This window comes from Sciurus carolinensis, unplaced genomic scaffold (genome assembly GCF_902686445.1).
Source record: "Sciurus carolinensis unplaced genomic scaffold, mSciCar1.2, whole genome shotgun sequence".
In the NCBI taxonomy this organism is placed as follows: Eukaryota; Metazoa; Chordata; class Mammalia; order Rodentia; family Sciuridae; genus Sciurus; species Sciurus carolinensis.
In genome coordinates, this window is record NW_025920238.1 from 1 (window position 1) to 117,094 (window position 117,094).

Sequence of the window (117,094 nt, forward strand, 5' to 3'; positions counted from 1 at the left end):
ATTTGTTGAGTTTTACTTCTTTTATTAAATGCACTCCATGAAATAAATTTTCATCTAAGTACTGCTTTCATAGTGTCCCAGAGATTTTGATATGATATTTCTTTGTTCTCATTTACCTCTAAGAATTTTTAAATTTCCTTCCTCATATCTTCTGCTATCCATTCATCATATAATAGCATATTGTTAAGTCTCCAGGTGTTGGAGTAGTTTCTGTTTTTAACTCTTTCATTTATTTCTAACTTCAATCCATTATGATCTGATAGAATACAAGGTATTGTCTCTAGCTTCTTGTATTTACTAACATTAGCTTTGTGGCATAATATATGGTCTATTTTAGAGAAGGATCCATGTGCTGCAGAGAAGAAAGTGTATTCACTCTTGGTTGGATGGTATATTCTATAAATGTCTGTTAAGTCTAAATTAGTGATTGTGTTATTGAGATCTATGGTTTCTTTGTTCAATTTTGGTTTGGAATATCTATCCAGTGGTGAGAGAGGCATGTTAAAATCACCTAGTATTATTGTGTTATGGTCTATTTGGTTTCTAAAAGTGTGAAGGATTTGTTTGACATACATGGATGAGCCACTGTTTGGGGCATAGATGTTTATGATTGTCATATCTTGCTGATTTATGCTTCCCTTAAGCAGTATGAAATGTCCTTCTTTATCCCTTCTGACTAACCTTGGCTTGAAGTCCACATTATCTGAGATGAGGATGGATACTCCAGCTTTTTTGCTGAGTCCATGTGCATGGTATGTTTTCCCCATCCTTTCATCATTAGTCTATGGGTATCTCTCTCTGTGAGGTGAGTCTCTTGTAGGCAACATATTATTGGATCTCTCCTTTTAATCCAATATGCGATCTATGTCTTTTGATTGATGAATTCAGGCCATTAACATTCAGGGTTATTATTGAGATATGATTTGTATTCCCGGTCATTTGGTTCATTTTTTAAAATTTTATTTATTATTTTTTTTGACACAACTTGGTTAATCCTTTATTTGACAGTTCCTTTAGGATAATTCCTCCCTTTGCTGATTTGCTTCTTTATTTTTTATCTCTTCCTCATGGAATATTTTTCTGAGTAAATTCTGTAATGCTGGCTTTCTTTTTGTAAATTCTTTTAGCTTTTGTATATCATGGAATGATTTTATTTCATCTTCAAATTTGAAGGTAAGTTTTGCTGGGTGTAGGAGTCTTGGGTTGGCATCCATTTTCTTTCAGAGCTTGAAAAATGTTGTTCCAGGGCCTTCTAGCTTTTAAGGTCTGGATTGAAAAATATGCTGATATCCGTGTTGGTTTTATCCTGAAGGTAATTTGGTTCTTTTCTCTCATATTCCTTAAAATTCTTCCTTTATTTTGTATGTTAGGTATTTTGATTATAATGTGCCCGGTGTGGGTCTGTTGTAATTTTGTGTATTTGGAGTCCTATAAGCCTCTTGAACTTGATTTTCCATTTCATTCTTCAGACTTGGGAAATTTTCTGATATTATTTCATTGAATAGATTGTTCATTCCTTTGGTTTGTTTCTCTAAGCATTTCTCAATCCCAATAATTCTTAAATTTGGCCTTTTCATGATATACCATAGTTCTTGGAGATTCTGTTATGATTTCTTACCATCTTCTCTGTTTGTTCAACTTTGTTTTCAAAGTTAAATATTTTGTCTTCAATATCTGAGGTTCTGTCTTCCAGGTGTTCCATCCTATTGTTTATGCTTTCAATGGAGTTCTTAATTTGGTTTATTGTTTCCTCATTTCAAGGATTTCTGTTTTGTTTTCTTTTTAATATCTCTAACTGTTTATTGAAATGATCTTTTGCTTCCTGTATTTGCTCTTTTAACTGTCAATTGGTGCTATCATTCAATGCCTGCATTTGCTCTTTCATCTCATCATTCAATTCCTACATTTGCTCTTTCATCTCATCGTTTGCTTCCCTGTTCATTTTAATCATGTACATTCTGAACTCCCTTTCTGTATTTCTTTTGCCATTCTGTCATTGGATTCTATTGATGTAACATCTAGATTTGTTTGGGGCATTTTCTTCCCTTGTTTTCTCATATTGTTCAGGAATCAGTGGGTCATTAAGATATTGCAGATTTCCTCTATTGACTTATAATGTCCCTGAAGATTGCTAGTATATCCCGTCTTATCCTTCAGTAGCCTGCAGTCTTGGAAGAAGTTGATAATGTGGTGCTCCATAAGGAAGCTGCCTCTGTACCGTTGGTGACCCTCAGGTGGGGTATATTCCCTGATAGTGGGCAGATGTGCCTCCATTTGTTGTCCAATGGTCATCCAAAGGGGAACTAGACTGTGGGCTGAGGCAAGGCCTGTTTGTGCCTGTGTCTCTGGTTTTAACAACCTTGTGGGAAAACCTCACCCAGTGGTGAAGACTCACAAGGTGGGGAGGTCTCGCTGGTCAGTTCCCCTCCTAGAGGTTGCCCTCAATCTACAACTACTGCCTGGTCTGGGCTGTCTTCCTCTGCAATGTTTCCAGCAGCCTGGACCTACCTCCTGGGTCTGGGAGCCTCACCCTTTGCAGAAGAGCCTCTTTAGGCTGCCTCTCCTCAGAGAATCTGCCTGCAGGCCTGGAACCTTCGCTCCACCCCTAGACATGTCTCTGTGTGGCTCTTCCAGCAAGAAGTCGCCTAAGTCCTGGGACCCTGCTTGTACCTAATCACCTCGCTATGCAGCTCCTCCTCTGAGCCACCACCTGGAGCCCCATACATTAGCTCCAAGACCCAGAGACTCACCACACACCTCCTCCTTTGGACAGCAGCCCAGTGTTCCAAAGCAATTCACTTTGCATCTCCTCCTCCTGCCAACTGCTTGTAGACCTAGGCAGTCACTTCGAGTCCCAGTGACCCACCCTGTTCCTCCTCCTCCTTGGGGTAGCCCTCCGGGTGTTCAGGAGTGGTCACTCGGAGACCAAGGGACCCACCATGCTCCTCCTCCAGGCAGGCCACCAGTGTTCAGGAGTGGTCGCTTTGAGTCCCAACAACTCACCACTTGCTTCCTCCTCTGGCAACTGCCTGTGGTGCTGATGCAGTCACTCCTAGACCAAGTGACCCGCTGTGCTTCTCCTCTTTCTCCAGGCAGCCCCCTGGTGTTCAGAAGTGGTTGTTCTGAGTCTAAACATCTTGCCACGCTGCTCTTCCTCTTGCAACTGCCTGTAGCTCTGGTGCAGTCACTCCTAGACTAAGCGACCCGCCGCACTTCTCCTCTTCCTTCGGGCAACACCCCCGGTGTTCAGAAATGATCACTCTGAGTCCAAACAGTTCACCATGCAGCTTCTTCTCAGGCAGCTGCCTGGAGCCCCAGTGGTTGCTTCGAGTCCATGCGCTGTGCTGAGCAGCCACCTCTATGATGTTCCCAGTGGTCCGTGTTTACCGCTCTAGTGGGGGTAGGGGCTTCTTGCCGGGAAACTCTACTTCACAATGTTCCCTGTGTTCTGGGGCTACCACCCCATCTGGGACGTCTCCCCAACAGGAGAGACTCACCTGGCGGCTTTGAGTTGGTCCCAAGTCTCTCACTATCTCCTCTTTTGAATCCTGTGTCCTGGAGCAACATGAAATGCAGCCGCCCTCTAGTCCACCATCTTGAAAACCTCCCTTCATTTGGTTTTGAGACTTTCCTTATTTTTAGTGTGGTGAGCATACATATTTGGTCAATATTGGTTGCAGATATTGGTGAAGCCTCAACAATAATTTAAAAAGATAAAAATTTTGTCATTTTTTAACTTTTTTTCAATTAAAGAGAAAGAGTGTTCAAACACTTATTTGAAAAGTAAAGAACAATTTATTTTTCTATTATAAAAGTCATATAAAGCATTAGAAATTTTTTCAACAAAAATATGTGGAATTCTTAATCTTGTCATTTTAACATTTTTAACTATACTAATCTTGAAATATTTAATTTTAAATTGAGATTTTAAATCTCATGCTTTACTTTTTACTAGTGATATTATACTATCATTAGAAATGTATTTGAATTAGTTTACAATGCTTGTGCCACCCAGTCATTTGGCATTTGATATTCACAAAATCTCAGTATATCTGTTTGTAATTTAAAAGTTGAAGCTTGTTATATGCATTACAGGATCAATATTGAGTCAGGAATTGTTCACAAATCCACATTCAGAGGCAGGTAACTATTAAAAACTCAGTGACATGGGATTGAAGAATTAGAATAATAACAGAGAAAATTTTAAGTTGTTTCTAAGTCTGGATTAGCAAACAATACTCTCTGCAGCACTATGAAATGGCTTTTTTTTCATTTGATTCTTGATGAATATATGGAATACCACTAGATTCTTTTATTAACAGGTAATTTTTTCTATGCCATTATTCCCATTTTGCCTTTTCTTGTTTCAGTTTGTTCTCCATGTGAATTTTCTATGATTCTAACCTAGTGTTTTATTCTTTTGAAATTGTTTAGTGTTCAGAGTCACTGAGGAAATTTATTGTCAGATTAAACTGTTGTCAGATTAAACTGAAAACAGTGACATTATAGATGGTCATTTCCTAACCAAATACAGTAAGATACACCTGAAAAACTGGTAGTCAATGATGGTGGAGCAATGGTAAACAGAGAACAGGCAGTCCACCTCTCTTCCTTTGGTGATACTCTGTTCCAGAAATATAATTTGATCTTTTGTTTTTACATGTTTTAGAAAATTACACATACCTAAATTTCTTTTCAGTTGATTGTAAACTTCAAGTCTTGCATACTCTATAGTTTCATTTTTAATTAACAAGGAATTTATTTAGTTTATTTGATTGCAGTATTTAAAATAAATGTTTTCTGAGCATGGCAAATACACTAAGATTATACATATGTTCAACAGCATTGAACTATGACATCAAGATTGAGAAGACTGGGTGAAGATATATTTAAAGGAGTGGTAATTAAAGGAATTCAGGATAATTCTTCAGAACATTCTGTGGAAAAATAAACCAAAGACAAATGCTTTCTTCATGAACTCCAATTTGCCATTGAGATTTTTGTCAATCTTAATTGTTCTCAAAACAGTCACTCAAGGTAAGCTTTCAAGTATGCTTATGGAATAATTTTTAGTAACTAGGAGAGATAACCATATAATAAAGCAATTATTCTATTTTCAAATATGTTTTAAATTTTCAGCATGGGATTTTGGCTTACTTCATAATGGTGGCACATTATTTAAAATCAAATTTTATTTGCTGAATTTGAGAGAATGAAGTCTTTTGTATTGTTGCTTCTTCACAGAAGCCTGTGTTGATTCTCTTAGATCATGTTCTAATAGTATCCTTCACTTACAATTGTTGACTTTTTTGTCATATAAATTGGAATTGCTAGTTAGTATTTTATTTTCTGATAGACAACCAAGTTGGCAAACTATAGCTTATAGAGCATATCAGGTCCACCATCTGTTTTGTTAATAAAATTTTCTCACACAGCCATGCTTGTTTGTTTTGTCTTAGCTATGACTCTTTTTGCCTTTGAACAGCAGAGCTGAGTAGATGGCAAAAGAGACTGTGTAGCCTCTAAAATTTATAAAATTATTACCTCGCCCTATCCTAAAAAAGCTTATCAATCCTGCACTAATTAGCTTACTGAGGATAAAAATTTTTGTTTATCCATCCACACCTAGCATGGTGCTTGGTATATAAAAATGAATTTATTGATATATATATAAAGAGAGATGAATCAATCAAAAACAATGCTACATGCACAAGATCTGGGCTCAATCCCCAGCATTGCAAAGGAAAGAAGAAATGAAGGGAGGGAGGGGGCAAAAGACAGAGAAAGAAGAAAACACTTCAACCAAAGATGACCATAGTTTTTTTCCCTCCAGTACTAGGGATAGAACCCAGGTTTGTTCTATCCCAACACTTTTTATTTTCTATTTTAAGACAGTGTCTCACTAAGTTGCTGACTTGGCCTCAAATTTATGATCCTCCTGTCGCAACCTCCTCAGTTGCTGGGCTTTGTAGGTGTGCAGCTTAATTATATATAATGTCAACTTAATTGATATACTTTAAATTATTACCTGTAACCAGTTGTCATTCTGAATCATTAAATATAAGAATGTTTGTTAAAGTGAGTCATGCCAGTGTAGTCAAGCAATAAATATATCAGTTTTATATCTATTGTGTTTTCTAAATTATATGACTCAGAATGGTGGTTTCTTTAAATGGGCAATGACAATAATTTAATTTGGCTACTTTATCTGAAATATGTTCTGTGTCATTAATCCCAGTGGTAAGTGAACTAATGAAAAAACAAAAAGTCATAACTCTGCATTCTTAGTGTTTTTCCTTGGTTTCAGTTCTCAAAATTATAATAGACTGGTAACTGTTTGAAAGATCATTTATGAGCCAGGCATGGTGGCTCATGCCTGTAATCCCAGCAACTCAGGAGGCTGAGGCAAGAGGATCACAAATTCGAGGCAGCGTCAGCAACTTAAAAAGGCCCTCAGTAACTTAGCAAAACCCTGTCTCAAAATTCAAAAGGCATGGGCATACTCAGTGGTAAAGTGTCCTGAGTACAATCCCTAGTATTAAAAAAAAAGTAAAAGAAAAGAAAGGCACAATTAACCCAAAGTAAAGTTTACTGCAGTTCTATTTTAATAACTTACATGTTTACATGAACACATAGATGAATAACGTTTTATCAGAAAATAGCCACACGTTTAAAAATGTACATATTCTTCAGAGATCCAATAAGGTTGATATCAGAAATTTAGAGCCACATTAGCACAAGAAAAAAATTTAACCATTAATAATTTAATTCAGAAAAGTTCAAAATCATATATCAATGTATAGCATAGTTTGAAAACTATCATGTTCATTCTTGATAACTCTGTAAAAAGGCAAAAATACAGTAAGGAATATTTATTTAAAATGGGAAAATAACAGAAGGTAATTATGTGCTCCTTGTCACCATTTTTGTTCTGTACAATATTGGACATTCTGATCATCTTTAAAGTGCCATGAAGTATGACAATTGGTAAAGAGAAGATAAAACTATGAATTCAAGGATGCTTATGTATAAAGCCTAAAACAACCAATAAATGGGCCAATGAGGGGCTAGGACTGTAACGGGCTGGGGTTGTGGCTCAGTGGTAGAGCACTTGCCTATTTTATGTGAGGCACTGGGTTCAATTCTCAGCACCACATATAAATAAATGAATAAAATAAAGGTTCATCAACATCTATTTTTTAAATATACATTTAAAACAAGAGCCAATAAAAGGAAAGAGGCATAATTAAAATGCAAAAAAAAGGAGACAATAAACACCTTAATTAAAGATTAATAAGGTTTTCTGATGGGATGACCAAGTAACTTTCAGAGTGAAGACTATAATTAGAGATGAGGGTCATCTCATAGCGATTAACTGGTCTTATCATCAAGAAAACATCATAATCCTTTATGGCCAATAACATGAAGCAAAAACTTATAGAACTGAAGCAACAAACAATTTTTCTTTTAATTTTGAGACAAGTTTTACTAAGTTTCCCTGACTGACTTTGAATTTACAATTCTCCTACTTCAACCTCCTGAGTCACTGGAAACATAGGCATGTCCCTCCACATGCAGCTATATTAAATTCTAACTTAATAGTAGCTATCTATTATCAGTATCAATAGATTTCTTTACTGTTTATATTATTTAACTTTTAAGAGTTGAATTAAGGTATATTAGCTCACATTAGCTATCTATGGTTATATAAACAACCAAGCACTTATGGGACTTACAAAAACCTTTTATTTACTAGCTCAAAATTTTTTGAATTGGTAATTTGGGATGGACTCAACTGACAGGTTTTTCTGGTTGGGCTCCCTGTTCTTGGTTGGCCTTTCTCCCATGTGGCCTATTCACATGTGGCAGAACAGTTGGCAATGCAAGAGCTCTTGAGGCTAGGATCCTGAGAACACAACATCATTTCCTCTGCACCATGTTAAGAGCATAGTTAGCCTAGACTCAGAGCCAGGCAGTGGAGCTCATATGTAGATTGCAATTGTAGCAGAGTTTCTAATTGCTTTTTATAGCTGTCATATAGACTAAATAAAGGAAAACTTTATCTTACACTGATTAAGATCAACAGATTGATTTTTGGTAAAGAATAAAAAGGTAACATTTCAATGACAGGACTTTGTTAAAAGATTTGATAATATAACAAATTTAGAAAAATAAATGTTTTGACAGTTAAAATTAATATTTTTAAAATATTCTTTTGGAAGATAAATTGGTCTTGTTTTTAGAAACACCTTCACTACTGAATAAATTCAAATAAAACCATAATTTATCTCTAAGTTCATTCTTGAAAAAAGTAGTCAAGCACTATTTTTTACTCATTAAAACTCTTAAAGAACAATTTATTCAACTTATAAATTTTAAGAAAAATCCACATAGCATTCAGCCTATTTAAATGTCAGATGATATATTAATAAGTGAAGCAGTTTGTATTAAATGCAGCAGGTGGTGCTGTAATAAAACTTTTGTTCTTTAAAGAGTTTATAATTAATGTATACTTTGCTTGTGTAATTGCTAAATATATATTTATGTATATTTATTCTAAACAAGGCAAATATAAAAAATCTAGAAACTTTGTTCTATTATTCTTTTATTTCCAGTGTTTATTTTTTAGCTACAAAATTAAGCACAGTAACGTTAATATTCCTTGAACTGAATACTATCAAAAAGAGAAAGGAGTATACTATAAAGGGATCCAGAGGCACATATTCTTATTTCTCAAAATATTTTAATATATATTTTAATTTCATATGAGTTACTCTAACTTCTCATTTTTAATAACTAGGGTTTAGTTGTTTCTTTAATATTTATGTAAGAATATTCAACCCAAAACTAAGAAGACAAAAAATGTCATTTGGTGATTCTGTTATACTTTTAGTGTATCTCAAGTCATTAAAGTAGAAATCTCAATGGAAAAAAATAACTCAGTATTATATGAACAGCATGAACATTTTAAAATTCCTTTAAGTAGAGTTTTGAAAGGAGAATTACAGAAAACTGTTGTTAAGAGTAGTGACTTGGGTTTGTTTGTCATATTGAAGTATAATAATACAAGTATCTAATACTTTATTTGCATTGATTCTAATTAAATTAGTGCTTTTCAATCCTGACTTTAGAAGTTTCCCAGGTACCTGTGGAACATCTTTAAGACAATTTCAGGCAATCTAATCTGACAGGTGTCTTTATAGTGCTGGCCTTGGTAAAATCTTGCTGCCATTCTTATTTACATATATATCAAGAAAAGTAGCACACCAGAGCATATCTGAACTTCTGAAGTTGTCTTTCAGTGGTCTAATATCCAATTTTTAGCTAGAGACATAAATCCTTGTTTAAAATCCATTTGGCAAGTTTATATAAAGTTACATTTTGAAATAACCATTCAGAAAGAAGTAAAATAATGCTGCTCAATTTTTGGGAAGCATATTACAGTCGTAATCTATCACGTCCCCTCTGGCCGCAGAGAGAGACACGACAAATGTCTGAAGGTTTGGAAGTTTATTGTGCACAGTTCCTCTCCTACGCTTCTTTTACCCCTAGCTTCTGCGCACTCCCAGCTTCCCTTCTCCCAGCTTCTTCCACTCCCGCGTACTCCCTGCTTCCAGCTCAGCTCCAGCCTCTGCCGCCGCCGCTTCTTCCGTCCCCCCTCAGCTTCTGCCCCCTACTCTCCCACCCTCCAGGCTTATATACACTTCAACCAATCAGGGGAGAGTACACGAGATAAACGCGGACAGCTGCAGGCACAGGATGGGTACACGAGGGGGGCATGCTCTAGTCACATCGTTAACTAGCCAATCATTGGAATTCGCTGGTTGTTTACTGTATAGCTGGCCGCTTTTGGCTCAGCGTCAGGCGCCATCTTGACCATGCCTAAGGCTGGGGGCTCTAGAAACCCCGACAGTAATCAAATATAGAAAACAAACTCTTCTTGTGACAGTTAATATAAACCATGTTTTATTCCTTCATACCAGAAAGCAATCGGTCTTATTTGTTGTTTCAGTAATAAAATATGAAAATTTTCAAGGAAATTTACCTTATCAAGATGTAATACCTTTCTTTCCCTTTCCCATTGAGTTCTAACAAATTAAGGGGAAAGTAGTCTAAATTTAGCCTGTGATCTCTTGTCATTTAGATTTTGTTTCTCTTTTGATTTTGTTAAGGTGGTGATGCTCTCTTTTTATCTTTCTGATTACCAACTTGACTACTGATATGCAGATGATTTCACATTGTTTTTCAGTTCATTACCTGACTCAGGCATTTGATTCTTTCTCTCTGTTTGGATTTGAAGACAGATGAAGGGAAAACATTGTTTTTGCAGTATCAAGCAGTTCAAGTAATATTAGGTCATTTGAGAATATCCAGTAAAGGACTCCTCTTCAATGTCATTGATAGTTTGCTTCAGATGACAGTAGAATCTAGTAAGTCTTTAAATTTCATAAATATGAAAAGAATCAAAGTGAAATGTTTTTCTATCCTCCTCTAGTCTTTAACTTCACATATCAAAGGGAAGTTACTTTACATATTAGATGCTATTTTATTTTATAATTTAATGTGTACTATAATTTATATAAATTTAATTATAATTTATAATTTAAATTCTTAAAAGTATTTTTGACAGTTGTATAATTGAATCAGCAATATCATTAAGAGTTAAAAACCCTGGCTGGCATTGTCTCATTGGTAGAGCACTTGCCTAGCATGTATGAGGAGAAACTGGATTTGGTTCTCAGCACCATATAAAATTAAATAAAATAAAGATATTTTATCCCTACAACTAAAAAATTTAAAAATAAATAAATGTTCATCAACAACTAAAAAAATCTTTAAAAAAACAAAAAAGTCCTAACCCTTTGTCCAGATGTTCATTAATAATACAGTTTCTAGAAGTCATTATTTTATGGGTACACTGCAAATGTTACATATTTGAGCCTCTTTCTCTATTCTCTTTTGTCCTATTGTCCTAACAGATCCAATCATATAATCCTTGTTTGCTCAAGGGGAGTGAGATTATCACATATATCTTTAGCTAATGTGAGAATTATGACAGAAATATGTACCTGTGTTTGCCTGTTCTTCTTTACTGTTTTCTTGGAAGAATTGAGAGCAGGGCAGCAATACTAAGGTGATGTATGTGGCTAATTTGTTTCGCTTGCCTTTTTGATATTTTTATGGTCTGTGGGTTTTTCTTTGTAGCTTTTATATTTAACACATATTACATAGAAATTCTGAACATAAATGATTTAATTGGGTATTGCTCTGAATCTCACGTAACCTCTTGACTTGTGACAAATAGCCATTTTGCTGAAATAATTCTTTTTCATTTGTATTGTTCTATTTCCTTTACAACAGTACTAAAAATAAAATGTTTATCCCTTCTAGAGGTGGAATCTCAAATTAGAAAGTCATTGCCCTTCCTGGTAGTAAGTGATCTATGAATTTGATGCTGCTGTTGTTAGTTCCCTAGTGGTTGGGTATAAAGCATGGATATGCTTCTTACTAGGTGCATTTGGTGTATGATTTCACATTTTAAATTTATTTCTGCATATAGTCCTGCTTTTCTTTGAAGTAGGCCTGGTAGGGAAACTAAGCCTAGAACAATTGGATAACTTTTTCAGCGTGTCCATGATATGCAATGTAAAACTCAGTCTTTGACTCTGTACATGAGGCTTATTCTACCACAGCAGTGTAATTGATTTTCCAAGGTTTGCTTTTTTTATCCTGCTCCAAAATATCATTTGTTTTGTGATATATTTTATCAATATATATAGCCATTGTAACTGTTCAGATATTAGATTTACAGTTCAGGATCCAACCATCTGGATGAGTAATCTTGGAGCTTATTGTCTCAGATTACTAATGTAATAAGTAGAGCAAAAAGTTTAAAGATTACTAAGATTACTTGTTTAAGTGACTAGAGTTAAAACTGCTTTGCAGAAATATTTTTGTTTTAATGAGGTAAAAAAATTCTATCAGACTCAAATGTTTAGTTTTTGGAAACAAATCATTTGAATATATCGAATAGATTAACTCATTCTTTTTAAAGTGAAGGAAAAATTAAATATAATTTAATGATCTAGTTAACATACTTAGGTGAGATGACTTTGTGGCATCACAATTTCACATTTGGAGAAATTGTATTAGTCAACAGGTGTTCAGTTTTTTTGTTTGTTTACCTTTGTTCAGGTTACTCTCAAATCCAGTTCTTACTCAAGTTGAGTAAACAAACTGATTTCTACTGCTGATTTCTATGAAAATGCTATAGTTAGTTTAGTAACAAAGTTTTTAGAAGTTCAGAAATGGCAAATCTTTGATATCTGACTGAAGCATATTTATTTGCTTTGTATAGTCCCCTTTTTAAATGGAAATCTAGAATCTGGTATTTGTCATTTAAAGGAATAGATAAAAATGGAGTAAGTATTTCTTGGGCTTTTTTATTATTATCATTTTGATTCATTGTACACTAATGGGGTAAAACTTTCATTTCTCTGGTTGTACACAAAGTAGAATCACACTGTTTGTGTAATCATACACGTACATAGGGTAATGATGTCTCATTTTATTTTGTTTTCTTCCCCCTGTCCCCTTCTCACTCCTCATTTTCCTCTACACTATCCATCCTTCATCCATTCTTCCCTCAAATCCCTCCACACCCCATTATGTATTATCATCCACTTATCAGAGAAGTCCTTTGGTCTTTGGGTGTTTGGGATTGACTTATTTTACCTAGCACAATATTCTCCAACTCCATTCATTTACCTGCAAATGCCATACTTTTATTCTTCTTTATGGCTGAATAATATTCCATTGTATACATATGACACAGATTCTTTATCCATGCAACTATTGAAGGGCATCTAGGTTGGTTCCACAATCTAGGTATTGTGAATTGAGCTACTATAAACATTGATGTGTCTGCATCACAGTTGCATGCTGATTTTATGTTCTTTTGGTATAGGCCAAGGAGTGGGACAGCTGGGTCAAATGGTGTTTCTATTCCAAGTTTTCTAAGGAATCTTTATACTGCTTTCCCGAGTGGCTGCACCAATTTGCAACCCCATCAACAATGTATAAGTGCAACCTTTTCCCCACATCCTCGCCAACACCTATTGTTGCTTTTATTCTTGATAATAGACATTCTAATTAGGGTGAGATGAAATCTTAGGGTGGTTTTGATTTGCATTTCTCTTACTGCTAGAGATGTTGAACATTTTTTCATGTCATTGTTGATTATAGATCTTCTGTGAAGTATCTGCTCATTTATTTAGTCCACTTATTGATTGGGTTATTTGTATTCTTGGTGTAAAGATTTTGAGTTATTTAAAAATTCTGGAGATTAGGGCTCTATCTGAAGTGTGTGTTGCACAGATTTTCTCCCACTCTGTAAGCTCTCTGTTCACATTGTTGATTGTTTTCTTTTCTAAGAAAAAGGTTTTTAGTTTGAATCTATTCCATTTACTGACTCCTGCTTTTATATCTTGTGCTTTGGGAGTTTGTTAAGGAAGTCTGATCCTAAGCCAACATGATGAAGATTTGGACCTACTTTTTCTTCTATTTGTTGCAAAGTCTCTGCTCTAGTTCCTGGGACCTTGATCCATTTAGAGTTGAGTTTTGTGCAGGGTGAGAGGTAGGAGTTTAGTTTCATTTTCCTGCTTTTTGATTTCCAGTTTGACTATTATTTTTACTTTTGTTTGGTTTGTCTAGGTTTGAGATTGGAAACTCATTTTAATTTGCATAATTTTCACAAACCATTTTATTTAATATTATACAGAAAGAAAAGTTGTGGAAAAAGGAACCTCAGTGGAGTTTATTTGCAGAAGGATGATGTTGTCTAACTGGTGAGTACTGGGTATCAGTTGTGAGTGTCATGTTGGCAGTGCTCCACCCTGCCCCCACCAGGAAGAAGTATCAGTGTACTGGAGCTGCAGTAGGTCAGTACAGAAACTGAAGGTTTTGGAAAATTTGTGCAGTAATTTGATAGTAATTTCTCTCTCTATTATGTCATAATAATTAAACATGAACTTGTATTTTCTATTCCACTTTTAAATTTTCTAGTAGTTTTTGAATGACTTGTGTAAATGTGATATCTGTGTTGAATTGGAAATGTAAAAAGATTGACCATTCACCACACTAGAAGCAGTAGGTTTTTTTAAAAATCGTTGATGGATATTTGTTTTATTTATTTATATGTGGTGCTGAGAATAGAACTCAGTGCCTCACAAATGCTAGACAAGTTCTCTGCACAGCTCAGCAGAATGTTTTGAGTTACTCTTATTAGTGGTCCTTCAGAGTGTTTTTTTTTTTTCTCTTCTCTTGTTTCCCTCTCCCAGATGCATCAATTCAGTTATGAGAAATGTCATCAACTGTATAACTGTTGATTTTTGAAAGGTTCTAAAAAACATTTCTTGGAAAATAAATTAAAATTTACACCTTGATTTATCTAGAGGTATATATTATGAGCACATTTTTTTAAGCTTAAGGGCTTCTGACTTTTTCTACTTTTAGTATGGATGTATAACATGTAATAAGTTTGTGATGTTGCTTTTGGAAAATTACTTTGTGACTTCTTTTTCTTGTCAGTGTTTGAAAACTTACTTTTCTAGATTTAACTATATATGAATTTGAGTAATTTTGTTACAAAGAATACTTTCCTTTTCTTGTCAGTCTTAGTTCAAACAAAGGTGTTTAAGTCGTATTTAGTTTATTCTCTCTTGTGGCCTAGAAATTGCCTTGTCTAGATAACCATGCTTCCCTTAAATGACAACCATATATTTCAGTATATGTTGTAGACTTTTTTTAAAAAGTGAAGTTTATTTTTACTATAAAAGTAATAGAAACTTGGAGAACTGCAAATATACAAAAAATAGTCTTGGTAGGGATTAAGGAGATGTTGGTCAAAAGATATAAAATTTTTGCTAGGAATAAATTTAGTTCTGTTGTATAATGTGATGAATATACTAATAACAAAATACTGTGTAATTGAAAATTGCTAAGAGAGTAAATTTTAACTGCTCTCAGCACACTGCCCAAAAATGTATGTGACATATATGTTAGTGAGCTTGATTTATTCAGTCTGGGGATATAATTCTATGGTAAGAGTATATGTCTAGCTTGTGTGAGGACCACACCACCTCCAGAGAGGGGCCTTGATTTAGCCATTCAATATTGTATACATATTCTAAAACATCATGTTCTACAACATAAATAATACATTTTTATTTGCTAAATTTTTTAAAATCCCAGAAAAAAAAACTCAAAAATGTGTACATTTACTTCCTGTGAGCTTTGACTTCATATTTTTTTACTATAAATGGTTTTTGTGATGTTGGTTACCTTTTTATTTCTCTTTTCTTTTTCTTTCTTTTCTTTTCTTTCTTTCCTTTCACATGTTGGAGCCTAGGGTTTGTTACCAGAGATTTAGACCATAGGGGTCCTAACTTCAAGGAGTTCCAAAAAACTAGATCTGGCTACTCACTCCAGAAGTCAAATGGGAAAAAGTAATGGAGAAAGACAACTTAATCAGTAGAGCTAAATCAGAAAGATGAGGGGGATCAAACACCAACCTGTCTTTGAGGATATTGATATGAGCTTCAGGTTCAAATAGAAGAAAATTGGGGCAGAAAATAGGAGGTATGCATAATTGGATAGTCTTGGTCAAATTGGTCTGGTTGGTCATTACCTCAGAATTGGTTCTGTGAAGCACAAGAAGTAATCAGTCTCATTGTGATTTGTCTGATTCTGGAACATTAAGAACAATTACTGGAGACTCTTCAGTACCATTCTGAGGGACTGGAACAGATGGCACAGAAATTGGCAATTAACAGGCTGTTCACATTACCTTAGTTCTCTTATTGATCTTCCCAGTCTTGGAGGAGATGGGATAGGTTAGGTAAGCTGAGGGCTAATCAAACTTGTATTACCAGTTTTTAAACACTCCTTAAGTGAATAGCATGCCTGTTTGCAGAGCTGATTCAAAGTTTAAGGTAATAAAAGAGACAATGGAAGCAGAGATGCCAAGCTTTTTTACTTTCCTTGCTTTTAGTTACCCATCAGGAAAATTCAGCCTGGTAAGTTCCTGTTTCCTGTGTACAGTTGTGTATTTGGACATTCAGGCAATGTTTATTTATTTAAAATACCAAAATGCAAGAAAATCTTTGGAGATGTTGCAAAGAAATGTTTTTGATTTCTTCTGTTTAAATTTCTTTTGGGAATATAGATATGAAAAAGTAATAAATTTAAAGATGCCAAAGACTTGTTGAATATTTTGGGCTCCGATACATGCATTAAGTGTGTTCTGTAGATTTAGAACTTATTTTCAAGACATATCTTATTTCTTAGTTGGTGTAACTAACATTTTTCATTGGCAGTTAATTTTCCTTGATTTGGGTAACATCATTTCTTTCCTTCTTGCTATTTTTAATATATTCTCTTTCTGTGATTTTTTATTAAGGAAATTGAAACAAGAATAATCTCATAAAATTATACATATGATATTTCCAACAAATCACCAATCTAATACACACTCACCTGTTTCTAGTCATTACAATTTCTAGTCTATGTACATACATGTTTTCTCAGTATAAAGTTTTTATGTGGGAAAATTCCCTTACAAGGAATCAGAGTAAGAAGTTTTATTATTAATAACTAAAGAACATACTCTATGTTTTCAAAGTTTTAAAAAAGCTAAGATGGCAGCATATATGGGAACTACACTTTTTATCTTCCCTGTGACTCAGAATTGAAGCAGCTGAAGACCAGCTACACAACCAGATAAGTGACTAAGGGAGCTCACTGTTAGAGAGACTTGAAGAGACCCACAAAGTCTGGTCTTTGTCATAGAGGGCAAGAAAGTATACAACAGCACTCTGCCTTATGGCAGTGAAAATACCAAGGCCTTCCAGGCAGGCATTGTGGGGTAATATACAAAGGAAAAGAGAGAAACATAGTGGTCATACTTGGTGAAAAAAAACAGCTATAGAGCAGAAAGGCAGTCTGAACTTAACTCACAAGTGATCCACATTTCTCAACTTGTGAGCAGAGGCCTGAGGCAGAGAGTCATCTTGTGGAGTTTGCAACTGAGTTCACTGCTATGAAAACTCTAGAGTCCCTACCTTGTGGCCCAGGGTAACCCAGGTGGAATGCTATTGAAATAGGCACAGAGAAGATTATACACAATGAAATACAGAAGGGAGTGTAGCCTCCTTTCCTTTTCTGTCTGGTAGTGAGGGCAATCATGTGAAGAGGTTGGGAGATTGAATGGGAACAAGTGATTGCTTGTGAGAACCTGGACCTTGGAAGGCCACAATTGTGTGAGTGTACTGCACAGGATCTAATGTAACCCCCATCCCCACCACCTGAGATGTTTGATCCTATAGGTAGAAATCTTGGTAAGTTCCCAAGATCCAGACACACAGCAGTGACAGACATCTGCCAGGTCCTAGTGGTATGCCTATCTGATCTGTCCAGGGTAGACTTCAGTCAAGAAAATATCCCATGCAGAGATTGGTGTCTGATTCTGAAAATTTCCACTTAGATCTCCAAAAATTAGCAGCAATCTGGGAGTACCTCAATCTAATCTGTCAAGAGTAATGAAGAGGATGGTACTTTTCTCATTTCATGGTACCAAGTACTGATGAGCAGAAAAGCTGAGAACCATTTAAGTCAGTTTTAGTCCCTGACTACTCCAGTCGAGGGCATGGCAAGTGTCCCAAAAGGAGAAGGGGGTTAATAGCCCCCAGAGTTCCTCTTTCCATTGGATGAATACCTCAAGAAGACATGGTAAGAAGTATAGATTGATATAGATATTGAGTCTGCTCTTATCCACAGGTTTGAAGGCATTCATACTAACAACCTGAGCATATTCTAATTACCACATATGACTGCCTCTGCTCCTACCCCAAGGCCTCCATGCTCACTGACATCATTTTCTTCTCAGTGATCAGCTACAACGCTTTTACTCCTTAAACAGACAGGGATAAAGTTTTCCCCTCATGACACACCACTAGATTGTGGGTCATGATGTGTACAAAATGTTTCTTGCAGGATTACAGTGAAAAGGAAAATGAAGAGTGCATTCAAAATTCATTGGCTTTGTCTGTGGCTGTTTTTCCTGCATAGAATTTCAGAGAGACAGACCCATAGAGGATCTAGAGTGTAACTAAAAGGGGTTCCTCCAGTGCTGAAGAAATAGGTCATTTTGTAGAGCACTTGCCTAGCATGCTTGAGGACTGTGGTTCAAATCCTGTGTGGCTCAGGGAAAAAGAAATAAAAATAAAAAAGCTCTTTTGAATATGTCAACCTTCACTGGTTTCAACTTTTTCCCCTCTTTGCATCAACTGAATCGGCACAGTTGAAAAAGTACCAGTTGGACTTGCAAGCCTTTTACAATCAGACTTTCAGCATGGAGCTGCGGTGAAAGTTAGCAGTGCTTCCCCTGTCACCTGCATTTCTTAAGAGGAGGTGTTCCTGGAGAAGAGTCAACTCTCAGGAAATTATAGGTTAGATCCTTCTCATGAGTATGCTTTTGGGTGTATATCATCAGCAAGTTCTTGAAGAAGACCATGTTCACCAGGTTTTAATGGCAGGAATCAACTACTCGGTTGCTAAGATTCAGTACATCTGGGCTATAGTGTTTTTGTTTTGGTCATACACAAAACCTTTATACAAGTGCTTGCTTTGGCAGCACATATACTAAAATTGGAATGCTACAGAGATTAGCATGGCCCTGTGCAAGAATGACACACAAATTCATGAAGCATTCCATATTTTTAATCAGTTAATAAAAAGATAAAAATGCATGCTTTTTATCTTCACTTTCCCAAAGCATTAAAATAAAGATATTTCTCTAAAGCAAATCCACCACCAAAAATTTATACAATTCTGGGATTTCATAAATAAAACCAGAGATATTCCTTTAACAACTGAATCAAATTACTACTTATCCCAAATTATTAAGATCCATTATTTGTCTGTGTGTATGCTTGTGTGTGTGTATGTTTGTTGTGTGGCATGTGCTGGGGGCCACATTTCAGTTCTTGCACCTGCTAAGCAAACACTCTACCACTGAGCTCTACCCTCAGCCCTGAGACAATTTTTAAGTAAGCAATTCAAAACCTGCTAACATAAACTGTTTCTGCCAGCTATTTGGAGAACTGAAGGAAAAACATACCAGTTATCAATTCTGTCTTTATAAGCATTCATATGAGAAAGATATTGAATTATCTAGTTTTCTCTAATGGTAGCAATGTGAGAAAATTCCATTTAAAAAGTTAACATTGACTTTGACATAGAAGAAAATGAAAAGGAAACACCTCTCTGAAGTTGTAAATCCTTTCTAATTACAAAGATACTAACAATAAACACTCACTTGATTCTTAAAAGAGACCTAGGATAGAATGAACAAACATTGTTTCCTGTATTTTTTTTAAACCTTAAAATTTTTGTACTCTGTAACTGAGTTGCTAAGGAGTAAACATAGAGGGACTATAATTTCTTCTGTTTTCCAAAGCTATAGTGAACTTTAAGATGAAGGGGAAAGTAAGGGTGGTATCCATGATTGACCTTAAACCAACTGAATTTACTATTAACCCATCTTCTGAATCTCCTCATGACATGCACAGAAATAGGCAGCAAGTTTTGTCATAAGAGAACAAGGATAGCACCATATATTTGACAGGTCTTTTTGATCTCAGTTCTTCTGTAAATCATTTGATAAATACTTAGCCCTCAGAACAAAGTAATAGAACTACTTTGGAGTTGAGCTACTATTTATCCATTCATTAGACTGTTATAGGGGAGCCCCGAGGTCCCCAAGAATCAAACTAGCACTGGGTGAGAGTTTGTCAATCTAACATGGCCTGTTGGGCAAGAAAGGTCGAGCACTGAGAATTACTAAGGATCTGGGTGAGTGATAGCAGCCAGTGGCAGAAAAGGCTGACCTTGTGCATTCCCCAAGCTTTTAGAGAAGTACATTAGTTTTGGTTAAAACATGATGCTTAGAGGGAAAGAGAGGAAATATAAGAGGATCTGTGTTTTGTAAATATTTGGGAAATTGGAACAAGTAGGTAAAGTGCTGGTTTTAACCCAATGAGAATGTCTGGTGACCACCATGTGCAATTCTGGCAATGTAACCATTTCCAAGTAGATGTTTTGATGCAGAGAACTGACTTTCTTTATGTTTTTGCAGGTACAAAGGGGTCAGTTTGGAGTTCAAAAAACAGAACTCTTACCTGGTGACCAGGACAACCTGGCCTTTGAGACCAAGGGTGGCCCAGAAAAGCATGAAGTAACTGGCTGGGTGCGGGTGAGTATCAAGAGCTGGCAAAAATTTTGTTCTTAGGATTAGACACACACAGACCTGTCAAAGGTAACCAGTGTCCTGCCAGTCTAAAAGTACTTCCTCTTCCACATCTCTTTGGAACAGTCTGATCAAACAGTCACTGGTCCCATTCAAAGGGAACTAAAGGAAGTGTTGAAGTTGAATGCTTTGTAAACAACAAATGAATTAATGAGAACTCAATTTTTTCTCAAAAATTCAAAGCAAAATTCTCATGGGAAACTAAATGACCCGAGCATTATTTTGAGTAGTGATTAATAAATATTTTATTTGACCTTTGATAATTAGATATTACTCAGAAAATATCACCTATCACAGTTACCCTCAAACTGGCATGTGCACCTATCCAGGTTTTAACTTCAACAATATATCAAAAGTTGATCATGAGGGCTTGGGTTGTAGCTCAGTGGTAAAGCACTTGCTTGCATGTTGTCAGACACTGGGTTTTGATCCTCAGCTCCACATAAAATAAGTAAATAAAAGATGAAGATATTGTGTCCATATAAAAAAATTAAATAAAAAAAAGTTGCCCGTGACATTTCCTCAGAATATGAATCCTCTCAAAAGACAGTAAGTCCCCCAGCACAGGATTTGCACTAATTCTAGCAGTGTCTTTGCTACAAATCCATTGGTCATCTTAGGAAATTATGATATCATGGAATCTACTAGGGAAAAAAAAAAAGACTACCAGAGGAAATAAAGATGCTTCTTTTCTCCACAGGTATCTCCCCTAAGTAAGGAACAGGATGGAGAATATGTGTGCCATGCATCCAATCTCCAAGGACAAGCTTCCGCTTCAGAAAAAAAATCATTGTGCTTGATATTTTACATGAAATATCAGTGAAGAAAGGTATGTAATCAATCTCAGAGCTACTCAAAATAATGAATAGTGCTTTTTCTTAATAAACAGAACCAAGAATCAAAGCATCAAACACAACTATTAATAAAAATTCAGTAAAGTAAGGAATCACCAAGGGCATTAAGTATGCCATTAAAATGTAAATTATATGGTTCCAAAACAGTATTTGGATGGCTGACAAAGGCCAATATTATGACTTAGAGGCTTTCAATTTATCTTTCATGTAGAGTCAAAACTCAAACCTAACTGGAATGTTCTATTTCCCATAGGTTTTTCTACCTACATGGCATTTTTGAATGAGAGCTGGACCACAAAAGAAAATTTCTTAGTCTTGCTGAACTTCATCTTGGTGTTTGTGAGATGCCTTCCTCCAGGCCTATAATAAAGTCCTCTTTTGTACACAGACCAATACAGCAGAACTACCTTTCATATCTATCATTGTATAGCTAAAATTCCTCAGAGGACTTCAGGTGTCATTTATACTGTTACCCATTTATCCTTTATCCCAATGTTTTTGTTTTGCTTTTCTAAAGAGATGTGGTCTTGTTACATTACCCAGACTGGCCTTGAAAACCAGGGTTCAAAAGACCCTCCTGTTGCAGCCTCCAAAGTACCTGGGACTGTGTGTGAGTGCACATCACCATGCCCTACTCTTTATTCCTGCATTTAAGCATCTTTGTTTATCTGTAACACTGAACTAATTGCAAATCAGAAAGTCAACCATATCCATATATGTAACTAATTGTTATCTTTTTAACAGGTGAAGGTGCTGAACTATAAACTTAAAAATATATTACTCAACAATAACTAAAAGTAGTCACAGATAACTACAACCCTGTTCTTGCCTAGTAACAAGTTTCTGTAAAACAATCTACTAAAGCTTTGGTTATATTCACTTGTTTAAACACAGAGAAATATCAATTAAAGAAAACACATCAAGACTATCTAGAAGACTTTGTTGTCTATTTACAGAATAAAAACATGCATATCATTAAACAAAACAAATAAAATGCTTTCTATCACAACTCAATACATTGTCATTCTTTTAAAGTTATATCATAGAAAAAAAACAGGTTTTCTGTTATCTTTCCTGGCACTATGGATAAACCCCAGGGGTGCTCCACCATTGAGCTATATCCTCAGTTCTTTTTATTAATTATTTATTTACAGATAGAGTCTTGCTAAATTAATGAGGCTGACCTTGAGTTTGCCATTCTCTTCCCTCAGCAGCCCACATTGCTAGGAATATGCTCCTGTACCACTGTGCCCAGCAAGACATGGACATTTACAAGAATCTGGTTGAGAATCTTTAAAGATCTAAACACTCATCATTCAAGGTGCAATGCTCATAGACATAAGTTCCTGGAACTACAGCTTGCATGAATAAGGCATTCGCACCAAAGAAATCTGAACAGAAAAAAATAAGTAGTAATTAGCAGGACTGTATGTAGTGACCCCACTTCTCTAGCCTCAGAATAAGGTAAGGATTTGATACTGTACATGACAAGTGAATGAGCAGCACTGAAGTGTTCACCTATCCTGCCACCATGCTTCAGGGTACCTCTTTCCCCTAGCCAGGATCTGTGATATTTTAGAGCCTTTTCTTTTGTGCCAGACACAATTTGTATTCACTCTCCTCAAAAGATTTAAGGAAAACTTGTTTAAAATTCCTGTGTAAGAAAGGCCTTATTATTTCAAAGCCATGAATGGTCTGGATAAATTATCAAACTTCCACTGATGTGGAAAAATCAGTCTTTTTCCTTGTATAAAACTAGGCATCTCACAAAGTTTATGTTACCAAAATTGGGAAAAGGCCAACCTGTTCCACCATACTCACTCTGCCTGGATTAATAGCCCAACATGATTATATCTTAAAAAATGATCAAGCCTACACACACCTGGGTATTATTTTGATGACCCCTGCATTCATATGTATGAGTCCTGGTGTTATCAATTGCCATTAGTCCACAAAGATTGAAAACATAAACCTGATATGGATCTGATGCCTCAATTGAACTTTCTCTAAAAAATTGGGCTACTCCATGGGCAATCTGACAATCTCGTTCCATTTCTCCAAAACACAGGCAACCATCACTATTGAGGGGAAAATATCAGATTATTTTGTACTTTTTTAAAATTATAAACACCACCTTGACTAACAGCAAAGGTTAAGGATGATATTAATAATGAAAGAAACTCTAGCCTTAATTTATGTACCCTATTGTTACGGTTATATGTGGTGTCCCCGAAAAGCTCACATGTGAGACAATACAAGAAGGTTCAGAGAAGAAAAAATTAGGTTGTAAGAATCTTAACCCAATCAGTGAATTAATCCCATAGCAGCTGTGGTTGGAAGAGGTGGGCATTGGGGGCATGGCTTTTGGGTATATATTTTTCTGGCAAGAGGAGTCTCTCTGCTACCTGATCACCAAGTAAGCTACTTCCCCTATGCTACACTCTTCTTCCATGATGTACTGCCTGACCTTGACCCCCAAGGAATGGAGATGGCCTTCTAAGTACTAAGATTTTGAAACTGTGAGTACTCAAACTTTTCCTCCTTTACAATTGTTCTGGTCAGATTTTTAGTTATAGCAGCAAAAACAGCTGACTAAAACACCTAGCATTCTCCCTGCTGGTAGGAAAGAGAGAAGACTAACCACCATTTGATGTTCATTAGGAGGTACTCAAATGGAATAAATACATTATATATCTCAAGTACAGCATGTAATTTTCCTCATAAAATATATGGTGTATAGGCTCATTGTGTTATCATTTAACTTTCTAGAATTCAACTCTACATTCAAAAGTGAATTCCAAAGTAAATGTAAACTAAGCAGCTTCTCAATGAATGAGTCTCCCAAGAAGAAACACCTGAAATGATAAATGTAATGTTGGCAAGTGCAATAGAAAAACAGGTGAGTAATTATATGTTTCCCCAACACAGAAATTAAATATATTGTGCCAGAGAATGATAACAATTTTCTTAACATGAAATACATAACACAAAACAAATGAGTTTACAGTATTACAAAGAAAAAAAGTTTCCACTGATGGGCCTCTGAAACAGAAGACCCCTATGTGTTTCTCAAATAGAAAAGTCATTATTCGGTTTTGAAGAATACTGAACAACAAATTCATTATTTTGAAAACTGGCATATAAAGGAAAAGAATCAAGCATTTATCCTGTCTTTACCACAGAAACTACATACCACATAACTAGTTAAAGAAACAAGAAGCAAAGTTTGAGAAGTAGTTCAACTAATGAAGGAATGGTAAAATTAGAATCTCATGAGTTTGCAATCCCTTTCTCATCAAGGACTTAAGGCAATGATCAATAGCTACTAAAATCATAAAAAGAAAGGTGACAAGACACTGTATGTACATAATACCACCTAAGAGGTATTAGTGTCAAAACATCAAGCCTGAGGCCAGACATGGTGACACATGCCTGTAATTCCAGAAATTTGATACCCTGCGACAGGAGATTACAAGTTCAAGGCCAGTATCAGCAATTTAGTGAGACCCTGTATCAAAATGAAAAGAGCTAGGGGTGTAGATCAGTGCTACTTCACACTGAGTTCAAAGTCTGATACATTAAAAAGAAAACCTCAAACCCTAAGTATCATCAAACCTGTTGATCATATTAGCTCTTTATAGAACAACATAGCCATGAGATGTAATCATCAAAACCCAGACTATTTGAAACCTTCCAAAATAAATAGTCCTATTTCTTCCACTATCTACAAGAAGAAAAGGATGGAGGTGAACCTCTAGATTATTTTTAGAAAGGACTTAAGAAACATATCAATTGCAAAACATGACCTCATTTGCATCCTGATTAAAAACCAAAAAAATTTCTAAGTGACATTTCTCATAGAAATAGAAAAAGCAATCATGAAATTCTTTTGGAAAAATTAGAGACCCAGAGTAGCCAAAGCAATATTTAGCAAGAAGAGTGAAGCAGGAGGCATCACAGTACCAGACCTTAAACTATACTACAGAGCTATCATAACAAAAACGTCATGATACTGGCACCAAAATAGGCAGGTAGACCAATGGTACAACATAGAAGACACAGAGACAAACCCACATAAATACAGTTATCTCATACTAGACAAAGGCACCAAAAGCATACATTGAAGAAAAGATAACCTCTTTAACAAATGGTGCTTGTAAAACTGCAAATCTATACACAGCAAAATGAAATTAAACCTCTATCTCTCAACCAGCACAAAACACAACTCAAAGTGGATCAAGGACCTAGGAATTAGACCAGAGACTCTGTATCTAATAGAAGAATAGTAGGTCCAAATCTCCCTCATGTTGGCTTAGGATCTGACTTCCTTAACAAGACTCCTAAAGCACAAGAAGTAAAATCAAGGATCTATAAATGGGATGGATTCAAACTAAAAAGTTTATTCTCAGTAACATGAAGAAAAAGCCTACCAAATGGGAAAAAATCTTTACCACACACCCATCATATAGAGCACTAATCTCCAGGATATATAAAGAACTCACAAAACTTAACACCTAAAAATGTCAAATAATCCAATCAATAAATGGACTAAGGAATTGAACAGACACTTCACGGAGAAATGCAATTGATCAACAAACGTGGAAAAATGTTCTTCATATCTTGCAATTAGAGAAATGCAAATCAAACTTGCTCTAAGACTTCATCTCACTCCAGTCAGAATGGCAATTATCAAGAATACTAGCAACAATATGTGTTGTCAAAGATGTGGGAGAAAAGGAACGCTCATACATTGCTGGTAGGACTGACAATTTCATGACAGGACTCTGGAAAGAACTATGGAGATTCCTTAAAAAACCTGGAATGGATCCACCATTTGATCCAGTCATACCACTCCATGTTCTATACCCATAGGACCTAAAATCAGCATATTGCAGGGACACATTAACATTGATATTTATAGCACCTCAATTCACAATAGCTCTTAAATAGATGATGAATGATAAAGAAACTGTGGCATATATTTACCACAATGGAATATTACTCAGTCTTAAAGAAGGAAGAAATTATGGCATTTGCAGGTAAAAGGATGGAGCCAGAGAATATCATGCTAAGCAAAATAAGCCAATCCAAAAACACCAAAAACCAAATATTTTCTTGTGATATGTGGATAGTGATCCATAATGGGAGTGAGAGGACTTTATTGGGCAGAGGGGAGTGATGGGAGGAAGGAGGTATGGGGATGGGAAAGATGGTGGAATGATAGAGACATTATTACCCTATGTACATGTATGATTGCATGAATAGTGTGACTGTACATTGTGTATAACAAGAGAAATGAAAAGTTGTGCTCAAAAAAAACTGCTTAGAGAATTACATAATAATTGCAAATCTGAACTCATATTTAGTAATACTAAAAAGGTTAAGGTCTTCTTAAAATGTAATAATCTTTTAGAATAGAGTCTCTCTTAGTGTGCTCTGTAGACTCCTGAGAGTCAAAAATAATTTTATACTAATAAAATGAATTATTTGCCTATTTCACTGTGTTGACATTTGTACTGATAATGCAAGGTGAATAAAACTAGTGACACCATAGCATAAATCAAGGCAGTGGAATCAAACTTTACCAGCAGTTTCATTTGTATTCAAGTAAAGGCAGTTTTACTTAAGAATGTCTTTGTGTGTGTACATGTGTGGGGGGACTGAGGATTCAAACTAGGGCATCATGCATGATAGGCAAGCACTCAACCAACTAAACTACATTTTCAGCCCAAGAGTGTCCTTAATAAAAGAGTAAAAATGATTATCCAAACCTGATCCTGGAATACCCATCTTTTAAATTTTCTGAACAAAAAGAAAGACCTCAAAAAACATATCCACTATGTGATGAAGATGACTGTCCTTCAGAAAAGCACTTGGACAATTCTGAACAAGTCACTTTTCTCAAAAGAACACAACATATTTTCTACCTGAAAGTCAGGTGACACCAACCATGTTATCAATAATATTCACAATAATGTTAATTCAAACTTAGATACATAGCAAAGAAATCAAAGAAAATTTAAAAAGTGAACTTTTTACTCCATGAATAACAATATTAACTCTCTCCTCCTCACTATCGCTTTCTCTCCTCACTCCCTTTCACTCACTCACTCTCACTCACTCTTACTCTTAATCTCAGTCTCACTCTCTTATTTCTCTCTCTCTCTTTCACTCTGTGGGCAGACACTCTGTCTGTCCATTAATAAAATCTCTTGCATGAATAAAAAAGAATAACAATTTTAAGTATCTGCTGAAAATCATTAAAATCATTAAAATAATTAAAAATTTACCTAACAGGGCTGGTGGAGTGGCTCAGTGGTAAAGTGCTTGCCTGGCATGTGTGAGTTACTATGTTCAATCCTCAGCACCACATAAAAATATATAAACAAAATAAAGGTATTGTATACACCTACAAACAAAAAAAAATCAAAAAAATTTTGACCTAAGGAAAAAAATCAGAAGTTTAGAAAACCACACACAACCAAGGACTTGATACTTCTCCATAAAAGCTTTTATAAATGACATCAGTGGTGATATTAAAAAATTCATTTTTTTATTTTATTGTAAACAAATGAGATACATGTTGTTTCTCTGTTTTTACATGGTGCAAACACATACAATTTGTGTACTCATAAATTTACATGGGGTAATGCTGATTGATTCACTCTGTTATTTTTTCCCTTCCCCTCACCCCTCCCACGCCTCTTTTCCCTCTATACAGTCCTTCGTTCCTCCATTCTTGCCCCCTCCCTAACCCTAACTCTAACCCTAACACTAACCCCTCACACCCCCCATTATGTGTCATCATCCACATATTAGTGATATCATTTGTCATTTGTCTTTTTGAGATTGGCTTATCTCACTTAGCATGATATTCTCCAATTTCATCCATTTGCCTGCAAATGCCATAATTTTCTTATTCTTTATGGCTGAGTAATATTCCATTCTTTATATATACCACAGTTTCTTTATCCATTCATCAATTGAAGGACATCTAGGTTGGTTCCACATTCTGGCTATTGTGAACTGAGCAGCTATGAACATTGATGTGGCTGTATCTCTGTAATATGCTGATTTTAAGTCCTTTGGGTATAGGCCAAAGAGTGGGATAGCTGGGTCAAATGGTGGTTCCATTCCAAGTTTTCTAAGGAGTCTCCACACTGCTTTCCAGAGTGGCTGCACTAATTTGCAGCCCCACCAGCAATGTATGAGTGTACCTTTCTCCCCACATCCTCGCCAACACCTGCTGTTGCTTGTATTTTTGATAATCACCATTCTAATTGGGGTGAGATGGAAGCTTGGGTGGTTTTGATTTGCAATTCTCTTATTACTAGAGATGTTGAACATATTTCCGTATGTTTGTTGATTGCTTGTAGATCTTCTTCTGTGAAGTGTCTATTCATTTACTGAGCCCATTTGTCGATTGGATTATTTGCATTCTTGGTGTAGAGTTTTTTGAGTTCTTTATAGATTCTGGAGATTAGTGCTCAACCTGAAGTATGATTGGGAAAGATTTTCTCCTACTCTGAAGGCCCTTTCTTCGCATTGCTGATAGTTTCCTTTGATAGAGAAAGCTTTTTAGTTTGAATCTATCCCAGTTATTGATTCTTGCTTTTATTTCTTGTGCTATGGGAGTCCTGTTGAGGAAGTCTGTTCCTAAGCTGACATGTTGAAGCTCTGGACCTACTTTTTCTTCAATAAGATGCACAATCTCTGGTCTGATTCCAAGGTCCTTAATCCATTTTGAGTTTAGTTTCGTGCATGGTGAGAGATATGGGTTTAGTTTCATTCTGTTGCATATGGATTTCCAATTCTCACAGCACAATTTGTTGAAGAGGCTATCTTTTCTCCATTGCATATTTTTGGCCCCTTTGTCTAGTATGAGAAAATTGTATTTTTTTGGGTTTGTGTCCGTGTCCTTTATTCTGTACCATTGATCCACCTTTCTATTTTGGTACCAATACCATGCTGTTTTTGTTACTATTGCTTTGTAGTAGAGTTTAAGATCTGGTATTGTGATACCCCGTACTTCACTGTTTCTACTGAGGATTGCTTTAGCTATTCTGGGTTTTTATTCTTCCAGATGAATTTCATAATTTCTTGCTCTAATTCTGTAAGGTACATCATTGGGATTTTAATTGGATTTGCATTGAATCTGTATAGCACTTTTGGTAGTATGGCCATTTTGACAATATTAATTTCTAATTTCCTTTTCCCATATCCCAATCCTCTACACCACTGCCCAACTAATTCCAGTAGTTGACAGTGTCAACCAACATGTTTTCTGTTCATTTTTTTTCTTTTTGTTTTTGCAGTAATGGGGATTGAACACAGAATTTGCATATGCTAGGCAGGCTGACACTCAGCTCTTCCTATCCAAGAACATGGGAGATATTTCCATCTTCTGAGGTTTTCTTTAATTTCTTTCTTTAGTGTTCTGTAGTTTTCATTGTAGAGGTCTTTCACCTCTTTTGTTGGATTGATTCCCCAGTATTTTATTTTTTTGATGCTATTGTGAATGGGTTAGTTTTCATAATTTCTCTTTCTGAAGATTCATCATTTATGTATAAAAATGCCTTAGATTTATGTGCATTGATCTTATATCCCGCTACTTTAATGAATTCAATTATGAGATCTAAAAGTTTTCAGGTGGAATTTCCTGGTTCCTCTAAGTATATAATCATATCATCAGCAAATAGGGATAATTTGAGTTCTTCTTTTCCTATTCATATCCCTTTAATTTCTTTGGTCTGTCTAATTGCTCTGGCAGGAGTTTCAAGATTGATATTGAAAAGAAGTAGTGAAAGTGGGCATCCCTGCCTTGTTCCAGTTTTAAGGGGTAATGCTTTCAGTTTTTCACATTTAGAATGATATTAGCCATGGGCTTAGCATAGTTGGCCTTTACAATGTTAAGAAAAGTTCCCACTATCCCAATTTTTTCTAGTGTTTTGAGCATGAAGGGGTGCTGTATTTTATCAAATGCTTTTTCTGCATCTATCGAAATAAACATGTGATTCTTGACCTTAAGTCTATTGATATGGTGAATTACATTTATTGATTTCCTGATGTTGAACCAACCTTGCATCCCTGGGATGAAACCCACTTGATCATGGTGCACTATCTTTTTAATATGTTTTTGTATGTGATTTGCTAAAATTTTGTTGAGAATTTTAGCGTAGATGTTCATTAAGGTTATTGGTCTGAAATTTTCTTTCCTCGATGTTTCTCTGTCTGGTTTAGGTATCATGGTGATATTGGCTTCAAAGAATGTGTTTGGGAGGGTTCCCTCCTCTTCTATTTTATGAAATACTTTGAGAAGTATTGGAATGAGCTCTTCTTTAAAGCTTTTTTAGAACTCTGCTGAAACTCATCTGGTCCTGAACTTTTCTTTGTTGGTAGGCTTTTGATGACTTCTTCTATTTCATTACTTGAAATTGGTCTATTTAAATTGTGTATTTCCTCATTGTTAAGTTTAGGCAATTCATATGTCTCTAGAAACCTGTTGATGTCTTCGAAATTTTCTATTGTTTTGGAGTATAGATTTTCAAAACAGGTTCTAATTATGTTTTGTATTTCAATCGTGTCTGTTGTGATATTTCCTTGTTCATTCTTAATTTTGGTGATTTGGGTTTTCTCTTGTCTTCTCTTTGTTAGTATGGCTAAAAGTTTATCAATTTTCTTTATTTTTTCAAAGAACCAACTATTTATTTTGTTAATCTTTTGTATTGTTTCTTTTGTTTCAATTTCGTTGATTTTAGCTCTGAGTTTAACTATTTCCTGTCTTCTACTACTTTTGGTGTTGGTCTGTTCTTCTTTTTCTAGGGCTTTAAGCTGTAGTGTTAGTTCGTTTATTTGTTGAGTTTTACTTCTTTTATTGAATGCGCTCCTTGAAATAAATTTTCCTCTAAGTACTGCTTTCATAGAGTCCCATAGATTTTGATATGATATTTCTTTGTTCTCATTTACCTCTAAGAATTTTTTAATTTCCTTCCTCATATCTTCTGTTATGCATTCATCCTATAATAGCATATTGTTTAATCTCCAGGTGTTGTAGTGGTTTCTGTTTTTTACTCTTTCATTTATTTCTAACTTCAATCCATTATGATATGATAGAATACAAGGTAGTGTCTCTATCTTCTTGTATTTGCTAACATTAGCTTTGTGGCATAATATATGGTCTATTTTAGAGAGAGATCCATGTGCAGCTGAGAAGAAAGTGTATTTGCTCTTGGTTGGATGGTATATTCCATAAATGTCTGTTAAGTCTAAATTATTGATTGTGTTACTGAGATCTATGTATTCCTTGTTCAATTTTTGTTTAAAAGACATGTCCAGTGGTGAGAGAGGTGTGTTAAAATCACCTAGTATTATTGTGTTATGATCTATTTGGTTTCTAAAATTGAGAAGGAATTGTTTGACATACATGGATGAGCCACTGTTTGGGGCATAGTTGTTTATGATTGTTATATCTTGCTGATTTATGCTTCCCTTAAGCAGTATGAAATGTCCTTCTTTATCCCTTCTGACTAACTTTGGCTTGAAGTCCACATTATCTGAAATGAGGATGGATACTCCAGCTTTTTTGCTGAGTCCATGTGCATGGTACGTTTTTCCCCATCCTTTCATCTTTAGTCTATGGGTATCTCTTTCTGTGAGGTGAGGCTCTTGCAGGCCACATATTGTTGGATCTTTCTTTTTAATCCAATCTGCCAGTATATGTCTTTTGATTGATGAATTCAGGCCATTAACATTCAGGGTATTATTGAGATATGATTTGTATTCCCGGTCATTTGGTTCATGTTTTAAATTTTATTTATTTATTTATTTATTTGACACAACTTGGTTCCTCCTTTATTTGACAGTTCCTTTAGGATAATTTCTCCCTTTGCTGATGTGCTTCTTTGCTTTTTTATCTCTTCCTCATGGAATATTTTGCTGAGAATGTTCTGTAATGCTGGCTCTCTTTCTGTAAATTATTTTAGCTTTTGTTTATCATGGAATGATTTAATTTCATCATCAAATTTGAAGGTAAGTTTTGCTGGGTGTAATATTCTTGGTTGGCATCCATTTTCTTTCAGAGCTTGAAAATGTTGTTCCAGGCTCTTCTAGCTTTTAGGGTCTGGATTGAAAAATCTACTGATATCTGTATTGGTTTCCCCCTGAATGTAATTTGGTTCTTTTCTCTCACAGCCTTTAAGATTCTGTCTTTATTTTGTATGTTAGATATTTTGATTATAATGTGCCCGGTGTGGGTCTGTTGTAATTTTGTGTATTTGGAGTCCTATAACCTCTTGAACTTGATTTTCCATTTCATTCTTCAGATTTGGGAAATTTTCTGATATTATTTCATTGAATAGATTGTTCATTCCTTTGGTTCCTTTCTCAATCCCAATAATTCTCAAATTTGGCCTTTTCATGATATCCCATGGTTCTTGGAGATTCTATTCATGATTTCTTACCATCTTCTCTGTTTGTTCAACTTTGTTTTCAAGGTTAAATATTTTGTCTTCAATAACTGAGGTTCCGTCTTCCAGGTGTTCTATCCTAGTGGTTGTGCTTTCTATGGAGTTCTTAATTTGGTTTACTGTTTCCTTCATTTCATGGATTTCTGTTTTTTTTTTCTTTTTAATGTCTCTGTTTATTGAAATGATCTTTTGCTTCCTGTATTTGCTCTTTTAACTGTCGATTGGTGCTATCATTCAATGCCTGCATTTGCTCATTCACCTCATCATTCAGTGCCTGCATTTCCTCTTTCATCTCATCATTCAGTGCCTGCATTTGCTCTTTCATCTCATAATTTGCTTCCCTGATCATTTTAATTACATACATTCTGAACTCCCTTTCTGTTATTTCTTCTGCCATGCTGTCCTTGGATTTTATTGATGTAACATCTAGATTCGTTTGGGGCATTTTCTTCCCTTGTTTTCTCATATTGTTCAGGAATCAGTGGGTCATTAATATATTGCAGATTTCCTCTATTGACTTATAATGTCCCTGAAGATTGCTAGTAAATCCCCTCTTATCCTTGAGTAGCCTGTAGTCTTGGAGGTATTTGATAATGTGGTGCTCCACAAGGAAGCTGACTCTCTAGGGTTGGTGACACTCAGGTGGGGTATATTCCCTGATAGTGGGCAGAGGTGCCTCCACTTGTTGACCAATGGTCATCCAAAGGGGAACTAGGCTGTGGGCTGAGGCAAGGCCTGTTTGTGCCTGTGTCTCTGGTTTTACCGACCTTGTGGGAAAACCTCACATGGCGGGGAAGACTCACCCGGTGGGGAGGTCTCGCTTGTCAGTTCCCCTCCTAGAGGTTCCCCTGAATCTACAACTACCTCCTGTACTGGGCTGTCTTCCTCTGCAATGTTCCCAGGGGCCCGGACCTATTTCCTGGTCCTGGGAGCTTCAACCTTCACAGACGAATCTCCTTAGACTGCCTCTCCTCAGAGAATCTGCCCGAAGTCCTGGAACCTTCGCTCCACCCCTAGGCGTGTCTCAGTGCGGCACTTCCAGCAAGAAGCTGCTTAGGTTCTGGGACCCTGCTCTGCACCTAATCGCCTGGCTATGTGGCCCCTCCTCTGAACCGCCACCAGGAGCCCCATACAATAGCTTCGAGACCCAGAGACCCACCACACACCTCCTCCTGCGAACAGCTGCCTGGTTTCTGACGCAGTCACTAGGAGTCCAAGCAACTCACTTCATGTCTCCTTCTTCTGCCAACCACCTGTAGACCTAGGCAGTCACGCGGAGACCAAGTGACCCACTCTGTTCCTCTTCCTCCTCAGGGTAGCTCCCCGGGTGTTCAGGAGTGGTCGCTCGGAGACCAAGGGACCCACCACTCTCCTCCTTCAGGTGGGCCTCCTGTGGTCAGTAGTGGTCGCTTTGAGTCCAAACAACTCACCACTCGCCTCCTCCTCTGGCAACTGCCTGTGGCTCTGATGCAGTCACTCCTAGACCAAGCAACCCACCACATTCCTCCTCTTCCTCCGACCAGCACTCCTGGTGTTCAGAAGCGGTCATTCTGAGTCCAAGCACCTTACCACAGAGCTCCTTTCTGGCAACCACCTGTAGCTCTGATGCAGTCACTCCTAGACCAAGTGACCCGCCGCACTTCTCCTCTTCTTCCGGGCAACCCCCTGGTGATCAGAAGCGATCGTTCTGAGACTAAACAGCTCACCACGCTGCTCCTCCTCAGGCAGCCACCCAGAGCTCCAGTGGTTGCTCCAAGTCCAAGCGCTGTGCTGAGTCACCTCCTCTACGATGTTACCAGTGGTCCGTGTTTACCGCTCCAGTGGGGAGAGGGGCATCTCGGTGAGCAACTCTACTTCATAAAGTTCCCTGCATTCCGGGGCTACCACCCCATCCGGGATGCCTTCCCAATGGGAGAGACTCACCTGGCGGCTTTGAGTTGGTCCCAAGTCTCTCACTATCTCCTCTTTTGAATACTGCATCCTGGAGCAACATGAAATGCAGCTGCCCTCTAGTCCGCCATCTTGAAACTCCTCCTAAATACATTTTTTAACACACACACACATGTGTAATGAAATGTATCAACATGTGAAATTCTATATACCTCAATGAATCATTATTTTCCAAATGACCAATTATGATGCTTTGAAACTATGAATTTGAGAAAAAAAAACTATATTTGTAAAAGATGCATTTGAAGCACACAACAAATCAATAGGTTTAGATCCTGTGTCATGACTAACCTTTAAGTTACTACAATTTGTAGTGTTGGTGTCACTTCAAAAAATAAATCCAATTACCTGAAAAAAATCAAAATATTCCTCCCCTTTCTATCCAGGTATCTTCATGAGATCGGATATTTTTTATGTACTGATTTTTTTTTTAAATTGCAATACTGTAATGGAATTAATACAGAAGGGGCCAGAAAAATACAGGTTTTATTTGTGATGCTGGTGACTGCATATCTCTTCATACAGTTGGACTTTTGTTTTGTTTTTTAAACCAGGTATCTTTTAAAAAGCCAGCTCATTAAAAAAATGTGTTCAAGATGTTAAGAAGTTTTCTGCAGTTTTTCTGTGAGTTGCCAGTTCTACCTTCCTCTCCACCTTGTGCTGTTTCCCAGCTATGCTTAAAGATTCAGTTCAGATGTTACCACCTAAAGACTTCTTTTCACCCTCTAATACTGTGATAAAACCTTTCTCCAGCATTCCAACAGAGCAGGTATGGGGGTCTCTTAGTATGATACTGTACCATGTTGTAATTACCTGCTCACATCCATCCACAAGTGTAGGTAGTAAACTACCAAAGATCAGGGATCTTGTTTTATTAATCTTTCCAGCTCTACAATGTAGAAGAGCACCTGACATATCACAAGGTCCAATAACAATTCGCTGAAGTGACTTTGCAGTGTGGCATCACTTATTATATCAAACCTCAGGGTACAGGAGCTTTATATAAATGAATGTTACTTTGCTAGATGCTGATGAACTCCTTGAGGGTTGGTACAGAGACTTATTCAAATTGTGAACCCAGCATCAAAAACATCAACTGTACCACTGAATTTTTAATGAATTAAAAGGAACTAGATATTTAACTTTGCTAGGTGCAGTATCCTAAAATTTCATACAGCATCTAGAATTTAGGAATTTGAATTTGCTGTCTGAATGCCAAATCAATCAGGTAATGCCAATGTACCCCAAAAGGGAATATATACCTCATGAGCCCATAAAGAAGATAAGAATATTATAGCTTTAAAAATCTCACAGGAAAAGAAAATATATATGACATGGTGGTTCAGGCCTGTAATTGTGGCAACCTGGGAAGCTGAGACAAGAGGTTCTCAAGTTTGATGTCTGTCTTGGCAATTTAGCAAGACCCTGTATCAAATTAAAATAAAAAAGGACACTGGGTGTAGTGGTACATGCCTGTAATCCCAGGGACTTGGGAGGCTGAGGTGGCGGACCCCAAGTTCAAGACAAGCATCTGCAACTTAGCAAGTTCCTATATCAAAATAAAAAACAAAAGAACTTGAAATACAGTTCAAAACCCTGGATTCAATCTCCAATTAACAAAAATGAAAAAGAGTAAAGCAAATATAAAAATGTATTTTAAAAATGCCTAATGAGCCTTTTAAAAGCTTTTTCTTAATATTCCAGTTGAGATTAGTGACTGCATTCACTACATTAAAAACTCTGAAGTAGCATGCATTTTCCAACAAATGAAGGGGATTCCTATTTATTCTTTTGATCAGCTTCTAATATGGAATTTTGAATATTTTTCTTTTTTGGAATTTTTTAAATACACAAAGCTTTGCTAACACATACTGTATCACCTCCCATGTAGCAACTCTTATTAACTATCTTGAGTTTCTAAACTGTAAGTCAAAAACTTGGTTCCTCTTTGTTATGCTAATAGCTAAAGAAAAATATCAGTTTCATAATTTAAAAAATGTAGTGATTTCATATTGAGAACAAAATAAAAATCAAAATGACTTAGAGTAAATAAATTAAAGAAATTACTAGTTCTATATCCTTTTTCCTATGAATCCTATAGTTTTAGTTGACACTCTTACCTGAGATACTCCAGCTCTGGCTTGATGAGCTTTCTTTTGGTCACCCCAGTTTCCAGTAGCTGAAGACTATTTTAAGCCATCAGATATTATTCTTGTTTTAATTGCCAACTCCAAGTTAAAGTCCTTTCCTCAATCAATAAACTTCTGTGCATAGATTCCCACTTCTTTCAGCAAATTCTTAAACATACTGAAAAAATGGTATTGTTTTAAATGTGTTAATATCTACAAAATTGATTCTTAACAAGGACAATATTGTTGACAAGGGGGTGAAAATTGTTGTGGCAGGGCACAAAACCAAAACAAAACCAAACAGAACACCCACACACATATATATTATATACACATATGTGGCAATTAGGAACTGTGTCAAAAGAGTCTCAGTAGGACAATAACAAAAAAGGCTGAAAAGTACTCATATATAACAAACTAACAAAACCTGTACAAAATACTAAAGTTAATAATCTTTTTGTAATGCCTATGTGTTTTGCTGTTAAAAATAATGTTTCTGAAAGTTCACTATAGAAAATATGGGAAATATAAAAACATCAAGAATAAAATTTAAGGCCAATTACATTGTTATATTGTGTTCATAAAGGAATATGTAACAACAAGTATTATGTACAACTATAATGCACCAACAAAAAATTATAGGGAGAGCTGGTGTTGTGGCTCAGTGGTGGAGTGCTTGCCTAGCCCATGTGAGGCTTTGAGTTGTATACTCAGCATCATGTAAGAAAATAAATAAGTTGTGTCCATCCACAACTAAAAATATTTTTTTAAATGTGGGGGAAAGGGTGTCAGTTCTGCTGTTTAGGTCCAGCTGTGCGGTACCAGCCCTTCCCCATGACTGACCATGAGGAGTTTCATGTTTCTTTGCCTCCCCACCACTGTCTCCCTCCTCTCCTTCTTCAGATGTTTTATTGGCATCCTCCCCCAGTGTCCCAGTGAGTATGGGCTAGCTAGTTTCAAGCAGGAGCAGCAACCAAACTGTGGACCCACTGGGGGGACGTGGAGCTGCAGATCAGAGATGCAGCATTTTCTCTAACCAAACTTCTTGAAGCCACATCTGCAGTATCAGCTCAAGTGGAACAGCTTGCCCTCAAATGTACAGAAAATGCACATTTTCATAAAAACCTAGCAGGACCTCTTGAAAGAAGGCTATGATTCTTTAAAACCTAACAGCTGATTTTGCCTGTTTTGGACAATGTAACATCCTTCTTAACATAAAATTTTTGCACATGTACTGCAAAATAGGATGATCTCTCCAGCAGTTCTGTATAATCACAATGATTTTTTTCTGGATTTTATGAAAGAAGAATACTGATATTTTTGATGCAGACCAGCATTTGTTTATTCTTAAATACTTTCTGCCCTCTAAACTTCTGTAGAATCATTTATGGAAGTTAATTCCATCAGTAGATAATTACTATTAATAGTGCTACCAGTAACATACTACATACATCAAGATACAAGAATGGTAGAGTTTGAAGTTGAGTTTATTTTATGGTCCAAAAGAGTTAACTAAGGTTTCCTATGCTAGATCCAACTCCACTATGGTAAATTCTCCAAAACCTATGATTGAGTCTTGCTTTTATATCCTTAGCACCTGAAACAGTGTCACACAACACTTGCTAAATTCTTGTTGAATAAAAGATTTGACAAACATAATTAAATGCTTTTTTCTTCATATTTTTAGCATGAAGACTAATTGTTTCTCTAAAAATGTATGAATCTGAAAGCCATTGACTTGAAGGTTACCATTCTCTTTTTTAATGGGGATTTGAATTTTGTTAATAGTTTTTAAAAAATATAATTTTTTGACCTATGAAGATACTTTTTAAAAAAAGCATGTCAGAAAATGAAAGCATGTCAAGAGAGAATGCATGTTTTTGCCCTATTTTTTTCTATGGTTAATTGCTCTCATTGTTAATATTTCTTGTATTTTATATTTTTGTATGTTTAAGTGCTTGTTTTAAAATACATTATCAAATTTGTGACTCAGAATTAAGTTGCACGTTATTTATCTAATAATTCAAAAGAAATTGCTTTGTTTCCAGTGTATCAAATTTAAAAGGCATATTATTTGATCTCAGTAACGGTGTTCTATTTTATGTATCCTGTATCTTATATTGCTTTTTGATGGTTTGTGTCAAAATTAAGCCAACTTTGATGCTCTACTATATTATAATTTTTAAAACATATTTGATGTGGCATCTTAATTCCCTGTAGATATGGAAATGTGTCCAGAAGTATATTCCTAAGTCCCAAAGTGGGGGCAATGCAAGGGGACATATGAATGGACAAATAATAGTTTTGTTCAGCATATTAGGTCATAGATCTTCATTAATTTTTTTAGTTCAAGATCACACATATTGTGTGATTTTTATAAAAAAGAGATACACATTTCAGTATCATAAAAATTTTTCTTTTAAATATCTGAAAGTTGCAGTTTTAAATGTATAAAAAATAAACTTATTAAAAGCAAATAATTATAATAATAATAATAAATAAATGTAGGGGAAAAATAAAAAGCCAGGTGTGGTGGTGCATGCCTGTAATCCCACCAACTTGTGAGGCTAAGACAGGAGGATCACAAGTTTGAGGCCAGCCTTAGCCAATTTATCAAGGCTCTGGGCAACTTAGTGAGACTCTGTCTCAAAGAATTAAAAGGGCTGGGGATATAGGTCAGTTGTAAAGTTCCCCTGGCTTCAATTACCAGCACCAAAAGAAAAAAGAAAAAATTATAAAATCACAATACTCAAAGAAATGATCACTGCTAATATTTTCATACATTTCACTCTAGCTCATGTATGTATACTTTAAGAGAAGATACAAAACAAGACTAATAAAATTTCCAGTATCAGCACTTAGAAAATAATGCATGGCTGGGAATATAGCTCAGTGTTACAGCACATGCCTTGCATGCACAAGGCCCCAGGTTCAATCCTCAGCACTGCAGAGGAAAAAAAAAGAAGAAGAAAGAAAATCAAAGCAATGTATTATTTTCTCACACTTTCTCCAAGGTTACCAGAGGAATAAAGAAAATATGCACTGCTGGGCACAGTGGCACATGCCTATAATCCAAACTCCTCAGAGGCGAAGAAAGAAGGTCACAAGTTCAAGGCCAGCCTCAGCAACTATCAAGATAAACATTAAAAGAACTGGGAATGCAGCTCAGTGGTAAAATGTCCCAGGGTCCAATCTCAGCATAAAAAATAAATAAATAAACAAACAAAACAAGAAATACACTGTGTTCACAAGCATCATTCCCAGATATGAACCCAAACTAAATCTGAGCAAGTAGCAAACAGAACATGGCAAGTTTCAGAGGTACATAATATGGTACCAAGATGGTTTAGCAACTCCAAGTGTAATGAAACAATCTATAATCAATCTCCTTATTTCAACAATTTCCTACTGTAACATCTTACCCTCTAAATAAGAACTCAAATAGTGGCCCAGCAAGATCCAGTCTTTTGTTTCCATAGTGATCTCTGTCATCTAGTTCTCTTGTATTCAAAGTGGCCAGAAGTAACCTATGAACCATATATCTTTTAAAAAAGGGAAAAGAAGTGAAAAAACACTTTGTTTTGTTTTCTCCCCCATAGTATTTATCAAAAAACATCATTCTTTACATTTAGCTTTAAGAAAAACACTCTATCTTAACTATATCTTAGTAGAGATTTTAAAACAATGATACTTAAAATACCCTAAGAAATATACTTATTTTGGTCTCAAAAAAATCACTAACACCAACATGAGGAAGTATTTCTTTTTGTAAGACTTCTTTTGAATATTTAATTCTTTTCTCTTTAGTGATGCCAGTCTTTGCCCCTCTTGAACCAATGAAATTTAATGTAACATTCTGTTCTTGAATGACAAAAGCTTCATCAAGAGGAGGTTTAACCTGTCAAATAATTTATATAGAAATTTTCAAATTCATATTTTCACCTCAAAATGAGTCAGCTCTTATTTAAATTAATAACATTTTAAATATTTCTATAAGCCTAATCAAATATGTAAGTGTTTTAGAAAATCAAAGAATTATAAAAACCTTAGAACTAGAAGAACCACCTAAAGGGCTGGTAATGTAAATCAGTGGTAAAACACTCCCAGGTCAAATCCCTTGTGCCAAAACAAATAAACAACAACAAAAAAATGCAATGAATGATCCTGAATTGGATTCTGAAAAAAGAAAAAAAAATACTATTAAAGATATTATTGGAGCTGGGTGTTGTGGGGCACTTAGGAGGCTGAGGCAGGAAGATTCCAAGTTCCAGGTCAGCCTATACAACTTTGCAAGGCTGTCTCAAAATATACAAAAAGATATGGGAGTTGGGGATGTGGCTCAGTGGTAGAACACTTGCCTACCATGCTCAAGGCCCTGAGTTTGATCCCCAGCACTGCACACACTCACTCACTCACTCACACACACAAATGAGGCTGTGGCTCAAAAGTATAATGCCTCTAAATTTAATCCCCTACACAAGGGAGGGGAAGAAAAGGTTTTATGAGGACAACTAGCAAATAAATAAATTCTGCATATTTATAGTATTACAACTACATTATATTTCTTGATTTTAGTAATTATACTATGATTATATAAGTGAATATCATGGATCTTAGGAAACAGACACTATAGTATTAGGACTAAAGAGGCATAATACCTGTTAACTTCCTCTCAAATGGTCCAGAAAAAATGTCATGTTTATGTATAGGTAGAATAATAAAGCAAATGTAGCCAAGTTAACAACTAAATCTGAGTGAAGAATATAGAGTTCTTGGTACTACTCTAGCAACTGTTCTCTAAGTTTGAAATTCCTACAAAACAAAAAGGTTTTTCTTTTCCTCAAAATCAAAAGAAAAAAATGGTATCCAATACTCATTTTCCCTTTTTACTAAATTACACTAGACCAGTGTACTTTTATAATTTTCCTTACTGCTTTCTTCATGGTGCTGCCATTGACCTTTTGGCTATCTCTACCTTTCATGTCTATTTTATGTGGAATTGTCAGCAGAGAGGTCTAGACAGGGAAGACTTTCACTTCACATGAAATTTGAGACAGTCAAATTGCTCTTCAGCACAGATTTCTGCTGTTTTGGGGTTTGTTTTGTTACCAGGGATTGAACCCAGGAGCACGTAAACACAGCCACACCCCCAGTCTTTTTTTATACTTTATGTAAAGACAGGATATTGCTGAGTTTCTTAGGGCCTCACTGAGTTGCCAAGGCTGGTTTTGAACTTGTGATCCTCTTGCCTCAGTCTCTGGAGCTGCTGGGATTACAGGCATGTACCACCACACCCAGCTCTTCTATGTTTTAAGGTTAGCAATAATTAGTACATTTAAATTTCATATCAGACACTATGAATACATTTTGTTTTCACCTTACCATTTCCATCATCTGTGGATCTTCAAAATCATAAGTAATATGTTCTAGGATACCTCTATCAGACACAAAACCTAATACTCTGAACACAATAATGATGGAAACTTCATGCTTGGTATATTGTAGAATTTCCATGATGTGCTGAAGAATAGCACTTTTTTGCACCCTAGAAAAATAAAGTACCATTAGAACACAAATATACAAGATCTCAGAGAAATATAAAAGCCCCACAAAAACCTTTTGAATTCCAGCTACTCAGATGACTGAGGCAGGGGGTTAATAAGTTTGAGGTCAGCCTTGGCAAAGTACAAACCAGTCTCCACAACTTAGCAAAACCCTGTCTCAAAATAAAGAAATAAAAAGGGATAGGGGAATAGCTTAGTGGTAAAGTACCTCTAAGTTCAAGACCCAATATGACCAAAGGAAAAAAATTTAAAAATCCCCAAAAACTGGGAGACAGCAAGCAAACCATTTATGTTCATATATTTCAAAAATTCATGTCCCCCATACTCTGAGAAACCTCCTACAACTACTTTTCAAAACCGCTTAAGTAAGTTAACTAATTTTACAGACAACCTGGTCATTTAAACCATATAGAACTTCCATTCTCATCCATATGCCTGTCAAGATCCTTTAAGAATTAACCAAATACATCTCTTGGAAATGACTTTTGGCTGCCAAAGAATAAAAACACAATTGATACCTTTCTATTCCCTCCCCCCCTGGGGGTTGGGGAGTCTTGGGAAGAAAAAAATAGATGAGTGGTAAAAGATCAAGGACATGAATAGACAAATATAGAAAAAACCAAGTACAGGATAAAAACTAAATATTACATCAGAGTCAATCTGTGTGTGTTATGGTTCAGATGTGATGTTCCCCAAAAGTTCATGTGTGAGACAATGCAAGGTTTGGAGAAGAAATGACTGGGTTATATCCTTAACCTAATCAGTGAATTAATCCAGATAGGGATTAACTGAGTGGTAACTGAAATGGCAGGGTATGGCTAGAGGAGGCAGGAATTGAGGGTGTGGCTTTGGGTATCTGGTGAGTGGAGTCTCTCTCTCTGCTTTCTGATCACCATGTAGGCTATTTCCCTGGGCCCCACTCTTCTGCCATAATGTTCTGCCTCACTTCAAGCCCTGAGGAATGGAGTCAGAATTCTATGGACTAAGACCTCTAAAATCATAGCCCTCAATCTTTTCCTCCCCTAAAATTGTGCTGGCCAGTCCTTTAGTCACAGAGTACAAAAGCTGAATAAAATAGTGAGGTATTTTCTTGTTTGAATACCACTTCAAAACTAACAAACAGCCTCTTACATACAATATTTTCTTTTACAATTCCTTCCAAAGTACTGTGAATGTAGTTAGTAGTAGAGGACTCCTGGTTCCATTCCCAAGTTCCACAAAGAAAAATAAAAATTTATGATAGAATCCCTGAGTAAACTATACGTGTGGTTCCATCTTGCTTATACTCTAGCTCTTCTGCCAGACCCTACTCCCCATACCAGGGATTTACATGGGCCTCTATGGGCATTCTACCACATTCTTAGCACCAACCTCCCCCATTTATTATTTTTGAGACAAGGTCTTGCTAAGTTTTTCAGGCTGGCCTCACACTTATTATCATCCTGCCTCAGTCTCCCAGGTTGCTGGAATTATACACATGTGTCACTGTGCCTAGCTCTATGGCTCTTTGTGCTTGCTCTCTGGGTCAGTTACTGAATGGAGAGGGCCACATGGCAAGAAACAGAGAGACTTCCAACCAACAGCCAGTAAAGACCTGAAACTGTCCAATGCCCAGTAAGGAACTGAATCCTGCCAACAACCATGTGACTATGCTTGATATGACTGCAGTCTAGGCAATCACCTTGACTACCACCTTATGAGAGACAGTCAGTCAGAGGACCCAGTTAAGCCACACCCAGATTCCTGACACACAGAAACTACAAGATGATAAACATTGTTGTTGGAGTAATCTGTTACATGGTAATAATAATAAGACCTAAAACATAATACCAATTACATGATCCAGAGAAGCTTTTTTTGACAAAGGCAAAACAAGACACAAAGGAATGAGAAAAATCCACATGTCATATCCCAGACCATACCTGCCCTCCTCTTGCCAGCATGCAAACCTTTATAGTACTGGTAGGTCAGGAAGAATTCTAAAGACATGATTTATACTCTCCTGTGTAGGCATATTTAGAATCCTTTTTGGCAAACACATAGACTGTGTTTGTTGCCATTTTCTCTTAGGCAATCAGAATCTATATGGGCAATAATAAAGTTATAGCCATGAAACCAAAAGGTCATTGAAATACAAAGAGTGAAATGTGCACCTTAATTTAACTTGATCATAAAGGTTGGCAGAGAAACAGCAATTCTTGAACTTTGCAAAATCCATTTTGCATTAAATGCTCTATAAAAATATATAACTCTAACAAATAATGAAATGCAAGTTTATATTATATTCATCTAATAAATCTTAAGTTTAGCTGTCACACCATAATTTTAAACCCACTTTCTGGTTACCCTCTATGAAAGTCTACTTTTTCAATTCAAATTTAATAATTTAAATTTTAACTATCATTTTATAATATTTTAAAATAATGTTACTATACTTTTTCAGATCCATTAATAATCTAATACCCACCAGGATCCAAGGGACATTCATTTAACTCACAAAGATCATGATCTGTTAAGTCATTCAACAGGCAGTAAGTTGAATGCAACATAATTGGAATTTTTCCTATAAAAGTTTTCTGATGTGAGTCTGAAGTTGTTCTTCAGCTTCTTTAATAGCTGTTTCTGTTATATAAACACAAAGTGGAGCAGAATACCTTTGAAAATAGAAGTAGGTCACAGTTGAGCAATAGTAGGGTATTTGCTAAAACATAAATCCTCACCTGGTTAACATGTATTTTCTGAATTTTATTTCAGTATCAGTTGATGACAAAAAATATATATTTCTTAATGTGAGATTTCTTAATCTGGTCTCATTTGGCATCATTGGTGAAGGAGCACCATCTCTTTCCCAATGGTTTGGTTTTGAGAGGTAAATTTGTTCAAATTTCACAAATACATTGGCTAAAATAAAACAAGAAACAGGAAAAGGGTAAATAAATTTTCCCAAAAACACTTTATTGATTCTGATTTAATAACTGACATTAATATTTTAAGTAAGATTAGCTCTTCAAACTTGAAAATTAATCTATTTTATTGATATGAGGACTCTTCAAAGTCACATACATAATACATATATGTATAGTTTTACACCTAATTGCTTTCTCAAGGCAGAAATAAAATGACTTAATATGCCATAGGTACATAAAAACTGCATACAAGTTTTTGTCAGTCAAAACAAATTTTATTAATGATCTATACAATTACATACGCCTCTCTCTGGGTAAGGTCAAAAGTACAAAATGACCAAAGAACAAAAATAAATTGACATCTAGAACTTCTCAAATGTAATCAATAGAATATTAGAAAAAGTAAGGCTAACTCTTCCATTAAACAACTAAAAAAATAAGTAAATAAGTAAAAGGGCAGGCAGAGTGGCACATGCCTATAGCCCCTGTGACTCAGGAGGCTGAGACAAGAGGATGGCAAGTTCAAGGACAGCTTCAGCAACTTAGCAAACTCCTATGCAACTTAGTGAGACCCTGTCTCAAAACTGTACCAAAAATTTTAAAAGTCTTGAGATACAGCTCAGTGGTAAAGCACCCTTGGGTTAATCTCCCAGTACCAAACACACACACACACACACACACACACACACACACACACACACACACCAAAAGAGAAATTCTAATCATTCTCATTTGGTATAAAGGAGTAAGCACTTCCAATTCTGGCTGACTATAGCTCAGTCCACAGCAAAATACAAACAAACAAACAAAAAGTTCTAAAACATCTGCTGCCTAACTAAACAAGATCCATGAATATAACTCTTCAGAGAGAAACAGATACAGGATTTCTCTCTACATCAAATCTCATAGAAGATGGGATGAAGCAGACCCTTTCCTAAGGGAAAGTTATTGATATCAAAGGCTCCCAAGCTGGAATAGATAAAGGAAAAAATGAATTGGTAGGAGTATTGAACCAAGGGGAAGGAAACCTCAATTCCTTATTTCCATCTTCACTCTAGTTTAGGAAACTATCTTAGACTATTCTAAGATTTTCAACTACTTCCAGCCTCTTTCCCTTTCAAGTAAATACCATTTCCAAAGTGATCTTTCTTAATGCTTTATGCATATTCTCTGATAATTTTTCAACAATTCCTCACATCATCCAAAATTTCTGACTATCTGGCTCCATCTTATCATCCAGTAAGACCAAAAACAGAAACTGAGCTGGGTGCAGTGGCACACACTTCTGATCCCAGCTACTTGAGTGGCTGAGGCAAAGGTCATGTCTCAAAATGAAATAAAAAGGGCTGGGAATATAGCTCAGTGGTAGAGCACTTGCCTCACCACAGGTCAGGCCCTGGGTTAAATACCTAGTATTATGGGGTGAGAGGTGAGGGGAAGACAAACTAAAATTCAGAGGTTGATTGCTATGGTTTCCATCCCATTCTCAAACCAAATACATCAAATACTTTCTTGTGGAAATGCCTAAGCTTCTTTCTCCTGTGCTCTTCTTTTCTATATAAGTCTGATAACTAAGCTTTACAGATCAATTCTACTGGTACTTTGAATATGCTGTTATACTATTATCTCTTTACTTATGTATAAACAATGAAGAAAAAAGTGAGAAAAAAAAATCTTATGTCCCTTTTTCCATCACAGTCCATGAAAGTCAATTACTTTTGCTGTTAAAAACAAAATTCTGTGTAGCATTCCAATTAGAATGAGAACAAACTAGCCCTCTAAATATAAGCTATGGAGAAATAAGACTCAAATGGCTAGAAATAGTCACTTTTCCCACTATCTAACTCTACCTCATTTGGCTTTACACTTTTCTCTGTCAATCAAAGTCCAACATTATCCCACAGCTGCCTCTCTACATTTCTAAAACTGGGGTCAGTCAATGCATTACTTTTTACTTTACAATCATTATATAAAACAGAAATCATACATTTAGCAATGTTATAATTTTAAGTTATAATTTTAACAATGCTTAAAATCGCACTTATGTAAATAAAACTTTAAAGAACTGAAAAAATAAACATGACTAATAAGTTTTTGATGATTTTCCTTTTTGTCTTTTGTTTGTACTTTGAGAATGGTCTCCCCTTCTTACCCAGGCTGGGCTCAAACTGGAGATCCTCCAGCCTTAGCCTCTGAAGTAGCTAGGATTACAGAGAGGCACTCCCCATATTCACCTTGTGATTTTCCTTTTATAGTCTCATATTGTTATGATAATGCATCCCATGTAATAAGCAAAAATCAGGAGAAAATATCCTCCTAACAGTTTTTCTTATCCAGACATGATGACATTGCCTGTAATCCTAGCTACTTGGAAGTCTAAGGCAGGATGATTTTTCAGGTTTGAGGACAGCCTTTTCAATGATAAAGAGTGTCTCAATGTAAAATAAAAAGGGGTTGGCACATAGCTCAGATGTCGAGTGCCTTCCTAGCATATACAAGGTCCTGGGTTCAATCTCCAGAACTGGAAGGGGGGAAAGAGGCAAAAAGTAGAATTATCTAAAGTAATTATTTCTGGCTTGCTTCTCTTAGTTGTTCATCTTTGAGTTCCTTCTTCCCAAATATTAAATACCCCCATTTGCATAACGATTAGGGTTTTGCCTTATTTACAAAAACACATCTCTAGTAAGAATAAATCAGAAGTTGACTAAAGATGCTGTAAGTACACTGCAAAAAACTCCTACTGACTTTTAACATTTAAGCCAAGTGCAAGCAGGGTTGAAATTTCAAACTATCATCTGTCCATTTAACTTATTAGAATATCCGTCTTACCAGTTCTTCGACTTCTCCACTAGCATGTTGAGCTTCAGCTTGTAGGTTGATAGGTGGAGCATCTTCCACAATTCTTTGAACAATCATGTAAATAAACTCATCAAAAGAATTCACCTGTTGTCTGACCAAGACTTTTTCATCAAAATAAGAACTAGGAAAATAATGAAGTCCAAAATCAGTTTCAACTTAGTTTGTATTCTAGCATATTTCTTCATTCTCATTATAATTAAATTCAAATACTCTTAAGAACCCATCACTATATGCCAACCACTAAACAAGTTATTATGAGGTACCAAAAAAAATAATAATTTCAGCACTATGTATTTTATAGACAAATTTTATTCAACCTCTTTAAACCTTTCTTGAAAAAAGTGTCAAAGAGAATGGAGAGTAAAAAATAATATTAAAAATTTTAATTTGAATAAAAGGGAGGATGGTGACATTAATAACTAAAATAGGAGCCAGAAACAGTGGTACATGCCTGCAATCCCAGTGGCTTGGGAGGTAAGACAGGAGGATTGGAAATTCAAAACCAGTCTCAGCAACTTAGTGATGCCATAAGAACTCAGCAAGTCCCTGTTTCTACATAAAATACAGTGGTTAAGTGCCCCTGAGTTCAATGCCCAGTTCAAAATCAACAAGAACAAAAACAAACAAAACTAAAATAGGGAATGTTTATGAATTTTAGGTAAAAAATCATTAGTTCTGTGGTTGGGAATATTGCTCATTAGCACACACAAGGTTCTGGGTTAGAACCCCAGCACCAAAACATTAAGAAAAAAAGATCATTAGTTCTCTTTAGAATATGTTAAAGGAGAGATGAGAGTAAGTCATTTCAGTGACTATACTCAGAAAACAACTGGTGATAAAAATGAAGCATGTGTGTGAGAGATGAGTTAGCAGTATAGATACAGAAATTAGAAGGTCCTAGAGGAGATTGGACATTATTAGTCACAAGAAACAGGCCCTTGTTCAGGAAAGGGACAGGGAAAGAAACACATAAGACAGAAAGAGATAAAAATGCAAGTGAAATCTTAGTGAATGACTCCCAAGTATCACTCGATAAAGCTGCAGTTAGGCATCAGAGACTGGAGATTTCTAAGATCTTGGACAACCATAAAAACTGGATTGCATCATCAGCCCTGATGAGTAGGAAGTACCCCATCACTTCTGTCTCAATTCTTCCAACTTGTGAAAATGCCATTTAATACCTGAGTCCTTCTTAGCTTCTACTCCCCTCTTCCTAGTAATTACTGACTGATACTCTTGGATCCTTATATGAAGTTTCTGAGATATGATCACCAGCCTCCCATTTTGGCATCATCAAATCACCTAGGTCATTTGCAGGTCTACAAAATGGCTGACTCTGCAACAAGGCCTTAACCTAACCCAATCAATTATGACCACCATTAAAAAGTTAGGTCCTATGGGAGACAATAAAGCACACAACCATCCTTGTGTAAAGCACAACCTATGAATGGGAAATTTTCTTTTCTTTTTTATTTTTAATGTTTATTAATTTATTTTTATGTGGTAATGAGGATTGAACCTAGTGCCTCAAACATGTGAGACAAAAGCTCTACCACTGAGCTACAGTACCAGCCCCTTTCTTTTCCTTTTTTTAAGTGGCTGGGGCATTTTCTTTCAGTAGACTGTAGAATAGCAGGAAAAATTTCTCAACTACTTGGGACATCTTCTGATATGTAAAAACCACATGGAAGGAGTGTCCTAATATAAGTAACAATGGTTGTTATGGAGAATTTAAGATGAAACATCTTAGCAAAACTACACAAATGTTTCATTACTTCAGGACATTGTATCATAACTAACTGAAGTGGACTTGCACAGCACAGCACTTTCCATGTGCACCTCCATGTCATCTTAAAAGGCAAGAGAGGAAGACCAAAGACAGACTCCCTTGGCCCTGGCTTTTCTAACTCAGTTTCCTTGGCATTGGGTTGCAAATGACTAAAAGACAAATTGTATGATTTAGAGGTGCATATGGGTTTGTTCCTGCTGATAGCATTCAGGAGGAACAGGGGGAGTTTGCAATCTAGTCTTCCAGTATCAAAGGAGGTCAAGCATCAAGAGGAATGACTACCTTTTATAGACTGTTGTTAATATGGATGGAGTCTCTGAAGAGATACAGTGTAAAATTGGGTGAAGAATATCATGTTCTCATGTGCACCATGGTTCTGGGAATGAGTGGATTGTGCTTACAGGATCAAGAATGACACAAGAAGTGCTAATTGAAAGAAGTCTCACTGAAAGAAGGAAAGCAGAGACACTAGGCTCGTGGTGTTTTGGTGGTGGATATTGACAGTCCAAGAAAAAGAAAGGATGCTAAAATTTCAAAAGGCTTGAGGATACACTAGTTTTGCTCACTAGGATCTATCACACTTTTGGATGTTCTTTTAAGTGTCCTCTTTTGATTTTCAACATTTGCCCATTTTGGGTATTCACATTTTCTATTGAGCCCAATGGTCTTGACTAAATTTCTGATACTGAGGAACTCTCTTGATTTAGAGACCCATGATTCAACGCTGCATATCTCAATGTGAAGTAGTTTACATTGAAGGTCAAAGGAGTAGGGAGTATGGTGTAAGGAAGCCTGTCCTCAGAGGTCTTGTACTAAAAAAATTAAAAATCAGCATACAGATCATCAGCAGTCCCTTGCAAGCAACAGGAAGGAGCCAGGAATTGACAAGGGCATTGATATCCTTGCAAGGGGAATTTAGGTCAGTCAAGATGATTGCTCACACAACGATTTGGCACTGACTATCTCCTCTACCTGTACAGTATAATGAAGCAGAAGAAATGTCCTAGAATTGGACATAGACCTTCAACAAAGCCCATTTTGTAGTGCATGTTCATTAAAGTTGGTTTTCAGCACCAACACACTTCTGCTTTTCAGTCCCCCAAAAGTTCCTTACTCTTCCTTTTGGAGTATATAGTCTTGAAGCTTAGTGCTATTCCTCTTTCACCATGACGCATGTTAACCTTTGGTATTCTGCCTTGTGAAAATGTGTTCATCATGACAAGAGAAGACATTTGTTTCAACCACTGGCTTGTGCTCTGCATCTTACAGGGGCTACTAACAGGTTTCTTGACAATTTCTCAGAGAAATTTGTACCAGAGAGGCACAAACCCAGTCAAGGGAATGAACACTTGGGTGAACAAAGATTGGATAGGTATTTTAGCTTCGGGAGGTGTGTTGAAAGACATCTGGAAAAATCATGGGAGAACAAATTCTGAGTGCAACCAAGTTGTAAGGCAACATCCAAGGTGGTTGTCCCTGGCAGGTGGAGTGCGCATTGAACATCTCTTCTAGCCTGGCATTTTCCTCCTATAATCCTACCAACTTGCTTAGTAAATGACTCCCTGGCCTCCTCATGATCCATTACTACAGCCACTCAACTACACTTGGAAGACCACACCATGGTTGCAGCTGTCTACTGTTAGGGCAATCTCAGAAAGGAGGGGAAAACGACAAGACTGGCTGTTTTATTTCCTAATTCAAGGAGCACCTAAAATAGGGAGCTGTGAGGCACACACCCATGCTTTGATCTGTGAACACTCATCATGCCATGTGCCTGCAAGGGACCTAGGTGAGTTGCTTCACTTGGCCAAATCCCATGTGTTCCCAGACATGGAGGAGTGGAGGAGAGGAAAATGTCAATGGGGCTGTGCTGAGCTGAGTGAACCCTGTGTCCTCATGCAGCCCCCAGTCCTTGACTGGTCCCCCAGTACTCATGGGGGCTCACTACCCACAGCAGGATCTAGGTGATCAGGCTGTCAAGATGCCTGGTACAGCTAAACCAGAACAGCGCCACCTAGCAGGTCTGGAGGATAGTGTGATTTCTCTCATTCAAGCTGGGTGCCATGTCCTATCTGGACCCAGAAAGATCCACAGCTGATCTGCTGCACCCCGAACACCCCATAGCTACACTTCAAGTGAGCCAAGAAGTTTGAATCACATTTCTTGAAAGATCAGAACCCTGGCCCTTGCTAACTTCCTCTTTCCTGTAACCATCACCGCGGAGCTGGCGCTTCTTTTCAATCATGGTCTGAAGCAGCCAGTACCAGAAGCATCTCTGGTTTCAACTGTAACTGTGACACCACCGCGCTATCATACTGCCACTCAGTGACATCAGGTGCTGTTGGTGGTGCAGTCACGAGGTCACAGAAGCCACTACACAACATCCAGGTGGCCCAAGGACTGGAGGAAGCCTCTGGGAAGAGAGAAAGTTCATGCTCCTACTGGAGCCTGGAACCTCCGTGCCCATCACACCCGCCATGCCCAAAGCCTACCCCTTCCAATGAGAATACAATCTCCCATCTATTGCTCTATAGCACAGGAGCAGTGGAAACCAAAATTGAGTTCATTTTCAGAGAGGACAGCATTGCAGATGAAAGACTGAGAGATCCCAGATATGACACTCAGCCACTTATCTCACTCCATTGAATCTTGAGAGAAAGAGCTGAAATACCTAACTAGTGGCAGGTGGACATTGGGTGAGGAAGATTTTTTTTTTTTTCCTGCCAGCATATATCAGTTTTTGGAAACCAGAAACCATAAGCAATCACCACTTCCCTTTGCCTATGTAAATTTACAGACAATGTATGACTCTTTTAATGAGGCATTACCTCATCTAGAGAAAAAGGCACTTTACCCAAGAGAAACACCTTCCTCTACCTCATCCATAAATGAAATGGTATGCAAGATCCTGCTGCTCTACTCTCTTGTGCATTTTGCCCAGGTATCACCTGGTTAGAAATTGTCCAAGGAAAATGCCAGGAAGAAAAACAGCACTGAGGCAGGAATCAGCAGAATGTGATTTGAATGGCTAGGGATCCAGGTGGGAATGAACCCAGAAGTCTCCCTTGATAAAAAGAAAAAAACCTGACCATATACTGATTCCCACATAGGCCTCCATCTCCTCCTGCTAACCCATGGCCTCCATGCTCACTGATATATTTTTCTGCTCAGTGATCAGCTACAACACTTTTCCTCCTTCAACAGACAAGGATAAAAGTGTTCCCCTATGTCAGACATCAAGATTTCAGTCTTGATTTGCACTATATGTTCCTTGTAGGATGGTTGGGAAAAGGAAGATTGAAGTACTCTTTAGGAACTTGTTGGGTTCATATGGAGCGAGGATTTCTGCAGAGAATTTGACAGATTCAGACCAGTAGGGGATCTATCGGTGTAACAACAGTCCCCTGCAAAGATGAAGAGATAGCTCCTGTGGGAGAGTGCAAAACTAGCATGCAGAAATACCACGGTTTGAATCCCTGGAACCTAAGATGGGGTGGGGCCTAAAAACTCTTTTGAATATGCCAACCATCCACTCTCATTATTTTTTCCCTCTTTCCAACAACTGAATTGGCACACTTGAAAAAGAACCAGTAGGACACAAAAGTCTTTTCCAATTAGACTTTCAGAAGGGAGCTGTGCTTAGAGGTAACAGTGCTTTCTCGGTATCAGAATTTCTTATGAGGACACGTTCCTTGATATGAGTGAACCCACAGGAACTCATTGCTTAGCTCAAACTCATGAGTTTGAACTTTAGGCTATATCATCAGCAACTTCTTGAAGAAGATGATGCTCACCAGGTTGCAAATGGCAGGATCTTCCAAATGGCAACTGCACAAGTCTTTGGCAATTACCTGGCTTCTTGGGCAAACTCCAGTCACTGTGCAATTGAAGTAGACTTGCACAGCTCAGCACTTTCTATGTGCACCTCCACAGCATCTGAAAAAGCAAGAGGTGAGGAGCAAAGAGAGCAGCCCTTGGTCCTGTCTTTTCTCACTCAGTTTTCCTTGGCATTGGGCTGCAAATATCTTGAAGTCACATTGTATGACTCGGGGATGCATAGGGGTTAGCTCCTGCTGAGAGACTTCAGGAGGAACTGGGAGAATTACAACCTAGTCTCTCAGTTTCACAGGATGTCCAGTGTCCAGAGGAATAATGTCCTTTTTTAAACTGTTGTTAAATTGGATGGAGGTACTGAAGAGATGCAATGTAGAATTGGGTGAAGGATATATTGTTCTCATGTACACCACAGTTTTGGGACTGAGCAGATTGTGCATTGAAGGGTCAAGAAAGACTGAAAAAACCCTCTAAGAAAGAAGTCAAAATGCAAGAAGGAAAGCAGAGACAGTAGGTACGTGGCATATTGGTGGTGGATAAAGACAGTTCAAGAAATTATATGATGCTAAAATCTGAGAATGCATGAGTATACACACTTCCTTCTCACAAAGGCCTATCACACATTTGGCTGTTCCTTAACATGTCCTCTTGGATATCAAGTTTAGCCCATTTTGGGTATTCATGTTTGTTATTGAGCCTGATGATTTAGACTAAATGTCTGATATTGATTAAGGTGCACTCTTGATCTCGAGAGGCATGCATCAGTGCTGCATGTCCCACAGTGAGGTTGTTTTCATTGAAGGTCAATGGAGTAGCGGGTGTGGTTTAAAGAAAGCTTTTCCTAAGCATCCTTGTGCTGAAAAAACTAAAAATCAACATACTTACCATCAGCTGTTCTTCCATGCAATAGGAAAGAGCAAGGAATTGAAAGGGCATTGATGTCCTCCCAAGTGGAATAAGGGTCAGTCACGAGGGGTGCTCACAGAATGATCTGGCACTGAGTAACTCCTCTAACTGTACAGTATGTTGAAGCTGAACAAATGTCCTGGAATTTGGACATACACCTTCAACAAACCCATTTTGTTAGCGTCCCTACACTAAAGTTTGTTTTCAGCATTGAAAAGCTTCTGATTTTCTGGCACCCCCAAAATATCCTTACTCTTCCTTGCAGAGTATTCAGCCTTGAAGTTTTGAGCCATTCCTCTTGTAGCATGATGCATATTCACTTATGGTATTCTAACCTGTGAAAAAGTGTTCACCATGCTAAGAGAAGGCTCTTGCTACATCCACTGGCTTGTATTTTGCAAATTACTAGGCCTGGTAATAGGACACTCAGCCAATTCTCAGAGGGCCTGGTGCCACAGTGGCACTCATCTGGTCAAGGGAATGAACTCTTGGGTGAACAGACATTGGCCAGGCATTTCAGCATCTGAAGATGAGTAGAAATTCCTCTGGAAAAGTCACTGAGGTCAAATTGTGAGTGCAGCCCAGTATTAATGCAATAACAAAGGTGGTTGCCACTGGCAGGTGGAGTGATCACACTACATCTCTCCTTGTCTGGCAGTTTCCTCCTGACCTCCTTTCAACATACAGAGTGAATGAGCCATCAGAGTAGCCAGTAACCTCCAATTGTAAGACCAACTCCCCAGGTTGCAGCTACCTCCTGTTAAGACAATCATAGAAAGGAGGGGCAAATGAGCAGACTGTGAAGTTTCCCAATTCAAGGAACACATAAGGCATGGAGTTGAAAGGCATGCTCCCCTGACCTGAGCTGTCATCAGCCAACATGCCTTGTGCCTGCTAGGGTCCTGGGTGAGTTTCTGAACTCTGCCAAATCCTGTGTATTCCCAGGCCTGGAGGAGTGGTTTTAGAGGTCAATGTAAAGGGGCTGGTGTAAGCTAGTGACCCATGTGTCCTCATGCATTCCCCCATCCTTGTCTGGCCCCAGACCTCGGGGAGGCTCACTGCCCACAGCAGGATCTAGGTGACCTGGCTGTCATGGTGCCCAGTGCGGCCAAACCAGAACAGTGCCACCTCACAGGACTGGAGGGTAGTTTGATCTGTCAGTTATCAGCAGGTGCCCTGTCCTTTCTGTACCTGGAAATATCCACAACTGATCTGCTGCCCAACGCACACCCCACAGCTACACCTCAAGATGGCCAAGAAGATAGAATCCCATTTCTGAAAGATTGGGCCCCTGGCCCTCTCTCCATTCCTCTATCCTCTTACCATCACCACAGAGCTGGCACTTCTTTTCAATGGCAGCCTGAAGCAGCCAGATCCAGAAGCCTCTCTCATTGCCATGGGAACTGTGACACCACCGCCTTCTGAAACAGCCCCTCTATAAATTCAGGCGCTGTGTGAAGTGCAAGCATGAGGTCACAGGTGCCACTCCTCAATAGCCAGGTGGCCTAAAAATTGGAGAAAACCTCTGGGGAGAGAGAAAGTGCGTGCTCCGACCAGAGTCTGGAACCTCTATTCCCTTTACACCCGTCATGCCCGAAACCTCCCTTCCACTTAGAATACAGTCACTCTCCCATCTTTTGCTCTCATGACATGGGAGCACTGGAATCCAAAATGAGTCTGTTTTCAGAAAGGAACAGATTGCCCTGGAAACACTGAGAGTTCACGGATATGACATTCAGCCACTTATCTCACTCCATTGAATCTTCAGAGAAAGAGCAGCAAAAGTATCTAGCGGCAGGGGACGTTGGATGAGGAAGTTTTTGTTTTTGCTTTTTGTTATTCCTGTCATGATATATCAGTCCTTGGACCTCAGAACCTCAGAGTAATCAACACTTCCCCTTATCTGTGTAAATTTACTGCCAAGGACTGGCTGTGTTCTGAGGCATTCCCTCATTTAGGGAAAAAGCTTTGCCCAGGAAAAACAATTTCCTGTACCTCACCCATAAATGAGATGGAATTTCAGTTTTAGCACTTCTACATGTTTGTGCATTTGGTCCAGATATCAACTGGGTAGAAATTGTCCAAGGAAAATGCCAGGAAGAAAAACAGGACTGAAGAAGGAATCAGCAAATTGTGAGATGAAGGTCTAGGGATGGAGGTGGGAATGATCCCAGAACTCTCCCTTGATAAAAACTACCTGAGCATATTCTGATTCCCACATAGGCCTGCCTCTCCTCCTGCTGTCCCCTGGCTTCATGCTTACTGATACATTTTTCTGTTCAGTGATCAGCTACAACCATTCTCCTGCTTCAATAGACAGGGATAAAGTTTTTCCCTCATGTCTCATATCTAGATTTCCATCTTGACATGTACCAAATATTCCTTGCAGGATTTGTGTGATAAGGAAGATGTAGAGGTCTTTAGGAACTGTTGTATTCATATGGAGCTAAGATTTCTGCAGAGAATTTGACAAATTCAGAACAGTGGGGGATCTATACCATACATCAAAGGATACCCTGCAAAGGATAGGAGATAGCTCCTCTTGGAGAGTGCTCAGCTAACCTGTGGAAGGACCATGCTTTGAATCCCTAGACCCTCAGACAAAGCTGGGACACAAGAACTCTTTTGAATATACCAACCATCACCTCTCTTCTTTTTTTCCCACTTTTCACCTAAAGAATTGGCACACTTGAAAAAGAACCAGGTGGACACAAAAGCCATTTCCAATCGGACTTTCAGCATGAAGTTAACTGTAGATGTAGCAGTACTTTCACGGACACCAGAATTTCTTATCAGATGTTCCTTGACATGAGTCAACTCTCAGGAACTCATTGGTTAGCTCAAACTCATGAGTATGCTCTTTAGGTTATATCATCAGCAACTTCTTGAAGAAGATGATGCTCACCAGGTTACCAATGGCAGTATCTTCCAAATCACAACTGCATGAGTCTTTTCCAAATTCCTGGCTTCTTGGGCTAATTCCAGCCACTGTGCAACTGAAGTGCACTTGTACAGCTCAGCACTTTCCATGTGCACATCCATGGCATCTGGAAAAGCAGGAGGTGAGGAACAAAGAGAGCCGCCATTGGTCCTGTCTTTTCTCACTCAGTTTTCCTTTGCATTCTGCTGCAAATGTCTTGAAGTCAAATTGGAGATTCAGGGATGCCTTCAGGTTAGCTCCTGCTGAGAGCATTCAGGAGGAACTAGGGGAATTTGCAACCTAGTCTCCCAGTTTCATTGGATGTGCAGTGTCCAGAAGAATAAAGTCCTTTTTTATGCTGTTGTAAAATTGGATGGAGGTACTGAAGAGATGCAATGTAGAATTGGGTGAAGGTTATGTTGTTCTCATGTTTACCATGGTTTTGGGACTGAGCGGATTGTGCTTTGCAGTGTCAAGATAGACTCAAGAAACAATCTATGAAAGAAGTCAAACTGAAAGAAGGAAAGCAGAGACATGAGATACGTGGCATTTTCAAGGTGGAAAAAGACTGTCCAAGAAACAGAATGATGCTAAAGTCGGAAAATGCATGAGGATACACTCTTCCTTCTCACTAAGGCCAATCACTCTTTTGACTGCTCTTTAACATGTTCTCTTGTTAAAATAAAGTTTTGCCCATTTTGGGTATTCATGTTTGTTATTGAGCCCGATGATTTAGACTAAATGTCTGATATTGATTGGGGTGCACTCTTGATCTTTAGAGCCATGCATCAGTGCTTCATGTCCCACAGTGAGGTCGTTTCCATTGAAGGTCAGTGGAGTAGAAGGTGTGGTTTAAAGAAAGCGTTTCCTCAGTGGCCTTGTGCTGAAAAAACTAAAAATCAGCATATTTATCATCAGATGACCTTTCATGCAATACAAAAGAGCAAGGAATTGGCAAGGGCATTGATGTCCTTCCAAGTGGAAATATGGTCAGTCACGATGGGTGCTCACAGAATGATCTGGCACAGAGTACCTCCTCCTCCTGTACAGTATGTTGAAGCTGAACAAATGTCCTGGAATTTGGACATAGAACTCCAACAAACTCATTTTGTAGTGTCCCTTCACTAAAATTTGTTTTCAGCACCAACAAACTTCTGCTTTTTAGGCCACCCCAAATGGTCTGTACCCTTCCTTGCAGAGTATTCAGCCCTGATGTTTTGTGCCATTCCTCTTGCAGCATGATGCATATTCACCTATGATATTCTAACCTGAAAAAGTGTGTTCAGCATTCCAAGAGAAGGCTCTCGCTTCTTCCACTGGCTTGTGCTCTGCATCTTACAGGGCCTGGTAATAGGACACTTGGCCAATTCTCAGAGGGCCTGGTGGCACAGAGGCACTCATCCTGTCAATGGAATGAATCGTTGGGTGAAGAGTCATGGGCTAGGTATTTCAGCATCTGAAGGTGAGTTGAAATTCCTCTGGAAAGGTCACCTATGTCAAGTTGTGAGTGCAGCCCAGTTGTAAAGCAGTATTCAATGTGGTTGTTCCTGGCAGGTGGAGAGATCACAGTCCATCTCTCCTTGCCTGGCATTTTCCTCCTGTCCTCTTTCCAACGTACTGAGGGAATGACTCCCTGATTTCCCTGTGAGCCATCACAGCAGCCAGTAACCTCCACTTGTAAGAACAATTCCCCAGGTTGCAGCTGTCTCCTGTTAGGGCAATCAAGAAAAGGAGGGGCAAAGGAGCAGACTGTGATGTTTCCCAATTCCAGGAGCACCTAATGCATGGAGCTGTGATGCATGCTCCCCTTCCCTCAGTTGTCATCAGCGAATATGCCTCGTGCCTGCTAGGGCGCTAGGTGAGTTTCCTTACTCGGCCAAATCCTGTGTATTCCGAGGCCTGAAGTCGTGGTTTCAGAGGAGAATGCCAATGGGGCTGATGCTAAGCAGGTGACCCACGTGTCCTCATGCAGACCCCCATCCTTGTCTGGTCCCCAGTCCTCGTGGAGGCTCACTGCCCACAGCATGATCTAGGTGCATGGACTGTCATGGTGACTGGTGCTGCCAAACCAGAACAGCGACACCTCACAAAACTGGAGAGTAGTTGATCTTTCAGTTTTCATCGGGTGCTCTGTCTTCTGGACCTGGAAAGATCCACGGCTGATGTGCTGGCCCACACACACTCCATAGCTACACCTCAAGTTTGCCAAGAAGATAGAATCTCATTTCTTGAAAGATCAGGCCACTGGCACTCTCTCCCTTCCTCTTTCCCCTTACCATCACTGCGGAGCTGGTGCTTCTTTTCAATGGTGTTCTGAAGCAGCCAGAAGCAGAAGTCTCTCTGGTTGCTATGGGAACTGTGACAATACTGCCTTCTCTGACTGCACATCTATGACTTCAAGTGCTGTCTGAAGTGCAGGCATGAGGTCACAGATGCCACTCCTCAATAGCCAGGTGGCCTGAAATTCAGAGAAAACCTCTGGGTAGAGAGAAAGTGCATGCTCTGACCGGAGCCTGGAAGCTCCATTCCCTTTACACCCATCATGCCTGAAACCTGCCCCTTCCACTTAGAATACAGTCACTCTCTCGTCTTTTGCTCTCAGTACTGGGAGCACTGGAACCAAAATGAGTCCGTTTTCAGAGAGGAACAGATTGTAGTTGAAGGACTGAGAGTTCACGGATATAACATTCAGCCACTTATCTCACTCCATTGAATCTTGAGAGAAAGAGTAGCAAAAGAATATAGCAGCAGGGAACATTGGATGAGAAAGTTTTTTTTTGTTTTTTGTTTTTTGTTTTTTTTTTTGCTTTTTGTTATTCCTGCCACCATATATCAGTCCTTGGACCCCAGATCCCGAGAGCAATCAAACTTCCCCTTAACTGTGTAAATTTACTCTCATGGTCCGGCTGTGTTTATGAGGCATTCTGTCATTTAGAGAAAAAGCTTTGCCCAGGAAAAACAATTTCCTGTACCTCACCCATAAATGAGATGGAATTCCAGATTCAGCACCTCTACCAGTTTGTGCATTTGGCACAGATATCTCCTGGGTGGAAATTGTCCAAGAAAAATGCCGGGGAGAAAAACAGGACTGAGGAAGGAATCAGCAAATTGTGAGATGAAGGTCTAGGGATGGAGGTGGGAATGATCCCAGAACTCTCCCTTGATAAAAACAACCTGAGCATAATCTGATTCCCACATAGGCCTGCCTCTCCTCCTGCTGTCCCCTGGCTCCATGTTCACTGATACATTTTTCTGCTCAATGATCAGCTACAACCCTTCTCCTGCATCAATACACAGGAATAAATTTTTCCCTCATGCCTCACATCTAGATTTCCATCTTGATATGAACCAAATATTTCTTGCAGGATTGTTGTGATAAGGAAGATGAAGAGCTCCTTAGGAACTTGTTGTATTCATACGGAGTTAAGTTTTCTGCAGAGAATTTGACAGATTCAGACCAGTCAGGGATCTGCACCCTACATCAAAATGTACCCTGCAAAGGTTAGGAGACAGCTCCTCTTGGAGAGTGCTCAGCTAACCTGTGGAAGGACCATGCTTTGAATCCCCAGACCCTCAGACAAAGTGGGGATACAAGAACTCTTTTGAAAATGCCAACCATCACCTCTCATCATTTTTTCCCTCTTTACACCAACTGAATCGGCACACTTGAAAAAGAACCAGGTGGACACAAAAGCAGTTTCCAATCAAACTTTCAGCATGAAGCTAACCTTAGATGTAGCAATACTTTCACGGACACCAACATTTCTTACCAGATGTTCCTTGACATGAGTCAACTCTCAGGAACTCACTGGTTAGTTCAAACTCATGAGTATGCTCTTTAGGTTATATCATCAGCAACTTCTTGATGAAGACAATGCTCACCAGGTTGCAAATGGCAGTATCTTCCAAATGACAACTGCACGAGTCTTTGGCAAATTCCCGGCTTCTTGAGCAAACTCCATCCACTGTGCAAATGAAGTGCACTTGCACAGCTCAGCACTTTCCATGTGCACCTCCATGGTATCTGAAAAAGCAAGAGGTGAGGAACAAAGAGAGCCTCCCTTGGCTCTGACTTTTCTCACTCAGTTCTCCTTGGCATATGGCTGCAAATATCTTGAAGTCAAATTGGAAATTCAGGGATGCCTTCAGGTTAGCTCCTGCTGGGAGAATTCAGGAGGAACTGGGGGAATTTGCAACCTAGTCTCCCAGTTTCATTGGATGTCCAGTGTCCAGAAGAATAAAGTCCTTTTTTATGCTGTTGTAAAATTGGATGGAGGTACTGAAGAGATGCAATGTAGAATTGGGTGAAGGTTATGTTGTTCTCATGTGCATCATGGTTTTGGGACTGAGTGGATTGTGCTTTGCAGTGTCAAGATAGACTCAAGAAACCATCTATGAAAGAAGTCAAACTGAAAGAAGGAAAGCAGAGACATGAGATACGTGGCATTTTTGAGGTGGATAAAGACAGTCCAAGAAATAGAATGATGCTAAGTTGAAAAATGCATGAGGATACACTCTTCCTTCTCACTAAGGCCAATCACCCTTTTGACTGTTCTTTAACATGCTCTCTTGGAAATCAAGTTTTGCCCATTTTGGGTATTCACGTTTGTTATTGAGCCCGATGATTTAGACTAAATGTCTGATATTGATTGTGGTGCACTCTTGATTTCACGAACCACGCATCAGTGCTGCATGTCCCACATTGAGGTCGTTTCCATTGAAGGTCAGTGAAGTAGAGGGCGTGGTTTAAGGACAGCTTTTCCTCAGTGGCCTTGTGCTGAAAAAACTAAAAATCAGCATATTTATCATCAGCTGTTCTTCCATGTAATAGGATAGAGCAAGGAATTGGCAAGGGCATTGATATACTTCCAAGAGGAATTAGGGTCAGGCACAATGGGTGCTCACAGAATGATTTGGCACTGAGTACCACCTCATCCTGTACAGTATGTTGAAGCTGAACAAATGTCCTGGAATTTGGACATAGAACTCCAACAAACTCATTTTGTAGTGTCCCTTCACTAAAATTTGTTTTCAGCACCAACAAACTTCTGCTTTTTAGGCCCCCCCAAAAGGATACTATTCCTTGCAGTGTATTCAGCCTTGATGCTTTGTGCCATTCCTCTTGCAGCATGATCCATATTCACCTATGATATTCTAACCGGTGAAAATGTGTTCAGCATTCCAAGAGAAGGTTCTCGCTTCTTCCACTGGCTTGTGCTCTACATCTTACAGAGCCTGGTAATAGGACACTTGGCCAAACTCAGAGGGTCTGGTGGCACAGAGGCACTCATCCTGTCAATGGAATAAATCATTAGGTGAGAGTCATTTACTAGGTATTTCAGCATCTGAAGTTGAGTTGAAATTCCTCTGGAAAAGTCACCTATGTCAAATTGTGAGTGCAGCCCAGTTGTAAGGCAGTATCCAATGTGGTTGTTCCCTGGCAGGTGGAGAGATCACAGTACATCTCTCCTTGCCTGGAAGTTTCCTCCTGTCCTCCTTTCAACGTACTCAGGGAATGACTCCCTGATCTCCCTGTGAGCCATCACAGCAGCCAGTAACCTCCACTTGTAAGAACAACTCCCCAGGTTGCAGCTATCTCCTGTTTGGGCCATCACAGATAGGAGGGGCAAAGGACAGGACTGGCTGTGACGTTTCCCAATTCAAGGAGTACCTAATGCATGGAGTTGTGATGCACGCTCCCCTTCCCTCAGCTGTCATCAGCGAACATGCCTCGTGCCTGTTAGGGCCCTAGGTGAGTTTCCTAACTCGGCCAAATCCCTGTGTATTCCGAGGCCTGGAGTGGTGGTTTTAGAGGAGAATGCCGATGGGACTGGTGGTAAGTGGGTGACCCAAGTGTCCTCATGCAATTCCCATCCTTGTCTTGTCCCCAGTCCTCATGGAGGCTCACTGTGCACAGCATGATCTAGGTGACCGGGTTGTCATGGTGACTGGTGCTGCCAAACCAGAACAGCGCCACCTCGCAGTACTGGAGGGTAGTTTGATCTGTCATTGTTCATCGGGTTCCCTGTCCTTTCTGGACCTGGAAAGATCCATGGCTGATCTGCTGCCCCCCTGTACACCCCATAGTTACACGTAAAGTTGGCCAAGAAGATAGAATCCCATTTATTGAAAAATCGGGCCCCTGACCCTATCTCCCTTCCTCTTTCCTCTTACCATCACCAAGGTGCTGGTGCTCCTTTTCAATGGCGGTCTGAAGCAGCCAGAATCAGAAGCCTCTCTGGTTCCCATGGGAACTGTGAAGCCACTGCTTTCTCAGTGATTCCCCTCTATAACTTCAAGCAATGTCTGAAGTGCAGGCACAAGGTCACAGAAGCCACTCCTCAATATCCAGATTGCCTCAAAATTGGAAAACTTCTGGGGAGAGAGAAAATGCATGCTCCGACCAGAGCCTAGAACCCCTGTTCCCTTTACACATGTCATGTCTGAAACCTGCCCATTCCACTGAGAACACAGTCACTCTCCCATCTTTAGCTCTCATGACACGGGAGCACTGGAAACCAAAATGAGTCCATTTTCAGAGAGGAACTGATCGCATTTGAAGGACTGAGAGTTCACGGATATGACATTGAGTCTGTTATCTCCCTCCATTGAATCTTGAGAGAAAGAGCAGCAAAAGTATCTACTGGCACTGAACATTGAATGAGGAAATTTTTTGTTTTTGTTTTTGTTTTTGTTTTTTTTTTTTGCTTTTTTTTATTCCTGCCACCATATATCAGTCCTTGGACCCCAGATCCCGAGAGCAATCAAAATTCCCCTTAACTGTGTAAATTTACTCTCATGGTCTGGCTGTGTTTCTGAGGCATTCCGTCATTTAGAGAAAAAGCTTTGCCCAGGAAAAACAATTTCCTGTACCTCACCCATAAATGAGATGGAATTCCAGATTCAGCACCTCTACCAGTTTGTGCATTTGGCACAGGTATCTCCTGGGTGGAAATTGTCCAAGGAAAATGCCAGGGAGAAAAACAGGACTGAGGAAGGAATCAGCAAATTGTGAGATGAAGGTCTAGGGATTGAGGTGGAATGATCCCAGAACTCTCCCTTGATAAAAACAACCTGAGCATACTCTCATTCCCACATAGGCCTGCCTCTCCTCCTGCTGTCCCCAGGCTCCATGCTCACTGATACATTTTTCTGCTCAGTGATCAGCTACAACCCTTCTCCTGCATCAATAGACAGGGATAAATTTTTCCCTCATGCCTCACATCTAGATTTCCATCTTGATGTGCACCAAATATTCCTTGCAGGATTGTTGTGATAAGGAAGATGAAGAGCTCCTTAGGAACTTGTTGTATTCATATGGAGTTAAGTTTTCTGCTGAGAATTTGACAGATTCAGACCAGTTGGGGATCTATACCATATATAAAATGGTCCCCTGCAAATGTTAGGAGATAGCTCCTCTTGGAGAGTGCTCAGCTAACCTGCAGAAGGACCATGCTTCAAATCCCCAGACCTTCAGACAATGCAGGGACTCAAGAACTCTTTTGAATATGCCAACCATCACCTCTCATCCATTTTTCTCTCTTTACACCTACTGAATCAGCACACTTGAGAAAGAACCAGGTGGACACGAAAGCCATTTCCAATCAGACTTTCAGCATGAATCTAACCTTAGATGTAGCAGTACTTTCATGGACACCAGCATTTCCTACCATGAGATGTTCCTTGACCTGAGACCACTCACAGGAACACATTGCTTGGCTCAAACTCATGAGTATGCTCTTTGGGTTGTATCATCTGCAGGTTCTTGAAGAAGTTGCTCCCCATGTTGCAAATGGCAGTATCTTCCAAATGACAACTGCACGAGTCTTTGGAAAATACCCGGCTTCTTGGGCAAATTCCAGCCTCTGTGCAACTGAAGTGGAATTGCACAGCTCAGCACTTTCCATGTGCACATCCATGGCATCGGGAAATGCAGGAGGTGAGGAACAAAGAGAGCCGCTTTGGCCCAGGCTTTTCTCACTCAGTTTTCCTTGGCATTGGGCTGCAAATGTCTTGAAGTCAAATTGGATAATTCGGACACGCATACGCGTTCACTCCTACTGAGAGCATTCCACAGGTACTGGGGGAATTTGCAACCAAGTCTCCCAATTTCACTGGATGTCCAGTGTCCAGAGGAATAAAGTCCTTTTTTCGACTGTTGTTAAATTGGATGGATGTACTGAGGAGATGCAATGTACAATTGGATGAAGGATATGTTGTTCTCATGTGCACTACTCTTTTGTGACTGAGCGGATTGTGCTTTTCAGGGACAAGAGAGACTCAAGAAACCCTCTATGAAAGAAGTCAAATTGAATGAAGGAAAGCAGAGACATGAGGTACGTGGTATATTGGTGGTGGATACAGCCAGTCCAAGAAATAAAAAGGATGCTAAAATCTGAAAATGCATGAGGATATACTCTTTCTGCTCACTTAGGCCTATTACGCTTTGGGCTGCTCTTTAACATGTCCTCTTGGATATCATGTTTTGCCCATTTTGGGTATTTTTTATTGAGCCTGAAGATTTGACTAAATGTCTGATATTGATTGTGGTGCACTCTTGATCTCGAGAGCCATACATCAGTGCTTCATGTCCCACAGTGAGGTCATTTTCATTGAAGGTCAATGGAGTAGAGGGTGTGGTGTAATGAAAGCTATTCCTCAGAGGCCTTGTGCTGAAAAAACTAAAAATCAGCATATTTGTCATCAGCTGTTCTTCCGTGCAATAGGAAGGAGCAAGGAATTGTCAAGGGTATTGATTTCCTTTCGAGCAGATTTAAGGTCAGTCATGATGGATGCTCACAGAATGATCTGGCACTGACTACCTCCTCTAACTGTACAGTATGTTGAAGTTGAAGAAATATCCTGGAATTTGGACATAAACCTTCAAGAAACCCATTTTGTTAGTGTCCCTTCACTAAAGTTAGTGTCCAGCACCAAAAAACTTGTGCTTTTCTGCCCCCCCACAAAATCCTTACTCTTCTTTGCAGAGTATTCAGCCTTGAAGTTTGGTGCCTTTCCTCCTGCATCACAAAGCATGTTTACCTATGGTATTCTAACCTGCCCACAGTACAGAGCACAGAGACCAGAGACCAGAAACCAGAGCACAGACCACACAACACAGAGCACAGAGACCAGAGCAAAGTTCACAGAGGTGGAGAACAAAGTCTGAGCCCAGAGTACAGACCCAGAGTTCAGAGACAAAACACAGAGTTCAGAGTAAGGAGTACAAAGCACAGAGCATAGAGACCAGAGACCAGAGCACAGAGAACACAGCACAGAGCCCAGAACCCAGAGGCCAGAACCCAGAGGCCAGACCCAGAGTAGAGAGACAAAACACAGAGCCCAGAGCCCAGAGTAGAGAGCACAGAGACCAGAGTACAGCACATAGAGCAGAGTCCAGACCACAGAGCCCCGAGCACAGAGCCCAGAGCACAGAACTCAGAGCCCAGAGACAAGAACAGAGAGCCCAGAGCACAGAACCCAGAGCAGAGGGAGAGAGTTGAAAGCACAGAGAGCAGAGCAAAGAGCACAGAGACCAAAGCACAGAGCACAGAGCACAGAGCACAGAGTCCAGAGCTCAGAGCCCAGATCCAGAGTAGAGAAAAAGAACACAGAGACCAGAGCCTAGAATTCAAAGCACAGATTCAGAGCACACACCAGAGCACAGAGCAAAGAGCAAGAGTACACAGCCAAAGCACAGATCCCAGAACAATGATTCAGAGCCCAGAGTGCAGAGTGCAGAACACAGAGCAAGAACAAATAGCCAGAGCACAGAGTCAGAGCCCAGAGTGCTGAGGGCAGAGCAAAGAGCACAGAGCACAGAGCAGAGAACTGATCCAGATCCCAGAGTGCACAGTACAGAGCACAGAGCCAGATCAGAAAGCCAGAGTCCAGAGCACAGAGCACAGAGCACAGAGCCAGAGCACAGAGCCCACAGCTCAGAGCACAGAGTACAGAGTTCAGAAAGCAGAGCACAATGACCACAGACCAAAGTACACAGCACAGAGCCCACAGCACAGATCCAGAGTACAGTGCCAGAGTAGAGATGGAGAACAGAGCACAGAACACAGTGCCCAGAGCCAAGACCACAGATTAAAGTGGCCAGAGCCCAGAGCACAGAGCCGAGAGCACAGAGCCAGAGGCAAGAGAAGAGAGTGCAGAGCACAGAGCCCAGAGCAGAGAGTACAGAGCACAATGACCAGAGACCAGAGAAAGGAGCTCAGTGCCTATATCCCAGAGCACAGAGCACAGAGCACAATGACCAGAGACCAGAGAAGGGAGCTAGCTCAGTGCCTAGAGCCCAGAGCACAGAACACAGTGCACAGAGCACAGAGCACAGAGACAAGAGCTCATTGCCCAGAGCTCAGAGTACAGAGACAGAGCACAGAGCATAGTGTACAGAGCTCAGAGCAGAGAACACAGAATACTTAGCCCACAGCCCAGAGCTCTGAGCCAGAGCCAGAGTACAGAGATAGGGCACAGAGTCCAGAACCCAGAGTGCAGAGCACAGAGCCAGAGTCCAGGACTAGAGCACAGTGCTCTGGCTTTGTGCTCTTGGCTCTGTCCTCTGTGCTCTGGTTTGTGCTCAGTTCTCTGTTGTCTGTGCTCTTTACTCTGTGCTCTGTGCTCTGTACTATGGGCTCTGGGTTCTGGTCTTGCTCTGAATTCTGTGCTCTGGACTCTGGGCTCTGTGCTCTGTGTTCTGATTCTGGGCTCTGGATCTGGGTAATGTCTCTGACTCTGTGTCTGGGCTCAGTGCTCTCTACACTGGGCTCTAACTCTGTGCTCTATGCTGTGTGGTCTTCACTTTGCATTCTGGTTTCTGGCTCTGCACTCTGTGCTCTGTGCTTTGTGCATTGTGCTCTGTGCTCTGCCTCTGTGCTCTCTGCCCTGTGTTCTGCAATCTGAACTCTGGGCTCTGGTTCTGTGATCCTACACTGTGCTTTGTGCTCTCTGCTTTGTGTTCTGGGCTCTGTGCTCTGCCTGTGTGCTCTGGGCTCTGGCTCTGGTTTCAGGATCTGTGCTCTGTGCTCTGTGCTCTGTGCTCTGTGATCTGTACTATGGATTTTGGTTTCTGATCTCTGTGCTCTGTCTATGTTCTCTGGTCTGTGGGCTCTGTGCTCTGTGCTCTGGGATCTGTGTTGTGGTCTCTGTGCTTTCTGTTCTGTGCACTGGGTTGTGTTCTCTGGGCTCTGTGCTCTGTGTTCTGTGTTCTGGTCACCGTGTTCTGTGCTGTCTCTATACTTTGGCAATGGCTCTTTGCTCTGGTCTCTGTGCTCCGTGCTCCGTACTCTGGTCTCTGTGTTCTGCATTCTGTGCTCTATGCTCTGTGCTCTGCACTCTGTGTTGTGGCCCGGTGCTCTGGGTTCTGGATCTGGGCTGTGTGTCCCGGGCTATCACTCTATGCTTTGTCTCAATACGCTGGGTCTGGGATCTGAACTCTGTCTCTGTTCTCTGGGAACTGAAAATGTGCTCTGTACTCTCTGTTCTTCATTCCATGCTCTAGGATATGGCTCTGGGCTCTGTCTCTGTTCTCTGTGCTCTGTGCTGTGAGCTTGGGATGTGGGCTTTCTGTTCTGTCTCTGTAGCCTAAATTTATGCTCTGGGATATGTGCTCGGGAATCTGTGCTCTGGTCTCTGGGATGTGGGCTCTGTGCTAAGGTCTCTGGTCTCTGAGTTCTGTGCTCTGTACACTGTCTCTGAGCTCTGGTGACTGGGTTCTGTGCTCTGTGTTTTGACTCTGCTGTTGTCTCTGTGACCTGTGCTATGTGCTCTGTACTCTGGGCTCTGTGCTCTGTGCTCTGCACTCAGTGCTCTGGTTTCTAGTTCCATGGTCTGTACACTGTGCTCTGCACACTGAGCTCTAGGCTCTGACTCTGCGCTCTGTACTCTGTGCTCTGTGCTATGGTCTCTTGTCTCTGAGCTCTGTGCTGTGGCTCTCCCTGGGCTCTGGGCTATGTGCTCTGGCTTCTGTGCTGTGGTCTTTGAACGCTTTGCTATGTGCCCTGTGCTGTGTGCTCTGGGATCTGGACTCTAACTCTGTGGTCTGAGCTCTGGGCTCTGGGCTCTGGTTCTGTGCTCTGGGCTCTGTGCTCTGGGCTCTGGCTCTGTGCTCTGGGTTCTGAATTCACTGATTTGTGCATTTTTCTGTGTGCTCTGCTCTGGGCTCTTTGCTATGGGTTATGAGATTTCTGCTATGTGCTATGCAATCTGTGCTCTGGGCTCTGTGTTCTGTGTTCTCGGCTCTGTGCTCTGTCTCTGTACTCTGGATCTGTACCCTGGATCTGAGTTCTTGGTTCTGTGCTTGGTGCTCTGGTCTCTCTGCTCTGTGCTCTGGTCTCTATGCTCTGCACTCTGTGTTCTGCATTCTGTGCTCTGTGCTCTACGCACTGGGCTCTGACTCTAGTATCTCTCTCAATACTCTGGGTTTGGGATCTGACTCCGTCTCTGTTCTCTGGGTCCTGGATCTGTGTCTGTGCTCTGTGTTCTGAACTCAGTGCTCTGGACTCTGGCTCTGAGTTCCTACTCTGTTTTCTGTGCTTTGTGCTCTGTGCTCTCTGCTCTGGTCTCTGGTCACTCTGCTGTGACTCTGTGCTCTGCGATCTGTACTCCGGACTCTGTGCTCTGTTCTGTGGTCTCTGGTCTCTGAGCTCTGTGCTCTGGCTCTGGCTCTGAGCTCTGGTCTATAAGTCTGCGCTCTGTGCTCTGTATTCTTCCAAGACCCAGAGACCCTACTGGTCTATGGGTTCTGGGCTATGTGCCCAGGGCTTTGAGCTATGTTCTCTGTGCTGTGTGCTCAGAGCCCAGAGTCCATAGTCCAGTGATCAGATACAAAACACAGAGCACAGGGCTCAGAGACCAGAGACCATAGCATAGAGCACAGAGCACAGAGTGCAGAGCACAGAGTACCCAGCAAAGAACCAGAGCACAGTGCACAGAACATGGAGTCCGGACACAGAGTCAGAGACTGTGTCCACAGCCAGAGCCCAGAGCCCAGAGCCCACAGCACAGATCGCAGACCACAGAGCCAGAGCACAGAGCCCAGAGCACAGAGCACAGAGCACAGAGCACAGTGCACAGAAAAATATTCAGGAGCCTGAAGCCACAGCCAAGAGCACAGAGTACAAACACAAAGCACAGAGCACAGAGCCAAGAGCCAGACAACAGAGACAGAGTTCAGAGCACAGATCCTGATTACAGATCCTGAGTACATAGACACAGCATAGAGCATAAAGCACTGTGACCAGACACCAGAGCACAGAGCCCAGTGCCCAGAGCCTTGAGCACAGAGCCCAGAGTGCAGAGCGAGAGCCCAGAGCACAGAACACAGAGCACAGAGCTGGGAGCACATATCACACAACATATTGACAAGGACAAGAAAACAGGGAACAGTGAAAACAACCCAGAGCACAGAGTGCAGATCACAGAGCCAGAGCCCTTAGCACAGAGTGCAGAGCACAGAGAACAGAGCTCAGAGCCCAGAGCACGTAGCACAGAGCACAGAGTTCAGTTCACAAATCTGGGATCCCAGAGCCTAGAGCCATAGTTCAGAACACAAACCACAGACTCAGAGCCAAGATCACAGAGCCAGAGCACAGGGATCACATTCCAGACCAGAGCTCAGTGCTCAGAGTAAGGACCCAGAGCACAGAGCAGAGAGACCAGAGCCCAGAGCACAGACCCAGAGTTCAGAGATGGAATGCAGAGCCCAGAACCCAGAGTACAGAGCACAGAGCACAGATACCAGAGCACAGAGCACAGAGCCCAGAGCACAGAGGCAGAGGCAGAGTACAGAGGCAGAACACAGAGCACAGAGCACAGTGACCAGAGTCCAGAGCACAGAACACAGAACCCAGAGCCAGAGCCCAGAGCTCTGTCTCTGTGCTGTTGGCTCTGTGTTCTGTGCTCTGGTTTGTGCTCTGGTCTCTGGTCTCTGGTCTCTGTGCCCTTTACTCTGTGCTCTGTGCTCTCTAATCTGGGATCTGGGCTCTGACTCAGTGCTCTGCACTCTGTGTTCTGGGCTCTGGTTCTGGACTCTGTTTCTGGGCACTGTCTCAGACTCTGTGTCTGGGTCAATTCTCTGTGAACTGGGCTCTGTCTCTGTGCTCTGTGCTCCTCTGCACTCTGTGCTCTGGGCTCTTGCACTGGGCTCCTGCTCTGTTCTCTGTGCTCTGTGCTTTGTGCTCTCTGCTCTGTACTCTAGCTATGTGCTCTGGGCTCTGACTCTGGGCTCTGTACTCTGTGCACTGCATTCTGTGCTCTGGACTCTGGCTTTGGATTCTGGCTCTGTGCTCTATGCTATGGTCTCTGGTCTCTGATCTCTATGCTCTATACTCTGTCCTGAGTGCTCTGTGCTCTGTTCTCTGGGCTCTGGGCTGTGTGCTCTGGTCTCTGGCTCCATGCTCTGTGCTCCTTGTGCTCTTCTCTGGGCACTGCACCCTATACTCTGGGCTCTGTGCTTTTTGATCTGTGCTCTTGCTCTGTACTCTGCTCTGGGCTGTGTAATCTTTATCCTGTGCTCTTTGCTCTGTATTCTGAGCTCTGGGCTCTGGCTCTGTGCTCTGCATTTTGCTTTGTGCTCTGTGCTCTGTGCTCTGCATTCTGCGCTCTGGGCTCTCCTCTGGGCTCCTGTTCTGTGCTTTGTTTTCTGTGCTCCCTGCTCTGAGCTCTATGCTCCGGCTATGTTCTCTGCTCTGGCTTTGTGCCATGGCTCTGTGCACTGTACTCTGCACTCTTTGCACTGTGCTCTGGGCTCTTGCTCTGAGCTCTGTGCTCTATGTTCTGTGCTCTGTTCTGTGTTCTCTTGTTTCTGAGCTCTGTGCTCTGGCTATCTCTCTGAGCTCTGGTCTATGTATTCTGGACTATGTGCCTGGGGCTCTACGCTGTGTTCTCTGTGCTGTGTGCTCTGGGCTCTGGGTATGAGCTCTGGGGTCTGGGCTCTTGACTCTGGGCTCTGATTCTGTTCTCTGTGCTCTGTGCTCTGGGCTCTGAGTTCTAACTCTGTGCTCTGTGCTCATTGATTTGTGCACTGTGCTGTTTACTCTGTGCTCTGGTCTCTGAGCAATGGCTCTGTGCTCTGTGCTCTGGGCTGGTTGATTCGTGCACTGTGCTGTGTGCTCTGGGCTCTGTGCTCTAGCCTCTGGGCACTGGGCTCTGTGCTCTGGTCTCTTGTCTCTGTGCCCTGTGCTCTGAGATCTGTCTCTGTACTCTGGCTCTGTACACTGGGTTTGGGCTCTTGGCTCTGTGCTCGGTGCTTAGGTCTTTTTTCTCTGTGCTCTAGTCTCTGGTTTGCACTCTGTGCTCTGGTCTTTGTCTCTAGACTAAAGCTCTGAGACAAGAGCACACAGCACAGAGCACAGGGCCAATAGCACAGATCCCAGAGCACAGAGCACAGTGCCCAGAGCCCAAATCCTAGAGCCCAGAGCAGAGTGCAAAGCACAGAGACCAGAGGCTAGTTCATAGAGCACAGAGCACAGAGCACAAAGCACAGGGAACAGAGCAGGGAGTGCATATTGCAGACCACAGAGTACACAGGACAGAGCCAGAGCCCAGAGCCCAGAGTGCAGAGCACAGAGCAGAGAGTACAGAACACAGAGAAGAGAAAACAGAGCAGGAGCCCAGAGTCAGAGCCCAGAGCACAGAGTGCAAAACACAGAACCAGAACCTGGAGAACAGAGACAGAGTTCAGAATCCAGACCCAGAGTATTGAGAGAGATCCTAGATACAGAGCCCAGAGCACACAGCACAGAACACAGCACAGATCACAGAGCACAAATAACAGAGCACATAGGTCACAGCACAGAGCACAGATCCCAGAGCCCAGACCCAGGGTACAGATTCAGAGTACAGAGACAAAGCACAGAGCACAGAACACAGAGCACAGTGACCAGAGACCAGATCACAGAGCCCAGTGCCCACAGCCTAGAGCCCAGAGCCCAGAGTGCAGAGCAAGAGCCCAGAGCACAGAACACAGAGTACAGAGCCGAGTACACAGAGCTGAGAGCATGGTGACAAGGACAAGAGCACAGGCACAGAGTCTACAGCCCACAGCACAGAATGCAGAGCACGGAGAACAGAGCTTAGAGCCCAGAGCACACAGCACAGAGCATAGAGCCCAGTTCACAAATCTGCAAACCCAGAGCCCAGAACCCAAAGCCTAGAGTCAGTGCTCAGAGCACTAACCAGAGACCCAGAGGCCAGAGCACAGAGCCAGAGCACAGAGATCAGAGCTCAGGTGAGAGCTCAGTGCTCAGAGCATGGACCCAGAACCCAGAGCAGGGAGACCAGAGCCCAGAACACAGACCCAGAGTTTAGAGACAGAACACAGAGCCCAGAGCCCAGAATACAGAGAACAGAGCACAGACCAAAGGCACTAGCACATGGAGACCAAAGTACAGAGCACAGAGCACAGACCATGAGACTAGAGCACAGATCACAAGCCAGAGAACAGAGGCAGAGCCCAGAGCACAGACCCAGAGCCCAGAGTACAAAGCAAAGTACACAGAGCAATGATTCCAGAGCCCAGAGCTCAGAGGTAGATACAGAGTCCACAGACAGAGCACAGAGCACAGAGCACAGTGACCACAGTCCAGAGCACAGAACACAGAGCATAGAGTCGGAAACCTGGGCCAGCCTCTGAGCTCTGTGCTCTGGGCTCTGTGCTCTGGTATGTGTGCTATGTGCTCTGTGCTCTGTTTTCTGTGATCTGGGCTCTCACTCTGCACTCTGGACTCTGTGCTCTAGACTCTGGGCACTGGACTCTCTGCTCTGGTCTCTGGGCACTGTGTTCTGTGCTCTGTGCTCTGTCTCTGTACTCTGACTCTACTCTGGGTCTGGGCTCTTGGCTCTGTGCTCAGTTCTCTGGTCTCTGTACTCTGTGCTCTGGTCTTTATGCTCTGCACTCTGTGCTCTGTGTTCTGAAATTGCTGCTCTGTGCTCTGCACTCTGTACTCTGGCTCTGTGCTCTGTGCGCTGTGCTCTGAGCTGTGTACTCTTGTCTGCAGCTCTAGACTCTCTCTCAGTATTCTAGATCTGGGTTCTGTACTCTGTCTCTGTTGTCTGGGTCCTGGCTCTATGCTCTCCAATCTGTGTTCTGTGCTCTGCTCTCTGTCTCTGTACTCTGGATATGTACTCTGGGTCTGGGCTCTGAGCTCTGAGCTCTGTGCTCTGAGCATTCTGTGCTCTGTTCATTTTGCTCTGACTCTGTAATTTCTGCTCTCTTCTCTGTGCTCTGTGCTGTTTGCTCTGGGCTCTGACTCTAAGCTCTCTCTCTCTCTCGGCTTGGGCTCTGAACTCTTTCTCTGTTCTCTGGGTCCTGGCACTGTGCTCTGAGCTTTGCACTCTGCACTCTGGGCTCTGTCTCTAAGCCCTTGCTCTGTTTTCTGTGCTCTGTGCTCTGTGCTCTCTGCTCCGTGCTTTGGACTCAAGGTTCTGGGCTCTGGATTTGGGCAGTATCTCTGACTCTAAGTCTGCACTCTGTGCTCTGTGCACTGTGCTCTGGCTCGGTACTCTGTGGTCCTTGCTCTGCTCTCTGCACACTGGGCTCTGGCTCTGGGCTCCTGCTCTGTGATTTGTGCTCTATGCTCTGTGCTCTGGCTGTGTGCTCTGGACTCTGGCTCTGGGCTCAGGATCTGTGATCTGTGATCTGCACTGTGTGCTCCGTGCTCTGTACTATGGTCTCTGCTCTCTCATCTCTGTGCTCTGTGCCCAGAGCCCAGAGGAAGTGGCTCTGTATTCTGCCAAGACCCAGAGAAGAGAGACAGTTCAGTGACCACACCAAGAATATTGAGAAAGTGTCTAGAGCAAGAATACAGAGAACAGAGCACAGAGGCAGAGCACAGAGCACAGAGTGCACAGCACAGAGCACAGAGTGTAGAGCATAGAGAGCAGAACACAGTGACCATAGACCAGAAAACAGAGCACAGAGCCCAGAGCAGACTCAGTGTACAGAACCAGAGTACAGAGACAGAACACAGTGCAGAGAACTCAGTGACCAGAGACAGGCACACAAAGCACAATGCCCAGAGACCACAGCACAGAGAACAAAGCCCAGATCACAGAGCAGGGAGCACAGAGCCCAGAGCAGACAGCACATAGCACAGTGCCAAGGCCAGAGAACAGAGTGCAGTGTAGAAAGCACATAGAACACAACCAGAGCACTGAGAGAGAGCCCAGAGCAGAGTGCTTAACACAGAGCCAGAACAAATAGTCACAGCACAGAGCACAGAGTGCAGAGCACAGATCACATAGCAGAGAACTGATCCAGAACTCAGAGCCCAGAGCACAGAGCATAGATCCCAGGGTACAGAGCACAGAGACCAGAGCACAGAGCACAGACCCAGAGCCCAGCACACAGTGCCTGCAGCACAGAGACCAGAACACAAAGAAGAGAGCAAAGAGCACAGTGCCAAAGTCAGAGCACAAACTGCAGAGCACAGAGCACAGAGCCCAGAGCAGAGAACTGACCAGAGCCCAGTGCACACAGTGCCAAGCACAGAGTCAGATCACCTAGCCAGAGCACAGAGCACAGATCTCAGAGTACAGAGCACAGAACGCAGTGCACACAGTGCAGAGAACACAGGACAGGCATAGAGAACAGATACAGGACCCAGAGAAGAGAGAGAGTTCAGAGTCTAGACCCAGCGTATTGAGATGAAACCTAGAGACGGAGCCCAGAGCACACAGCCCAGAGCAAACAGCACAGAGCACAGAGCACACAATGCAGAGCAAAGAGACCAGAGCACAGTGATCACAGACCAGATCAAATTGCCCAGAGAACAGAGCCAGAGCCCAGAGAGCAGAGTGCAGAGCACAGAGCACAGAGAACACTGACCAGAGACCAAAACACAGAGCAAAGTACCCAGAGCCCAGAGCACATAGGCCAGAGCACACAGCACAGGGCAAAGAGCCCAGTGCCCAAATCAATGAGCCCAGAGCCCAGAGCACAGAGCAGAGATCCCAGATTCAAGAGCACAGAGACCAAAGAATAGAGCACAGATCCTAGTTTCCAGAGCACAGAGCACAGAGCACAGAGCACAGAACAGAGAGCACAGAACACAGAGTCAAGAGCACAGAGCCAAGAGAAAAGAGTGCAGGATAGAGAGTACGGAGCACAGAGAATAGAGCACAGAGTCCAGAGCTCAGAACATGGAGCCAGAGCCATAATAGGGAGACAGATTGCAGAGCCCAGAGCCCAGTGCACAGACGCCAGAGTCCAGAGCATAGAACTAGAGCCCAGAGGCAGAGCCCAGAGACCAGAGCAAAGAGCACAGAGCAGAGTCAGAGCACAGAAGACAGAGTGCAGAGCACAGAGCACAGAACACAGAGACCACAGCACAGAGCAGAGTGCCCAGAGCTCAGAGCCCTGAGTGCAGAACAAAGAGCACAGAAAACAGAGCAAGAACCCAGAGCCAGAGCCCGGGGTACAGGGTACAGAACAAAGAACCAGGACCCAGGGAACAGATACAGAGCACAGAGCCCAGACCCAGAATACTGAGAGAGAGCCTAGAAACAGATTCCAAAGAACACAGGCCAGAGTATAGAGCACAGAGCTCAGAGACCAGAGCACAGAGCCCAGACCCAGAGTACAGATCCAGAGTACAGAGACACAGCACAGAGCACAGACCACAGTGACCGGAGAACTTAGCACACAGCCCAGTGCCCAGAGCCTAGAACACAGAGCCCAGAGTACAGAGCGAGAATCCAGAGCACATAACACAGGCTTCAGAGCCCAGTGCACAGAGCATAGTGCCTGGAGCGTAGAACATGGAGCCCAGAGCACAGAGTCAGAGTACAGAGCCACAAGCAGAGCGCATAGAGCCCAGAGCCCAGAGCCAAGAGCACAGAGCTAAGAGACAGAACCCAGAGCACAGAGTGCAGAACAGAGAGCACAGAGCGTATTGACCAGAGTCCAGATCACAGAGTTAAGAGCATAGAGCCAGAGCCCAGGTCCAGAGCCCAGATCTCTGACTTTGTGCTTTGACTCTGTGCTCTGTGCTCTGGTGTTTGCACTGTTCTCTGGTCTCTGTGCTCTTTACTCTATGCTCTGTGTGCTGTCCTCTGGGCTTTTGGCTCTGAAAATGTGCTCTGCACTCTGCACTCTGGGCTCTGGCTCTGGGCTTCTGCTCTGTGCTATGTGCCCTGTGCTTTGTGCACTGTGCTCTCTGCTCTGAAGTCTATGCCTTGTGCTCTGGGCACTGGGTACTGTGCTCTGTGCTCTGGGCTCTGTGCTGTGCCCTTGGTGCTCTGTGTTCTGTGCTCTTATCTCAGAGTAGGAGCCCAGATCCAGAGCCCAAAGCACAGAGTGCAAAGCAAAGAGCACAGCACAAACCCAGAACCCAGAGCCCAGAAGGCAGAGCACAGAGCTCAGAGCACAGACTGAGAGTACAGAGCAAAAGTACAGAGACAGAGCACAGAGCACAGTGACCAGAGACCGAGCAGGGAGCACAGTGCCCAGAGTCCAGAGCACACAGCACAGAGACCAGAGCACAGAGACCAGAACCCAGAGCCCAGAGCACAGAGACCAGAGGACACAGCCAGTGCCCAAAACCAAGACCCAGAATAAAGAGACAGAACACAGAGCTCCGAGTCATGGACAGAGTACAGAGAGAAAGCACAGAGCAAGAGCCCAGAGTGCAGAGTTCAGAGCACAGAGCCAGATCACATAGCCAGATCAGAGAGCACAGAGCCCAGAGACAGAACCAAAAACTCAGACTGGAGAGAGGAGAGCAGAGACTGAGCCAGAAGAGATAGCACAAAGCACAGAGACAAGAAACAGAATACACAGACAGAGCCCAGAGCCAGAGGCTAGAGCAAAAAGCTTAGAGCAGAGAGCACAGAATACAAAGCACAGAGGCTAGAGCAGAGAGCACAGAAAACAGAGCACAGAGACACGACACAGAGTCAGATCCCAGGGCATAAGACCAGAACAAACAGGACAGAGCCCAGAGCACAGAGCACAATAGAAAAAGCAGGAGTCCAGAGCCAGAGCCCAGAGTGCAGAGTTCAGAGAAAAGAGCACAGAGCACAGAGTCAGAGCACAGTTCACAGAGCACACAGGCCAGACCCAGAATCAGAGAAAGTGCCCAGAGCCAGAGCCATGAAAACAAAGCCCGGGGAAAAGAACAGAGCACAGAGAACAGCACAGTGACCATAGACCAGAAAACAGAGGACAGAGCCCAGAAACCAGAGTATGGTGCACAGAGCCCAGCGCCCAGAGCACAGAACACAGAGCAGAGAGCACAGAGAACAGAGCCTGGAGCACAGAGCCAGAGCCCAGAGCACAGTGTGCAGAGCACACAGCACAGAGCATAGAACACAAAGTGCAGAGCACACAGACCAGAGCACAGTGTCAAGAGCCAAGAACACAGAATGCAGAGCACAGATTACAGAGTAGAGAGCACACTGATCAGAGACCAGACACAAGAGCACAGACAACAGAGCACACTGATCAGAGACCAGACACCAGAGCAGAGTGCCCACAGCCCAGAGCCCAGAGGCAAGAGCACACAGCATAGGACCCAGAGCCCAGTGCCCAAATCAATGAGCCCAGAGCACAGAGACCAGAGTATAGAGCACAGAGCTCAGAACCCAGAGCAGAGAGCACAGAGAACAGAGCACAGAACAGAGAGCACAAAGCACATAGAACAGAGCCCAGAGCACAGAACCAAGAGCAAAGAGCACAGAACACAGAACACTGAGCACAGAGACCAGAGAACAGGGCACAGATCACAGAGCTAGAGCCCAGAGCCCAGAGTACAGAGAATAGAAGACAGAGCACAGTGCCAGAGCACTGTTCCAGAGCCCACAGTGCAGACCACAGAACACAGAGCAGAGCACACAGTACAGAGAACAGCAGAGAGCACAGAGTAGGAGCCCAGAGCCAGAACCCAGAATGCAGAGTGTAGAGCACAGAGCACAGAGCATAGAGCAAGGGCCCAGAGAACAGTGACAGAGTTGAGAGCCAGATCCAGAGTATTGAGACAGAACCTTGAACCAGAACCCTGAGCACAGAGCACAGAGCCAGAGCATTGATCCCAAGCCCAGAGCAAAGAGTGCAGAACACAGAGCCAGAACAAATAGCCAGAGCACAGATCCAGAGCCCAGAAAGCAGAGTGCAGAGCACAGAGCTCAGAGCAGAAAACTGATTCAGAGCCCAGTGTGAACCCTGCAGAGCACAGAGCCAGATAACCGAGACAGAGCTCAGAGCACAGATCCCAGAATACAGAGCACTGAGCACAGAGCACAGAGAACAGAGCACAGGCTCAGGGAACAAACTAGGTCCCAGAGAACAGAGATGGAGTACAGAGCCTAGACCCACAGTTTTGAGATGGAGCCTAGAACCAGAGCCCAGTGCACACAGCGTAGAGCACAGAGGACAGAGCATGGAGCACAGAGCACAAACTGCAGCACACAGAGACCAGAGCACAAAGCACAGAGTCAGAGACAAAGTAAAGAGCACAGATCACAGAACACAGAACAGAGAGTCTAGAGCCTAGAGCTCTAAGCCAGAGCCAGAGTACAGAGACAGAGCACAGAGCACAGATCACAGTTACCAGATCCCAGAGAACAGAGTGCAGAGCACAGAAACCAGGGCACAGAGGACAGAGTACACAGCCCAGAGCACAGAGTGCAGATCACAGAGAGCAGAGCACAGAGCACAGAAACCAGGGCACAGAGGACAGAGCTAGGATCCATAGAACAGAGACAGAGTTCAGAGTCCAGACCCAGAGTATTGAGAAAGAGCTTAGAGCCAGTGCCCACAGCACAGAGCACAGATAACAATCACGGAGCACACAGCCCAGATTACAGACCTGGAGCACAGAGAAAAGAGCACAGAGACCAGAGGACAGAGCACAGAACCGAGAGCCTAGACCCACAGTAGTGAGCCAGAGTACAAGGACAGACCAAAGAGCACACAGTACAGTGACCCAACATCAGATCACAGAGCCCAGAGCCCAGAGCACAGAGAATAGAGACACATCCAGAGTACAGAGACAGAGCAAGAGCCCGGAGCACAGTGACCAGAGTCCAGAGTCCAGAGCGGAGAGCACAGAGCCAGAGCACAGGGCCAGAGTCCAGAGCTCTGTGTCTGTGTTCCCGGCTGAGTGTTCTGTGCTCTGGTTTGTGCTCTTTTCTCTGGTCTCTGTGCTCTTTACTTTGAGCTCTGTACTTTGTACTGTGGGCTCTGGCCTCAGGCTCTGTGATCTGTGCTCTGTGCTCCGGGCTCCAGGCTCTGTGCTCTGTGCTTTTTGCTCTGCACTCTGCTCTCTGGAGTCCTGCTCTGAGACCAGATTATAGAACACAGAGCACAGAGAAACCAGCACAGTCCAGAGAACAAAGCACAGTGCCCAGATCCCAGAGTCTAGAGCCCAGAGCCCATAATACAGAGCCCAGGGTATAGATCCAGAGTAGAGAGACAGAACACAGAGCACACAACCCAGGATCACAGCATGGCACACAGATTACAGAGACAGAACCCAGAGCCAGAGCCTTGAGCGTGGAGTGCAGATCACAGAGCACAGAGCACAGAGCCAGGACCCAGAGAACAGAGTCAGGCTTCAGGGCCCAGATCAAGAGCCTTGAGACAAAGCTAGAGCCATAACCCAGAGCACACAGCCCAGAGTACAGAGCACAGAGCCCAGAGCACAGAGTACAATGCACAGAGCACAGAGTACAGATCAAGATCCCAGAGCAGAAAACACAGAACACAGGGCACAGAGCACAGAGCACAGAGCCTGAGCCCAGAGCAAAGAGCTTACAGCACAGAGAGTACCATGCCCAGAGCCGAGAGCTCAGAGCACACAGCACAGAGCCAGAACCCAGAGCACAGAGTGCAGATAACAAGGAACAGAGCAAAGAGGCCACAGCACAGAGCCCAGCATACACATAACAGAGCGCAGAGCCTAGTGCACAAATCATCAAACCCAGAAACTAGAGTATAGAGCCCAGAGCATAGAGACCAGAGCACAGAAAACAGAGCCAATAGCAAGAGCACACAATACAAAGCACAGAGTCCAGAGCCCAGGTTCTCTTCAAATTCTCTGGGTCTGGGCTCTGAACTCTGTCTCTGTACTTTGGGTCCTGGATCTGTGCTCTGTGCTCTGAGCTCTGCACTTTGCACTCTGAGGTCTTTCTCTGAGCTCCTGCTATATTTTCTATTCTCTGTGCTCTGTGCTCTGTGCTCTGGGATGTGTTATCTGCACTCTGACTCTAGGCTATGGCTCTAGGCACTGTCTCAATATTCTGGGTCTGGGCTCTGAACTCGGAACTCTGGGCTCTGTGCTATTGTTTCTGGACTCTGCACTCTGTGCTCTGTGCCATGGGTAGTGCAATCTGTGCTGTGGATCTATGCCCTGGACTGTTTATTCTGGGCCCTGTGCTCTGGGTTCTGGGATTTGGGCTTTGTGCTATGGTCTCTGGACTCTGGGATCTGTGCTCTGTGTTCTGTGCTCTGTGCTCTGTTACTGTACGTTGGCTCTGCTCTGTTCTCAGTGCTCTGGTCTCTGTGCTCTAAACCCTGTGCCTTGTGCTCTGTGCTTTGTGCTCTGTGCTGTGGTTCTATGCTCTGTGCTGTGTGCATGGGATATGGGCTCTGTGTTCTGTCACTCTACTCTGGATGTATGCTCTGGCCTCTGTCTTTTGTCTCTGAGGTCTGGCCTCTAGGTGCTGTTTTCTGTGTGCTGTGCTCTGTGCTCTGTGGTCTGGTCACTGTGAGCTTGGCTCTGTGCTCTATCTCTGTACTCTGGCTCTGGCTCAGAGCTCTGGGCTCTGGGATCTCTGCACTGTGTTCTGTGTTCTGTCCTCTAACTCTGTACATTGACTAAGGTCTCTGTGCTCTGCACTCTGTGCCATGTGTTCTGTGCTTTGCGCTCTGTGCTGTGGCTCTGTGCTCTGTGCTCTGTATTCTGGGCTCTGGCTCTAGGCTTTGACTCAATCCTCTTGGTTTGGGCTCTGAAGTCTGTCTCTGTTCTCTGAATACTGGATCTGTGCTCTGTGCTCTGTGCTCTGTGTTCTGAACTCTGCACTCTGGGCTCTGGCTCTGGACTCTGTCTCTGTAATCTGTGCTCCGTACTGTGAGCCTGGGATGTGGGCTCTGTGTTCTGTCTACTCTGTATCTATGCTCTGGGCTCTATATTATGGACTTTGTGCTCTGGGATCTGGGATGTGGGATCTGTGCTATGGTCTCTGGTCTCTGAGTTCTGTGGTCTGGGCTCTGTCTCTGAACTCTGGTCTCTGGACTCTGTGCTCTGTGCTCTGGGCTCTGTTCTCTGTGTTCTGCACTCTGTGCCCTGGGCAATGGCACTGTGCTCTGTGCTCTGGGCTCTGGGCTCTGGGGATTGTGCTCTCTGCTCCTGGCTTTGTACTGTGGTCTCTGTGCTCTGTTTCTGTGCTCTGGTCTCAGAGCAGGAAAGAGCCAGGGCCCAGAGAGCAGAGTGCAGAGCAAAGCGCACAGAGCAGATAGCACAGAGCCAGAACAGAGTGCACAGAGCACAGAGTCCAGTCCCAGAGTCAGAGAAAGTGCCCAGAACCAGAGCCCAGATCCCAGAACCCAGAGCAGAGATTGCAGAGCACATTGCCAGAGCACATAGTCCAGAGCACAGAGCACAATGACCAGAAAAAGAGCCCAGAGCACAGAGCATAGAAAACAGAGCAGGAGTCCACAGTCAGAGGCCAGATTGCAGAATTCAGAGCACAGAGCAGAGAGCACAGATCCAGTACCCAGAGAACAGACAGAGTTCAGAGCCCAGACCCAGTGTATTGAGAGAAAGCATAGAGCCAGAGCCCAGAGGACACAACACAAAATAGAGATCACAGAGCATAGAGCCAGAGCACAGAACCCAGAAACTGGAGCCCAGAGCCCAGAGAGTAGAGCTCAGAGCCAGAGCACAGAGCCCAGAGACCAGAGACCATTACACCAAGCACAGAGTACAGAGCATAGAGACCACAGCACAGTGCCCACATTACATAGTCCAGAGACCAGAGCACATAGCACAGAACACAGAAAACAGCAGGAGCCCAGAGCTAGAGCCCAGAGTGCAGAGTACAGAGCTCAGAAAACAGAGCAGAGAGCCGGGACCCAGAGAACAGAGACAGAGTTCAGAGCCACACACAGAGTATTGAGATAGAGACTAGAGACAGAGCCAAGAGCACACAGCACAGAGTCCAGAACACAGAGTACAGAGCCAAGAGTCCAGACCCAGAATACAGAGCCTGAGTACAGAGACAGAGCACAGAGCACAGAGCACAGTGACCAGAGACCAGAGCACAGAGCACCAAGCACAGAGTGAAGAGCACACAGCAGAGAGCACAGAGCACAGAGCACACAGCACATAGCAGAGAGCACACAGCACAGGTAAATAATCAAGAAGCCCAGAGGCTATAGCACAGAGACAGAGCCCAGAGCCGGAGCCCAGAGCCCAGATTGCAGAGCACAGAGCCAGCGTCTCGAGGCAAGAGCTCAGAGTACAAAGTATAGAGCCAAGAGCACACACCACAGATTACAGAGCATAGAGCTGAAAAACTACAGCCCAGAGCCCAAAGGCCAGAGACCAGAGCTAGAAACAGAGTCAGAGCACACAGCTCAGAGAACAGAGACTACAGCAGAGAGCACAGAGCCAGAGTCCAGAGCCAGAGTCCAGAGCACATAGCCAGAGCACAGAGCACAAAGCACAGAGCCCAGATTACAGAGCACAAATCACAGAGCAGGAGCCCAGAGCCAGAGCCCAGAGAACAGAGTGAAGAGCACAGAGCAGAGACAGAACATAGTGCACAGAGAACAGGGCTCAGACCCAGAGTGAGAGACAGTGCACAGAGCCAGATCCCAGAGTAGAGCACAGAGCGCAGAGTGCAGAGCACAGAATAAAGTGTACCAGAACCAGAGCACAAAATGCAGAGCCAGAGAATAAAGCAGAATGCACAATGCCCAGGGACAGGGTGCAGTGCTCAGAGCACAAAGCATGGAGCACAGAGCACAGAGCACAAGACCAGAGCCCAGAGCCAGAGCCCAAAGTGCAGAGTTGCAGAGCACAGAGTACAGAGCACAGAGCACAGAGCCAGAACCCAGAGCCAGAACCCAGAGCACATAGCCAGAGCACAGAGCACAGAACGTAAAGCACAGAACACAAAGCACAGAGCAGGAACCCAGAACCAGAGCCTAGAGCCCAGAGTGCAGATCAAAGATTATGGAGCACAGGCACAGAGTCACAGACAGTTCCCAGAGTCAGAACTCAGAGTCAGGTCCCAGAACACAGAAGCAAGAACACAGAGTGCAGAGCACAGAACACAGAGGACAGAGCACAGAGCGCAGAGACCAAAGACCAGAGACCAGAGCAGAGAGCACAGAACACAGAGTCTAGAGCCCAGGCCCAGAGTATAGAGCCAGATACAAGGACAGAGCAAAGAGCACACAGCACAGTGACATAACACCAGATCAAAGAGCACAGAGCCCAGAGCACAAAGCACAGAGCCCGAGCACAGAATGCAGAGTACAGAGCTCAGAGCAAAGAGCACAGAGCACAGAGGACAGAGTACACAGCTGAGAGCCCAGACACAGGTACAGAGCACAGAGCACATAGTAGAGTGACCTGGGACTAAAGCACACAACACACAGCCCAGAGTGGAGAGCACAAAGCACAGAGCACAGTGTGAAAAGCACAGTGAGCAGAGCACAGTGACCACAGAAAAGAGCACAAAGCATAGACCCAGAGCACAGAACCAGAGTACAGAGACAGAGAACAGAGCACAGAACTGAGTGATCACAGACCACAGTACCTAGCACAGTTCCCACAACCCAGAGCACAGAGCACAGAGCACAGAGCACAGACCTAAAGTACAGAGCAAAAGTACAGACAGAGAACAGAACACAGACCATAGTGACCAGAGATGAGAGCATGGAGCACAGTGCCCAGAGCCCAGAGCACACAGCAGAGAATACAGAACACAGAGCACAGAGCCACAGCACAGAGCACACAGCACAGAGCACAGTGGGCAGAGCACAGAGAGCAGTGCACAGTGACCACAGACCAGAGCAAAAAGCACAGACCCAGAGCACAGAACCATAGTACTGAGACAGAGAACAGGGCACAGACCACAGTGACCAGAGACCAGAGCATGGAGCACAGAGCCCAGAGAACATAGGGCAAAGTACAGAGAACAGAGCAAGGATCAAAGAGCACAGAGACCACAGACCAGAGACCAGAGACCAGAGGACAGAGCACAGAGCAGACAAACCAGACCCAGAGTACATAGCCAGAGTACAAGGACAGAGCAAAGAGCACACAGCACCGTGACTGACACCAGATCAAAGAGCACAGAGCCCAGAGCACAAAGCACAGAGCAAGAGCCAGACTACAGAGATAGAGCAAGAGTACAGAGCACAGAGCACAGAGCCATAGCATAGAATGCAGAGTACAGAGCACAGAGTGCAGAGGACAGAGCACAGAGTGCAGAGGACCGAGCACAGACCACAGACCACAGAGTACAGAGCACAAAGCACAGAGTGCAGAGGACAGAGCACAGAGTGCAGAGGACAGAGCACAGAGTGCAGAGGACCGAGCACAGACCACAGACCACAGAGTACAGAGCACAAAGCACAGAGTACAGAGCCAGGACCCAGAGAACAGAGACAGAGTTCAGAGCCCAGAACAAGTGTATTGAGACAAATCATAGAACTGGAACCCACAGATCAGAGCACAGAGCACAGAGCACAGAGAACAGAGCCATAGCACAGAACACACAGCACAGAGCACAGTGTGCAGAGCACAGAGAGCAAAGGACAGTGACCAGAGACCAGTGCACAAAGCACAGATCCAGAGCACAAAACCAGAGTACAGAACCATAGTACAGAGAGAGAGGAGAGCACATAACTCAGTGACCAAAGACCAGAGTATGTAGCACATTGCCCACAGCCCAGAGCACAGAGCACAGAGCACAGAGCACAGACCTAAAGTACAGAGCAAAAGTACAGACAGAGAACAGAACACAGACCATAGTGACCAGAGATGAGAGCATGGAGCACAGTGCCCAGAGCCCAGAGCACACAGCAGAGAATACAGAACACAGAGCACAGAGCCACAGCACAGAGCACACAGCACAGAGCACAGTGGGCAGAGCACAGTGATCTGACCCTAGATCAAAGAGAACAGAGCCCAGACCACAAAGCACAGAGCCAGAGTCAGACTACAGAGACAGAGAAAGAGTGAAGAACAGAGCACAGAGCGCAGAGTATACAGCACAGAGCACAGAGCAAAGAGCACAGAGCACAGATAGAGAGCCAGAGCACAGTGTGCAGAGAAAAGATCACAGAGCAAAAAACATAGAGCACAGATCACTGAGCACAGAGCACACAGGATAGAGCACAGAGCAGAGAGCCCAGCACAGGTACAGAGCCAGATTACAGGGACAGAGCACAGAGCACATAGCACAGTGACCAGAGAATCGAGCACAGAACACAGAATGCAGAGTGCAGAGCACAGATCACAGATCACAAAGGCAAGAGCCCAGAACACAGAGCCAAGAAGAAAAGCACAGAACAGAGCACAGAGTGTAGAGCCCAGAGCTCAGAGCCAGAGCAAGAGTACAGAGACAGAGCAAGAGCGCAGAGCACAGAGAACAGGGACCAGAGTACAGAGCACAGAGCACAGAGATGGAGTGCCTTGCCAGGGCCCAGAGCTCTGTGTCTGTGTTCTAGGCTGTGTTCTATGCTCTGGGCTCTGACTCTGGGCACTGTCTCTAAGTCTGAGTCTGGACTGTGTGCTCTGTGCATGGTGCTCTGGCTCTATGCTCTGTTCTCTGGGCTCTGACTCTAGCCTCTGTCTCAGTACTCTGGGTCTGGGCTCTGAACTCTGTCTCTGTCCTCTTGGTCCTGGATCTCTGCTCTGTGCTCCGTGCTCTTTACTGTACATTCTGTGCTCTGTCTCTGGGCTCCTGCTCTGTGCTCTGTACTTTAGGCTGTGGGCTCTGTGTTCTGTCCCTGTACAGTGGGTCTGAGCTCTGGTTTCTGGGTCTGTGCTCTTTGCTCTGGGATCTGTGCTCCTAGATTTGTGAACTGGTCTCTGTGCTCTGTGCTGTGTGCTCTGGGCTCTGGGCTCTGTTCTCTGTGCTCTGTACTCTGTGCTGTGTGCTCTGACTCTGTGCTGTGTGCTCTTTGCCCACTGCTCTTTGGCCTCTGGCTCTGGGTTCCTCTTCTGAGACCAGATCACAGAACATAGACCACAGAGACCACAGCACAGTGCCTGGAGACCAGAGCCTAGTACCCAGAGCCCAGAACATAGAGCACAGAGCACAGAACACAGAGCAATTGTCCAGAGCACAGAGCACAGAGCACAGAGAAAGTGCTCAGAGCTCAGAGTGCAGAGCACAGAGCACAGACCCCAGAGACCACAGACAAGAGACAGAGCCCAGACCACAGAATTCAGTCACCAGTGACCACAGCACAGAGCCCACATTTCAGAGCCCAGAGAACAGAGCCCATAATACAGAGCCCAGAGCATAGATCCAAACTAGAGAGACAGATCTCAGAGTCCACATCCCAGGCTCACAGCACAGAGCACAGATTACAGAGACATAGGGTAGAGTCAGTGCCCAGAGTGTGGAGTGCAGAAGAGAGAGCACAGAGTATAAAGCCAGGATCCAGAGAACAGAGACAAACTTCAGAGCCCACAACAAGTATATTGAGACAAAGCTTAGAACCAGAGCCCAGAGCACACTGTCCAGAGCCCAGAACCCAGAGCACAGACCCACAGCACAGAGCACAGTTTACAGAGCACAGAGAGCAGAGAACTGTGACCACAGAACAGAGCACAAATCACAGACCCAGAGCACAGTACCAGTTTACAGAGACAGAGAACACAGCACAGAACTCAGTGACCAGAGACCAGAGTACCTAGCACAGTGCCCACAGCCCAGAGCACAGAGCACAGAGCACAGAACACAGACATAGAGTATAGATCAAAAGTACTTATACAGAGCACAGACCACAGTGACCAGAGACCACAGCATGGAGCAAAGAGTTCAGAGCACACAGCACAGAACACAGAAGACAGAGCACAGAGAACAGAGTACAGAGTACAGTGCACAGAACTCAGAGCGGAGAGCCCAGAGATGAGAGCACAGAGCACAGAAACCAGAGCACAGAGACCAGAGACCAGAGGACAGAGCACAGAGCACAGAACCAAGAGCCCAGACCCAGAATACAGAGCCAGCGTACAAGGACAGTGCAAAGAGCACACAGCACAATGAGCTGATACCAGATCAAAGAGCATAGAGCCCAGACCACAAAGCACAGAGCCAGAGCCAGACTACAGACACAGATGAAAAGCACAGAGCAGAGTACAGAGCCTGAGCACAGAGTACAGAGCACAGAACACAGAGCACAAACACAGGGCACAGAGCAAAGAGCACAGAACTCAGAGCCAGAGCCCAGGAGAGGAACCTGGAGCTCTGGGTCTGTGCTCTTGGTTCTGTGCTCTGTGCTGTGGTTTGTGGTCTGTGCTTTGGGCACTGTGCTCTGTACTGTGAACCCTGGAATCAGTCTCTGTGCTCTGTGCTCTGTAGTCTGGGCTCTGTGCACTGGGCTCTAGCTCTGGGCACTGAGTCTTACTCTGGGTCTGGGCTAAGTGCTCTGGGCTCTGTTCTCTGTGCTCGTGCTTGGTGCTCTACACTATGCACTCTGGGCTCCTGCTCAATGTGTTGTGCTCTGTGCTTTGTGCTCTTTGCTGTGTCTCTGGGCTCTGCACTCTGTGCTCTAGGCTCTGGGTCTGTTCTCTGTTTTCTGTGCTCTGTGCTTTGTGCTCTGTGCTCTGTGCTCTGGCTATGTGCTCTAGGCTCTGGTTCTGGGATCTGGCTCTGTGCTCTATGCTGTGTCTCTGAACTCTGGTCTCCATGCTATGAGCTCTATTCTCTGGACTCTGTTCTATGCTCCCTGTGCTCGTGCTCTGTGCTCTGTGCTCTGGGCTTTGTACTCTGGGCCCTGTGGTCTGTGCTCTGCACTCTGGGCTCTGGGTTCTGGCTCTGTGCTCTCTGCTCTCTGCTCTGTATTCTGTGCTCTGACTCTCTACTCTGTGCTCTGCCATCTGCTCTGGGCTCTGACTCTGGGCTCTCTCTATGTTCTCTGTGCCCAGTGCTGTGAGCTCTAGGATGTGGGCTCTGTGTTGTGCCTTTGTACTCTGGATCTATGGTCTCTGCTATGTGCTCGTTGCTCTTGTCTCTGTACTCTGTGCTCAGAGGATCTGGGATCTGTGCTCTGTGCTCTGGGATCTGGACTCTGTACTCTCTGCTCTGGTTTCTGGTCACTGTCCTGTGTTTGTGCTATGGATCTAGGCTCTGCCTCAATAATCTGGGTCTGGGCTCTGAAATCTGTCTCTGTTCTCTGGGTCATGGCTCTGTGCTCTGTGCTCTGCACTCGGCACTCTGCATTCTGGGCTCTAGTTCTGGGCTCCCGCTCACTTCTCTCTGCTCTGTGCTCTGTGATCTGTGCTCTGTACCATGTGCTCTATGTTCTGCACTCAGCACCATGGACTCTGGATCAGTTCTCCAGCTCTGTTCTCTGTCTTCTGTTCTCTGCACTGTATGCTCTGGACTATGGTACTGTGCTCTGTGCTCTGTGCAATAGGCTCTATGCTCTGGTCACTGTTCTCTGTGCTCTGTGCTCTGCGCTCTGGTCACTGTGCTCTGTGCTCTGTGATCTGAGCTTTGGGTTATGTGCTCTGGACTGACTCTGGGCTCTGTCTCAATATTCTGAGACTGGACTCTGAACTATGTATCTGTTCTCTTGGTCCTGGCTTTGTTCTCTGTGCTCAGTGTTCTGCAATCCCCAGTCTGATTTCTGGCTCTGGACTCTTTCTCTGTTCTCTGTACTCTGTGCTGTGATCCTGGGATGTGGGCTCTCTGTTCTGTCTCTGTATTCTGGATCTATGCTCTGTGCTATGTGCTCTGGGCTCTGGGCTCTGGGCTCCAGTCTCAGAGCAGGATCCCAGAGTCAGTACCCAGAGCACAGAGTGCAGAGCAAAGAGCACAGAGCACAGTACTAGAGCACAGTGCATAGAGCACAGATCACAGAGTCCAGACACAGAGTCTGAACCTGGGCCCATAGCCAGAACCCAGAGCACAGAACCCAGAGCACAAATCACAGAGCACAGAGTCAGATCCCAGAGACCAGAGCCAGAGTTCAGAGCCCAGACACAGAGTATTTGGAGAGAGCCTGGGCTCTGGTCTCTGTGCTCTGGGCTCTGAGCTCTGGGTTCTAGGTTCATTGATGTTTTGCACTGGACTCTGGCTCTGTGCTGTGTATGCTGGGCTCTGCACTCTCTTCTTTTTGCACTGCACTCCGTGCTCTGTGCTCTGTGCTCTGTGTTCTGTGATGTTGTCTCTGTGCTATCTGCTCTCAGTTCTGGGTTCTGTTCTCTGTGTTCTCTTTCTTTTCAATTGGTTTGGGCACTGGGCTCTGTGCTCTGTGCTCTGGTCTCTTTGCTCTATGCTCTGTGATCTGTATTCTAGGCTCTGGGCTCTATGTTCTGTCTCTGTATTGTGGGTGTGTGCTCTGGACTCTGGGTCTGTGCTCTTTGCTCTTTGCTCTGGACTCTGTGCTCTGGGCTGTGGGCACTGTGCCCTGTGCTCAGGTTCTGGTCACGTGCTCTGTGCTGTTTGCTCTGTGCTCTGTGCTCTGTGCTATATGTTCTGTGTTCTGTATTCTAGTCTCTCGCTCTGTACTCTGGGCTCTCTGCTATATGCTCTGAGCACTTGGCTCTGTGCTCTGGTCACTGGTCACTGTGCTCTGTGCTCTGTACTCTATACTCTGGGTCTGGTCTCTCAGCTCTTTCCTCTGTGCTCTGGGATCTGTGTGGTGGTCTCTGTGCTCTGTGTTCTGTGCACTGGGCTGTGTTCTCTGGGCTCTGCACTCTGTGTTCTGCATTCTGGTCACTGTGCTCTGTGCTCTATCTCTGTATTTTGGCAATGGCTCTTTGCTCTGTGCTCCGGTCTTTGTGCTCTGCACTCTGTGCTCTGTGCTATGTGCTCTGCACTCTGTGCTGTCACCCTGTGCTCTGTGCACTGTGTTCTGAGTTGTGTGCCCTGGGCTGTGGCTCTATGCTCTGTCTCAATACTCTGGGTCTGGGTTTCTGATCTCTGTCTCTGTTCTCTGGGTCCTGGAAATGTGCTCTGTACTGTGTGTTCTTCATTCTGTGCTCTGGGCTCTGGCTCTGGGCTCTGTCTGTGTTCTCTGTGCTCTGTGCTGTGATCCTGGGATGTGGGCTCTCTGTTCTGTTTCTATAGTCTAGATCTATGCTCTGGGATATGTGCTGTGGGCTCTGTGCTCTAGTCTCTGGGATGTGGGCTCTGTACTAAGGACTCTGGTCTCTGAGTTCTGTGTTCTGTGCTCAGTCTCTGAGCATGGACGCTGGGTTCAGTGCTCTGTGCAATAGGCTCTGTGCTGTGGTCTCTGTGTTCTGTGTTCTGTGCAATGGGCTCTGTGCTGTTGTTTCTGTGCTCTGTTCTCTGGTCTCTGGCACTGTGCTATGTGCTCTGTACTCTGCACTCAGTGCTCTCTGCTCTGCACTCAGTGCTCTGGGCTCTGGCTCTGGGCTCCTGCTCTCTGCTTTGTGTTCTGTGCTCTGTTCTCTGTTCTCCCTGCTCTGGTTATGTGCTCTGGGCTCGTTCTCTGGGATCTGGTTCAGTGCTCTGTACTCTGTGCCCTGCACACTGTGCTCTGTGTTCTAACTGTATGCTCTGTGCTCTGTGTTCTGTGCTATAGTCTCTGGTCTCTGAGCTCTGTCCTCTGACTCTGTGTCTGGACTCTGGACTATGTGCTCTGGCCTCTGTGCTGTGGTCTCTATGCTCTGTGTTCTGTGCCCTGTGCTGTGTGATCTGGACTCTGACTCTGCTCCGCGTTCTGGGCTCTTGGCTCTGGACTCCAGCTGTGTGCTCTTCTCTGGGCTCTGTGCTCCTTCTTTGTACTCTGGGTCTGGGCTCTTGGGTCTGTGCTCTTGTCTCTATGCTCTGCACTCTGTGTTCTGTGCTCTGGCCTCTGGGCTCTGGACTGTGTGCTCTGGGCTCTGGCTCTACTCTCTCTCAATACTGTGGATTTGGGTTCTGACTCTGTCTCTGTTCTCTGGGTCCTGGCTCTGTGTCTGTGCTCTGTGCTCTGACTCTGTGCTCTGACTCTGAGCTCCTGCTCTGTTTTCTGTGCCTTGTGTTCTGTGCTCTCTGCACTGGTCTCTGGTCACTGTGCTCTGCGATCTCTACTAGGAGCTTTGTGGTCTGGGCTCTGGCTGTGGACCCTGGCTCTGAATCTGGTTCTGCACTCTGTGCTCCCTACACTGCATTCTGACTCTATGCTCTGTGTTCTTTGCTCTGAACCCTGCACTCTGGGCTCTTGTTCTGGGCTCATGCTCTGAGACCAAAGCACAGAGCACAGAGCACAGTGACCACAGTGCAGAGTCCAGAGCACAGATTACATTGCACAGAGCCCAGAGCGAAGAGCACAGAGTCAGAGTCCAGAGCACAGAGTCCAGAGCACAGAGCATAGAGACCAGAGACCAGAGCCCAGAAAGCAGAGCACAGAGTGCAGAGTACAGGGCATAGAGCACAGAGCACAGATCCTAGAGCTCACAGCACAGAGCACAGAACCCAGTGCACAAATCAGGGAGCCCAGAGTCCAGAGCACAGAGTCCAGAGAACAGAGACCAGAGCACAGAGCGCAGAGCCAGAGCACACATCCAGAAGACAGAGCATAGATCAAGAATAGAGAAAAAGAACACAGAGCTCAGAGTCTAGAATGCCAAGCAGAGAGCACAGAGACCAGAGCACAGAGCAAAGAGCCCAATGCCCAGAACAAGTGTAGAAAAACAGAATACAGAAACCAGAGCTCAGAGTGCAGAGCGCAGAGCACAGATAACACAGTACAGAGTCCAGGACCCAGAGCACAGAGCTTAGAGATCAGAGAAGAAAGCACAGAGCTCAGAGCCAGAGCCCAGAGTACAGAGTACAGAGCACAGAGCTAGGGCCCAGAGCCAAAAACACAGAGCACAGTGCTCAGAGCCCAGAGCACAGGGTGCAGTGTCCAGAGCCGAGAGCAAGAAGCACAGAGCACAGAACAAGAGCACAGAGAATGGAGTGCAGAGCACAGTGCAGAGTCCCGAGAGCAGAGCATAGAGCTCAGAGGACAGAGCACAGAGACCATAGCACAGAGCCCAGAGCCAAGTGACTAGAACTCAGAGACTGACCACAGAGCACAGAGCTCAGAGACAAGAGACCATAGCAGAGAGCACAAAGCACAGAGCAGAGAGTGCAGAGCACAGAGCCAGATCCCAGAGACAGAGCCCAGAGCACATAGCCAGAGCACGGTGCACAGGGCACAAACACAGTGCACAAATCACAGAGCAGGAGCCCAGAGCCAGAGCCCAGAGGACAGAGTGCAGAGCAAAGAGCACAGGGTACTGAGCCAGAACACAGTGCACAGAGCACAGAGTCCAGAGCCCAGAAACCAGAGAGCAGAGACCAACCACAGAGTATAAGACTCAGAGACCAGAGACCATAGCACAGAGCACAGAGCACAGAGAAGAAAATGCAGAGCACAGAGTATAGAGCACAGAGTCAGAACCCAGAACCAGAGCCCAGAGTACATAGCCAGAGAACAGAGCACAGAATGTAGAGCAAAGAGCCCAGAGCATATAACCAGAGCACAGAGCACAGGGCACAAAGCACAGAACACAAATCACAGAGCAGGAGCCCAGAGTCAGAGCCCAGTGTGCAGAGTGAAGAGCAAAGAGCACAGATTACTGAGCCAGAGCACAGTGCACAGAGCACAGTTTCCAGACCCAGAGTCAGAGATAGTGCCCAAATCCAGAGCCCAGAACCTTGAGTCCAAAACACAGAGCAGAGAGCACAGAAAACAGAGCAAGAGCCCAGAGCCAGAGCCCACAGCATAGAGTGCAAAGCACAGAACATAGGACCCAGAGAACAGTGACAGAGTTCAGAGTCCAGAACCAGAGTATTGAGAGAGTTCCTAGAGCCAGAGCCCAAAGAAAACAGTGCAGAGCACAGAGCACAAAGCACAGAGCACACAGTCACAGCACAAAGAACAGTGTACAGAGTGCAGAACATAGAGACCAGACCACAGACCCAGAGTACAGATCCAGAGTACAGAGACAGAGAGCAGAGCACAGAGCACAGAGTGCAGAACATACAACCAGGACCCAGAGAAAAGAGACAGAGTACAGAGCCCAGACCAGGAGTATTGAGAGAGAGCCTAGAGTCAGAGACTAGAACACAGCCCAGAGCACAGAGCACAGAGCACAGAGCCAGTGCACAGATCACAAAGCACAGAGTTCAGACACAGAGCAGAGTGCAGAGCATAGAGACCAGAGCACAGAGCACAGAGACCAGAGAACTGAGAACACAGTTAAGAGCCCAGACAAAGAGTACAGAATCAGAGTACAGAGACAGAGCACAGAGCACAGTGCACAGTGACCACAGACCAGAGCACAGAGCCCAATGCCCAGAGTCTAGAGCACAGATTCCAGAGTGCAGAGCAAGAGCTCAGAGCACAGAACACAGAGCAAAGTGCACAGAGCACATATACCAGAGCACAGACCCCAGAGCCCAGAGCTCAGAGACTGGTCCTGGGATCTGGCTCTGTGCTCTGTGTTCTGTGCTCTGGACTCTGGTCACTGTGCTCTGTGCTCTGTCCTCTGTACTCTGGCTCTGCCTCTGAGTTCTGGGTTCTGGACTCAGTGCTCTGGTATCTGTGTTCTGTGCTCTGTACTCTGCACTCTGGGTCTGGGCTCTGGACTCTGGCTCTGTTCTCTGGTTTGTAATCTGTGCTCTGGTCTCATGGTCTGTGCTCTGGGCTTTGTGTTCTGTCTCTAAACTCTGGGTCATTCTTATGGGCTCTGATATCCCTGCTCTGGGCTCTGAGTCCTTGCTCTGAACACTGAGCTCTCACCTGGGATCTGGTCTCTGTTTTCTGGCTCTGTGCTCTGTGCTCTGGGTCTGTGGTTTGTGCTCTGAGCACTGACTCTAGGCTCTGGTCTCTAGGCTCTGGTCTCTGGGCTCTGGGCTCTGTGCTCTGCAATCTGTGCTCTGGGCAGTGAGTACTGTGCCCTGTGCACTTGTCCTTGTCAACGTGCTCTTAGTTCTGTGCTCTGGGCTCTATGGTCTGTGCTCTGTGTTCTTGGCTCTGTGCTTTGTGCTCTGTGCTCTGGGCTCTGTGTTCTTTGCTCTGTGTTATGTGCTCTGGGCTCTCACTCTGCCCTCTGGGGTCTGTGCTCTTGGCTCTGAGCACTGAACTCTGTGCTCTGGTCTCTGGCTACTGTGCTCTGTCTCTGTAATCTGGATTTGTATTCTGGGTTGGGCTCTGTGCTCTGTGCTCTGGTTTCTATGCACTGCAATCTGTGCTCTCTTCTTGGTGTTCTGTGCTCTGTGCTTTGGTTCTGTGCTCTGTGCTCTGTGCTCTGGGCTCTGTCTCTAGGATCTCTCTCAATACACTGGGTCTGGGCTCTGAACTTTGTCTCTGTTCTCTGGTTTCTGGTTCAGTGCTTTGCACTCTGGGCTCTGGGCTCTGCTCTGGGCTCCTGCTCTGTTTCTGTGCTGTGTGCATTTTGCTCTGTGTTCTGTGCTCTGGGTTCTGGGCTCTGGCTATCTTCTGTACTCTGCGCTCTGCACTCTGTGCTCTCTACTGTGTGCTCTGTGATTTGTGCTCTGTGCTCTGGTCTCTGGGCTCTGTGTTCTGGTCTCTGTGCTATCTGTTCTGCACTCTGTGCTCTGGGATCTGACTCTGTGCTCTGTGCTCTGGAATATAGGCTCTGGGCACTGTGCTTTCTGTTCTGGGCTCTGCTGTGGGACCTGTGCTGTGGGTCCTGTGCTTTGTGCTCTGTGCTCTGGTTTCAGAGCAGGTGTCTAGATCCAGAGCCCAGAGTACAGAGTGCAGACCAAAGAGCACAGAGCATAGAGTCAGAACACAGTGCACAGAGTACAGAGTTCAGACCCAGATTCAGAGTTAGTGACCCAGCCAGAACCCAGATCCCAGAGCAGAGTTTGCAGGTCACAGAGTCAGAACTAGAGCCCACATCCTAGAGCCCAGAGCAGAGAGCACAGAAAAGAGAGCAGGAGTCCAGAGCCAGAGCCCAGAACACTGAGGGAAGAGCAGAGAGCACACTACACAGAGCCACAACCTAGAGCACAGAGACAGAGTTGAGAGTCCAGACCCAGAATACTGAGAGAGAGAGCCTAGAGCCAGAGCACAGAGCACACAGCCCAGAGCCCAGAGCCCAGAGCACAGAGCCAGAGCACAGAGCCAGAGCACAGAATGCAGAGCACAGAGCACAGAGTGCAGAACACACAGCACAGAGCACAGAGTGCAGAGTATAGAGACCGGAGCACAGAGCACAGAGACGATAACATCAATCACAGAGCCAAGAGCCCAGACCCAGTGTACAGAGCCAGAGTACAGACAGAGTACAGAGCACAGAGCACAGTGACTAGAGACCAGAGGACAGATCACTGAGCACAGAGCCACAGAACAGAGTGAAACATGCAGAGCACAGAGCGCCGAGACAATAGCGCAGAGTCAAGAGAACAGAGCCCAGAGTACAGAACACACAGCACAGTGCACAAATCAATGAGCCCAGAGCACAGAGCACATAGCTAGAGTTCAGAGCCCAGAGCCCAGAGCACAGAGCCAGAGCCCAGAGCCAAGAGTCCAGACACCAGAGCACAGACTCAGAGCCCAAACCCCAGAGCACACAACACAGGGCACAGAGCACAGAGCACAGAGAACACAGCACAGAGCCCTGAGCACATAGCCTGGAACCAATAGACCAGAGCTCAGAGACAAAGCCAGAACACAGAGCTCAGAGAACAGAGAACACAGAACAGAGCACAGAGGATAGAGCACAGAGCATAGAGCAAGAGCCTAGAGCACATTGGGAAATGTGCAGAGTGCAGAGCAGAAAGCCACGGTGCAAAGGCAGAGCAGAGTACATAGCCAGAGCATAGAGCTCAATGCACAGACATGGAGCAAAAAGCACAGGGCAGAACCCCAGACCCAGAGCTCAGAGTGCAGTGTGCAGAGCAAAGAGCACAGAGAACAGAGCCAGAGCCCAGAACCTAGAATATACAGAGCACAGAGCACAATATAAAGAGTACACAGACCAGAGGAAAGATTACAGAGCAAGAGAACAGAGCACAGAACCAGAATCCAGAGCCAGATTACAGAGTATATGGTGCAGTGCCCAGAGCACAGAGCACAGAGCCAGAGCACAGAGCATGGATTGCAAAACAAAGAGCACAGAGCCAAGACCCAGAGAACAGAGACAGACTTCAGAGCCCAACCCAAGAGAATTGAGACAGAGCCTAGAACCAGAACCCAGAGAACACAACCCAGAGCACAGAGAACAGAGCACAGAGCACACAGTCAGAAACCAGAGGTAAGAGACAGAGCATAGAGCAAAGAGCTCAGAGAGGAGAGACCAAAGCACAGAGCACACAGCAAGAACACAAAGCACAGAGCACACAGCAAGAGTACAGAGCACAGAGTCAGAATCCAAAGCCAGAGCCCAGAGTGCAGTGTGCAGTGCACAGGGTACAGAACCCAGAGCTAGAGTCCAGAGCCAGAGCCAAGAGCACATAGCCAGAGCACAGAGCACAGAGCACAAAGCATAGAGCACAAAGCAGAGCAGGAGCCCAGTTCAAGAGCCCCGAATGCAGTGTGCAGAGCACTGAATACAGAGCACAGAGACAGAGCCCAGTGCACAGAGCATTGACCCAGACACAGAGTCTGAGACAGTGCCCAGAGCCAGAGCCCAGAGCTAGAGCCCAGAACACAGAGCCCAGAGCACAGAGTACAGAGCACTGAGCCAGAGTCAAGGGCCCAAAATACAGAGCACAGAGCACACAGTAATTTGCACAGAAACCAGAGCACAGAGCACAAACCAGAGCACAGAGCACAGAGCTAAGTGCACAGAGACAGAGCTCTGCATTCTGTCCCTGGGCTCTCTCTCTCTCTGTGCCCTGTGCTCTGTGCTCTGCACTCTGTTCATTGTGCTCTGTTCTCTGTGTTCTGTCACTGTGCTCTGCCTCTGCCTCTGAGCTCTGGGCTCTGGGCTCTGTACTCTGGTATCTGCTCTGTGCTCTGTCTTCTGAATCTGGTCTCTGGGCTCTGGCTCTCTCTGTGCTCTTTGCTATATGCTCTTTGCTCTGTGCTCTGTGCTCTGTTCTCTGTGCTCTGTTCTCCATGCTGTGTGCTCAGTGTTCTGTGTTCTATGCTGTATGCTCTGGGCTCTGGGCACTGTGCTCCATGCTCTGTTCTCTGGTCACTCTGGTCTGTGCTCTGTGCTCTGTATCTATACTTTTGCTTTGTACTCTAGGTCTGTTCTCTGGGCTCTGGGCTCTGTGCTCTGGGTTGTGGGCACTGTGCTAGGTACTCTGGTCTCTGGTTACTGAGTTCTGTGCTCTGTTCTCTGTTTCTGTCCTCTGGTTCTGTACTCTGGTTTTGTCCTCTGGGTCTGTGCTTTGTGCTGTGGTCTGTGGTCACTATGCTCTGCTCTCTGTGCTCTGCACTGTGTGCTCTGTGCTCTGTGCTCTGTTCTATGGGTTCCAGATCTAGGCTCTGTCTCAATACTCTGAGGCTGGGCTCTGAACTCTGTCTCTGTTCCCTGGGTCCTGGCTCTGTGCTCTGTGATCTGTGGTCTATGCTCTGTGCTCTGTGCTCTGTCCTCTGTGCTCTGTGCTCTAAGATTTGTGCCCTGGGCTCTGGCTCTGGGCTCTGGCTCTGGGCTCTGGCTCTGGACTCTGGCTCTGTGCTCAGTGTTCTGTTCAATGGTCCCTCGTCTCTGAGTTCTGTGCTGTCTGCTCTCTCTGCTCTCTGGTTTCTGGGCTCTGTACTTTGTGCTCTGTGCTGTACTCTGGGCTTTGTCTCAATACACTTAGTCTGGGCTCTGATCTCTGTCTCTGTTTCTGGCTCTGTGTTCTGTCTCTCTTCTCTGGATCTATGCACTGGGCTCTCTATTATGGGCTCTGTGCTCTGGGCTCTGGGATGTGGGCCCTGTACTGTGGTCTCTGGTCTCCGAGTTCTGTGGTCTGGGCTCTGTCTCTGAGTTCTGGTCTCTGGGCTCTGTGCTCTGTGCTTTGCATTCTGTGCTGTGGTATCAGTGGACTGTGCTTTGTGCTCTGCACTCTGAACTCTGTGAAATGGCTCTGTGATCTGTGCTCTGTGCTCTGTGCTCTGTGCTCTGGGCTGTGGGCTCTGGACCCTATACTCTGTGCTCTGGGCTCTGTGCTGTCATCTCTATGCTCTGTGTTCTGTGCTCTGGTCTCAGAAGAGGAACCCAGAGCCAGATCCCAGAGAACAGAGAGCAGAGCAAAGAGCACAGAGCACAGAGCCAGAGCACAGCACACAGAGCACATAGTCCAGACCCAGATCAGAATCCAGACACAGAACGCAGAGCACAGTGCCAGAACCCAGAGCCCAGAGCACAGAGCACAGTGACCAGAACCAGGACCCAGAGCACAGAGCCCAGAGCCCACAGCCCAGAGCACAGAACAAGGAGCACAAAATGAGAGCAGGAGCACAGAGACAGAGCCCAGCACACAGGATGCAGAACACTGAGCAGAGAGCACAGAGCTAGTACCCAGAAAAGAGAGACATATTTTGGAGCCCAACCCAGGGTATTGAGAGAGAGTCTAGAGTCAGAGCCCAGAGGACACACCCCAGAGAAGAGCATAGAGCACAGAGCCAAAACACAGAGTGTAGAGTGCAGAGCACAGAGCAAAGTGTGCAGAACAGAGTCTAGAACACAGAGCAGAGAGATCCAAGCACAGAGCACAATCCAGAGCCCAGAGCACTGTGCACAGAGCACAGAGCAGAGAGCACATTGACCGGAACCATAGCACAGGGCACAGAGCCCACAGCGCAGAACACAGAGTAGAGAGCACAGAGTCAGAGCCCAGAGCACAGAGAACAGAGCCCAGAGTACAGAGCACAGAGCACAAACCCTGAAACCAGAGCACAGACCCACTGTACAGAAACAGAACATAGAGCCCAGAGCCTAGAGTACTGAGCACAGAGCACAGAGCAGCAACCCAGAGCCAGAGCCCAGAATGCACAGTAAAGAGCACGGAGCACAGAGGAGTGATCCAGTACTCAGAGGACAGAGACAGAGTTCAGAATGCAGACCCAGAGTATTGAGACAGAGCCTAGAGTCAGAGCCCAGAGAACAGAGCTCAGAGCACAGAGCACAGATCACAAATCACAGAGTGCAAGTCCAGAGCCCAGAGTACAAAGCACAGAACACAGAGTAAGGAGCACAGAGACCAGAGACCAGAGCACAAACCAGAGCACAAAACACAGCTGAAAACAAAGACCCAGAGCTCTGGACTCTGGCAGTGCACTCCATCTCTGTGCTCTGTGCTCTGTACTCTGGTCCCTGTTCTCTGTGCTCTGTGCTCTTACTCTGTCTCTGTACTCTGACTCTGGCTGTGAACTCTGGGCTCTGTTTTGTGCTCTTGCTCCTTGGCTCTGTGTTCTAGGAACTTGTCTTTGTGCTCTGTGCTCTGTGCCCTACGCTCTTGGTTCTGTATTGTTGTTCTGGCCTCTGGTCACTGTGCTATGTGCTCTGTGTTCTGTTTCTGTAATCTGGCTCTGTTACTGTTTCTGGCTTCTCGACTCTGTGCTCTGTCCTCTGTGTTCTGTGTTCTGTGCTCTGTGCTCTTTGCTCTTTGCTCTGTTCTCTGTAATATGTGCTCTTTGCTCTGGTTCTGTGCTCTGTGCTCTTTTCTCTGTGCCCTGTGCTCTGGCTCTGTGCTCCTTGCTCTGTGTTCTGTGCTCTGTGCTCTGTGCTCTTTTCTCAATGCTCTGGGCTCTGACTCTATGCTCTGCACTCTGTGCTCTGTGCTCTGTGCACTTTTCTCTGCACACTGTGCTCTGGCTCTGTGCACTGCACACTGTGCTTTTTGCTCTTTGCTCTTTTCTCTATGCTCTGTCCTCTTTGCTCTGTGCTCTGTATTCTATGTTGTACACTCTGTGCTCTGGATCTATGCTCTGTGCTCTTGCTCTGTGTCTGTAGTCTGGCTCTGGCCCTGTGCTTTGTGGTCTGTGCTCTGTGCTCTTTTATCTGGTGTCAGCTCACTATGCTGTGTGCTCTTTGCTCTGTCCTTTTACTCTGGCTCTGTACTGTGGGTCTGGGCTCTCAGTTCTGTGCTCTGTGCTCTGTCTTCTGGTCTCTTTGCTCTGTGCTCTGGTCTCTTTGCTCTGTGCTCTGTTCTCCGTGCTTTGCACTCTGTGCTCTGTGCTCTGTGTTCTGTGTTCTATGTTGTGTGCTCTGGACTCTGGGCACTGTGCTCCATGCTGTGGTCTCTGGTCACTCTGGTCTGTGCTCTGTCCTGTGTCTCTGTACTTTTACTCTGTACTCTCAGTTCATGCTCTGTGCTCTGTGCTCTGGGTTTTGGGCACTGTTCCAGGTACTCTGGTCTCTGGTCACTGAGTTCTGTGCTCTGTTCTCTGTCTCTGTACTCTGGTTCTGTGCTCTGGGTCTGTGATTTGTGCTCTGGTCTGTGGTCACTGTGCTCTGCTGTCTGTGCTCTCCACACTGTGTTCTGTGCTGTTTGCTCTGTGCTGTGGCTCTGTGCACTGAGCTCTGTACTGTGACTCTGTGCTCTATGCTCTGGCTGTGTGCTCTGGGCTCTAACTCTAAGCTTTGTCTCAGTACACTTGATCTGTGCTCTGACATCAGTCTCTGTTCTCTGGGTCCTGGCTCTGTACTCTGTGCTCTCTGTTCTGTACTCCACCCTTTGGACACTGGCTCTGGGCTCTGTCTCTGTAATCTGTGCTCTGTGCTGTGAGCCTGGGATGTGGGCTCTGTGATCTGTCTCTCTACCTTGTATCTATGGTCTGGGCTCTCTATTATGGGCTCTGTGTTCTGGGCTCTGGGAGTGGGCTCTGTGCTTTGGTCTGGTCACTGAGTTCTGTGGTCTGGGCTCTGTCTCTGATCTGTGGTCTCTAGGCTCTGTGATCTGTGCTCTGGGCTCTGTGCTGTGGTCTCAGTGCTCTCTGCTCTGTGCTCTCTGCTGTGTAGTCTGCGCTCTGTGCTCTGGCTGGATCTGTGCTCTGTGCTCTGTGCTCTTGCTGTGTCTCTGTAGTCTGGTTCTGGCTCTGTGCTTTGTGGTTTGGAATCTGTGCTCTTTGATCTGTTTTCACGTCACTGTACTGTGTGCTCTTTGCTCTGTCCTTGTACTCTGGATCTGTATTCTGGGTCTGGGCTCTCAGTTCTGTGCTCTGTGCTCTGTCCTCTGTTCTCTGGTCTCTGAGCCTTGTTCTCTGTGCTCTTTGCTCGTTCTTTGGGCTCTGTGCTCTGTGCTCTGTTATCTGTGCTTTGCACTCTGTGCTGTGTTTTGTATTCTGCACTGTGTGCTCTGGTCTCTGGGCACTGTGCTCCATGCTCTGGTCTCTGGTCACTTTGGTATGTCCTCTGCTCTGTCTCTGTACTTTTGGTCTGTACTCTAGGTCTGTCCTCTGGGCTCTGGGCTCTGTGCTCTGGGTTGTGTGCACTGTGCTAAGTACTCTGGTCTCTCATCACTGGGTTCTGTGCTCTGTTCTCAGTCTCTGTACTCTGGTTCTGTGCTCTGGGTTTGTGCTTTGTGCTGTGGTCTGTGGTCACTGTGTTCTGCTCACTGTGCTCTGCACACTGTGTTCTGTGCTGTGTACTCTGTGCTGTGACTCTGTGATCTGTGTTCTGGGTTTTGTTCTGTGGGTTCTTGCTCTAGGCACAGTCTCAATACTCTGGGTCTGTGCTCTGAAGTCTGTCACTGTTCTCTGGGTCCTGGTTCTGTGCTCTGTGTTCTGTGCTCTCTGCTCTGGTCTATGTAATCTGTGCTCTGTGCTCTGTGTTCTGTCCTCTGCACTCTGTGCTCTGAGATTTCTGCTCTAGGCTCTGGCTCTGGGCTCTGTCTTTTTTCTGTCTTGTCTCTGTGCTTTCTGCTGTCTCTTCTGACTCAGTTTCTCTGCTCACTGCTCTGCAGTGGTCTGTCTCTGGGCTCTGTGCTCTCTGCTCTGGCTATGTGATCTGACTCTGTGCTCTACACCCTGCAATCTGGGCTCTGTCTCTGTGCTCTCTCTCTGTACTCTTTCCCTGGCTCAACTCTGGGCACTGAGCTCTGTGTTATGTCTCTATACTCTGGGTCTTGGATTTGGGCACTGACTATGTCCTCTGTTCTTGGTGCTGCGTGCTCTGCACTCTGCACACTGGGCCTTGGTTCTGTGCTCTGGCTCTTTACTCTGCACTCTCTGTGCTCTGTGCTCTGGGCTCTGGGCTCTGGCTCTGTTCACTGTCTCTGACTCTGGGTCTGGGCTCAGAGTTGTGTGCACTGTGCTCTGTCTCTGTGCACTGTGCTCTTTGCTGTGCACTCTGCCCTCTGGGCTCTGGCTCTGGTCTCCTGCTCTGTACTTTCTGCTCTTTGCTATGTGCCCTGTGCTCTGTGCTCTGGGCTCTGGATTTGGGATCTGGCTCTGTGCTTAGTACGCTATGCTCTGTACACCGTGCTCTGAGCTCTTGTTCTCGGCTCTGTGCTGTGCAGTCTGGGCTCTGTGCTCTGTGCTCTGTACTACTGTCTCTGGTCTCTGATCTCTGTGCTCTGACTCTGGCTCTGGGCTCTGTGCTATGTGCTCTGTGCACTGTGTTGTGGAATCTGTGCTCTCTGCTCTGTGCTATGGTCTCTGGTCTCTGAGCTCTATGTTCTGGCTCTGTCTCAGAACTCAGGATTCTGGGACTCTGTGCCCCAGTCTCTGTGCTCTTTACTCGTACTTTGTGCTCTGTACTCTGTGCTCTGTGCTCTGGCACTGTGCTTGTGCTCTGTTCTCTGGTCTAAGAGCAGGAGCCCAGAGCCAGAGCCCAGAGCAAAGAATGCAGAGCAAAGAGCACAGAGCACAGTACCAGAGCACAGTGCACAGAGCACAGAGTATAAACCCTGTTCCCAGACCAACTATAGAGAGACAGAGAACAGAGAACACAGCCCAGAGCTCAGAGCAAAGAGCACAGAGTTCACAGAAAGATTCCAGAGCACAGAGCTAGAATATAGAGACAGATCACAGAGCAGTGACCAGAGACCAGAGCATAGAGCACAGAGACCACAGCACAGAGTACAGAGTACAGAACAAAGAACACACATACTGGAGCACAGAGCACAGAGCACAGAGCACAGAACCAAAGCAGAGAGGACAGAGCACAGAGCACAGAGTATGGATAACAAAGCCAGAGCCCAAAGCCAGAGCCGAGAGCCCAGAATGCAGAACACAGTGCACAGAACACAGAGCCAGAGCAAAGAGCCTGAACCCAGAGAACAGACCCACATTACAGAGATACAAAACAGAGCCCAGAGTCTAGAGTACAGAGCAGAGAGCACAGACACCAGATCACAGAGCACAGAGCCCTGTTCTCAGACCAGTTGTAGAGAGACAGAACACAAAACCAGTACCCAGAGAACAAAGACAGCGTTAAGAGCCCAGACCCAGAGTATTAAGAGAGATTCTAGAGCCAGATAACAGAGGACACACCCCAGAATGCAGAACACAGAGCACAGAGACCACAGCAAAGAGCCCAGAGCACAAAGCAAAGAACACACAGCCTGGAGCACAGAGAACAAAGCCCAGAACCAATGCAGAGAGGGCAGATCACAGAGCACAGATCAGAGAGCACAGAAAACAAATCAATAGCCCAGAGCCAGAGCTCTGAGACCAGAGAACAGAGCACAAGCACAGAGTCAGAGCACAGAGTCCAGAGCACAGAGCAGGAGGAAAGAGCACAGAGACTAGAGCACAGAGCCCAGAGTCCAGAGTCCGGAGACACAGCCAGAGCACAGAGCTCAGAGACCAGAGACCATAGCACAGAGCACAGAGCATAGAGATCACAGCACAGAGCACAAAGCACATAGCCAAGAGCCCAGAGCCAGAGCCAGAACACAGAGATCAGAGACCATAGACCATAGCACAGAGTGCACAGCCACAGAGCCCAGAGCCAGAACCCAGAGCACAGAGCACAGAGCAAAGAGCAGAAAGCCCAGAGACAGAGCACAATGCACACAACACTGAGCCCAGACCCAGAGTCAGAGACAATGAACAGAGCCAGAGCACAGAGTACAGAGCACAGAGCACAGAGCACAGAGTCAGAGCACAGAGTCAGAGCCCAGTGTCCAGAGTAGAGAGCACAGAGACCAGAGCATAGAGCACAAACCAGAGCACAGAGCACTGAGCCCATAGTACAGAGCAGAGAGCACATTGACCAGAACCAGAGCACAAGACACAGTGCCCACAGCCCAGAGCACACTGCACAGAGCCAGAGTCAAAACACAAATCTATGTGTCGAGAGTCCAGAGCACAGAGCCCAGAGCACAGACCTATGGTACAGAGACAGAACACGGAGTGCAGAGTCTGGAATACAGAGCACAGAGCACACAGCAGGAGCCCAGAGCAAGAGCCCAGAATGCAAATTACAGAGCAAAGAGCATAGAGCACAGATCCAGGAACCAGAGAACAGAGACAGAGTTCATAGCCCCGTTTGTGTTCTTGCTCTGTCTCTGTACTCTGGCTTTGGCTCTGAGCTCTGGGCTCTGGGCTCTGGGCTCTGTTATGGGCTCTTATTTCTTGGCTATGTGTTCTGGGCTCTTGTCTTTGTGCTCTGTCCTCTGCACTCTGGGATCTATGCTTTGTGATCCAGTCTCTGGTCAAGGTGCTGTGTGCTGTGTGCTCTGTCCCTGTACTATGGCTTTGTATTCTGGTCTGAGTTTTCGGCTCTGTGCTCTGTCCTCTGGCTCTGTGCTCTGCACTCTGTGCACTGGGCTCTCTGCTCTGGGCTCTGGGCTCCACACTCTGTGCTCCCAGCTCAGCTCTGTGCTCTGTGTTCTCTGCTCTTTATCCTTGACTCTGGGCTCTGGGCTCTATTCTCTGTGCTCTGTACACTCTGTTCTGTGCTCTGGGCTCTGGGCACTGTGCTCTGGTATCTGTTCTCTGTGCTCTGGCTCTATGCTCTGGTCTCTGGGTCTGTACTCTCTGCTCTGCTCTCTGTGCTCTGGACTCTGTGCTCTGGGCTCTGGGCACTGTGCTCTCATATCTGTTCTCTGTGCTCTGGCTCTATGCTCTGGTCTCTGGGTCTGTACTCTCTGCTCTGCTCTCTGTGCTCTGGACTCTGTGCTCTTGGTTCTGTGCAGGTTGATATGTGCTCTGGGCTGTGTGCTCTTGGCTCTGTGCTTTGCACTCTGTGTCCTGTGCTCTGTGTTCTCTGTTCTGTGCTGTATGCTCTGGGCTCTGGGCACTGTGCTCTGTGCTCTGTGCTCTGTCTCTGTATTCTTTGTCTGGCTCTGCACTCTGGGCTCTGGTTCTGTTCTCCACTATCTGGGCTTTGTGCTCTGCACTCTGTGCTCTGGGCTCTGTGTCTGTTCTTTGTGCTCTGAGCTCTGTCTCTTCTTTCTCAGTAACTACTGTCACATATTTGGATGTGCTTTCACCTGTTCTGTTTTGATATTCAGGATTTTACCCATGTTGGGTCTTTGTTTTTACATTTGAGCAGAGATGGTTTTAATCAAATTTCTGATATTGAGGTGCATTCTGTATTGCAAGGGCCATGATTCAGTGCTACATATCCCAATGTGATGTTGTTTACACTTAAAGTCATGAGAGTAGGTGGTGTGGTGTAAAGAAAGCTTTTCCTCATAGGTCTTGTGCCCCAAAAAATAAAACTCAGCATATGTATCACCAGCTCTTCCTTGAAAGCTACAGGAGAGAGCCAGGAATGGTTGCTTACAGAATGATCTGGCACTACTTCTTGTAGTAATAGAGTTTGTTGAAGCTGAAGAAATCTAGAATTTGGGTGTAGACCTTAAACAGTGATGATTTTGTTAGTGTTACTTCACTGTAGTTGGTTTTCAGCACACACACCCTTCTGCTTTTAATGTCTGCCCAAATGTCCTCACACTTCCTTTTTGTGTATTCACCTTTGAAGCTTCCTAATCATTCCTCTTTCAGCACCCTGCATGTTCAAATTTGGTATTATGCCAAGTGAAAATGCGTTCATCATGCCAAGAGCAGGCTCTTGTTTCATCCACTGGCTTGTGGTCTGCAACTTTCAGGGGCCGGTATTAGGACTCTTGGCAATTTCCAAGAGTGCCTTGTGCCACTGAGGCACTACTCCGGTGAACACAGATTGGCCAGATATTTCTGCATCTGAAGGTGAGTCAAAGGGCCTCTGGAAAAATGACAGCAGGAAAATTTCTGAGTGCAGCCATTTGCAAGGCAGCAGCCAAGGTGGTTGGCAGTGACAGGTGCAGTGAGCACAGAACAACTCTTCTTGCCTGACAGCTCCTTCCAGTCCTCCATCCAACAGGCTGAGTGAATGACTCCCTCACGACTCTCCTCATGAGCCATCCCAGCAGCCACACACCTCCACTTAGAAGTCCAACTTCCCAGGTTCCAGCTGTCTTGTGTTATGACTTTCTGGGAAAGGAGTGGCAACCGACCAGACTGGGTATGATGTTTCCCAATTCAAGGAGCACTTGAGTCAGTGGGCTGTGCTGCATACTCCCCTGCCCTGAGCTGTCAGCAGCCATCATGCCGTGTGGCTGCTAGGGTCCTAGGCCAGTTCCCTGACTTGGACTAATTGTTGGTGTGCCCAGACTTGGAGGAGCAGTTTCAGAGGGCAATGTCAGCTGGGGCTGGCGATAAACTTGCTGACCCACATGACCTCATGCAGCCCACCATTCCTGCCTGGTCCCCTAGACATCATGGGTGTTCAGTGCCTGCAGCAGGAGCTAGGTGACCGGCTGTCATGATGCCAGGTGTCGCCAGATGAGCACAGTGCCACCTAGCAGGCCTGGAGGATATTGCGAGCTGTCAGTCTTCAGCAGGGTCCCTTGTCATGCTGGGACCCAGAGAGATCCATGACCAGCTCGGCTGTGCCCTGCACACCCCATATCTCCTTAGGATCCCATTTACTGAAACATCAGGCCCCTGGCCCTTGCTCCCTTCATCTTTTCTCTTACCATCCCTGTGGAGCAGGAGCTTGTTTTGAATCTTGGTCTGAAGTGCCCAGGACCAGACGTGTCTCTGGTTGCCTTGGGAACAGTGACGAAACCATGCTGTCATGCCGCCTCTCTGTGATCTCAAGCGCAGTTTGTGGTGCAGGCATGAGGTCAAAGAAGTTACTCCTCAACTTCCAGGTGGCCCAAGACCCAGAGAAATCTCTGGGGAGAGAGAAAGTGCATTCTCTTAATGGAACCTCTGCGCCCTTCACACCTGCCATGCCCAAAGTCTGCCACTTCCACTTTCAATAGAGTCGCTCTCCCGTCCTTTGCTCTCCTGTCACAGGAGCACTGGAAACCAAGTGAGGTAATTTTCAGAGTTCAATGACTTGCAATTGAATGATTGAGAAATCAAGGAACATTCCTGGGAGACTGGTGGGCATTTTATCCCTTGCCCTGATTCAAAACACTGTGGATTTACTGATCATTCAGTTCAAAACCAGACCTCTTGCTTCACCACAGTCATCATTGCCTTACCCAAGGTTGGTTTGCCAGGGTGGCAGTCAGAGTTCATTGGGAAAACCAGTTATCAGCATATTCTTCTTCCAGAGGTGTCAGGTACCAGGAAGAAGCAAGAATATGGCACGGTTCAGAATGACATCCACTACCTCATGGCTGTGTCGGGGCTGGGGTTGACAATGTTGATCACCCTGCAGAGCTTCCACTGGAAGAAGCAATACTGCTGGCATGTGGCTGTGCCAGTTCCTCCAGGGTGTTGAAGTATTGAATATACCACCAAGGCCCCAGAGGGGCTGTTATTTGGTGCAGGAGACCACAGTCACAACACCACCAGCAGTAGGGCATCAGAATTTCTTGCTGTGAGACAGGCTCCAAACTGCACTCCTTCTGTCTCTTCAGTGCTGGGTGACTGAGTCCATGCCAGCTGTGTGCACCATGACCATCTCCTCTCATCTGATTCCTGAGCTTGGTAGGATGATACACAATGTGAACAGGGATAGTGGACATGTGGGGCAAGTGGTGGCTACTGGGCCGGTGTCACCCATATAAAAACCAGGGGTCTCTCAGAGCCATAAGATGAAAATGAGGCAAGGGCTAGAATAAGTAGTGTGTGATGTCATCAGAAGGGCATCTTGCACAGTGTAGGTGCCAAATAATTTGTCAATGTGATCAGCCAAAAGTTAAATCTAATGAGTGTTCACTACCTTCATCACCATACATGCATGAGGCACAGAAAATTGTAATCAGCTACTGAGGGTCCATATGAGAGAAGTGCACAAGGTTCTAGCCAACCACAGAGATCAAAGACTGTTTTTCACCCCAGGGTCACCATTGCTGGGGGTGCACTGCATGACTCAGTATAAGATTGCTGAGTCTCAGGACTTCATCCTGAGACTGCAGGAAGAAGACATGGATGCCAATTGGGACCAGAGAGGTATACTTGTGTGCCACCCACCAACTAGTGAAAGCAGGTGACAGGTCCTCAGGAGTTGAGCAGTTCATGGGCTCAGGTCTGACATACTAGTAGGTCCTCTAGATGCTCACAGGCTGCCAGGGCATGACTCAGCAGTCAGCGACCTAGGCACCAGCACAAGTGGCCTTCTCAGCATGTTTGTGAGGGGTGTTTTGTCTTTTGCCTGTGGTGCTGGAAGGTGCTGGTTGTGGACAGCTCTTCTTCCCGGGTGGATAGTGGGTGATAGAGAAGCTGTGCCAGAACACCTTCAAGAAAGGACTGGGACAGGACAGGTCTTTGTTGTGGGACAAGGAGCTGTTTAGAAGGGTGGGTAATGCAGTTCTATCCAAGCCTTAGAAGAGTCCTGAACCAGACAGGGCAGCTGACCACATGAGCAGGTGCCCAGACAGAAGGGTAAGGACACAGGCCAGGAGTTGATGGGTATTTGGTGCCCTGGAACACATGGAAACCATATGGAGGAGTAGAGTGTTTCAATCCCATAAAAGTGTAGAAACAGGCAGTGGTTGCATTGGCTCACCCTCCATCAGGGTCCCCCAGGACCTGTGATTGAGAGTGGGAGAATGTGGGCAGAGGGCTGGAGATTCTAGGCTCTGTTCTCACTGCGCTGCTGTTCCTGAGTGGAGGTTTGGAGGGGGTGATGGCATCAAGATGTGTCCCAGGACTCTAGTTGGCAGTAGAGAAGGAAAGTCATGGGAAGACATGGAAGTTTTTCAGAATGGTTGATGTGAGATGCCAGGTTACCATGCTGAGAGTGAACACCCAGCAGCATGCTGCTTTCTTCTCCAGGGTGCACAGGGCTGCAGGGCAGTCAGAACTGTGGGTGGGTTATTGGGGTGTGTGAGCAGTGAGCAGCTTCTGGATGTTGCATCTACCACAGTCAGTTAGCTCTTATGCATGCCACATTTCACCTACTTGAAGCATCAATCACAGCAGAATTACAGGCACTAGTCTCAATACCCCTTGTGCAGTGTTAGCCGTTCCAGCTTTTTCCCCCTTGGTCATCTAGTGAGTGTTACTGAAAAATCTCAGAGTGCAAGGAAGAACAGCTGAGCTAACACCTGGGCTGCTCCTGCATCAGAGGAAGAAACTCTGTGTCTTTGAAGCCCAGAGCAGTTAGAGCAGCAAGGAGGTGTGAGAAGTGTTCAGGAATGCACAAGGCAGAGAAGCAGTAGGCTGAGAGTTGACTTTGGAATTGATGAGAAGACAATATGGGTGAACTGTCACTAGCAGAGAGTGATCCTGCTTCAACAGCAGCAAGTCACCCAGGGCAGCAGTGGGATGGGAAAGTAAGGTGAGACAGTTTGCACTGTACAGCAGTTCACAGGCCTGACCCTGTGGATACAGTAGTGAGCAGGGAATATGTCTCAGGAAGGCATGGTGGTGGTGAACACTGTGTTCCACAGGCCTTGACTTGAGGGGAATCACAATTTTGGGAAGTATGGTGGGACAGCATGTGCCTCTACAGGGAAATGAGGACCTGGTCACCAGAGGTGAGGAGCTCTGGTGGGAGGTACTGGAGGTGAGAGGAGAGGCAAGGGCCCAGGTGCCATGCCTGTCAGCAAGGGGAAGCATTGGATATAGAGGACTTCTGCTTCAGAGGCCAAAACCAGGACAAGGGTAGACAGAATATTGCATAGGAAATGCGTGTGGGGTGGGGGTTAGTCCATGAAGAGGCCTGAGCTGAGCAGTTCAGGAGTGGTGCCCTCAGAGGAGGTAGGTAGGTGGAGATCCAACACAGATCATAGCCCATGGGACCTCCTCAGTCAGACTCATTGTAATTTTGTGTGTCCATTCTTTTGGGAGAGACTATACACAGACTAGGTGTCCCCTAGAAAGAGGACGATAGATGGGGTTTTGGGGAGATGAGTTTCATGTTCCTCAGAGAGCCAGGTCCTGAGCATGGAGCATGTGGAGGGTCATGTTCTGTAACCTCCCTCCTCACTATCCTCATCCAGCAACCTACCACACTTCTCTCTCTGCCCTGAAAGACCCCAGAAGCAGACTTTCCCCAGAGATTTGTGTCAAGGAGTACAGAAATTTGCCTCAGGTATGAACACCCAAACCAGCAATTCCTAGCAGGTAAGGACAACAATTCACAATAGGTGATATACCAAGAATCCTTGAAAGTTCCTAAATCACCACAGAAATTACCTAAGCAGTGTAGGAAGCTATCTTCAAAGCCAAGACAGGTCCTCTAATAAACAGACTGCTCCACCAAGCAGCTGTCCCTACCTATCATCTTTCCCCACCTCCACCTAGTGTGGTAGGCAAGACCCGGGGCCCAGGGTTACACCACATGCATCCAAAGATGGCAACTGGCAGAGATCAAAGGGCATGTTGAATGCGCCTTGAGGAAAACAGGAAACGTTTACCAATGGCTGTATGATAATTAGTTCAGCTGCTTAGCACATGGACAGATATATCTTACATGCATGCTTGAGCTCATGATCGCTTTACATTTAATATTGGATGGACATATCTGGTTACAATTGCATATGCATAAGACTGCTTATAAATTGAGGGTGTTATCCTAATAAAGCGGAAGCTGCTTCATCAACTTCTGAAGAGTATGTGTCCTTTGTCCTGCTGGTCGGCGGCAATCGGCAAGCGGTGGCAAGCGGCAACCTAGTTTGCTCCTTCTATATTGGACAACAGCATCCTGAGGGCTACCCCCACACTCATTCCTGTACCTCTTTTCCTGCAAGGTGGCTTCCCCTCTCCAGGTAATCACACTCCACCAGATGGCATACCCACCTTTCCTCTCCTGGATGTCTTATGCTACCATCAGATGACCCCCAGAACCCTCCAATGGTCTGTTCCTCGGCAACTGGTGTCACATCTTGAACTCTTCCCTCCACGTGTTCAGTTTTCTTACATGGGATGTGTTCATTTATCACTTGCCTAATCTTCAGAGGATCCCAGAGTTGTGATGAGGGCCTTTGAAACTGAAGAGAAGGGTCATTCCAAGAAAGGTAATGGCCCTGGTCAGGACTATCTATAGAGACTGCTCTTCCAGGATCTCAGGGTGTTCCTGGCCAGGTCTTGGTACTCTGGAACTTAGCTGACTAGGTGCAGTGTCAACTCAGGGGATGGGCCCATATATGGTTGGAGATAGGGTGAGCTCAGGAGATAAGGCCCATGTGTCCTGTCTACAGGGACCCTGCTCTGCCTCCCCAGCACATGCTCCCCACACAGTACTCTCTCCAGAACACCACAGTATATTGTATGCTATGCTATCCTTGAAGAACTTAGCAGGGTTTATACCACTTTCTTGATGTACACAAGCTGACCCAGCCAGCTCTTTACACACCTGTAACCCAGTGCTAGTATTCAGTTGTGGGGCAGGTGGGTTTTACTTCAGAGATGAACTTGACCACTGAGCAGGTATAAAACTGGTTTGCCAAATACAGGAGGTACTGCCAAATATCCCTTCTTAAGTGTGTCAAGCCTTCCTGGAAGGTCACACCAGAACTCCCCTGGGTCAGCCCTCACATCCCAGCAAGGTTACTAGTCCCTGAAGTTGAAGCTAAGTGGTCAGGAGATGGGTGGAGGGTAAAGTCGCAGGTGGGAGGAGTGGCGCTGGGACTGTGTCATGGTTTGCTGCCCTTGGCAGAGGCTGGGTACTATCGCATAGTTGCCCACATGGTGCATTTTAGGGCCTGAGTCTTCTCAGTCCACCACAATGTAGTTGTCCTGTTCAGAGGAAACAGATGACCTGAATGTCTGAGGAGAGAATGGCTGAGTCACTACACAGTTAGGGAGGGGATGAGCAGGGTGGTCCTAGCCTCAGGATTCCTCTTCATCTCAGCATGGGCTTCAATCTGACTCCAAGGAGAGTCCCTACCTTTGAGGTGACAGATCCTGTGAGTTCCCTGAAGCAACCCAGGCCCTTCCATGACTGTTTGGAAGATCTCATGCCACCTCTACCCACAAGCTCTGGATGAGGCTCAGGGTGTAGTTTCTGTTGGCACTCTCTGGCTGTGGAAATGAGCCCAAGCCCATGCCTCCAAAACTCATCCTCAGAGAGAACACATGAGGTGTGGGCCTTTTGTGTGCTCCATGGAGAGCCCTCAACTTTGAAAGAGAGAGCTCCATCCTCCTGTACTCACTGCCTGGTATCTTCTCTAGGTGTTGTGCTCAAAAAATCTGCCCAACAGTGAGTGCTCTTCAGACAAGAACTCCAACAAGAAAGCAGAAACCTTGAGAACCAACTGTCACTGGCTACATAACCCTGAACTACCTGGGCTTCAGCATTCATGTGTGAGACTGTGTGGAGGGAGGGACACTTTGTCCTCAAGGGGACCCAATCTAAAGCAGAATAAAGTTTCCAAGGATTTGATGCAGAGAGAGAAGCTGAAGGCTGAATTCCCTGAAACCCTGAACCCCTGGCACCTTATGGTGGGCACCAGGGTTGCTCTGCTGGAAGTCAAGAGCCATGTACTCCACATTGTCAGGATTCTTCTCAGTGGCTGGGTTGCTGGTGCCACAGTGATCAGGAGCTGATTTCTCCAGGCTGTGCTATCACAAGGAGGAAAAGCAGTCCATGAACACAGTGGTACAACATTGTCCATCCACCAGTCCTTCAGTGTGCCTGTGTAGCAGACCATGCTGCTTCTAGTATTGGTCAGAACATGGAGTGTCTACTTCAGAGAGCTGCCATGACTTGCCCATGATAGCAAAGCTGTGCAGCTATTGCCCCAGCCCTACTTCTCACCTGCTGTCTTAAAGGCAGGAAAGCAGCATATTGTTTCTTGGCATGGTTTGTAGGGTTTGTGTGGCTGCACTAATTTGGTCCCTGAACACTCCCACCAGTGGTCTGGAGTGGGTGTTCAAATTGCAGCAGCCTTGATGCCTCCCAGAACCCTCTTCACTGTATGTAGGATTCTCCTGGAGTCCCATGCAATGACACAGGTGGAGTCTTTATTCTGTGACCAGGTATGGGGCAGTTGTGCCTTGTAAGCCAGTATTTCAGGGAGCACCCATGCTCTACCCATTCCCATTGTGGACTGTGGACTGCTCCCTCTGCCTCCCCGCTTCCAGCATCACCCTGTGAATGCAGCAATCTTGCCACATGCACCCCATTCAGGAGTCTTTGAGACTTCCGTGGGAAGCATGCCTTCCCCACAGAGAATGAGGATGTTCTGGGCTCAGGAAGGACTTGCAACCAGACTCTACCCCAAGGGAGGTGGGAAGCCTGGGCAAAGGCAAGGAAGCAGAGTCACAGGGATCTAGGAGTGGGCCCAAGGGAGCTAAGAGCAAGGACAAGCATTCCCTCACTGTGTCCCAGGTACAGGCTTGTGATGCTCTGTGTTGGGGTGAAGCACAGATCCTGAGAGGAGCTGGAGACCTCAGTGCAGCTTCTGTGGAATAATGATGGAGTCATTTTAGCAGCATGCTCTAACCACCAGCTGGCCTGAGCTTCAATACATGCCCAGAGAAAGATATGATCTAGGATGCAACTGTCCCCTTCACACACCAGTGTACCCAACCTCAGGAGGCCTATGAGACAGCAGCAGCAGCAGTCATTCATGTGTAACCTTCTTGACCCTCAGATCAGAAACACCCCAGTCTTCTCTCTCTCCCTCCAACACTCCAAACACGGATGCTCACATGGGCCTAGGTGACTGTGAGGAAGGCTTGCTAAGGATGCTGCCACACAAATTGAGGGCTGCTGGCTTTGTTGGAATAAGAGCAGAAACTCAGTAGCCTGACATAGAAACAGCACTTAAGCACACACACAGAGCATGTTCGTGGAGGTCTTTCTGGTGAATCTTGCTTCAGAGGGGAAAACAGGCACAGTCTCAAATTTTATTCATGTTCCCAAACATATGATATTCCTAATTTATCTATGGTGACCACATATCTAGGATCCAAAATGAGAGACACGGTCTAACCCAGGTTATTTTACCCAGGTTTATGATTTTATAATATACATTAAGAGGTTTCACCTGAAGTGGTCACTGGTACCTCTCCCCACTGATCCTGTGTAGGCTGGGTAGTCCATTCTGGAGGTACATGGTTCCACAGGTCCTGCATCATGAGTTCCAAATGCAGGGACTGAGTCCCTGTTAGCCAGACTCAAGGTTCTTTCTGCTGGTGCTGCTCCTTTTGTTCCTTCACTGTAGCCCTGTCACTGGGCCTTGGCCTACAATGCTGGAAAGTGCAAACGTGGGTCTGAGAGCCCTTCCTACAGGCCTGAATAAGGGCCAGATCTGACTGCAGTGAACACCTGCAGTGTCCCAGTTCTAGCCCTGGGGGCTCTCCTTCCACAAACCTAGGGGCAGACACTTTCCTTATTTTGCAGATAAGAAACAAGACTGAGCTTCAATGATTTACCCAATGACTTAACCCCAAGACCAGGATCCATCTGATAATTGATAAAGCAAACACAGCCTGGATATTGTCAAGAGATGGAACAGGGAAAGAGTGCACTAACTTTCTGACCTGGCTTCAGGCTATGGTCAACAGTGTGTGGCTGGATCTTTCTTTCTCTGATAAGGTCTTTGTGGAAAAGAAGAGCTGCAGGTGAGCAGCTAGGCGGGACAAAGTGAGGACTCCCTGGGCTCCTGGGGTTATGGATAATCTGTGCATTTCCACCTGCTCTCTCCACAGCAAGCAGGATGGAGGGAAGTGTATTCATCGGCCTGTACTCATCTTCAGAACTAGCTTCATCCAGATGGCTCACATCACTTTCTGCTGTCTAAATAGAGGACAATGAAGGAAACAACCATCACTGACCACAAGAAACAAGATAAGGGATGAAAACATGTATTCAACTCATGTTAGAAAAAATTGTTGGTCACACTTTGACTATGGAGTCTGGAGAGACCAGACAAGAAGGCAAAGCAGGAATGGGAAGAGAGGCAGTAGGATGGCCTTATCCAGATTTCTTGGGATTGAATATCATAAGGGGCAAGTCTGGTATAAAATTCTCCTGGTGACTTGGTCCAGACACCCAAGCAGTCTATTGGGCAGGGATAGCCTTAACTGCAGACTGCATGGACTGGTTGTGCCTCCAACATCACCATGCCAGGTCAGCCTCTCAGAGATCATTAAAACGCAATCAA

The 117,094-nt window shown here is 44.2% G+C and overlaps 1 non-coding gene and 2 pseudogenes across 1 annotated transcript; 2 read left to right on the top strand and 1 right to left on the bottom strand.

Moving 5' to 3' along the window:
• Positions 1 to 18,675: 18,675 nt before the first annotated feature.
• On the top strand, positions 18,676 to 18,778 carry LOC124975283 (U6 spliceosomal RNA). The gene has a single exon (XR_007106882.1). It is a non-coding gene; the product is annotated as a U6 spliceosomal RNA (small nuclear RNA).
• Positions 18,779 to 36,754: 17,976 nt separating this feature from the next.
• Positions 36,755 to 65,326, bottom strand: LOC124975278 (DNA-directed RNA polymerase II subunit RPB2-like; annotated as a pseudogene).
• LOC124975279 (renal cancer differentiation gene 1 protein-like) lies at positions 37,598 to 37,940 on the top strand (annotated as a pseudogene).
• Positions 65,327 to 117,094: the final 51,768 nt, after the last annotated feature.